The sequence below is a fragment of the Arvicanthis niloticus genome, chromosome 7 (genome assembly GCF_011762505.2).
Source record: "Arvicanthis niloticus isolate mArvNil1 chromosome 7, mArvNil1.pat.X, whole genome shotgun sequence".
In the NCBI taxonomy this organism is placed as follows: domain Eukaryota; kingdom Metazoa; phylum Chordata; class Mammalia; order Rodentia; family Muridae; genus Arvicanthis; species Arvicanthis niloticus.
Window position 1 is genome coordinate 67,077,217 of NC_047664.1, and position 120,061 is coordinate 67,197,277.

General features: G+C 39.3%; 1 protein-coding gene across 6 annotated transcripts; it reads right to left on the minus strand.

The window, feature by feature from the left end:
- Window positions 1-7,000: 7,000 nt before the first annotated feature.
- Window positions 7,001-102,915, minus strand: Pds5a (PDS5 cohesin associated factor A). 6 transcript variants are annotated; one of them, XM_034508605.2, is made up of 34 exons: window positions 102,773-102,915; window positions 101,777-101,951; window positions 69,947-70,150; window positions 68,234-68,320; window positions 67,675-67,772; window positions 63,181-63,307; window positions 61,864-61,944; window positions 58,849-58,989; window positions 57,409-57,524; window positions 56,800-56,894; window positions 54,684-54,829; window positions 51,596-51,747; window positions 50,045-50,158; window positions 47,470-47,551; window positions 46,552-46,600; window positions 45,770-45,909; window positions 43,630-43,745; window positions 38,763-38,868; window positions 37,384-37,544; window positions 34,186-34,309; window positions 32,966-33,124; window positions 30,395-30,463; window positions 28,478-28,614; window positions 26,564-26,687; window positions 26,133-26,337; window positions 25,654-25,768; window positions 22,548-22,680; window positions 21,765-21,884; window positions 19,366-19,428; window positions 18,441-18,586; window positions 17,963-18,071; window positions 15,393-15,736; window positions 10,060-10,110; window positions 9,313-9,451 (listed from the first exon to the last, which is right to left on the minus strand). In XM_034508605.2, the coding sequence occupies exons 2-33, from the start codon at window positions 101,909-101,911 to the stop codon at window positions 10,077-10,079; spliced, it is 4,032 nt and encodes a 1,343-aa protein (XP_034364496.1). In that variant the 5' UTR covers window positions 101,912-101,951; window positions 102,773-102,915; the 3' UTR covers window positions 9,313-9,451; window positions 10,060-10,076. The 6 variants fall into 6 exon arrangements, with proteins under 6 accessions (XP_034364497.1, XP_076794669.1, XP_076794670.1 ...); XM_076938552.1 differs by having other exon boundaries at window positions 17,963-18,074; XM_076938553.1 differs by lacking the exon at window positions 102,773-102,915 and adding an exon at window positions 102,122-102,211 and having other exon boundaries at window positions 17,963-18,074.
- Between the last annotated feature and the right edge of the window lie 17,146 nt (window positions 102,916-120,061).

Below are 120,061 nucleotides of genomic sequence, written 5' to 3' on the forward strand. Positions count from 1 at the left end.
AAAGACTTTTCCAATAGAAAATGAAATATTATTGAAAATAATATCTATTTTTTAGCTTTCAGCATTTGATGGTGCTTTGTCGTGGTGTCTGCTGGAAGTTACTGCCATTATAGGGATTTCATTAACCTCACTTTGAAAGAACCTTGCTTGTTAGCTTCTTTAGATCTCTAAACAGTTTGTTAGTGATGGTAAATTCTGTAGGAGGGTCTATTCTGAGCCATTAACTTCCTGTAAGGGGAAAATGGGTTGGTTACCAGAAATACCATTGAAGCAGGGTGGGCTGAGGGTGGAGGGTTGGGTGTCTGTCTTGAGAATTAAAAACTACGAAACACTTTTGTATACAACTGAATTTTTAAAAAATAAACACATTTTTAAAGATGTTGAATTTTCCCCCTTATTGGGAATTCTTAAAAATAAATGCATGCACATTTTCCCCCCTGGCACATGTTTTATATCTTATTTCAAGACAGGGAACTAATTCATTAAACAAGGAGGTAGATGGAACCGTCAACAGTTTGATAGTGATGGTATGTGTGCTAATGAGGTCTGTGAGTTGTGTCAGGTCTTCATTTGCACAGGGTTTCTAGTCAAACCTGCTTATTTGTACTGGAACATCATTGAGCTGAGTCCTAAGCCAGTGTTTCAAGTTCTCCATTTTACCTGGTGTTTGAGGCAACACTATTCAGTTTTAATACTTGATCACAAGTTATGGAATGGTTTTGTTGTATCATGAAAACTCTGAACCCTCTTGATGTGTCACGGATTAATCTTAGTTTTAAGTTAAGTTAATTGAGCTGGTACCAGGTATGGTGGTGATTTCAGGCACAGAGAGACAGGAGGATCTGTGTGTCCAGTTCTAAGTTTACCAAGCTATATAGTTAGGCTCTATCATAAGCAATAAGCCAGGTTTTTGGGGCTCCTGTTCTTCATCTAGGTAAGTATTTAGTGTTTTACTGTATTTGTAAAGATCAGATGAAATGGTAGAGCTATATCCAGTTAGCACATTGCTCCACAATCTTGGCACTTGGGAAACTGAGGCAGCAGGATCTGGAATTCCAGACCTGATCCTATATGTGCTTTATACAGACCTTAATTTGAACACCAGTTCTTGGCCAAACAGATTCCTTTGTGTTCAAGACCAAACAGTTTCAAAGTGGCTTATTTAAAGGTTTTTTTTTTTTTTTTTTTTGGGGGGGGGGGGGCTTGGTAAAGTAGATTGGCCTAATTATCAAACATGGCAAAACTATTGTGTGTGGGGGTGTGGGTTTGGGGAGTTTTAAGTCAGTAGCAGAACACTTGTCTAAGCTGTCAATCACATAGGACTCAAAAAACACGTCTAACCAACAACAAAACCATGCCAAATAGGATTTCATAAGCAGTGCATTGCAGGGCTGTTTCTGTTGCTTGGAGAAGGACTGGAGTGAGGAGTGCTGCATCTTTTAAGTTTGACAAAGCAAGCTTGAATTTAGAGTAAGGTGGTCTAATTAAGAGGAGGGACCTTTCGTGTTCATTTTGGTCAAAGGCAGGGCTATACTTAGGCAGGAGCACTCTGCCCAGTGGTGAAGCACTGAGTACACTTGAGACCCTACTACTGACTTTGAAAGGGAAGCTAACCTTACATCCTCACACCGGGGAAGGTGAGGCGGGATGATTGCTATGATTGAGGTTAGTGAGTTGCATAGATCCCGTGTTTTAAAAAGAAGTGGGGAGGCAGGGTTTGTAGTCTAAGATGAAACAGACTTAAAAGCGAAGCACAATTCAGAACAGCCTATTTATACAACACTAGCACAGTTGTGTTCATGAAATGAACTGGTAATACAAAACGTGTCTGCATGTGAGTGCACCTATGAAAATAAGGATATTTTCTCTTTTAATCTTTGCTTTATTCCCTTGAGAAAGGGTCTTAATGGACTTTATGTTGGTTTCATCCCTACTGCTGAGATTACAGCTGTGTGTCCATGCCTGTTTTGAGATTGTGGGTCTCGTGCTCAGATTCTCACGAGAGAGCATGCACTCTGTCCGAACTGTCCCCAGTGTCTCCATAGCTTTGTTCTCACACTTAAAGGAGGGCTATTATGATGCTGCTTTAGGTCGAGGGTGAAGACAAAGGACGGAAGTCATCTGGAGCAAATTAGACAGTGAGGCTGGGCCAAGGGAAGACCATGCAGGTGACAGCAGGAGGGCCCGGGGAGCACAAAGAAACGTCTGGGCTCTTCAGTTTATGATTCTTGAAAGCAAGCTGGCATGTAAGCTCAGGTAGCATGTACGGGGCTCTGGGTGCCACTGCCAGTGGTGTGCACCCTCAACCCCCACCAGACCAAAGCCTGTTCGAAGTGCATCCCTTCACTAAGCGCCTCTTCTGACCCGTGGCACTTCTGGTTTCTACTGGTAGTGTTTCTACTTTACTTTCTGATTCTTATGCTGGTGCCTGTCCTCAGTGTGGCAATAATGGTTCTGTTAGGGCCTTTGAAGAAAGATCTTTGTCATGGAGGACAGCAGTGGAGCTCTAGCATGGGTCCCACACCCTGCACCTGGCCCATTTATGATGTAGCCAGTGGCATCCTTGCCAGTTACAGCACCTCGTTTCTCAGATGGAATGTGCTCAATTACAGAGACAAACCTCCTAGAATTGACCAGCTGGGTTTTATCCTGAGATTATACTCTATAGTTGCTTATGTTTGTGTTTCTAGTTTACTTTGTTTTTGTTTACACAGGGTTTCACTGGCCTGGAATTAACGATGATGACCAGGCTGACCTCAAACGTGCCAGGATCCTCCCAGTGCCAGCATTTCAAGTTTGTGACCATGCCTCATTACTGCTATTCATTTTCCTGAGCAGAAAGTCCATTAGATTGTCTTCAAGAAACAATAGAGCTGTTGTATTTCATACCTGGTTAGAGATGCAAACATGGACTTGATATTTTAGCTTCAGGTGCACACCCTTATCCCAGCAATAGGGAGGCAGAAATAGGTTCAAGGCCAGCATGGTCTACACAGAGAATTCTAGGACAGCCAGAGCAGCTGTTGTTATTATATGTATTATATATATTATGTTATATGTATTAGCAAAACTAAAACATCTTCTGAGATGTCATCAGTAGGGGTAGAACGGATGGGTAGATGGTGTCATATTTGCAGAGGGCGAGTGAACTTACATACAAGTCAGCTGCTGCAAGATGCAGGGATGGGATGAGGGGCTGCAGAGATGTGGGACAGTCCCTCACTAGCAAGCAGGTTGGGCTAGATAGGTACTTATTTATTTCTTCCTCCCTAGGACTGCAATTACAATCGAACTACTCCACCAAGCCTTTTATATGGTGCTGGTTATCAGACTTGTCCTCAAAACTGTAAGGCAAGCCCTTTACCATCTGAGTTGCATCCTCAGGCCCTAGTTAGTTTCTGTGCTGCTAGCAGTTAAGCCTCAGGAAGACTGCCTCCTAGAGAAGCATTGCTCAAAGGGATTTGGTGAGAAAGCTAAGTTCATACATGTGAACCTGGCACCATCAGACTCTAGAATTGCAAGATAACTAGGCATCCTTAGTACTATAGCACTTGCCCAGGGTTTGCAAGGCCCTGGGTGTGCCACCACCATTAGCAACAAAGACACCAGTAGGATGTGGTAGTAAATTGGCAAGCATTTGTGAATCCTTGGACTCAGTCCTGAGCTCCATGCAAACAGAAATGTTCACCAGAGTTTAAAATACGGCACCAAGTATCAATGAGCATGACCAGTACAGTGAGAAGAAAACCTGAATTTGTAACCTGCCTGAAATATACCTGCATGCAAAGGCAGGCATAGTGGTAGATGCTTGTATCCCCAGCATTCGGGAGGAGAAAATGGGCTTCCTGGATTACCACAAAATGACCAGAGTATACATGTAAACTTACAGTACTGAACAAATGCCAGCCTGGGCCACATAACTGCCACAATGAGATTCTGTTTCAAGCAAACCAAGGGTCATTTTACCAGCACAATGTTCATATTTTGTTTCACAATATTGTTAACAGCCAGAAAAACTTATAGTTTAGAAATCTGAAAATAACATTTCTTGATAGTGGAAACTTCCAGGATTTGAATGCAGAGCACCTCTTTGTTGTTTTGAAACAGGTTTTTTGCCTTTTGTCCAGAGTGCTGGGATTCAAGATCTGCGTCAGAATGACTGGCTTGGTTACTAAGCATTTCTAACTATGATTTCCATTTCTAGCTGCAGTGCCAATGTACAATATTTACAGATGTTCAGGATCCCAAATTCGGCCTTCATTTGGATTTTCAGAACATGAATGACATAGAGGAACCTAAGTGGAGAGACTAGATTTAGGGAGAAGTGAGGCTAGGTCTATGACGGCTGCTGTTCAGCAGCCAAGTGCTGCCCTCCAGTGTGGGGCTGGACCAGAGAGTACTTCCTATGAAAGGGCAGATCTACTGTGTACAGCACTACAATAGCATGAACTGGAGTGGAAAAGGTAGAAAACACAAAAGGTAGCAGTTATAGGAAAACATAAATAAAAGGTTGTTTTGAAGTGTTAAGGAACCAGTAATATATAGTTACACGAGCTACATTCTCTCATGAATTGACAAAAGGGAAATGGGGAATTGGTCACACAAGTGAAGTAAACGTAAGAAGTGGTGGTTTTAGTGTATGCAACGAGACCACAGCATAAGCACATGTCCCCATGAAATGTAGGTGTGCATGCTAACATCTGCTGTGAGAAAGCTAAGGCGTAGCTCAGGCAGAGCATGCCTGACATGTATGACAGCCAGGATTCAACACCCAGAGCTGCCAAAAACGTTATCTGTGTATATGTGCTTCTAAGATTTACTGAAATGTAGTGCACGTACTATACAGTCCACTTACTTATAGCAATTCAGTACAAAAATCAAATACACTAATTGTACCTCAATAAAATTAGAGAAAATTTAAGTGTATAATTTTGTCATTTAGTGTGCAGATTTGCACATCTACTGTAATCAATTTTAGAAAGGTTTCATTATTCATTACAGAAAACATGGCCCTCAGGAGTCATGGCAAGCTCTCATGAAGCCTAGAAATAGTTATGACTGCACTCCAGTGCTGTATAGTACAGGACGTGGTGGCAGACCTGTAATCCCAGCATGAGGGATGTGGGCCTGGAGGATCCGACTGAAGGTCATTCTTGGATTATAGCTAGTTCATTATCAGCTCAGACTTGAGATCTTGTATGAAATGAGCGATTCCTGCTACTCCTCACCCACACTGCTGCCCCACACTCAGAAGTATGCCCATCTGTATTCTTTAGGTTCTGGTGCTTACCTTCCATACAGCAGTCACATTATTTAAGACAGTATCTGCACAAAATAGCTTTTAAAGAAATTGAGAATAAGCTCTATGTTGTTATACTGTGAGGGACTTTACATTCCGATCAGCCACCTTTCTCCTGTTTGTGATAAGGACTCAACTGTGTAGCTCTGGCTGGCCTTGAACTTCCTTTGTAGACCAGGATGATCTTGAACTCAGAAATCATCCAGCCTAGGCTTCCTGGGATTTATGGTATGAGCCACTATGTGTACTAATTGCACAGATCCTGACTTTGTACTAGGCTGCCCTTCCAAATAGAGATCACCTCTAGTTAGTTCTTTCAAGCTCCCCAGAAACAAGGAATAAATACAATGCTGTTTACACAGGATGATTTTGTTTGGTAAAATAGAGCCTTTACTAGGTGATGTCAGAAGCAATGTCAAGGGGATGAAAGGCAGCTGTTTAGCAAAGGTGTTGTTAAGGGAACATGACCTGGAAATACACCCACCGGAAATCCTGATCATCACCTTGGACCATCAATCTGAAAAATGAGACAGAGGCAACCAGGTTATTATTCCTATGGAGTGTGTGTCTACATACACATGTGAAATCTTGAAGCTCTGTTTTTTTCCAGGTACAAGGCAAAGGCTTGTGTGGGGCTAGCAATTCCAGCTTTTTAGGGGGTAGAGGCTGGAGGATTGGGTGCTCAAGTTCATCCTCAACTACACAGTACCTTCAAGGACAATTTGGGCATGAAGTCCTGCATTAAAAATCTCTTAACTACATGGGGTGGGGTGCACTTATTTTTGCAGAGGAACTGGGGTCAATTCCTGGCCCCCACATGGGGGGCTCACAATCAACTATAATTCCGGGATATTCAATACTCTTTTCTAATATTCAAGGGCACCAGGCACACATATGGTACACAGACACACATGCAATCAAAACACCCACAAATGGAAACAGCTCTTAACAACAGCTACAGAACAGGAAAGGAACTACGGGATAAGTGACAGAAGGCTTCGCACCGGACAACTACATTACCTAAACAGCAAGTTCAGCTGTCAGAGCTGGTAGGGACTTGTTGTAATGAAGACAGAGACGACTCTGGTCAATACACTGGTCCCTCACTATAGATATTTGCTGAGGCCTCTCTGAGGTAAATGTTCTAGGCCCATGGGAAAGTGTGTAGTGCCTACAGAAGACTGAAGTCTGTTCTACCTTATACTTCATTCTGAGAGTGTTGATCATATAGTTTTTATTAAAACAAAGTGCTATTTAATATATAGTGTATTGTCTGGAGACTAATGATTAAAAAAAACAAAACAAAACAAAACAAAAAAAAAACAACCTCAGTCTGTTTTTTAGCCAAGTTATAGAAATCATGACTATCAGGAGACCAACTATGAGGAGCATCAGACAGAATGACAAACCTATTAAAGGTAAAATATCAAGCTAGGCTGATGGGCCCCCTTAACCTCTTATTCTATACGTCTCTCATCCATTCTTTAGTGCTCACTCCGTTATTTAGTGTATAATGTGATAAATGGAACACTAGGAAACACAGACTACCTTTAAGTTCCATCAGAACCGATCGATCTGCCAGTATTGTCTGCTTCAGTCACTGTGAGCTACACTGGAGGCGTGGAAATGGAGAGTGCACAATGGTGCTTCATGAGCCTTGGACATGGGGCACATAAATATTCAGGTTTCCACACTTCTACATAATGCTGCATTTCTTGGTTTTATTTGAAACAGTGCATATTTTTAAGCATTTTATGGAAGGATTTTACACTTGTCATTTACACAAATTACAAGGTTCGGCTTAAAGTCTTTAAAAAAATTCTAAAAATCCAGCCCATGTGCAGCACAAGAATATGCAAAACTACTTTACATTATACACACTTTTTATCAAAGGAGATACAAAATTCTGGCTTGTAGTTTTAGACAAATACAAGAAGCTTCAAACTAGACACAAAGGGTTAACATTAATTCTCAAATATAAGTCTGCACTTTTGTGTTGTATTTCTCTGAGATGTAAATACCAAATTCCTAAGAGATTTTTACATTTTCTTTTTCAAAGAAAACCTGACATATTTCCAGTAAACAAGTCCCTCTCTAATTTGCTCAATCCCCAACCAGTTTACTCTTTCCTCTCTTTAGTGCCAGAGACCATGCACCCATGAGGAACAGACCCTGATAGTAACTGTTTCAATGCAAAACTCCAAAGAGTTGTACTGGTTGTGAATGGTTCTACTGAATTTCGATGAATATCCAATACCTAGGAACCTTCTTCCTTACACTTTGTGACTAACTGCTCAACATAGAGTTCACTGGATTCCAGCAGTAAAGTTTTGGTGGTAACACACTGGTGGCCCTAAGTCAAACTTGTAAATAGAATATAGCACTGATTGAATGAGGGACCTGACTTCTGCATAGATGCTCTGTCAGCAGATTGGAGGCAACAGGAAGAGCAGGGCTTTAATGCCCTTTCAAGAGATAGTTTCTATCATTGGTATTCACTGTTCACTAGCCATCTTCTGACACCTAAATACGGACATGTCAATTACTTAAAGAAGCCCACCTTTCACCCAATTTATAGCCAACTCTCAATTACCTATAAGAACTTAATTGACATATACTACCAGTGAATTTCATTCTGGAGAATTTTGATACTTCAGTGATTTTACACACCCCATCAAGACCACAATGCAAACAGAGCAGCACATCCCACTAAAATTTTGGGGACAAGCCAAGTGGAGACAGGCAAAAAACCTGAGGAAGATAAGAGAAAAGTTAATTTCAATCGTCTCCTCATTCTTGCACATGCCTCATTAATCCTATGTCTATAGTCACTACAAATGGAGCACCTGAGGCACGGTCACTGTTTTACATAGGTAAGGGAGAGTCGGCTGTGGTCATGCCCTTCTGTGACATTAGCCCTTTCACATAAAAATTTCTAAGAAATTGAAGTATGATAAAGAGATAAGACTTCCATAAGACATCTAAAAGCATTTATTTTATGCAAAAATTAAATAGGATTATGTGCACAGAAATAGTGTACACATTATCTATGCTGAACAATGAATGCCAAGGAATACAATGTTGATGTAACAGTTGTCTGTAAAATAAAAATAAAAACTGAGCCCCAATTATCAGACAAAAATAAAATGCCTATTTCCAACAGCATGGTGCCAGAAGTTGAGAGCAACTCTGCACATCTCTGTCCTCACAAAGCTGCCAGTGTCCATCTACTTAAATTTCTAAAAAAAAAAAAAAAAAAAAAAAACCAAAACAAACCTTAAAAACAAAACCAACCTTTTTTTACATTAATAATAAAAATCTGGTGACAAAAATTATAAAACCAAATCCTGGACAGTCTTTACTCCCTGAAAACCCCAATTATTCCACCATAATCCTAGGAGTAAAAACCATTTTAAAGTGATATGCCTTATGAAACAATATGTACATTTATTGCAAATTATATTAAACTAAAATGGGAGAAATAATATGAAGTGTTTACTACTTGCAGATCAATAATTTTAATTATTTTCTCATTCTGATAAAAATCAGAAAGCAACATTTATAAAATTGCCACATTACTTTTCATAGCAGGGAACAGAAATCTGTACATCTCATCTTTTGCAGAAAAGTAGACAGGCAGAAAGAATAATACATAAGTTTCCAAAAGGAAAACAAAGAAATACGTCATCTGCTCCCTCTCGTAAAGCCTCGGTTCAGTAGACACCTGCTCGCTCTCCTGTGTGGCGTGGGGTTCTTGGCTCTAGGCTGGATTAGTTCTCAGCATCAGTGTCAGGACACCCTGTTCCTCTCTTAAATGAAATCTGCAGCATGGAAAAAATGGTTATTATGCCTTTAAGTTCCAGATATGCAGGACCTGGAACCAAGTGTTAAGCAATTTGCTTAATTATTGACTTTTCACAGGAAAAGTCTAGGGGAGGGGATAACAGAGATGCTCTGAGCCTCTCTAGAGTCTCTGCTGTACATTTCACCAGAGGACTGTGGCTGTGTAAAAAGGAAGGCTAGCTTCTTTCAGTTTTCAAGGCAGAAAGTGTGTATTTGAAGTGAGCTTCGTTTTCTGTTTGGGGACACTGGAATCCGAGTGCTTACAGAGCCTGGGATCTGCTTCTGTTGGCCTTCATTTTCTCCTTTTACCTTGGGAACAGAAGAACACAAAGTTAGAGCCATCTAAATTTGTGAAAGAAAACTTTCCTTTTCTCACCTGGACCTTCACTAAGTTTAGAGGATCGCACTTTAACTACATGAAACCAAAAGACCCACATGGAAGTTTCTGTTCTGTTGAAAATGCTAAAGCCATGCATCTCAAATAACTATAGGTTTTCAATCAATTCTGTCAAAAATGAAATTATAGGACAAAAACTACTGGACATTAGATAGTAAATTTATAAATAACAAGAATAAATCTTGATTTTTGGACTGTGTAAGCAAACATAGTTTAGGACACTAAATACAATCTACCTCACAAGAAAGAAAGGAAGGGAGGGACGGAAAGGGAGACAGAGGGAGAGGAGGAGGAAAGGAAACAAAGGAAAGAAAAAGGGAGGGAGAGAGAAGAGAAAGAAAAGAAAGACTTTGGGAGTAAGAGTTCTAACCTGTTAGCTTTACAAAAATGGAAGCTAAAAGGTAAGTTACCACCAGAATTCCCAGAGGCTTAAAGATTAATGCCATGCTATTCAAGAGCCCGGTGTAAGCTGCTTTTACTGCCCTCGGATCTCCAGGGCTCCCGGTGCTCTCATACTGACCTATGAGATGAGTCATGTCAAGAACTGGCTAGACTCCATCCAGTCTGTGTCCTACAAGGAAAATGTTCATGCTATTTTGATAAAATTACTTGTTATTGAATGTATATTTATATCAAACTAATAAGCCTGGAATGGTACCACAAGCCTATAATCTCACATAAGTTCGAAGACAACCTGGGGTTGTATTTGGCAACTCTATCTCCAATAAACAGTTGCTTAACAGGAGGTTATGCCATCTTCTCATTGCAAAGCAAATCAGTAAATCCTTCTGCTTAAGAAAGACAGAAATTCCAGACCCTTGAACGCCTAAGACCTACACTAAGTATGCCAGGCAGACATGGATCTAAACAATACCCGTATTCATTATCAAAGAGATATTATCTTCAAGTTCAGGTTTCCTTTAAATACTAAATATGGCTTTCACCCACTGCCTGAAGACTGTTCACCCACTGTCTTGCCCATTTGCTGAACTTCTGCTAATCTGCCCCCATCTAGGAGAACTACAGGCATGGTTCCCTTATGCCTGCTCAATTTGATGCTGAGGATTAATGTCAGGCAAGCATCCATCCATCAAGCTGTATCCCAGCCACCTCCACTGATATTAATAATTTCTTCCTTAATGGAAGTATCTGGACTTGAGTGTAAGCAAAACATATAAAGAATCAGTGATATTTACTAGTATTTTATGTTTGTGCTTGTGTTTTATTTTTACATTTTAAAATTTATTCTAAGGGCTGGAGAGATAGCTACGTGAATAAGCGTACTGACTGTTCCTTCAGAGGACCCAGATTTGACTCCCAGCAACTAAATCCCAGCCTCAAACATTACAGTTAGTTCTCTTTGTACTTTGTGGGATCTGGGGCCAGCACTCAGTTGTCAGGGTTGGCAGGAAGTGCCTTTGTTGGCTGAGCCATCTTCACCAGTACTCTGTTCTGAATTAAAGAGTTTGAGTACTAGCCAGCCTTGAACTCAGAGATCTGCCGACCTTGGCATCCTAGGTATGAGCCACTGCCACTGGCTTCTGGTTTTGTTTTGTTTTTGAGACAGGGTATTATGATGTAGCTCAGGCTGACCTGGAACTCATAACACTACTTTCAATGCAGAACTTAGTGAACAGTTTGCCTTTAGTTCTAGTACACAACAGAAAAGTTAATTCAACTAAAGAAACATCATTCTTCAAGCAGTTAAACTTAGAGACAAGACAAGCATCCAGCCGTCAAGATACTGTTGCCTTACCTGACAGCAGTGTTATAATGGCTGTGTCTTGTTCCAGGGGATTGGAAAAAAGCCTCCTCCCTCAAAGTACAAACTATTCTAAATGCAGATTAAAACAAGCACAGGCCACTCACTGGTCCTCACTTACAGAGTGCTGATGGAAAACCCTCTTCTGACCTATGTGTTCGTGTACACACACACACACACACACACACACACACACACACACACACACACACACAGAGAGAGAGAGAGAGAGAGAGAGAGAGAGAGAGAGAGAGAGAGAAACAAGCACACATGCGCTCAAATACGTAGACTGGCTGAAGGGGTGGCTCATAGATTACGGGTGCTTCCTGCTCTTCCAGAGGGCCCAACTACACACCCATAGCAGAAAGCTAACAAAATACCTGTAACTCCAGCTCCAAGGGATTAGGTATTTTTTTCTGATATCTGTAGGCACACCTACATGCATGGCATATAGATACATGCACACAAAATTAAAAATAAAATAGAAAATACAAAAACAAACAAAGCAAAAGCACAAGGTTGGGGCTGGAGCAATGGCTCAATGGATAAGAGCCTGCTTTTCCAGAAAACCTGGGTTCAATTCCCAGCACCTACATGGCAGCTCAACTGTAACTTCAGTTCCAGGATGCGACACTCTCAGAGACATGCATGCAGTCAAAATACCAATGCACTAATACAAATAAACTAAAAATAAGGTGCGTGGTCAGCCTTGAGTTCCAGGCCAGGCCAGTCAATAAGGCTTTACAAAGGGGGAGGGGGAGACACGCTCGGATGGAGATGGCTCAGCAGTTAAGACTGCTCTTCCTGAGTCCTGAGTTCAATTCCCAGCAAACACATGGAGGCTCACAACCATCTATAAAGGAATCTGACACCCTCTTCTGGTGTGTCTGAAGACAGCTACAGTGTACTCACATATATGAAATAAATAAAAGAAAAGAGAGCTCTTTCAGGTGAGTAAGGTGACACCTGCTTATGTACTCAGTACTTAGGGTCAAAGGTTTGAAAGATGAGAATTCAGAGTCATTCTAGGTCACACAATGAGTTTGATGGCCTATTTTTTCCCCCTAAATAACAAAGTTGAACATGGTTAGTCATGTCTGGAAGTCTAGCATTTGAGATGCAGAGAAAGGCAAAGTGCTGTGAATTAGAAGCTAGCTTATCTACACAGGGATTTCCAGCCAAGCCAGTACTACAAGGAGAGACCTGTTTCAATAAAATCACAGGGGTGGGAAACAACACAGGGAGACATGTCAGAGCACTGAATACTGACAGGGTAAACGATATTTCAAAATAACAAACTCAGAAAAGAAATATCTGTAGCTATCGCTGTTAGCAGGCTATTGAGGTGGGTATAATTTATTTAAAACAATGGCCATACTTCCTTACTCCTAAGGTAGGGCTGAACTAATATACTTACATCAACTTCTCCTATTCTAGTATTATTGCTAATATATAATATATATGTTATATATTGCTAATATATATATATATATTAGCAATATAATAAAGGGCACAGTCATTATGCCATGTACCCTTTATATCAGTAGTTTTTAACATTCCCAACACTGTAACCCTTTAATACAGTTCTTCTTTTCTTGTGACCCACATAAAATTATTTTTGTTACTACTTCACAACTGTAAGTTTGCTACTGTTGTGAATTGTAGTGTTACTATTTTAGAGAAGGGGCCACGACCTGCAGGCTGAGAGTCCCTACTTTATAGGTAACTAATCAGTTTTACCACTGCTTGTTTCTTAAGTTTGCCCCCTTCCATCTTTCCTTTGGTTCTTTTCACTAAACCTTAAAACAGGGGTTTTTCTCTCTGTGTGCTTTGAAGGAAGCTGGCATTATGCTCAGAGTTTAGTTTAAAATGTGCCTAAGTTAAATTCTTGGTATTTACTTAACAGTTATTAAATCTTCAAAGCACAGTATTTTGGGATTACAACACCGGAGCCATACTGTGTTCAACCCTGCTTCGTCACTCATAGAAAACGGGTTGGAAGGCTATTGGCCCTTGTAGCTTGGGAAGAGGACATCACTTACCCACGCAGAACTGCTTTGAGTTTTAATGCACTAATGCATACATGGAGCTCAGCAACAAGTTGCACTCACAGAAGAATTATATTAGTATTTAATAGGTTACATGATCCTAATCTGAAAACCAAAACTATGAAATGCTGACCTGAGGCTGTTAGGTGGCAAATTATACACCAGTTCTATTGAGAAAATGTGGTCAAGAATATAGACCCGTTAAAAATATCACAGGAAGGGGCTGGTGAGATGGCTCAGTGGTTAAGAGCACTGACTGCTAAAAGGTGTGACTAAAAGGTGACCTCCAGGACAGCATGGTCTGCTTGAGACTTGTGTCATGAGTTCAAATCCCAGCAACCACATGGTGGCTCACAACTATCTGTAATGGGATCTGATGCCCTCTTATGGGGTGTCTGTAGACAGCTACAGTGTACTGACATATAATAAATAAGAAAAAACCTTTGGGCCAGAGTGAGGAGAAGGGAAGAGGGAAAAAAAAAAATCATAGGAAATGACCTTCGTTCTATCGCCTCCTCCCTCTCCCCTCCCCCTTCTTGTTTTTCAAGTCTTATTTATATAGCCTCCACAGGCCTCAAACCAAGCAAGGGTGACCTTGAATTTCACTGTATCACAGTTTAGAAGGTGCTGGGAACAAAGCCCAGGACATCGTGCATAACAGGCTAACACTATCAACTGAGCTACATTCTCAGCCCCCTATTTTCAGGATTATATATAAACATAAAAGCAGAAGCATGGTGGCTCATGCCTATAATCCCAGCACTTGAGTGACCAAAGCAGAAAGACTGCCAACTGAAAGGTTAGTTGTGACTAAAAGGTGGTCTCCAGGACAGTGTGGTCTAGCTTGAGACTTGTGTCTCAAAAACCCCAAACCGGGCTGGAGAGATGGCTCAGTGGTTAAGAGCACTGACTGCTCTTCCAGAGGTCCTGAGTTCAATTCCCAGCAACCACATAGTGGCTAACAACCATCTGCAGTAGGATCAGATGCCCTCTTCTGGTGTGTCCGAAAACAGCTACAATGAACACATATACATAAAATAAATAAAATCTTAAACAAACAAACAAAAAACAAACAAAACCCAAACCAACAGCTACAACAACTAACCAACAGCCTAACAACTAACCAACAACAAACCAACAAACAAAAACCAACCAACCAACAACATAAAAAACAAACAAATAAACAAGTGCCAGGCATGGCAGCACATGCCTTTAATCCAAGCACTTAGGAAGCAGAGATAGTCTGAGGTCAGCGTGGTCTACACAGTGAGTTCTAGGACAAACACAGCTGTAAAGAGAAACTCTGTCTCAAAAAACCAAAAACTCACAAAGTAGACCAAACAAACAACAAAACAAGAAAAACTATAAATTTATAAAACACACATCTGAAATGATTCTGCTTCCCAGGATCAGAAAATAGTCAACTTATATTTTTATGCAGTAAACTATTTTCAGCACACAGTTCAGTGGAGTTTTTAATATTCATCCATACCAGGGTATAAAAACCATCACCACCTATTTCTAGAACCTTTCCAGCATCCTCAACCGAAACTTTATAAACACTCCCTAAGGTCTGTCCCCTTAGTCTCCAAGAGCCACTCCTGTAAAAACTTTGGAGGCTGCTAGTCATAGGCACAGCTGCAACCCCAACACTCAGGAGGCTGAAGCAAGAGAACTGCCCTAGGTTCAAGGCCTGTCTTCATCATCAACAGAAACCCTGATTTATTTTTTAATTAATTTATTTAATTTTTGCATAATGCTCTCAAGGTTCACAGTATATTCAGAATGTTATTCTCTTTCAGAAGTAATTAAAAACAGGTTTAATTATTCTTATCCTCTAGCCCTACCCCCAGCCCCTGGCCCCCTCTTTTTTAAAGACAAGGTCTTGGCTACAAAACCCAGGGTGGTTTTAAACTCATAAGCCCCCTTCTGCCTCCAAGGGGAAGCATGCACTTTCAGAGCAAGATTCCATCCTACTTTGAGTATTTTGCTATTGCCAACCTTTCCATCCTTGACAAGATGAGAATGAGTGGGACACATTACCTTTGTAAATCAATTTGTCTCTCGGCTGGAACTGCCTTTTTGGCTCCATCTTGTAGCTTGGGCGCTTTGGCATTACCTGCCTCCAGACTCTCTTGGCTGCCTGCAGCTCTCTTCCTTCCCTTACTAACGGGTTTATTTAGATCATCGTTTTTGGTTGCATTGCCCTGAGATTCAGATTTGGGGCGACGTCCTCTCCGGGGTTTGGAAGGGGCAGGAGGTCCTGACTCATCTACTTTCTCGTCTGGTTTTTGCTGGATATTCTCAGCACCAGCTGCTGTCACAATTCTTTTCTTTCCTCGGTCACTGCTGATGTTGCCTTGGGTAGACTGATCAGAATTCATTTCCTAAAAGAACACATAAACAAATTTGCAAACATAAATCCCTTAAATGTTATGGTAAAAAAGATTATGAATTAAAAAAAGCAAACTGATGTTCTAATTTTGCATGTTTGCATGTTATTTAATGCATACCAGTGGTATCCTCCCCAGTTCTCAGCCATATTCCAAGTCTCTTCTGAACCTGAACATTGGTAGCTAGCACATCTTGCCCCTCTTTGGGCGTTTTAAGGCACACGTGAAACCTGTGGGTACCGGCTAAGTTTTAGCTGTGCAGCAAATGCTCTTTACCTTTCAAGCTCTCAGAAAGTACTTTTACCGTGTCAATACATTTTATTTATCTACTGTGTGTGTGCACACTTGCATTCCATGGCATTGTGGAGAGGTCAGAGACCGACTCGCAGGACTTGGTTTCCTCCCTGACCCTGTGGGACCTAGAGAGTGAATTCAGATCATGCTAAGTGCCAATCAACTTTGTGAGTGGAGCCATGACAACGACCCCTTGGACAGTATTTAAAAGAAGTTGGAGTACTAAGTTTCTGATTAATTGCTTATATCCCACTAAAAAGTAAGCTCTCAGAGGCTAAGGACTGTACCTGCAGCCTACCTTAGTTGTGTATGGGGTATACACCACAGAAGAGGGGGGAAATATCCAATTAAAAAAAAGAAAGAAAGAAAAGCAAGCAAGTAAGTAAATGATGAATGTGGAGGGAGGCTGTTCTGACAATGTCCCTCACCTGAATCCACGTGATCTGGGTTCTCTGAAAACAGCAAATAACAAGAGCAAAGACCATGACTGTGAATGTGCAGAGCTCAATTGGATGTACGGGTACATACATAGAATCTTGGCATTTGAGAGACCAAGGCATGAAGACGACCATGAACTCAAACTGTTTAAACACTGAGTACTTGGGCAGCTGGGACTATAGATTAAGACTCTGTCTTCAAAAAAAAACACCCAAAACCACACACACAAGGGAAGGGAGGGAGACCAATGTGTAAACAAATTCACTTAATTTTATGTAGAGGCCCTGGGAATGTACTATATCTGACTACTGTAAACACATGTGGCTCAATGTCTGTAGCAGTGTATGATGTACCTTAAGTTTCTTTATGCCCGGCCTACTTAATTCTGTACAGTGATCTTATAGTAAGCAGATCTACTGGGTTCTGTATTGCAAGAATTATGGCAGTGAGATAGTCCTGACTTTTGTCTAGTGATACGTTGTTTCAAGCCACTCCTACTTCTAGTAGTAGGAGTAGGAGATGAGCGACTTCTCATTAAACTAGTAAATAGAAAGTGTAATGAAGGGAGGCAATCTAAATCAACCTCAAGCCAGCAAGCGGCAGAGGGAATATTAAAACAAGATCGGATTCATCTGCTACTGTTAAGCTTCACTGCTTTCTCTCCCGTTAAAACACTGGTAAGGAAATGGGAGAGGGGCTCAAAGAGATACTTAGGGCTTAAGAGTACTTGTTACTGTTGCAAATCGTGTGAAAGTCTAGCTCCAGAGGATCTGATACCCTTTTCTGATCACCGTGGCCACTTGTCACACATGTGGTACACGGACACATGAGCAAAACAAGTATACACATAAAACAAGATTAAATCTTTTAAAAAAGGAAGAAAACGAGGTAGGGATTAATGCTTCTGCAGAGGACTCAAGTTCAGTCCTAGTACCCACCCACATGGCAGCTCACATTCATAAATTCAAGCCCCCAGGGACCCTAACTTTCCCCTGGCTTCCACAGAAATTGAAAGTCTTTCACACATACTTACTAAGTAACACACAATAGCTGGATGGGTGGATGGAAAGGGACTGAGTGAGTGAAATGGGTGCTCCAGTTTGAGTGTCATGGTAGAACATCTCTGTAATCCCAGTTATCTGGGAGGTGTGGCAGGAGGACCACAAGTTAGAAGCCCCGTGTGCCCACAGAAGACTAAGGAGCTGACTTAGCACCGCTGAGAGTGAGTCCCATTCCCAGAACATAAGCAGGAAAAGCCTGTCTGTCACCTTGAATTCAGAAGTGGAGACAAGTGAACAGGCTAGAGCTCAGACAGACTTTGCCTCAACAAGGTGGAAGATGAGAAATAACTCCTGAACATTATCCGTGTGCCATGTAGGAAAGTCGCCTGGGTCCTCTGAAATACCAACTAGTACGGAATTGCTGAGCCATTTCTCCAGCACTGCCTTGTGCAAACCTCAGCACTATAAACAATTGAATGACATTTACCTTATTCTTTACCGTATCAATATTCTTTACAGGTGCGACTGAAATTATTCTCACAGGATTCTCCTCATTTTCACTAACTCCAGTTTCTGATGCTTCTGAACTCTGTTCCCTACTAGAAAAACAGACAAATAAACAAACAAAACCAAAACCAAGGCTTTTTCATTTCAGAAATCAAATAATCAATTTTATTTATTGATTGGTCATATTACTATATGTCTACTTGCCTGAGAGACCTCATTGGTGTTCTAGAATTTATTTTTGGGGGTGTGCTATGTAAAGTGGTATTTAGGTTTGTAATTCCAGTATTCCAGAGGCTGAAGCAAGAGACCTGCCACAAGTTTGTAGCATATAGCCTGACTATTTAGCAAGGCACTGGCTCAAAAAGCACTCTTTAAGCAAGGTGCGGAGATATTGGGTTAAAATGTTAAGCCAAGCAGTGAGCAAGAAAACAAAATGTATTCAGAGAAAAATAAATTGCCTTGAACGACTTCCGGCTGATGGACTCAGCTCTGAATTGGTGTTAATATTGCTTCCAGTCTCTGTGCCGGTGCTTCTAACATAAGGCTTCCTTCCCGTTGCTGATAAAGGCTTGTTTACTGTACCTAGTACTCCAGTCGGCTTTGGCTGAAAAAAAGAAAAGAAAAAAGAAAAACCACACTTGTTATTTCACACCCAAGGGAAAGGGGTATGTAAACCTCAGAGAGCTAAGACGTGTGCTTTCTGTTAAGGCAAGAGTAGTTGTTGAGTTGGAGAAGTACCAGAAATGATAATTCTGGAAAAAAAAAAAAAAACAAAAAAACTATGTTTGGCTCTTTTAATAAAAGCAAAAGCAAATCCATCACCTTTACTTAATAATGAGGCATTATTTGCTATCTTTCTTTTTTCTTATTTCTTAATTGAAACAAAACATATGCCTTCAAAACACATGGAAATGAATGATGCACTTAATTTAGAAGTAGACTACTGAATATATACTTTTATGAAATATCATCTTCCTATCATTTTAGCCTTTCATATTAGTCTCGTTTTACTTTCTTTCCTTCCCTCCCTCTCTGCAGCCCCGCTGTAGCCCCAGGTTGCACTGACCTGAGATAGACCCTCCCCCTCCCCAACCCCCACTAAGTGCTGGAATTAAACTCATGAGCCACCAACACCTGGTTTGTCTTTCTTATCTACTGATTGTTCTATTACTTATGAAAATCTGCCCTATGAATTTTAAATAAATTTGAGCTTCTCACCACTTTGAAGAAAAAGTGGCAATGATTCTGAACAGTGATTAATTACAAAAAGGACCTGAGAATATGAATACTATACCAACACACAATGCATCCCCACAAATCTGGGGGGTTTTAGCAGAAAAAATACACACTAAACAAAAACCCCAAGCAAATAGTATACAGTACCTTTCCTGTTAACAGAAGAACTCTTGTCTCTTCTGAAATATAGCTTTTGTCATTACAGAAGTCCTAGTAAAAAAAGAAAGAAGAAAAGCAAGCAAAGGGAGCACTGTTATCATCTCAGTGTTTCTGCAGCAACAATGTACTCTGCTCACACACAGTAAGGCCTGGACAAACACAGGAGGCGTACTTTCCAGTCCATGGTGACAACTACTGCACCAGAGAAGTGCACATACTTGGTGAGAACTTTCCCATGACATAATGCTGGCAACCTTTTGACATGTTAACTCTTTAGTTTGTTCATTTTGAGACATGGCTTCTTTATGCAGCCCCGGCTGTCCTAGGACTATGTAGATTAGGCAGGCTTCAGACTCACTACTGTGCCTTCATCCACTGGGAATAAAGGAATGGGCCTCCACAGGAGCACCACCTATCTTATTCCTATGTGTGTGAGTATTTTGCCTGCATCGGTGTTAAGTGCACCATGTGTTTACTGTGCCTGTGAAAATCACTTGAAGCATTTTAAACAAACTTCATTCCTAGTTTTTCATATTGTTCAAAGTATGATTATCACCCTCTAATAAATTATAAAATCTACTTTCAGCTGATAAAATAGACAATACTTATTGACAACTTAAATTTTTATTTTTGAGGCAGTTTCCTGTAGACCAGCTGGGTTTCATCCTTCTGCCGTACCATGCAAGGCTTATCCTACGTACTTATAGTCATGAAACAACTACATAATCTATTTTAATTATCAATTCTGGGAAACTGAGTACCTGCCATTTTAACTAAAAATATTCTGAGATGGGTAGAGTGATGTATGCTTATATTCCCAGTACCGGGAGACAGAGGCAAGAGGATCTCAAGTTTGAGGCTACGCTGAGCTTACTGACTCTGTGTCAAAAGCAGATACTTATTTTTTAGACCTTTAATATCTATATAAAAGACAAACTCACCAAAATACAACTAAGTAAACAAAATATTCCTTGACAGTAGTGATACCAATTAGTTAATAAGCAAGTTAAATCAACTGTGAATTATGTCAAAAATCTAAGCTTTTAGGGGACAGGGGTAAGGAGGAACCCTGGTGGACCTAGACTAGGCTGGTGAACTTAGATTCACAAGACTTCCACCTGACACCTGACCCCAATGCAGGGATGGAAGCTGAACACCGCCATTCTCCAGCCACCTTACTAAATATTCTGGGCATTACAAATAAAGTACAACCGTGTCACAAACATCTGTACTAACACCAATAAAGCCATCATCTGGGAGGCTGAAGCAGTATGGAACACTTGCCATCAGGAGTTCAAGGTCACCTTTGGCAATACAGCCAGACCAAAACATGTTATCTGCCAATAGTTGTGACAGTTCTGAACGAGGGGCTTAAATGTACCCATTAAGACTTTAAGCTGTATTTTGCTTTTCTTTTTGTGCTTTGTTCCCTGAACACCGAGGGTCTTGTTGTATGTATTTATCCTGAGCTCCTTGGTGCAAACTAGGACTAGAAGTGTTTGCCATCAGGTCAAACTCAGCTATGTCATTTCTTTAAAAAAAAAAAAAAAAAAAAAAAAAAGCCTAAAATAAATGTTAAAAAATCTGAATATTGAATTTTACTTCCTTTGCTTATCAAGAACTATTACAAGCTCAAAAAAACAGATACAAGCCTGGTGCTCTAGTGCTTGACATTAACTAGATTAAAAGCAATATGCTAAAAAAAGTAAGAAAGCTGATATAGTAACAGAAAAACTTGGGCAGACAAGATGGTTCAGTGGGTGGGGTTGTTTCTTAGATGCTTACAATCTAGATTCCTGAAACCCACATGGTGAAAGGAGAGTACTGACTCAAATTGTTCATTAACTAACATTTAATAAATTCATGTAAAAACTACAAATATCATAATATCTCTTCTTCCCCTCTATCTACCCACCCATGCATCCTCTGGCCCGGTCCATGATGCTCCAGCCTCAGCCTTCTGCGTGCCATCATCCCACCTGTGCAGCACGCCTTGCCTGAAAGCACTGCCCAGTCTCTACAAATGCTCTCTTCAGCTGGGGTCAGAGCTCATTCTAGAGCTCCTTGCCTAGCATATAAAAAGGTCCTAGGTGTAATTTCTAGAATATACACAAACAATAAAAAACAAACAAGTAGTATATATTTTAATTAAAAAAAAAAAAGATAAATTTAAAAATCTGAAAGCTTCTTCCTGTAGGCAGAATGGACATCAGAACAATAACAAAGTTTACCTGTCTTCCATTCCTCAATAAATTTTGAGGTTTTAAAAACAACCCCCACCCCAAAAAAAACCCTCTGACCTTAAAAGTATCCAATATTTGTCACTAGTATTGATTGAAATTTAAATCACCTTTACTATGTCAGAAAGGTTATATGAGGAAAATTACCTTTTCAGGCTGTGTAAAGAATTTCGTTGGGAGGACTGGGTCCTTTGGTGAGTCTGCATTGCACGAAGCACTTTTACTATTTATAACACACAGAGCGACATCACAGACTGTATAAAGTTTCTAAAGAGTAAGAAAAAAATTATATAATGATCAAAGTACCAATTCCATCACATGTATAAGTTCAAGTTGTGACATACAAGTGATTACTGTTTCTTAACAGTCTGTCTCTGCTCAGTATTCTTTAGATTCCCAGTAAAGGTAAACCAAAAGTATCCATTTTCTCTCCCTAGAAAAAAGTTTCAACCAGAAATTTCTATATGTTTTATCAGTGTATATCTTCCTGTCTTTTAGAATGTTAAAGGTTTCCAGAAAAACAAATTTTGTGAGTATAGGCATGAGAAAGAAACTCAAAATCAAGGATGGAGAGAAGGTTTAATAGCACTTGTTGTTCCAGTAGATATTGACTTGGTTATCACACTTACATAACTCACAACTATCCATAACTCCATTTCCAGGGTACCTGGTTACCAACACCTACATGACAACTCACAACTATCCATAACTCCATTTCCAGGGTACCTGGCCCTCTTCTCACTTCCATGGCCACCAGGCACACACTTGGTACACATTCACACACGCAAACCATTCACATGCACCAAAAAGAAAGAAAAAAAATCTGAAAAAAAGAAGTTACATAAATATATTTTAATAAATACTGTAATTTAAACAATTCTATAATTGTCAAGGAAAAAAGAAGTGGTTGGTATATTTCCATTGCCTTACTTCATTTGTCTTGGACTCATCTGGAGACTGGGCGTCTCTGGTTAGCTTGATATTCTCTGCCATCTTTTTCATGAAGGCATGGCTGTTGTTTTCATTCTTTGTCATTAAGACTTCAAGCATAAACCACAGGCACCTAAGCAGACAACACATGAGAGGATAAATAAAGATGATCTTTTTGTTCAATGGATTAAGTCTTTAATGAAAAGTTTGGCTGTCAGCATAAAAGAATACCAAAATAGTAACATATCATTTCATTAATGATATCAATTCAAGCAATTTTTTTTTTTTTAAAAGATAGGGGCTCCTGTAACCCAAGCTGGCCTCCAATTCATTGTGTAGCTTTGAACTCATCTTTCCTGCCTGTACAGTCTGAGTGTTGGGATTACAGTATAATCCAATATATCTGGCTCAAGAGGAGAAAGTCGCAAAATACTTAAAGTAAAACTGCTCACTGTGAGAATTCCTTACACTTTCATGACATGCATGAAAGCAACAGAGGCTGGCAATACACACACGAGTCCCCACGGTCTACATCTGAAAGGTGCAGATTCAAGGTCAGCCTAACTACGCAGCTGATTTGAGTCCAGGCTAGGATAAAATAAGCTAGTTTAAGAGTGCACAAGGAAAGTAAATGTGCCTACATTTGTTAAGTCTGGCAGAGCTCCATTTAGATGAGAATGGACTATAAACCATCAAAACAGTGAAGCAGAAACACAACAAATGCACATCCCCTCCGGCAGACCTCACACATGAGGAGTTTCTAGAATCTCAATCTCTCTATCTCTCTCTCTCTCTCTCTCTCTCTCTCTCTCTCTCTCTCTCTCTCTCTCTCTCCCACTCTCTCTCCCCCTCTCTCTCCCTCTCCTCTCTGTCTCTCTCCCTCCTCTCTCTCCTCTCTCCCTCCTCTCTCTCTCTCTCTCTCTCTCTCTCTCCCTCCTCTCTCTCTCTCTCTCCCTCTCTCTCTCTCTCTCTCTCTCTCTCTCTCTCTCTCTCTCTCTCCCTCTCTCTCTCCCTCTCTCTCTCTCTCTCTCTCTCTCTCTCTCTCTCTCTCTCTCTCTCTCTCTCTCTCTCTCTCTCCCTCTCTCCTCCCCTCCCCTCCCTAAAGAGATCAAGTACTTCAAGGTTACAATAAAAAGATGAGATCAGGATAAAAACTTGGTCTGATTTTATACTTCTATAAAACAATGTGACATGAATGTAGCAGGCTTCGTGTGAGCAACTGTGTATGAATGCAGCATTATTTGAACAAGCACAGTTGTACTGGACTATGATGACAACACTGGAGGCATGCACTGCATAAGGCCAAGGAGATACTTTATTAATTCCATCAATTCTCTGAGTTCAAAATCCTCTATCCTATTAACTTGTAAGATTCTTGATCCTTTTACAAAAACCAACAGCATAAGAATTACTGTTAGGAGACAATGTGGAAATATTCTCACTGCTGTCAGAGTATGAGACTTATTTCTTTTAAAAATCAAAACAAAAACAAACAAACAAAAAAAAAGGTTTAAGATTTTAAACATAGACACGTATTGGTGGTGCATATAAAATATATAAAAATATGAACAGGTTATTTTTTTGTGTGAAGCTAGAATATGTTGAAAACTTAAAGGCTATTTATACATGCATGTTTTGCTTGTTTTTAGTTTTCTGAGATAGCATCTTGCTTTGAACTCTCCTGCCTCAACCTCCTGAGAACTAGTATTACAGGTGTGAGCCACCATGCTAAGCAAACACACATCTTGAACAAAATGGAACTGCTAAACTATTTATTGTATTCCTCAAAGCACATGTTTCTTCCCAAATCTTTTCACTGAAAAGAGTTCGTTCCCTGAAATAAACTATTTTGAGAAACCTAATGGTCCAGACACGCCTTGAACTTGTGATCGTCTGGTTTCAAGCTCACAGACCACTGGGATTACTGGCCTATTATAATACCAGCTACAAGGAGCCAAAACTTTTTTTTTTTAATGTAAGCTTAATTTCCTACATTTTACAAATAGAAGTACTATCACTGTGGTGATAACACTGCAACAGTAGAGTGACAAATAGGCCGATGCTTAAATGTGATATAGAACATCTTTTCTGTTAAAATGTTGGCAGCATTAAGTGACCAAAGTGATAAAAGAGACAGATGAACGCTGAGTTCAATTTAGGAGTAAGATTTGCTGATTGATATAGAAAATTATAATACTTTAATACAATAAAATGATACTAATTTACAAATACAAAATAAAATATAGCAATGGTGGTTCAGAGAGATGGCTCAATGTTTAGGGGAAATGGTTGTTCTTCCTGAGGACCCATGTTCTATTCCACATGGCAGCTGACAACTGTCACTAACTCCAGTTTTAGGGCCTTCAACACCCTCTTCTGACTTTCATAGGCACTAAGAATTTACACACATTCCCCCATGCAAGCATGCAAGATGGGGAAAGTACGCATTGCTACAAGGTTTCTTAAAGCTCTTCAGACACAATTCTCAGCTTCCTTTAGATACATATTTTTTTTTTACTGTGCATGTAAAGATTACTTTTTTTTTAACCCCTCGTATTTATGAAACATACTCTTAAGTAATCCAGGCTGTCCCTTCTGCTACTATGTTCAAGTGGTAGGATCAGAGGTACATGCTAGCTAGCATCTTTGGTTTGGGTGGGACTGGGGCTCTAATCCAGAGCCCCATGCATACTAGGCAGAGTACCATCTGAGCCATATCCACATTATTAAAGGTTACTGTTAAGGAAAGGTGTGGTGCTAAAAAACATTATACAAATAAATAAAAAAAATTCCTAATCCATGAGAAATTTTCATCACATAGTTTTATAAATTACCAAACAAAAGTCCATTGTAATATAAAAAGCAAAAAATATAAAACACAAAATAGCTTATTAATCTATTTTAATACTTAGTTAAGTATAAATGTAAACAGAGGGCTAAGTAAGAAAGAGATGGTTAACTGGGAATAGTTCTGAAAAAATATTTTAAAAAACTTAACAGTAAATTAAGAAAATTCAGAATCATAAGAAAAATTACAATGAGAATAATAATTTTAAAAAATTAAGAGTGAACACAATTTGTAGAATTTCTGAAACACGTGACTTACTCTTTTATATCACGAAGTTGATCAACATCTTGTGATCTTGTAAAATCAGGATCATGGGCGAGCAGGTGAATCATGTATGGAACTACATATTCAGGCAGCAATGATAATAATTTCTCTAAATGAAAACATCATAGTTAATGAGAACAGCTTTTACAAATGCTGTCCTTGTTTGAGGTCGAACTGTTTGCTTCTGTTTCCCTTAGCTATTAATAGTTGTGCTATTATCTAGCAGATGACTGGAAAACTTAGGAAAAAGTGTAGATGCTCTAACATCTGAGTAAAGCACACTGATGACTACATAAAGAAACACAGTTACCCACAACATTTAAGCTAAATAAATATGACTTCAATATAAGATTTCAGTTTCTACACATATTATAATTCTGATAACATTTTATAAAGTTAACATTTTAATATAAACTACACTAGAAATGCAAGTGCCTGTCTCTGACATACACTGTGAACTATCAAGCACATACCAGTAGCCATGGGGTTCTGTTTAATGTACTCCCTGCGTATGCTGATGTTTTTTAACAGACACTGTCGAGCGTGTGCTCTTCTTTCCTTCACAGGATCTTTGGCACACAAAGCAAAGATCGCCATATACTCCAATGGAAGAAGTAATTTCACAAGAGCCTTATGAAGCTTCTGGGCAAATATTTGTCTTACTTGGTAGCACTCATCCTGTATCAGCACCAACACAAAGATACACAGGATGGGTAAGCATTTGCTTATACACACACACACACACGTACTTTCATTGGTAAAAAAATTAAAATGATGATTATACTGGAGGAAAAGAAACAACAATCTTTTCTGTGTATATATTCATATATCAAATGCATCTGTACTCAAAGAAAGGAAATACAATCAATCTGAAGACTAGGATTGAAATAAGTTTTCCACTTACATTAATCACCAGTGCACAGAGCTGAAACTGTTCTGGGGTAATAATTTCATGGTAGCAAGGTTCCTGAGCAAGCTTCATTATGGCACTACCAGCAGCTAATCGCAAGCGAGACATATCAGATTTACTATAAACAAACAAAAAGAAAGAAACATTTCCTATAACCATTATTACACATAAAACTCTGATTATTTTTGAGTGTGAGATTGGTAACTTAATGTGCAAATAAAGGCAATTACTTTGTGTTTATTAACTCAACTTAGACAGAAGGTTCAAGTCACTGTGGCTCATGACTGTGATTGACCTCCAACTTCTCACCCAACCAAGCGAGTAGCCTTACTCTACCATCAAATTGCTGATGGTGCTAAGAGCCAGTTTCCTCACAATCTGTACCCCTATGTCAAGAATACATATTCATTGTTAAAAACTGATTTTAAAAACCAAACCAAGACAAGCCAATCATGTTAAATCTAGTTTGTACACCATATACATGTATGTACACACATATGGGATAACTGAGACTCTACATTAATCCTACAGATTTTATGAATGGCAATGAAATGGCTGCAAAGGAAGAACCAAATATAGCAAAGGTCATAGAGGTAAGAATATGGTTATATGTGTATTGTAATCACTTTTATCATGTTTCATGAATGTGGGTAAATCAGTATTCACAGGGCAGATATAACCTACTCCGCAGACTTACAACGGGGGGCCAACTCCTAAGGAGAATAAGGACAGAACTCATTTTATTTCCCTGTGAGGAAGTAAAAATTCCCTAAATTTTTTTCAACTTGATGAGAAAATGGTACTACTTAAGTTTAGATCACATTACTTAGTTTAGAACAACAAATAGTTAATATTTTTTTCCAGGTCAAATGATGATAATATTTAGCCTTCAACTGCACTGTGGATTGTGCATTAAGTATCAGAGTTATAACACTTCAATACAAAGCACTTCAGTACAGTTAAGATATGCCAAATAGTTTCCATCATTGTCAACACAACTCTAATAATTTTGTTGATATAAAACTTCTGTTGACTTACTCACCATAAAAAATTTGGATTTTGCCGGGCAGTGGTGGCGCACGCCTTTAATCCCAGCACTTGGGAGGCAGAGGCAGGCGGATTTCTGAGTTCGAGGCCAGCCTGGTCTACAGAATTAGTTCCAGGACAGCCAGGGCTACACAGAGAAACCCTGTCTCGAAAAAAACAAAAAAACCAAACAAACAAAAAAAAAAAGGATTTTATTTACTTTTTGAATGTCACTTCAATTTATCTAAGCATTAAGCATAATGAACTATAATTGCCTACGTATCTCTTCAAGTAGATTTTTTATTTTTTACTTTTGAGGAAATAATTCATGTTATCTCTAAATATAAGTAGAAATCATGATTTATCACTGCTGGTGCTCGGGATGTCAAGTACTTGAAAGAAACAAGGGACTTGACAATTTCTTCATGTAAGGAATGAAAAGGAGACAGTAATTTCACTACACTGAAAAGTGAAAATTAATGTCAATTTTTTTCTTTTTGCCTGTAAAACTTTCCTTGAAACTGACAAAAGGCTTCTACTGCCCCCCTTTTTGAGCAACACTGTGAGTCATTCCATTTGTTCACTCATATTAAGGGGAGCTGGGTGGTCTGACTGCTACACTTGTTATAGTGTTACAGAGTAGAAATTCAATAAATTAATTGCTTATCCAGCAAATGTGGGTTTTAGTAATTAATACTGAGCTGATTTTAAATAAAAATTTATTAGAAGTTCATAGTTTTTGGAAAGAACAAGAATATGCCAACATTCTTCAATGTATTCAAGAAAGATAAATCCACAGCTTACAGTACAATTAAAACACTCAATATTAATCAACTCTTACCCAACCTTGGATACAAGGAAACTAGAAGGAAGGAAGCTCACCTGATCCTCTTCTGCTCTGTCAGGTCCCCCTCACTAACCAACATCGCTGATAATAACCGAAGAGTTGAGTTGGCAGATTTAGATTGGTTGTTTTTCATACCCAACAGCCACCTTACCAGAAGTTTAATTGCCTGTACCTATAAAACATTAACATGCTAAAAAAAGAAAGCAACTTAAAATTCTAATTAAAGGAAAGACTAATTTAAATTAGTAAAACTTGTTATCCTAATCAGTGGAAATGTATTCCCCAAGGCAATGGGCTAAGAGTAGTAACAATAAGAGCATGACTACTCTCTGTTCACCTGCGCATGCTCTTGTCCCTCAGCTGGGCATGTTCTTATTTCCAACAGAGAAAGCAAAAGATACACATTCCATGACTGATAACTCATTCAACTCTTGATTTCAGATTTTTGATATAATAAGACTTAAAAATAGATGATTTAAAAATAAATATTTAAACCACTAATTTCTAACTATCAGGTAAGTGGAAGAAGAGAGAAATGGATGCTAACTGATATGGCAACATACATATATAGATGGTGTAACTTTTATTTATTCATTTGTTTACTTATTGTTTGGGTTTGTTTGTTTAAAGACAGTGACTCTCTACAAAGCCCTGGCTTTCCTGGAACACACTATGTAGACCAGGCTGGCTTACAACTCAGAGAGATCCCCCTGCCTGACCCTCCTGAGAGCTGACATTAAAGACATGCACCACCAGCTGGGCAAACTATCAACTTTAAATATAATCACAATTAAATAATTACATTTTAACAGTGACTACATTTCAAAGTGGCAACTAGAGATAACTATGGACATTTTCAACGGGAAGAATCATATGTGCTAACTATCCTGATCTAATCATTATATATTTTAATGTTAACTCCGGAAAAAGTGCAGTATCTTAAAAACTCTTCAAAAACTTAAAAATAGCCACTATGCTGATTAAAAACAATTATTTAGATGATATGTTATTATAGTGTCAGAAAACTATCATGATTTATCAGAATAAATCATGTCTGGTACATCTTAAATATATTGACTAAAATGTCGGAGCTTACATAATTTTTTTGTGGCCTTAATTATCTGAAAGATTGTTTTCAATATATATGAAGAGCTAAATATCTAAGTATTATTTCATATATTTACTGACAATCTGACAAAAATACATGACTAAGAAAGTAATATATAGGGCTGGAGAGATGGCTCAGTGCTTAAGAGCACTGACTGCTCTTCCAGAGGTCCTGAGTTCAATTCCCATCAACCACATGGTGGCTCACAACCATTTATAATGGGATCTGATATCCTCTTCTGCTGTGTCTGAAGAAAGTTACAATGCACTCATATACATAAAATAAATAAAACTTTAAAGAAAAATAAAAGAACACGTTAAAAAAAAGAAAGTAATATATAGGTTCATGTACTGAAGTGTGCTGAGCGTCCAACAGTGACTCAGCATAGGATGGGGTGCACTTGGTTGAGGAACACTCATGAGCATGTGGTTAATCCCTAGTACCACCAAGCCATACCCCCAAACAAAACATGCAAAGATCCACAAACAATAGCGAATTGCAATTCCTTAGAGAAGTATTAATTTACAATGACTTTTAAAATAAAGCACATTGAGGTTGAAGACAGGGCTTAGCAGTTTTGAGAAATACTTACTCTTCCAGAGGACCCACGTGTGTCCCAACCCACATGTGACTCAAAGGTAACTCTAGCTTTAGATCTGACTACCTCTAGCCTCTGAGGGAACCTGCACTCATATGTGCACACACACATACATACATTTATTTTAAGTAATAAATAAAGCAGCCCAATAGAAAATGCTTATTAACTCTAACATTTACAAGCCCAGGGTTCTGCAAGCATTCACTTTTTTCAACATAAAGGTCACTAATACCTAAGCAAATATACCTTTGCTAGTACTTCAGGAGAAACTTCCTCATCGGGAGACCACAATTTTCCATTCTTCTCACCTGTAGACTATAGATAATAGAAGAAATTTAGTTTTCCATCCTGATTACTACCCAGTGTAAAAATATACAGGTAAAAAAAAAAAAAAAAAAAAAAAAAAAACCTTAGAAATGGAGGACGAAATTAGAGGAGTCAGATTTTCCAACCTCAAAATATACGATAAACCTATATTAACCAAGACTATGAAGCAAGAATAACCTTTTTTTTTTTTTAAATATGGGACAAATAATTTTGTGAAGAACACAAAATACGATGTTCTGGGGAAATTAAGAAATTAACAAATTAAGAATATTGGTAGACAGTATTACTATCTACAAACATCACCACCTAAAGAAAACCCAATAAACTCTCAGCAGAGAACACAGGAAGAAACCTTCATTACCTTGCACTTAACAAATACTAAATAAGCATCTACTACCCAGAACATACAAATAAACTTTGCTGGTACAGTAATGAATGCCTATAATCCCAGAAGTTAGGAGAGAGGCAGAGCTATAGGACCCAAAGGCCAGCTTTTGTTATCCACAGAGTTCAAATCCAACGTGGGCTACATATAACTGTATCTCAAAACCGTAAAAACGTACAACTCAACAGCAACAAACAAAAGTACTAAAGGATCTGAACAGACTGTTCTCCAAAAGATACCAGATGGCAAATAAGCACTTACAAAATGATTCTAATTAAAAAGAGAGAAAAAAGAATACCACACTCATAATAAAATATCACTTTATATTTATTCTCTCAAAAAAATGTGAAGAAACTGGAACCTACAGACTTGTTTGGTAAAAGGTTAAAAAGGAACAAACACTATGGTAACCAGTTTGGTGATATCTAAAAAATGTTCAGTAATCATATGACTCAGAAATTTTACTTTTGGTACATATTAACATTAACTACAATTGCCAAAACCAAAACTATTAATTAACAAAAAAAATGTGAAATATAGAAAGGAATATTTCTCAGCATGGAAGAAAATACATGAAATTTTGATCAATAATACAATAAAATGAATCTGGGGAAAATGTCAAATAACAGAAGCTATATTGTAAAAGAACAAGTGTTTGAAAATAAGATATCTAGAATAAATCCATAGTCACCATGCAGAGTTCTGAGGGCATATATTAAGGGAATTTGAATACACTGCTTAGTGGATAAAAGAGTGTTTCTATTTGGGACTATATCTTGAGTGCCAGTGAAGATAGCTCAGGAAAAAAAAAGCATTTACTATAAGTCTGAGAACCTGACTTCACCAGGAACTGTATGGTGGAAGGAGAGAGCTGACTCATAAGATGTCCTCTGACAGTCACAAGCCAACTGTTATGCACCCCCTAGACTAAATAAAGAAATAAATACAATTAAAACTTTTTAATAGATTGGGCATAGTGGTGCATATCTTTCATCTAGCACTCAGGAGGAAGAGGCAGGCAGGTCTCCATGAGATTTAAGCCAGACTGATCTGCAGATTGAGTTCTAGAACAGCCAAGCATATATAGTAAAGCCCTGCTTTACATGGAGAAGGAAGGAAGGAAGGAAGGAAGGAAGGAAGGAAGGAAGGAAGGAAGGAAGGGAGGGAGGGAGGGAGGGAGGGAGGGAGGGAAAAAGAGGTGGGAGGGAGAGAGAGAGGGAAAAGAAAAGAATAGAAAATCAGGTTGGATATGGTGGCACACTTATTTTATTATCAGCAGTTGAGAGGCAGAGGTAGGAATGTCACTACTGCATTCAATGGCAGCCTGAGCTACATACCCTGTTTCAGGCCAACCAGGACTACACAAGAGACCCTGTCTGAAAAAACAAAATAGAAAAGTAGCCAGATGTAGGCTGGTGTGGTAGTTTGGATCCTACCCTGAACAAGAAACACAAACCATGCTTAACATGATGGATTGCTGTGAAAGATTTGGTGTTAATCCCCATCTTCTCTAACTTCATAAAACAGGAGTCTGGAGTGCTCAACGTTACACTAAAAATAAAGACATGCATGGATGTGCTTTGTGTCTGCACTCTCCCTAATTCTAGGTTGGGAGGTCCTTTAAAAAGTACACTGAAGGGCTACAAAGATGGCTTAGTATTTAAGTTATTATCTATCTATCTATCTATTATTATCATATCTATCTATTATTATCTAGTTGATATTCTCAGTATTCACATGGGACTGTCTGTAATTCTAACAGGTGACCCACTGACTTTTTTCCAGCATCCACAGGCATACCACACACGGTGCACAGAAAAACATTTAGGAAATACACTCATGCACATAAAGTAAAAATCATCTTTTTAAAAAGAAACTATAATTTTAAAGTGACAGTTATATTAATAGGATGTAGTGTGATATTTTAAAACTTTTACAAAAGAATGAAGAGTTAGACCCTACTGAGCACATCAGTCACCTCAGACCTAATATGTAAAACTAAAGACACACACACACAAACACTCTAGATACTGAAAAAGATATGTTTCTATGATAAAGATATAAACAGTCTTAAGACTCCAGATTTAATTAAGTTAGAAACTTACCCTGTCATTCATTAGAAGATCTTTAACAATAAAGTTTGCCACTACAGATTTCATTGGGGAGGCAAACTGATCTGGTGCTAACATGGAAATGTGGCCCAGTGAAACTAATGGAGTTATAAGTTGCTCTGGTACATCTGCATTCAGACTCCTACTGAGTGGCTATGAAAATAAAACAAAAATTTATCAATTGGCTTTTTAAGTATTTAGATATTCTACAGTCCTAATGATTTTGCCATGAACATGTCAATCTGTTTTACTGATATGATCATACTTAATTTTAACCATCTTAGATACTTACTTTTACACACTTAATTTTAACCATCCTAGATATTTTGTTATTTCACTTATATATGATTGTGATGATTCAAAGGCCCCATTAGGTTCACGTGTTTTAATGTCTGGTCCCCAGTTACTGGAACAGTTTGGGAAGATTAGAAGATGTGGCCTCAGTGGAAAAGGTACGTCATTAGAAATGGCCTTTGAGGTTTCCAAAGCCCACATCAGAACCCGTGTCTATGTCTCTACTCAAAACTTGTGGGACATCTGTGAGCTCTCAGCTACTTCTGTCTGCTGGCTGCTACACTCCTCCACCATGACCTTTGACACCATAAGCAAGCCTCCAATTAAATGCTTTCTTTTGTAAGTTACTTTGGTCATAATATCTAATCACAGTGATAAGAGTAACTAAGACAATAGTAAAATTTTAAAAATATAGAAATTAGATAGAGCCCAAGTAAAAGTAGTAGAAATAAGGACATCTGCATTACTCTCCATCTCCTTCTAATTTGTTATTTTGGTGGGTATGTTTTTTTAATGCTGAGAAGACAGCTTAAACAACCCTGAATTGTAAAAACAAAGTTTGTGGAATTATATCTCAAATTTGTAACACTAGGAACGCCTTTCTACAAGCAGAGTCTGTCCACAGATCACACACAGAGCACTGACAAGCAGACTAGTATTCAGGTATAGTTGTAGGTACTTAAGTGAGGACAGTTCAGTTGTCTAGGAACAGTCTGTGAGAATAAGCTAGAGCAGGCAAGACTAAAGCTAAGGAGAACTCTCATATAAAACACAGAACTAACAGTGAATATACAGGGCTGAGCAGACAAGTACTCAAAAACTACACATCAGTGTAACAAGATATACAAACAGCCTTAAAGGACGCCTCTAGCTTTACCAAAGCACAGAGCCAATGGAAACATTCAATGTGCTATGTATACCTCAAAGATCTGTGCTAGCTGGACTTCCTTGTTTGAGAAGATGGCGTGGATGCAGTGCACAGCCTGCTTTGCTTGGTGTGGAGTCCCCCGCTTGGCTTTCTGATGTAAAATGGGGATCAAGGTTCTAAAAAAATAATAATATAGTTGTGTTTTTCTGAAGTATACAAATACCTAAGTTTCTTCTTATCCTCACTTACCCTTCTTAGGTGTGTGCTGGTAGTGAAGGCTTTCTTAGAAATTATTTGACTGATAGAAAAATTTAAAGTTCCTTTTTTGCCTCATAAGCCAAGATATCAATAAAGAACACATTTCATTTTAAAACTAAATAATGAATATAAAAAATAACAAACTAGCCACACTTAATTAATAATCTATGACTTGCTCTAGGGCATATATTCACATTTACATTCTAAGAAGACGTTCCGAATTTTTCAGTTCCCTTTTAGAATTCACTTACGTTATTTCAAAGTAGAAGAGGAAAAAAGTCACAAGAGGCCAACTGTTGTTAAACATCGGAAATGATCCTGTGACCCGAGTACACAGGAAGAGGTACACACAGTTTGGTAAAATCAAACTAAACGTCTCTAATAAGCATCCAGGATATGTGTAGCTACCAGTCTAGGTATTTTTAAACTTGGATTAATTCAACTAATAAATATTAACACTTGAAAAGAAATATTATATATACCATAGTAAAGATAAGCAAAACCATAAGAATGTTCTAAAACTGCCAAAGATTACAGGCTAAAAGAAGGTGAAGCTGGATTCTGAAAGTTAAAAAAATAAGGAAAAATATGTATTTAATCACTATACTAATATGAAAGGTAAAATAAAAGTACTTCTATAAAACAATTATGAAAACAAATACAACAAAGCAATAAATGCTGGCCATATAGCAAAAGATGTATTTGAAGGACATATATTCATATAAACCCACAAAATATGCACACATATCTAGAAGGAAAGCATTCATAAAAGAGTTAACAACCATCTCCTTTTATTTTCCTAGGCTCACACACATACCTCATCTCCAAATGCTGGGGACAAAACTAAGGGCCGTGTGCATACAATGTCACCATGGAGCCATATACCCACCCCCTGGGCTCAACTTCTTATGATAAACATAAACCTTTATAAATCTGTACAGCAACAAAACTCTGCAGCAAGTATTTGTTTACCTTCAATACAATTAGAAAATGTTCTATTTTATTTTATAAGCCAAAAGTTGATGTCATCAAAAGCCTACAGTAAAAAAACAAACAAACAAACAAACAAAAAACCAAGAGTCTAATAATAGACCTTAATTAATAATAATATTCAAGACCACCTACACCTCAACGAAAACCCACAAAGGCCTGAAATGTGCTAATCAGTTTAACTGTGCCATGTTCATTCATGTCTACAGCCCATCTCCTGGGAGATCTGAACTACAGGGTCGGGTTTCCAAGTCTAGTCTAGGTAGCCCTGAGTACCATTTGGTCTTTTGTTCATAAGCTCATCACTATTAATACTAGTGAATAACTAAAGAAAATGCACTTAATGTAATGGTCACAGTCACTAAGCAACTAGGAAATATTTTATGATGAACACTATTTAATTGCTCTATTTGTCTTTGTTGCAACAAGAAAGTGGTAGCTACTGACTTTATAACCAACTTAAAAGAAAAGTCATAGACTAGATGAATACATTAAACACAAGTAAAATAAAACATTTAATTTTGTTTATATGCCTACATGTGGGCATGTACACCCGAGTACAGGTGCCTGTGATGGTCAGGTGTCAGATCCCTGGAGTTGGAATTAAAGTTATTATGAGTGCTGGTTGCCAAACTAGGGCCTTCTGTAAGAATAGAGCAGTGTGCACGTTCAGCTGCTGAGTCACCTCTCCAGCCCCAGCAGACATAATTTAGATCAAGCTGTAGGAATATGAAATATTTTTTAAGCAAGTCTGAAATAATACAAAAACAAGTGAACTTTCCTCTGCTTTGTTTTGTCTTTTTCCAGAATGCTGTAACTCAGAGGCAATACCAGGGTTGTCATTGAGGTCTTTAGTGTTTTTGCATTTCTGTGATTATTTCTTTTATCCTCAACTATTCTTTAAAAATGGTTTCCATCTTTGATTCTAAAGTTAACTATTCCACGTATAACTATTTTTTCCAATGCTCATTTTGATACAGCATTCTTTTAAAAATAGAATTCTTGCTTTAAAATGTAAAAATATTCCATGGTTGGAAGAAAATGTCAAACTTTATTCTACTATGTTAATGATCTTTTTTCCTTTTATGTGCACAGGGGTTTGAACAAAGGCCTCATGTGTGCCAAGCAAGTACTACCCAACTGAGCTAAAACCTTAACCCCCAACCAAGTCCCTGTAAAAAAGAGAGAGAGAGAGAGAGAGAGAGAGAGAGAGAGAGAGACACACACACAGAAGACACAAAGTCATTCTTGCCTGGCTGTGACTTGTTCCACCAAGCCTGGCCCTAATGATATGTGTATTTGATCTTTGACTTGTATGTACAAATATATAAACAATTAAATTTTTACACCACAAAACTCTTTGAAGACAAAGACTGACAGGATAATCCTTTTGCTCCACATAAATTCTGTTTAATAAAACCTACAGGAGTCCATTTGTTCTATTTTTATTACATTATGAGGCTAACACTGTTTCTATTAGACTTTCCATGAATTTTTCATGATTATGCGATCAATGAACATGTGATGCAATGGGCATATCAATGTGTTCTTCCATGTTTCCCACCCTTACCACAAGTATAATCCCAAAATGTTAAATGAAAATATATTTTATATATTTTATGATCAGTTACCATTACCAATTACAAAGCAAATAATGAATATTTTATGGTAAAGACTACTATTTAATTCCCCTATTTTTTTTTGGGGGGGGAGGTTGGGACAGAGAGGTGGTCACTACTTAATTTATAGTCAGTTTGAAAGGAAAAAAAACTACACAAATTAGAAAGATATATTAATCATAAATATAATATTTAATTTTGTAATAACTTTTGATTACTAAAACTTTCAAGTCTTTTCCTTCTATATAGACAGTGCAGTTTGTTCCACTGCATCTATCCTAACTGTGGTAAGATGGGACAGGAGACAGGGAAATTATGACTTTATCACTCCCACACAGAAACCTTTATGTTTACCATGTTAAAAAAAAAAAAAAAATACTCACGACCGTATCTGGGGAAGGTCAGTTTCTATTTTGTGGCCTGTATTTCTAAAAATTTGTATTGCAGCTTCTGCTACCTTGTCATCCTCCATTCTTAGGCACTGTAACAAGGACTCATATGTCTCTGCAGAGTGGAACGAGGTAGGATGTGTGAAAGACAGAACCTGGAGGAATAGATACACCTTTAGGATTACAGACAACAGCTCTAATCTATTTTAAAAGGAGATTTCTTTCAATAAATAAAATGTAAAGTTCTGGTGTACAAATGCTAGCTACAACACTTGGAATATAAATTACATTTTAGCCACCACTGTAGTTACTTTTACTCAAGAGACTTAACAAGAATCCTGTGTGGAGCGCTCCAATCTCTTTCCTAAGATAGTTGATATGCTATTTTTTCCCCTAATCTCATCATCTCTTGGCTTCTACTGAACGTAGAATGAAGAATATTTTTTAATTACATATTTATTTTTAATCTTATGTGTATTGGTGTTGCCTGCATGTATGTGTGTAAGGATGCTGGATCCTCTGGAACTGGCGATACAGTGGTGAGCTGACATGCGGATGCTGGAAATTTAACCTGGGTCCTCTGGAGGAAGAACAATCAGTAAGTACTCTTAATTGCTGAGCCCTCTCTTTTGTAAATACTCTCTCTAGCAATACTTAATCTCTTCTTCAGCTTGCCTTCAGGTGATTTCAATGCACTTTTGTCTCAATTTCTCTTTTTATTTGATTCAAGGAGAGTTCCATCCAGTGTTGTACTTGGACAAGGGCTTCCACACCACTCTGCAACTATGGACCACTCTTTGCTTCCCCTACTCCTGAAAGCAACCCTTCCCTGCAGTAACATGACAAAGTCTTGAGTCACACCTTGCTCTTACTTATAGGTAATTTGAATTCATTTGCATTTATGAAGATCATGAATAGCTTTAAAATGTCCCATTTATAAAGATGATATATAGCATGTTAGTCAACTGTCTCAGATACAATTTCTTTGAAAAATAAGATTGGATTACTTAGCATACATGGTCACAAGTATAACAGAAGTACAAAAGATAATCACAAAAAATGTTTAAATGCTACTGTATGATGTAAAGTAATTACATTATGATACAAAAGTTATTTTTATAAGATCTGATTTCTAGCCAAGCATGTTACCAGACATCTGTAAACATAGTAGGTGGCAGGCTACAAGGCAGAAGGATAGATGAGAGTTTCATGCCAGTCTGGGCTATAGAATGAGACTCTAGTTTAAATAAATAAATAAATGTAATTCCTACTGGAAAAAATTAATCTTTTGAATAATCTAACTTAAAATAAGCCTCCTCTTTATCTTTGGAAGTTAATGGAGATAAAATTATCAAAAAAAAAAAAAAAAATACCTTAAGAAGCTCAAGTCCTGATCGGATGGCTGAGTCTGGACTGACACCCTCCTCCTCATCATCGGCCGTCCCTTCTATTGACTTATTCATCAGTTTCACTAGTGCACTAGTAAATGAAGAAATGGAAGTTGAGTTAGTAAGACTACTTAAATTAGTAATGTATCCCAACTAAAATATGATAAACAGAGAATCAAAAAAACCATGGTCAAAGAACTTTTATGTTACCCTTCCCCAAAACTTAATGTGTTATAATAATAACAATTTGACTGAAAAAAAAAAAACCAGTTAAATAATGTACTATAATATTAATATTAGCTCCTCCAATAATTTTTTATTATTAGCTCCTCCAATATATTTTTATATTTTATATGTGTAAATTTAATATATAAAATATATTTTTACACATTATATTAGCTCCTCCAATATATTTTTACACATATAAAGAATTTTCACATATAAAGAGACTATAATGTATTTTAATAAAAACAATATAAAAATAGTTAAAAATTGGGCAAATGAGCATTTAGAACAAAATTCAGATAGTAAGGGGGCAGGCAAGATGGTTCAGTGCGTAAAGGTGCTTGCTGCACTGCGTTTGACTCCCGGAACTGACATAATGGAAGGCAAGGATTCCTAATAACCTCCAAGTATGTGCTGTGCTGTGCTGTGTGTGCCTGTGTGTGTATACACACATAATGAATAAGTGTTATCCAAAGACTTTGCAGTGAACATATAATTGTACTAACAAATTAATCTACAGAATCAGTAATTCCATCCTAAGAAATTATTAACAGAACCAATTAATCAAAAGCATGCTTATTTACAAACATGCAATTAGAAACTGTATACTATAAGAAATCAGTTATCTTTTCAATATATTTACTACCACAGAACATTACATAATCATTGAGATCAAACTACCTAACAGAACAGATTTTTTTGTTTCTGAGACAAGGTATGTCTCAGATGTATCACAGGTTGACTTCTCTTGGTCTGCTTGATTCAGTCATTGAGTGGAAGGACTTCACAGGACTACAATTAAAGGGATCCAGTTACTTTCCCTGGCTAAACAGACAGCATTTAAAACAAAAACAGAAGAAACTGTTAACGTAGTTTGTAGGGAGAAGGCCTGCCTAGCTTGTCAAGCTCTGGGTTTGATCCTCTGGGTGTGGTGGTACACGCCTGTAATTCTGATACAGCTGAAGCTAAAGTGGAAGGATTGTCATGAGTTCAAGGCCAGTGTGAGACACATTGAGAATACAAATTCAGCTAGGGTTATACTGCAAGATGTGGTCTCACATCTTGAGACAAGTGGGGGGGGGGGGGGAGGAAGGGGGTAAGAAACATTTTCTCCTTTCTTGACATTATTGCTTCAAATTATCATGATTTGTTTAGAGGACAGGGTCTTTGTATATTGCACACGCTCCTTTAATTCACTCTTACTGATCACCAATCTGAGTTTAACATATACTACTTGTGAAAAATCAAAAAACTGTTGTTGCTGAGACACAGCCCTTAAACTGGCTTTAAACTCAGTGTGTAGCAGAGGATAATCTTGACTCTACATGCTAAGACCTGGATTGCATACATATGCTATCATAGAGGATTGCCTCTACATGCTAAGACCTGGATTGCATACATATGTTATCATAGAGGATTTAAAAAAAATTGTGATAGACAATTGCAATATTAGCACTTGGGAAGATGAAGGATGAAAAATACAAGTTCAAAAAGCCAACATGAACTACCAAAAAATAAATAAATAAAATCATGAGGGTGTGGAGAGATGGCTCAGGGAGTGGTGTCATGTACTACCACACCTGTAGAAAATTAAGGTTTGGTTCCAAGCACTGATGTCAGTTGGCTCAAGACCACCTCACTTTCCTTTACCTGAAGGTGTCCGTGTTTGTTGTCTCACATAAAACCTATCTCCTAAAGCAATTAGAATTATGAAAAAATATTTATACCACTGATTCCTCAAACTTCAGTGTAGCTGAGGGGGAACAGGGCTCTGCAGTCTTCTGTGCTCAAATTCAACCTTCTGTGTGGCATGCTGCAGCTTGTACTGGGGAGCAAGTCCTGAGTCTTCGTAATCAGCAGAACCCTAGAGTCACCTTCGGTGTCCCAGAGAAACTGCACTAGCCATGGTGCTTTCCTCTTCTTTCCTAAGCTATCTATTAAGATGTATTTAACTTAACTTGTAGGTATCCTGTGAGCCCTCCATCTTTTATTTTCTTTTCTCTTTCTTTAAAGATTGGGTTTATTTGTTGTGTGTATACGTGGTGCCTGCAGAGTGCAGAAGACAGTATTAAATGTCCTACAGGAAGAGTTTCAGGTGATTATCAGCTGCCTGATAAGAGTACTACAAACTAAACATGGGCCCCCTGCAAAGACAGTACATGCTCAAAACCTCCTTCCCTTCCTCCACCTCTCCTCCTCTCTCTCAAACACACACACACACACACAAATTCTACTACTCAGTTATAAGTTATAGCTCTGGCCTATCTAAATATTTCTTAATTTCTTTGTCCCTTTTTCTTTGTTTGCTCTTTTCTCCTAAAACAACTATAAATATTATTCAGCATATTATATATATGACACATGTTAAACTATGCTTTATGTATTATTTAATATGGATGATATTTAGAGTGATGAACTGAAGTCTAAGAACCCTAGACTGAAGCCTAGTGACCTGGACTTTATCCCCAGTAGTCCTCACTTAGCTAATCCCAGGAATTTCTACTTCCTTTTAACACTCAGATACATAGCTTATTTTTGAAGTCTTCTATAACACGCCCCCACACAGTTCTACTTATGCAACTTATTCTTCACTAAGTATACAATGTACTTTACACAAAGCTACTAAGTTAAAAAAAAACTTTATAATATAGTATTTTGTGAAGATTTGAATAAATATAAGGAATATGGTTTTAACTTTTTTGTGAAACAGGATTTCCCCATGTATCCCAGATTGGCCTGGATATCACTATGTAGATCAGGCGGGCCATAAACTAAAATATCCATTTGCCTCTACTTTAAAAGTGTTGAGATTAAAGGCTACTACTCCAAGATATACAAACATGGTTTTCTCATGAAAATTAATAAACACTGACATTCTTACAAAACTATAGTCTGGTAGAAATATTAACCAAGATGTTTTTCTTTGAGATCAAATGACTCATGATGAGATTTCAGCAGAGTCTGAACACCAGGAATCAAACAACAGTAAGTTGCTGACATGATGAACCCCTATGAGAGTTCTTGAAGTCTCAGCGTATCCCTTTTCAAGTTAATATGCACACTCAAGAGTTCCTACTTCTTTTTTTTTTAAGATTTACTTATTTATTTCATATATGTGAGTACACTGTTGCTGTCTTCAGACACACCAGAAGAGGGCACCAGATCCCATTACAGATGGTTGTGAGCCACCATGTGGCTGCTGGGAATTGAACTCAGAACCTCTGGAAGAGCAATCAGTGCACTTAACCACTAAGCCACCTCTCCAGTCCAAGAGTTCCAATTTCTACTATATTGTATTTAATCTAACCCACTAATGTGATGCTACAGATGCAGGGGTGACCTGATTGATAAGAACATGCACTTAGCATTCAAAAGGTCCTGAATTAAATCTCCAGCACACATATGTGTGCTTATGACTACACATACACTCAGCTGCAAAAAAGGGAGGGGAGGCAGAAAGTAAATGGTGCAAACCAAAGGATACTGACAAGAAAAAATATGCCTATGTTTTTTAAACTAACTATAAACAAACATGTTGTGACCCAAAATTTATTGGTTTTCTTTTTGTTTAAATTTGTAAAGTAGAAAATTGGATCAGGAAACCTTAACTTAAAAGTAGTTAAGACTCATGTTATAAGCTGACCTGTTGCTCAGTAATTCATAGATTCTAGCCACCAGTGCCTCAGAATGTGACTATATCAGGAGACAGGGCAATAAGGAATAATTATACAAGGTTAGATCATATGGATGGATAAGCCTAATCTGGGAGGAGCACTATTTTCTTAAGAAGAGTAGGACACAGATTTATCCTGGGCATGCAGAGGACAGATCATTTGCAAACACAGTGAGAAGATGGTAGCTGCCTGTCTAGAAGACAAGGAGAATGACTTCAGGGGGAAAAAAATGTTATGAATATCTTGGTCTTGAAAGTTCTACAACTAAAAAAGAAACTGCATCTTCTAACTTGCCAAACAATGGTATTCAGTTAGGGTAACCCTGAACACTAGTACAATGTGCCTTCTCATACAACCATTGTAGTGATTCACACAGGTGACATGACCTGTGACTTCTAGGTGGGGTAAGTACTGGACTAGCTCTCCAAATCTAAGTCTAGTTGGATTAAGAATCAGTGAGTGCTACAAAGTATTCCAACAGGAAAAACAATTATCACTACAAGACAAAAATCATCCCCAGAAATTTACAATATTAAAACATTACAAATAAAATGTCAGGGTTGTTTTAAAAAGACAAGTCCACTTTTTCAATATGCCATTCTGTTCTCACCCAACAACTGAAAATCGATAAAAGAGATATAACAGAATATCATGTGACTACTAAGTACTTAAGAAAACTCAGTTCTTAGTAAATAGTCATACAAAACTAAAACTTTCTCTTTTTTGGTGTCAAGTGTATTGCAGATTTTTCAAGTTAGCATATACAGAATAAATCTAAATGCAAGTACTCTTTACAATCCTGCAATGCCCAGCCTTCTATTAGAATGGTACCCTCTGCCATTAAAGAGAGCTTTAAACGGAGGGTTTCCAGATCTCTGTGGTCCAGCACTTACGCTCACAACCATGCACTTTGAGTGGGCATCTCTTTATCCTGCATACACTTCCTACCTTACCTTATGGCTTCAGAATCAATGTGCACAGGAGCAATTCTTTCCAAAAGAAATTTGACCATCTCTAGAAAAGGGTTGGTGGGCTGCTTAGGATTTGCAAGTTTCCGAGCTATTTCCCTCTATAAAAGAAAAAGGTTTTACTGTTGAGTTTTATACCTTCAGTATTTTTCACAATTTGAATAACTATAGAAAGCAATCACTGAAAAATTCAAAACCCAGAAAAAGTGAAAACAATAACTGTTTTAGGCACTAATTAAAACATACATAGTAAGCATTTATTATAAAATCCAGACAGTAGAGAATAGAAAGGGGATAAGTGTTTTTTAACGACTTCTGTTATTTGCTTTACACTTCTCCTATAGAATTTTTATTTAGTTTAATAACATAATGCTTTATTGAAAAAAGTTTTATTTACGAGTATGGACAAATGGCTTTATTATTTTATAATTTAATAGGATATTGGGTTTTCTTTCAGTTAAACTGAAAATAAACTGCCACTGAAAATAGTACTGAACTTTCTTCTAGTTTACACAGAACTGTTCATTCCCAGAAACTAGAAATGCAATAGCCATTCCTGATACAATGATGGTGTTCCATTTAGATGCTGGTCTATGATGATACTTTTTTCAGACCTACATAAGCACAATGTACCACCCCCCCCCCCAATTTACAAGGTCTTGTATATTATAGTTTATATCAAATAACATAGGTAATTTAAATTACCTATGTTATACTCTGCTTATTAATAGAAAGGTGAGAAAAGCCGGGCAGTGGTGGCGCATGCCTTTAATCCGAGCACTTGGGAGGCAGAGGCAGGCAGATTTCTGAGTTCGAGGCCAGCCTGGTCTACAGAGTGAGTTCCAGGACAGCCAGGGCTACACAGAGAAACCCTGTCTCGGAAAAAAAAAATTACATCTATTTATTTTGTGTGTGCATGTGTGTGTGTGTGTATACATACATATGGGCACATGCCATGGAGGGTTTGTGAACATCAGAGGATAATTTAAGAAATTCTGTTTTCTCCTTTTTACCACATGGGTACAGAATCAAACTCTTGTAGAATCACAGGAAATACCTTTATGTACCAAGCTTTCTGATTGGGTGATTTACTAATTTACTAACAGCAGACAAGCAAAGGAACAAACAGGATCTCCCCATTGATTGCAGACTGGTCATGAACTCATAGACATTTTCTTGCCCTCGTCTCCTGAAGGCTGAGATTGCAGACAAGAAATACCATGCCTGATTGTCACGCTCTTTTGTAGTACAAAGACAGTATTTAGGTCCAACTTTATGATTCATAAAGCCAGCAGCATTGATTGCATATATTTCTTGCTCACTGAATCCATGCCAGGATATTTTAATTACAAGCACCTGGGTTTATCGTTAACATTTACAATTATTTACTTATTCTCCATAGTGAGTAAGACTGTTTTATGTTCCCAGACCATTCTGTAAGAACATCTATTATAATCGTTAATCCCTCATTCATATTTAAATTATCAACTATAATCCTTTTCAGAACAAGGGTAAAAAGTAAATAACCAAAATGCATACTTTTTATTCATGTTTAGTCTTAGTATAATATGTCACAACTCCATTAACAACATAAATCAACATAAATGCTGAAGACAGGAACAAAATGAGCTCCTCCCACCCCCAACTGAGATTCTGAAATGATCCTAGCTTCCTTAAAGAGGGGAGGGGGGTGCGCGGGGGGGGGGGGGGTGTCAAGAAGACAGAAATCTACCTAGGAATTTACTTCTTTCAAATGGGATGACAGAACTACAAGTAAATTATTATCTGGTTTTGTTTCTATGCTCAGAGACGAAAGGAGAAAATGCATGCACACAAAACATTTTGAATTCTTTCCATTTCTTAAGTAAAGAAACACACATTAAATAAAAAGTATTTTATCTTGGTCATTTCCTAGGGACATTCTCTCTGGCTCACATCTGATTTTTTTTTCTTCCCCTTGGAATATGGCTGGAGAGTGTTAGGTAACGAGAAATTAGTTCCATTTGGATATAGCTCTAAATAATTTAGCATCTACCCCACAGTTAATAGTCACACAAAAAATTATGCAATAAGATACAGATTTATGAAAGTTATTCAAGAAAATATGAAATCATGATTCACTAACCACACAAATGTCAGCTTGCTTGCACGAACAGGTTGGGCTGATTAATAATTCCAACTGAGACCTTAGTTTCTCATCATCACCAAGAACCTGGTTAAATTTCTTTACAAAATCTTGTGCTTTCCCAGGGTCAGGCAAATTCTCTATTAAATGGAGAAAATATAAGACAAAAAAGATAACTACATTATAACTGTCTTTAAGACACTGGCAAAGGGCTAGAGAGATGGCTCAGCAGTAAAGAATGCTTCCTACTCCTGCAAAGGACCTATAGTACCCCTGTCAGGCAATTCACAACTGCTTACAACAACTCCAGGGGGACCTGACATCTCTGGGCCCTGCAGGTACATGTACCTACACATACATACACATGCTTACACATAATTGAAAATAAAAACAAAGTAAAACTTAAAAAAATACATTAAAAAAGTAAATAAATATTGATGGGCCATTATGAGAAAATCTGACAAATGGTACTCATCAACAAAATTAAGGATTATTGTTGCCATTCTATGATACCACAGTATCATTGGCTAAATTAATAACCTGCTTTGAGTGGTCTGGAGAGATGGTTCAGCAGGTAAGAGCACTTGTTGCTCTTGGAAAAGACCCAGGTTTGATTTCCTAGCACCTCATGTTGGCCTATAAGCATCTGTAAGTAACTTTAGTTCCAGGAAACTGGACAAACACATCATACATATGTACATGCAGGCAAAACATTCATACACATAAAATAAATATGAAAAGGCCTGTTTTGATATTTATTACATGCTCATAAACATACTTACTTGCTATGGTCATCAGTTTCCCAAACATGGCAGAACAGTTAGCCTCCGACTAAAATTTAAAACATAAACAAAGAACTAGTCATTTGTATTAATAAGTTTCTCTAAGAGAAATTAATACTCACACTGCACAATGTGTTCCTTAACTTTAAATAAATTCACCATAATCTCACTAAAAAATGGCTAACCACCCCCTCCAGCCTCTGTGTGTGTGTGTGTGTGTGTGTGTGTGTGTGAGAGAGAGAGAGAGAGAGAGAGAGAGAGAGAGAGAGACAGAGACAGAGACAGAGACAAAGACAAAAACAAATCAACAGAAGACTAGCAAAGAACAATGGAAAGCAACAAATGTTAAGATAAAAAAAGACAAGTGACGGCAGCAGGAGAGCACTGAAAAGTTCAATAGCAAGGTGTGGCAGCATGTGCCTGACATGTCATTTAAGGTAGGCGTGTTGCTTGAAGCCAGAAATTCAGTCAGCCAGCTGCATTACTAGCAAAGTGGTTTAAGCTCTGGCTACCACGCCTACCTGCTGTGGTGGACTGTGCCCTAAAACTGTGAGCCAAAACGCAACCTCCTTCCTTAAGTTCTTTGGATCTTATCAGGTATTCTACCACCATAGCAAGGAAAGTAACTAATACATACGACTAAAATCCCACCTAGCAAATGCTGAGAAAGGAAGGCTGTCGGGGAGTTTGCAGCTAACTTGGGTAACAGTGATTTCTAGACCAGCTTGAGCTAAAAACCCAAAAAACCAATCAAACAAACAAGAAATGCTTAAGAAACTAACAAAAAAGACAATTCAGCTCTGAAAACAGCTTTATTGACATTTGAAAATTAAAACACCTTGAGATACTTTAATTATATTGTTCTACAGAAAAGTTAGACATTGATTTGCGATCTATGAAATAAAATCATAAACCTACTGTAGGCTGTTTGTGTAAATCCAATAGTTCCCGCACGTGACTCCGAAGCATGTTCTGACACTTCCACATTTCATTGAGAGCTCTATATATAGGTATAAACATGAAAAAATACATTATTTAACAATACTACAAACTGTTCAACTTTTTGAAATTTTTTGTTTGTTTGAGACAGGGTTTCTCTATGTAGCCCTGGCTGTCCTGGAACTCACTTTGTAGACCAGGCTAGGCACTAACTCAGATATCCGCCTGCCTCTTTAGAGGCGTGAGCCACCACCTGGCTTTATGCATTTCCTTATGTGTGCTATTTCTATATTCATACATGAAAATTTAAACAACAGTTTATTAGAACTTAAGGAAGTTTAATATAAGGATTATCATAATAGAAATTAATTTTTTGTAATGCTGGTAATAAAATATGGAATTTTAAGCATATTAGGAGGGTATTTTATCACTGAGAAAGAATGTTTAAGTTCCAACGGAGCAATGTAATCTTTCCAGGGAGGTAAATATTTGACTAAGAGAATATTTAATCCTAAATAATAAGAGTTAGAGAGTTCTGCTCTAATGAAAGATAAAATGTCCAAGTATACAAAAATACACAGGAAAATGAAAAGTATTAAAGCCTGGTAGAGAGTTTAAGCATATTACAGATAAATAAATGACTAAGGATTATTGAATGCCAGAAAATCAGAGCTATGAAGGATTCAGAATTCTTTAAGTCAGCAGGAAGCTTCCTCCCTAAGGACTAGCTTTCACAGTACCAGAAAGGGCTATATACACTTCCAAGTAAAGGAAGCCACTAACAGCACTGTCCAGCTCTGGTGCCTAGGAACCACAACCAGCAGAGCACAGTAACCCCTAGGAAGTAACAGTTTCTTTACCTCAAACCTTGGTTGCTACCATTCTAATTATCATTGCCCTGCAACAGGAGGGACAATCATGCCTGGTATTAGAAACCTAGCCAATACCCAGGGCTAGGGCAATTATGAATCTTAGAGATGAACCTAATACCATTTATTAAACCAGTACAATTACTAATTATTTTTCATCAAAGAAGCTTCTCTTATCAACAGATGAAAATAACAACAATCAAAATGCAAAGGACAAGTGACTCTGTGATAATCACCCCTTATTCACACAACTATAACACAGTGAAGTCAACTAAGACTTAGGGACCCTCACAAACGAGGGAGCAGATGACCAGAAAATCTTGTGAGACTCAATCTCTTAGAAAGGGGAGGAAAACTATACCTTAATTACTATGGATAGCTAATAAAACCTGAACAAGGACAATATCAATAGACATGCTAACATGGAGGGGGAAAAAAATCTCATGAGGCCCCAAACCTAGACAAACTATATGCAACGAGGGAACTGCTGAGAGGAGAGAAATAGTCTTCCCTAGGGATGAGCCCCTAAATTCATTAACCAACACCAAGTGGTTAGCCCTAAAACCATATACATATAAATAACACTAATGAAACTCAGATGTATTTGTCTATTTAAGCACATGTGTGCCATGTGCACATACCAACCCCAGTAAGAGGTAAATAAAAAGAGGCCATGAAGTCAAGAGGGAACAAGGAAGGTATGATACATGAGAGGTTGGAGGGAGGAAAAGAAAGGAAATCATGTGATCATGACTTAAAAAAATTGTTTTTGTTTAGTTTTTTGAGACATGGTCTCTCTACAGAACTATGGCTGTTCTGGAACTTGATATACAGATCAGGCTAGCCTTGAGCTCAGAGATTCACCTACCTCCTGAGTGCTAGGACTACAGGCATGTGCCATCAAGCCAGACGTCCTAGTCCATTTGTGTGTGTCTTTTCAGTCAAGATCTTGCATATCTAGGTTAGGATTAGACTCACTAAGTAGCCAAGTCTATACACATCAATTTTGACATAGTGATTGGTTGAATATCTGAAGCTTTTTACTAACACCATTACCAAAAGTGTGTGTGAACAGGTGACTGGAACACATTCAGACATCACCTCACTTGTGAAGCAGGGTACAGCTGGCCTTGGTAGCTGGGGTTGCTGGTGAGTCAGCCCAAGGGCACAAGAGTAGGAGAGCCATCTGACTGGCCAACTCAGATTATCTTTCAGACACAGATCCGGGGCTTTGAGTTGACCCACCCCAACATCTAACTAGATCAGTGAATTGCTGGAATGCATGAAAGAGCCAGTCCTACAGATCCAAAACTACAGGATCTTCATGACACAGGGCAACAACAATATATCTGAGAGGAGTGTCAGTGAGGATCCAGTATTTATAGAATAGCAGAAGCTAGAGGCCTCATATCAAACCAATAAATTATTGCAATGAACATCTATCTGCAAATGTCCAAGTATAAACAAAGGGTACACTGTGGGCCACACTGTTACACATTATAGCTTCCACAAGATTTTTTTTCTTTGTTGAAGGGGGGGTTGCAAGGGTAGAAGGCAGGTACTAGGAGTGGAGAAGATTAAGTGGGATTGGGGTGCATGACGTGAAATTCACAAAGATCCAATAAAAAGTTAATAAACAAACAAACCCAGCTAGGAAATATATAAAGCATTGAAAAGTAACTTACTTTACAGCATTTGGATCCAAGCTAGCATATAAATAATATAAGCATTTCATTCTCTCTTCTGTTTCCAGGTTATGGGGAACAAGATACTGAGCAAAGATTTTCTCTACCAATAGTCTATGAACAAACACACAAAAACAATTACACTATTTAAGAGGTGAAATGAATTTAACCATTTTGTATAAAGTGGTTATACACCAATAATTATGTCACCAATGGTGTGGTTTATTTCATTATATGTGAAAAAACATTTGTTCTAGAATGCCTGAATGTTATCTCACACTGTAGCAAGATTGGCTTTGAATGCATGGAGCTCCTACTGCCTCAGACCTTCTTAGTGCTGGGATTATAGGTGTGAGCACTGGTCCTGCTTATTCTTTCTGTCAGTTTTGGGGGAGGGAGAGATTGATGGGGTTTTTGTTTTGTTTTGTTTTGTTTTAGGAGACTAAGTCTCGAGTACCCAAAGCTGGTCTCAAACTTGCTAATATATACAACAAGCTTGCCTTGAACCTCTGCTTGAGCCTCTAAAGTGCTGGGATTACAGGTGAGTACCAACACAACCTGCTTTCTTAAATGTCATTCTTAAATGTGGGTGATTGGCTGTCCCAGCTAATCTTCTGCAGGCTGAAACTATAGATTTTAAGTTAGCACTACACAGAAAGCTGTAACATGAAGGATAGCTAATTCCCAAGAAATCTAACAACTTCCTCTGACTGATTCAGCTCCTTTCCCACGCTGCATGTAGTAAAAATAGGATTTCCCACCTGAAAAAGTGCACATCTCACTTTTCTCCCCAGCCAAAATTCCTATTATTCAGTATCACTGAATAAAAATAATTCCTATTATTCAGTATCACTAGAATAAAAAGCACACAAGAGCTCTTCATTAACTAATATCTCTATGCAGTAATACAGAAGTCATCACTCTAATTCAACAGAACATTAAAGTATTTTACAAAAGCCAGAAAAAAACAAAACAAAACAACAACAAAAAAAACAAGAACCTTCCATTAACCAAGTCAATACATATTTAGTGATGCATCAGTCAATTTCTCTAATTCCACAAAACATTGCAAAATATTTTACAAAAAAACAGGTATTGGCATACTGAAAAACAGAATAATAAGTAGCATTAAGAAAATGAGGAAATTTTCTCTACTGGTTATAACAGTATTGTTAAAACAAACAAACAAACAAACAAACCCCAATGATGAGAGGGATTACCACACAATGGTTTATTCAGACACTGGGCATGAGTGCTAGACACTTAATACCTACGTACACATGACAATCACAGGAGTAAGGCATTATTACTCCTCATTTTATGAAGCTGAAATACACATAAATAAAAATGACTAGAGACAAATCATTCTGCCTTACTTTCAAGTCCATGTTTATTTCACTACTGTTATACTACTTTACAATCTTGCAGAGAATCATATGTAAGTACCCTATGTATGCAAAAATTATTTCTATATTTAGAAATAAATTATGTAAAGAACAAAATAGAAGTATTTAAAAATGAAAAGCAGTTTTAACAAAATATTAGACTCACTTGTCATCAATGCTATTCTGATAATAGATGTGCAGAAGTTTGTCCTTTATCCAACTGACTTTCTCTGCAGCTTCCTTTCCTGCTTCACCATGAAGACAGTATTTCTTATAGAGTTGAGCCAGACCCATCATGGCTTCTTTTCTTACTCGCCACTAGAAAATATAGCACTTATGAGAGGGGCAAGACATCAAAACTATTCAAATCTACAACCTGTAAAGGCTGCACTAGGCTGTGCAGCAGTTACCGTGTGCATGCACAGCAGCACATTCATCTTCTCATAAGCAGCTTTGCCAAACTGCTTTACTGACCATTTTGCACCTATTTCTGGTGAGACAGCAGACTACTTTATACACTTTTCAGTGCTGTACTGCTAATGACCTACTTTTTAGTTCCGCTTAAACAAAACATACTACAGATTTCATTCAATTCAATTCTTTAAATAGATATTGATATAAATACAAAGCACAAATGAAAATTATAAAGTGTATAATCTGCTCTGTACAAAGGCTACAGTGCTTTAGTTAATTATATACCATTCACTATAGTGTGAATAATAACAAAGTTCAGTACCAAGAATTCTGGAAAAACAAAGTTGGTGAGAACCTTTTTGTATATCTTAGGTGAACTTACTTACTTTGCAGACTTAAAAATAATGGGACTGGTGAGTTGGTTCAGCAAGTAAAGGTACTTGCTGCTAAACCTGGTGACCCAATCCTAGGACCTACATGGAATCTTCAGACTTTACGTGCACACATATACATACACACACCCACACACACCAATAATGATGAATAAAATTCTACAATAAAAATGTTATTCAGGGCCTGGGAAAAATAGCTTGATTAGAAGAGTGCCTGCCTGCCTGCCTAGCACACACAGAACCCTAAATCGGATCCCCAGCATTGCACACTCAGAATTCCTGTACCTAGAGAATACAGACAGGAGAATCAGAAGTTCTAGGACATATTTATCTATGATAGTAAGTTGGAAGCTAGCCTGGGGCTATAGAGGACCCTGTCTTTATTTATGTACCCATATGGGTGTTTTGTCTGCATATACATCTGAACACCAGAAAAAAAGGCATCAGATTCCAGAGGACTACAGTTATAGACAGTTTAGGAGCTGACATGTGGGTGCTGGAACCGGAACGCAGAACTTCTGGAAGAGCAACCAATGTTCTTAAACACTGAGCCATCTCTCCAGCCTCAAGACACTATCCAAAAAAAAAAAAAAAAAGGCAAAAGCACAGGGGGTTTGGGGGTGAGAGGGACGTAGTAGTGAATACCTTTAATTCCAATATTCAGGGGACAGAGGCAGACTGGTGTCTGTAGGTTTGAAGCCAGCCTAGTCAACAGAATGCTCCAGGCCAGCCAGGGATATGTGTAAGACCATGTCTCAAAAACAAACAAACAAAAAAGAGGAGAAATGTTTGTCTTGAAAAGGGAGCGAGAATAAAAACATTCTAGTTGATTTAAGTCAGTACTTTCTTTAAAGTTTTTGAATCATTTTTTTAGCCTACTCAGTGTGTAGAATGAATTCAGAAATGTGAATAATGAAATCTAAGATTAAACCCTGTATCCCTATCTTCCAGAATAGAAAATGGTTAAAATACTACAAAAACTAAACAAATAGACCAAAATGCTGAACTAAAAATATATAATAAATTATATGACCAGACCATGCAGGCAAAAAAATAATATATTCACTTTTTTTTGAAATTGTGAGATAGGTATCAATAAGTGCAGAGTTTTTCTCAAACCATCCACTGCCGTAACAGTTAAGGGGAAGAGCAGATGTAGTAATAACTCCAACTCACCTCTACATGGGAGTTTAAACTGAGACAAAACCAAAAAAACACCTCAGAAATTTTTTTTAAAGATTTATTTATTTTTATTTATGTGAGTACACTGCAGCTGTCTTCAGGCACACACCAGAAGAAGGCACTGGATCTCATTACAGATGGTTGTGAGCCACCATGTGGTTGCTGGGAATTGAACTCAGGACCTCTGGAAGAGCAGTCAGTGCTGTTAACCACTGAGCCATCTCTCTAGCCCCACCTCAGAAATTTTAATTACTGACACTGTTAAACAAGTTAGTAGTATCCTTTTCGTTTTTCATCACCTGCCACATAACTATTTTAAAACTAAGAAAATAAAGAGCGCCTCTGGCAGTGTGTCTAAACATACTGGTAAACCCTAAAGTTACATCAATAGCATGCATTTCTAGAAAACAGTAGTTGTTCAACAATGTCAAACGAACAAGTAAAGCAATTGCTGTTAAAAACAAGTCGGGCTCAGGGCTGGAGAGATGACTTAGGGGTTAAGAGCGCTGGCTGATCTTCCAGAACCCATAAAGCAGCTCACACTGTAACTCCACTGCTGAGAGGGACCAGTACCCTCACATATACATACATGCAGGCACAACACCAATGCACATTTAAAAAAAAAAAAAGGTCTGGCTCTTTTGCTTAAGGCTGATTCACCTCTCCTTTAGTAATTACTGTAATGGTTCGAAACATTACCTTTCCTTATCAACTCATGTTTCTAACTGTATCCAGTGACAGAAACAGCAAAATAAGGTAACTAGCCACAAAGCTATTTCAGCCCTTAGCTGAAGCAAACATTATAGAAGTAGTACTTTCTTAAAAAGTATGATATTCAAAAGAATATCTTAATGTATGGCAGATCCAGCTAAGTTATAAAAAATACAAGTAAATATATATAACCAATGATTGCCTTTTGCAAATTAAAATGTGCAGAAAAAAAAAATCAAACTATTTCATCTATTTTTCTTTATATAGAAATGCTATAAGAAAAAAGATTGATAATCCAACATTTTTATTCATAAAGTAAAGAGGATGTCTATGGAGGCAGGCAGAGCTCTGTGAGTCGGCAGCCAGCCTGTTCTACATAGGAAGTTAAAGGACAGCCAGAGCTAAGTATGTGTGCCTGAAACATACAAACGAAGAGTTCTATATTTGGTGGTATTCTGGTATCCACCAGCTGCAACTGCTATTATATAATAATACCAGACTTGCACAACAATTTGAACATAGAAAGTTATGAAGAGCAAAGCCCCCAGATCTTACCCGTTTATCCAGTGTCCTTTCCCTGACAAAGCCAAGCAACTGATCATTGACTAAGGCAAGGTCTCTTTTGGCAGCTGTTATTATAGTAACAATGACATCATGACGAATGGCTTCTTCTGGATCATGTGACCTAACTTTCAAATATTCTGTAATTGAAAAAGAAGAATTAAGCTAAATGTTAATTATATAAAATGTCATGATTCTGAATGATAAAAAAAAAAAAAACAAAAGCTTTAAGTTTTGTCTATATCAATGTTTATAAATTATAGGACAAATTAAAATCATCTATAAGACAGCAGTAAGTACATCTTACTACTCATAAAATTATGCTTATTACTTCAAAGCATATCTAAATAATGTATTTTGGTGGAAGGTCAAATGACAACATAGTTTTACAATCTTAAAAACTTAAAGAGGCTCTCCCTAAAGCTGTAGCCTGAATATGGTATCCATTCCCTAAGAGGGCTGCCCTGTCTAGCCTCAGTGAGAGAGGACCTGCCTCCCCTGGCAGAATAGATGCGGAGGAATGCCCCCACCATCTCAGGAGGAGAGGACGTTAGCGGAGGGTCTCTCTAAGTGAAGGACTAGGAGGAGGGGTAGTGTTTGATGGAAATAAGTAAATAAATAGAGATCTTGAAAAAAATATACAAATGCTCATGAGAAAAAAATGATATATATTTACATAATATAAAATATAGAATATGACCCTTTAATAAATTATAATACAAATAAAATCAAAACAAGTTTTTCTTCTGTTTCTAATAAACAATAGCATGTTGACTGCCCCATCCAGCAGGGCATTAAACAGGGGTCCAGGCAGGTCACCTGAAAGGGAGAAGGGGAGGAAACAGGCAGACATAAAGAATGATGATGTCTATAGTCTGATCAAATTGTTGATTTTACTTTTTTCACACAGGGGCTATATACACAAAAAGGCAGGATGTGGAGAAGGGAATGATGCAGGAACGTAGGTGTTCAGGGAGAGTACAGATATCTTCCAGAACAGGGTATTGGCTGGGTGAAGGTTCAGGGGACATGTCACTATGACTCCACCTATGATTCACTTGTCCTTATCTAAGTTGGTACTATCCACCAAGGTTACACAAGGTCTATGACTATCCACAAGACCTATGACTACTTGTTCTCATCCAGGCTGGTAAATATACACCAAAGCTGTCTGTTTACAATATCTTATAGCTATCTGTTTCAGTCCACAGAGACCAAGTATTAGCAGGCATATATGTCAGGCCTGTTGCTGCTTTTTGGCCTATGGCTGATTTTAGGCCTTCGGTGCATAAGCAGGGCTGCCCCTGAGAGTTGACAAAAGGTTCTATTTGCTACTGCCAAATAGATAGGTTTAAATACTTTAAATTGAATAATAAAAGCCAGGTGGTGGTAGCAGAAGAGATATAGGCAGTGGTGGCAGAGGTGGAGGTGGCTTGCGGTTCTAGGCCAGCCTGATCTACAGAGTGAGCTGCAGAACAGCTAGGGCTATGAGGAGAAACAATACTTTGAACATCTGCCCTGCTCACGTAAAAAATATAGTATCAAAAGGTCACAATCTAATCTAGAAGATAGCTCCTTTTTTTTCTACACACATTAGGTATGTTGCTATATTTAGTAATGTAGAAGTGATTTGTTTATATTTATGAATGTATATATGTATGTATGTATGTATGTACATACATATGGTTGGTTGGTTGATTGATTGATTGATTGGTTTTGAGACAGGGTTTCACTGTGTAACACTAGCTGTCCTGGAACTCACTGTATAGAATAGGCTGAGGATGAACTCACAGAGATCCACCTGCCTCTGCCTCCCAAGTATTGAGATTAACAGAGTCAAACTAAGCCCAGGTGTGATTCCTTTCTAAATCAAATGTCATAAGAATTACATTATCTCAATTTATGATTTCTTTAAAAAAAAAAAAAAAAAAAATCCCAAGATCAACACATGAATGTTTCAAGGCCAGTTTTATTTTAAAAATAGGAAATAATTTCCTAGCCCAACATGAAGCCATCCTGCAATCAAATCTTTTTCAGGAACTAGAGTTGGGTACAGGCCACATCTGAAATGTTTTTGTGGTTAATATGTGTAACAAACTAGGGAGCTTACCTGTGAGGTCCTTTGCTAAATCTGGGTGATTCATCAAACAGTGACTGGCAAACTTCACACTTTCTAACCTCACAGGAACATGAATGTCATTAAATCTAAACAGAAAGTGATTGACAAATATTAATAACACAAAATAATTATTTTTAAATAAATATCACAAAAGTATTTATAAACAAAAATGGTTAGAGAGAGACAGACAGACAGACAGACAGACAGAGACAGAGACAGAGACAGGAGGGGAAGATATATAATTCTATAAAAACATTTTTGCAAAGAGTTATGTGTTTACCATGCTGAAATCAAAACTATCATAAATATATTGTCCAATTCAAACACACATTTTGTATACCGCAAATTACTAAAGCTTAAAGTTTTACTACAAAATAAAGAATACTCAGAACACAGCCATACATTCATATACAAAGTATTTCAACAAATTAGTGAACTTTCTTCATAAATACTTTGGTCCACAATTTATTCTAAAAGGAAAAAAATAACACAGATGTTGGCAAAGCCAGTAAGTATCAATGTTTTTGTATGTGTAGTTTTAATCCCATGGACTCTATAATCATGTAGAGCGTACAAAATTCTAAAATCATGCTTTCTTACCGTCCAAGAAAGCACTGCCAAAGAGGCCGATTCTGCGTTGCTAAATCTGAATCTTTAGAGCCGAACAACTTTGCCAGTAGTCGAACCACAGCTAGTCGCTCTTCCCCATCGTTGCTCTATAAGGAGAGAAGGTACAATGAGTGGGCCTGCCTTTACTTCTGACTTGTACGATGAACAATGTAGGATATTACATGCTCCTGTTTACTATGGATATGTTTTTCTGATTTCATGTTAGGTCACCTGGCTTTCTGACCTTATCTCACATCTTCCCTATTACCAATTCATATCTACTTTACAACTTATTTGCAAATTGCACACTGATTATATATAGATACTTTATACAAGTAGAAGCATTTTACAAGAGTTTTTAAAAAGTACACAAACTTAACGTTTTCTTCATAAAAATTGTTTGCTGCAACTGAAAAATTCACATGAATAGCGATGACTTAAGGTTCTGGTATACAATTTTAGCAATGATCCTCCATTGACAAGAGAACACAGCAGGGAAGAACACTATTACGGTAAATGGGAATTCAAACTTCAAGTTAATCACTCCCAAAAAGCTTTTGGGTGGTGGGAGTACAATATGCACATTTGTATAAAACAATGCAAAATGACAATTGTGTAAGGCTTTACCACAGTAGTAACAAAATGGAAACTTTCAAACTTTTTTCTCAAACAAAATAAAACACTTCTTAGCCCTATAAACATTTAGTATGTCTAAAATTCTTCTAGTTAATCCAATTTACTCTTTAAAGAAAAATTAATGTCTTAAGTGTTAAACAGTAGACTTTATGAAAATTTTGTATTGCTTGTGAGTGACTGTATTTGCAGACTCATGATTATTTAAAGTAATGTGAGGTTTCACAGCTATAAACTACTAAAACTAAGTTGATCTAAAGCTCTATTTCCATCACTGTAAGGTGCCATGCTACTCAAGCAGAGCAGAAATGACCTTTGACTGTACAATGGTTTGTTATTGCTAACAGACAAGAATGTCTGTCACAATGAAGTATTATCTCATGGTAATATAAATATGTTGAACTAACAATATCCATCTTAATGAGTGAGTAGACCAAATATTAAAAATTTTTACATTCATAATTTATTTTTTCTAATATTCCATTTAGTGTATGACTGAATGTGCATCCTCATATACTTAATCAGCATAAAAATGATTAAACCCATTACTTATACAATAAGTAAGTTTAGTATTTACTTAAATATATGAATATTCTTTAATATTAATACTGAAATTGTAAATTTCAAAGATGATACTAATTTAATCTCCTGTCACTGTTTATCAGCAGATAACTAGGCAAACAATGTTTCATATGTTACATGAGCTAAATGAGATAAACTTAACTCATATTTCATTCCTATATAATTGGAGAAAAAAACATCTTCAAAGTAGATTTTCCTATAAAGCTTAAAGAGTACCTTCAGTTTGAATTCAAGCTGTGGCATGACAGATAACAGTAAATGAGGATCTATAGCGAACAGTTCCTGAATCAGATCAAATACGTGCTCAGACAGATCACTGACTGAGGATCTTCCCAGCACCAGCACTTGATTGAAAAACTGTAGGAGACATTACAATAAAAAAAAATGTGTTATATTATTTAAAAACCTATACAATTTTCTATAAACATACATGTAAGGACTGATTGAGCATTACACAGCAATTGAAAGATACAGATTAGTTACTCAATTGCTAATATATAAGAGGACAGTCATCTAACAAAAGAAACAAACTTTCAAATATTATCTAATCATGAATGTTAAAGAAAGAAATTAAAACACAGATTATTGGTATTGTAGTGAGAATTTCAGTTTCTTTAAAAGCCCAGTTATGCTATGTGAATATGTTTTATTTTAATCTCAGATGTAGGATAAGAAGCTGTTTCACAGCAGGTGATTATGATTTTCCACATTCACAAGAAGGAATATGAGTTCTGCCAGCAGCGGATGGTTTAACTCTGGGGACTGTGGAGAGGATATAAACGGGAGAGCCTGTGGAGGAGGCTGCTGCTGCTGCTGCTTCACATTGGTGCAGTTTGTCAAGTGGCTGTGAGCAAAGAGACTAGAAATCCTGATAACAAAGCTGGACTTGCCCCAAAGAACTGACGGCCCCTAATCAAGCAGACAGTAGTCTAAAGAGGTCTCTGCTCCTTTTCCCCTTTAACCTTCTTCATCTCCTACCTAGTGTTGGGACTTTACAAGAACCCAATCAAGTAGGGCAAAAAAAAGCATGCCTACAGGCTGTGTTTCAAATAAGAATGACATTTCTGAAAACCTTATTTTTCATTAAAGTAAAACAATTTAGACAGCATGTATAATTCATCATAGAGACATTTATAAAGCAATCACTAAGTGGAAAAAATTTTAAAGTCCCAATCTGATTTCTATTTAAAAATTATGTTTTTTTTTTCCTGAGTTTAGTGATAACTATTACTTAAAGTATTCATATACATATTAATCATGGGGTCTTTAAAAAGAATAAAGACAGTTATCAAATATACACAAATGGGGCTAGAGAGATGGCTGAACAGTCAAGAGCACTGGCTGATCCTCCAGCAGACTCAAGACCTACATGGCAGCTCTGTAACTCCAGTCTCAGGAGATATGATACCCTCTCTGACCCCTATGGATACCAGATACACACGGTACACAGAAATGCATTTAGCTGAAAATACTTATACATATAAAATAAATGGAAATAATACATGTATTCACATAAATAAGCATGATATGATACCTATGAAAGCATATCTGAACCAACTGATAGTTATTTTTGAGAACTGAGAACAAGACATTCAAGGTAACCTACTAAAATCTTAATTTAGTAACAGACATAGCAATTTTACACAATTTAAACTAATAAATACTTCTTTTTTAATAAGATAATTTCAAAACAGTAGTGAAATTCCAATATATTATATGAAAACACCAATAAAACCTTTAATACAGGCAATAAGAAAAAAGAGTGTATGTGTCAATTTATAGTCATTTATATTATTAGCAAAATGTTAAAACATGGAAGTAGACCTAAAAGAGACGTGCACATGAGAATATTTGTAAAACAACTGCTATTTGAAGGTTGTAAAATTATAAATTTTTACCATTCTACTTCTTGCAAAGATAACAGATTTATGTTCAATTAATTATTTTCTATTGTAAGAATTAATTTATCCACATGCTTGTAAATGTTAGGGGGTTTTCAAGACAAGGTTTCTTTCTGTATTTTTAGCTGTCTCAGAAAAAGCTCTGTAGACCAGGCTGGCCTTGAACTCAGAGATCTCGCCTGCTTCTGCCTCCTGAATACTGGGAATAAAGGCATGTGCAACTAAGGCTGGAGAGATAGCTCAGCCTGTAAAGTCACCTGTTCCCTCCCAAACCTGATGAGCTTGGTTTGATCCCTAAGACAGGGCAGAAAAACAGAACTGTCCCATACATGTAGTATCAATTCTGCAACTTTTAAAAAGGGGAAAAAAAAAAAAGCCAGAAATATTTTTAAGAATATATTTTAATCGCAGATATGGGGACACCACGCTGCTTAAGACTGCCACAACAGCTGATTATGATTTGCTTCCTGCTCCAGCAGAGGTGTGGCTTTACCAGCTACAGATAGTTTCTGTGATTGTGACTGTGGAATTCTGGGAACTTTGCAGAGAGCGTATAAATGCTACAGCCCCACAGTCAGGATCAGTAGTGGTTGTTAGTCCTTTAGGAAGTTTTCAGTTTGTTAGCCATGGTCCAAAAAAAAAAGGAAAAAAAATAGATTCAAGAGTTTTTTTAGTTTCTCTCTTCCCTCTATCCTTCTTTCTCTCCTATCTAGTGAGAGGGAGTAAAAGGTGGTGGTGGTGGGTGGTGTTCTTTCTTCACCCCAAAAAGTAGAAAAAGAACAATCCACAAAGCAAAGACCAGCTACACCTACCAGTTTATCCACTTACCCTTAGCTCTCCCCACACATACTCTCTTAAAATATATATATTTACAAACATCTACTAAAGAAGAAACAGGTTTTCAGAAGAATAACCTAGAAGACACAAAGAGGAAAATGTATACAGATAAAGGAGACAGGCAAATCTCCGAGGCCAGCCTGACAAGTCCCAGGTCAGCCAGGGCTACATACTGAGACCCTTATTCAAAGGAGGGGCAAAATACATAGACAAAGTCAAAGAGTTTTGAGTATTTGGAAAGTAATATGGCAAGCACAGATGCAGAAGAAGGAGTGAGAAATGTTAGATTTTTAAGTCAAATTCATCACGTGCCAGTTTGAATACATTTTAAAAAGCTACACTACATTTCTCTCCAATTTTTGTCATATTCACGTTTCATATTTTTCTGAATTAAACTTATGTAAGAAACAATATGTGTATGTGAATTATTCTTAAAAATTCATATAATACCTCAAGAATCAAAGAGCTATGAAATGTATACAGAAATACATACATTGGCAATACATGCTTCAATAGTCTGGACTGTCCTTTTCAACAGGACTTTCGCAAGGTCGAAGGACTGTTTATTTAAGTTCTGAAAAATAAAAACATGCAAAGCTTCAAACGAATTGGTGAATTGATGAGACAACATCATCTGAACAGTAAGTATTCAAATCTACCAAAGTATGAAAAAAGTTAAGTGAATTCCATTCACAGTTTTACATAGAAGGTGCCAAATGAAGTCAACAAATCCAATACTACATTAGACAGGCAGCCAAAAGTCCAACCTATATAAAACAGATGTCAAAGTTTTTGAGTCTGTATGTTAACCACCATGAACTTACAACACACATTATTCTAAATACATACTCTCTCCTAAACCCAATCCATCATTCTAAATAGTTCATTGTTTTATCAATGTGTGCTTGAAGAAAAACTCCTGGAGATGTGACTCAGTGGTATAGAAGATCAATTACATAACACTTATGAGGCCTTAGATTCATATTACTAAACCACAAATAGGAAGGGGTCAGGAAGGTCTTTGACCAACTGTACTTTTATGACTGCCCCACAGTTTTTTGTTTTGTTTTGTTTTGTTTTGTTTCTGTTTTGTTTTGTTTTTTGAGACAGGGTCCTTACTATGTAGTTCTGGCTGGCTGGGCAGTCACTAAATAGGTAAAGCTGGCCTCAGATCTGCCTGCCTCTGTTTCCCAAGTGACTGTAGTAAAGGTGGGAGCCATCACACTCCCATCACTTGTTTCTGAAATGAAGAATACTATGCTATCTTAAGTCCGGATGCACTATAACAAATTAAGACTATAAGAAAGATAAACTGCAAATATTTAAATTTTAAAAACGTATTGAGAAAATTATTATTTTCAAGAACATCTGTTAACACCTATGTTAACATAGTCTCTACGCAATCTATGAAATAGTTTCAGTCTTATTCATCTTATACCTCTCAAAAAGAAGCTAGAAACACTACACTTTTGAGGCCAGTAGTTGAGACTGGCTGCTTTGCAGAGGAGTTGTATTCCCAGCACCACACAGTACCTCATAACTGTAACTCCATACCCTCTTCAGGCCTCTGTGGGCACTGCATACTCATAGTTCACAGACATATATGTACGTAAAAAAACTCACACACACTAAACAAACAAAAACTTTTAAATATCGTAATCAATGTATCCTCTAAAACTAATACTTATAAGACTAATGTGACTAATTCTAGAGACAGAATAGGAACTAGTATATAAAATTGCAAATGGACAACAACAGTAACTGATTTCTTTAGGTAAGCTCATCTTTAATACACTGGTTCTATACAGACCTTGTGTGCAGGGATGAGGTTGATAAGAATGGAATCCAGTAATTCTTGAGTAACTCCATCACCTTCCATGATGATAGAACTCATCAAGTCTAACATGTGCATTTGTACCTTCTTATTGTGGCTATTGCTAAAAAAAGAAAAAATTAAGGCATATAAAAAAGACAAACTTCCCAGGGTGGTTTTTTTTTTTCCTTTCATGTACTTTTTTTGTTTGCTGGTGACAAAGTCTTGTTATATAACCAAGGTTGATCTCAAACTCATATCGCACCTCCTCACAATTCCTAAGTGCCAACATAACTGCTAAAATATCCAGTTTAAAGCAATAATCTTGGAACCTGGAGGCACAGGCCTGTAACCCAAGCTTCTTGGGAGACTGAGAACAGTAAATCATAGTTTACGGACAGCTGTACTAGGCAAGAGTCTCTCTAGGGAAGAGAGTAGGGTGGGAAACAGTTCAACAATAGAGCACTTACTTGCCTACCACCCATGAAGCCCAAAATTCAATCACAGTACAATATAAACAATCTCAAGTGTAAAGAGACTTTTACTTATGGGATCCATGCTGACAACGGCAAAAATTTCAGCTGTCATATTTACTTCCCCCCAAGGCCTATTGCGTGAGATAACCATATTATTATACTCTGCCAAAACAAACGCAACCATAATTTCTAACAAAGTATTCATTCTCTACAACTCACTTATCTTTATATACTCACACTCAATAAAAAATAAAATGTATAGCCTACAGAATAATATAACCTATATTTTAAGTACAGAGGCTTAAAACATAACTGAAAGACTGAATATCTAAAGGGTTTTAAATGTTCTTCCTGAAATTTAAAAAAAAAAAAACTAGACCCATCAAGCATTGAATGATTAATAAAAACAGAAACTACTAAAAGTTGTGGGGGGCAAAGCTGGAAGTGGGGATGAGATTGTCACACTGTTACAGTTTCCACAACTCTTAGATAGTTCTTTCACATGTACTCTCCAAATTATGTTATACACTTTACAAAATGTCATCTGTGAAGGACTGTTTGAGTGCACAGTTCTCAATGTGTGTGTGTCTTGTGTGTGTGTGTGGCAAAGGGAATGAGTTGGAAGAACATAGATATTTAGCTTGATACAAACAAATCTCTGAGTGCTTGGTTCTCAGATAGATGTATCTGAAAATAACAGAGTACATGGAAGACACATGAAAGAGACCTTAAAAAACTATTCCAGGCCAAGCTTGGTGATGCATGCCTTTAATCTCAGTGCTTGGGAGACAGAAGTACAGGCCAACCTGATCTACATAGTGAGTTCTAGACCAGCTTCACAGTGAGATCCTATCTCAAAAACAAACAAATTATTTCAAAGATTTCACCAGTTCAAACACTTTCCCTTCCAGCTACATGTCACGTAACAAGACTATGATTTGCCCTATATTTGAAACAATTAAAAACTGAGCAAAATACAGAAACAATCCTGTTCTGATATTGGGTATTAAGCACATGCTGATGACAGAAAAATCAGCAGCTTGCAACTTTAATAGTTTTGAGTAAGCTAACAGGCTATTAGCCCAAGGAAGATAGCACTAGTGGACCCATAGACCCTGATAGTTCTCCCTCAGAATCCACACAGAATAAAGTTTGTAGAGCTGAGTATGGGGGTTGGGGGGAGGGGGGGAGAGAACTACTGATAAATCAAAATCAAAGAATCAAAGGCTTAATGATCAACATATACATGTGGGAAAATCCCTTTCAACCTGAGAATGAATAATCTTTGGCCTTCCTATCAGAGGGAAAAGTCATCTAAAGAGGACAAGCCCTGAGTCTAGAAAGGAGCCCCAAGTACAAAATCAAAACCAACCAAAGCCAGAAGAAAAGTTCCACAATACATCATAATCAAGTTTCCTGAAATGAATTAACCAAGAAAAAAAGCTTCCAAGTATAGAGTAAATTTTGTGTGGATAAGGTTATAGAAAGAACAAAATCAGTATTTTCAAGAATTGTTGAGGCTAGTGATCATAAATTTCAAACCAGAAGCCTATGAAATGGTGGTACAATGCAAACAGTGGTTACAAATTGTTCATTTTAATTAATTTATTTATTTTTGATATTTGTGTGTCGGCCTAAGTGTACAGTCATGTATACGAATACTCATTTGAGCACGTGTGGAAGATGGGACAAACTCTACTGTCAATCCTCACAAGCCATCATTTTCATGGGAGGGTCTCTTGTTATTACTCACCAAGAAGGCAATATGGCTAGAGAACCCCAAATTCTGTCTGTCTTCATTTAACCAGCATTGAGATTACCTAGCTTTTCTGTGGTTCAAACTCAGATCTTCATGCTTGTGCAGCAAGCACTTTATCAACTAAGTAATTTCCCCATACCCTGTTCCTCTATGTCACATCACAATGATGTTCCATCCATGAAGACATGGAGTCGATCTGACCTTTATTCTAGGTTTGCCTACACATCTACAAAAGCACTCTTTAATAAGCAACCCCACAGAACCACATGCTGAAAGGTTTATTTTGAATATAATGAATTAAGTGAATTTCATTTGTTCCTTCAGACATGTCTTAATGTGGTAGAGAATTCAAAGTTAATATAAGACATCTGCATACAATATAATATTTTAAGACACATCTCATAGATGTTTGGTATAAACAATAAAACCACAAGATGGAAATCAGTTTGGATTCTCCTAACCACTAACTATAGTGATCTTCTTCTACTAGTTTCTCTATTCTATGAAAAGCTGACTTAAGTAAGCGATGTTAATGACTTTAAAGAGTCAAGGATATGGTAGAGCATTTGCCTAGTATCTAGCAAGTCTGAGTCCCAAGATTCCATCTCAACAGCTTCACAATACATATATTACTTACTTACACACAAATACACATTTGTACATGCATACATACTTAATTCTAAAGAAGCAGACATTATCAAAGTCAGCAAGTGAATGGACTAGTAATAATCTGCTCTGCTCCATAGTACTTCATCGTTTCATGCGTGTCTTATGACTTACACTATGACAACGCTATTGCTTATACCAGTTAAGTTTCTTCCAAACAAGGGGTGAGATACCTCCTTCTGAAGTTACTGGTTAGGGAAGCCCTAGAGCCACGTCCAACAACAAGAGTATTTCCACAGCTCATGATTGCCCACTATAGTTAGATGGTAAGATTCTACCACTGAATATACCTTGCTTGAAGGACAGAAAGAAATCCAAATTGGAACTGATGTGAAAATTTCCCTCCTCATAGCCAGCTTTCACAGTGCCAGAAGGCACTATGCAGACAGTTGGGAGAGAAAAGTCACCAGTGTTATTATAGTGGTGAATCCTGAATGCTGCAAAACTGACAATACCCAAGAGTACAGTAGTGTCATGAGAATTATGAGGGTAGCCAACTGCTTTCTGGTTAGATCTGAGGCCTATTCCAAGGAGAGAATACATGTCCAGTATAATAAATATGGTCTAAAGCCCATGGCTCAGAAATTCATAACCCTGAGGGATGATAGGTGATAAAGAGCCACTCTTACTGTTTTGCTAAATGGACATGTGGTCAAACTGGCTTCGGTCTTTATGTTCATACCTATAGATCAATGCTGCTCTAAACCTTGGCCAGAGAAGCTGCTGAAGTAGGCAAGAGAATACTTACTGAGAATAAGCAATGGTTGCATGCCCAGCTCTAAGTGAAATACTTACAGCATTCACTGCCCTCCCAAACCAAGACTTGAGAAACATCAAGGAAGAGGGATAGAAAGCATGTAAGGGGAGGTGGGGGTGGGGTCCCGTGGGTATTATCTTCTGAACATGGCATGCCCACTGTACTGATGAACTCACTGCTCTATGGTTACCTACACAAGATCAAGCCAACAGTAACATTCAATATTCCAGCAGGAAGGACGATGACAGGACTCAGTGGATTACTGGGGTGGGGCGTGAAAAGGAGGATATGAAGGTGAGTATGCTGAGGGCAAATATGACGTAGGTACGTGTGTGTACGTGTGTGTGTGTGTGTGTGTGTGTGTGTGTGTGTGTGTGTAATTGTGAAATTAAAATTAAAATACTCCAAGGACTCTAATTTATTTAATTACTCTAAGATTATTTAGCCTCAAACACACAAAAAGACTTGGAAAGGGCAACCAGTTAATCTATACCATAAATTTAAAGAAGCAATGTAAAGCCAGGGATGCTGGCTCAATCCAAATAATCCCATCACTCAGGAGGCTGACAGGAGACTGCTGCAAATTAAGGACAGCTTAGCTACTTAAAGTTTCAATTCTCAATTCTATAAAACAGGCCCTACCTCGGGGAAATAACTGAATAATTAATTAAAACAATGGCAAGGATATCTCTCAAACAACAGGGTTTTTTTTTTTTTATTTATTTACCCCTTTGTAATCAATTTTCTATAAATCTAGGGAGTTTTATATATTGAGTAAAGACACTTTAATACATACAGTAAGAAGAGAAGAGCTTTAAAAAAAAAAAACTTACTTGATTACTGAGAAGAGAGTCCTAAAAAGCTGAATAAAAATTTCATTGCAATCTTCCAACTCAAAGCAGATGTTATATGATTTAACCCAAGCTAAATTCTTAAATCAATAAATAAAAATAATTGGTTAATCACATATATGTAGAACTGTTAAACAAAACCACACTAGTACAATTTAATTTTTACTACTAGGATTCTTTATAGTAAAGTCTACAAAGATTCAATGTACACAATTACAAGTCATTTTAATCTTTAAAATACATAATGGTGGCATCAAGTTTTAAGTTGAAAAGTACTACACTGTTAGGAGTATATAAGAGGTACACACACACACAAACTTCAGGAGCATTGGAATTCATTTATAAATTAGAAATGAAAGTTAAATGTCAAATTATTTTTTGAGTAATTATACTTTTAACTTTTTAATATAAAACAGATTATTTTCCTTATAAAATGTAAGACAATTTATTAACTAAGTTATGTATAAAACAGTTTCAGTTTACATTTTAATTATAAAAATGTATAATATGAAATTATATTTATTAAATAAAGTATTTTTACCTCTAATAAATAAAAATATCTATTAAACTGTGGACTCTTTGTATCCTCCAAACCTTTTAATTGTCTGGTAATAAAGAGAAATATGTCCTGTTAAATAAAAAATGAAAAACATATTAACTTAGACATTATTACTTGTTATTTTTGCAATAGTTACATCTATATAGAGGTATTGATAAAAACTAATTATAAACTCCAATGAACAATGTTCTCCTTTATTTGAATAGGGACTGCCTATTCCGTTATTTTAAATGGCTCAAAAAGATGAGCACAAACAAAATATCCTTTGGAAGTAACACTAAAGACTATTACTTCTACTGCACACTTTAGGGCTTCTCATTAAAGAATACTATCTTACTAGACTCTTATCTATAATATAGAGCTTCTGGTCACTCACTGTACTTTCATCATGGCAAACTACTTTCTCCATTTTTAATGAATTTAATGAGTCTTTTCATTAGTACTCCTAACATGTAAGCAAGTGGCTTTCAGCCCATGGTTTTGAATTGATGTGTGACAACAAAGATGTATGGAACAAACTCAAGGCACTGACCTGAGAGCTGATGATAGTGCTTTATTCCTTACTTTTAAAAAATATTTTCATTGAAAATTGCATTAGTATAATACAAAATGACTTATTTTATTGTGATCCTCCTTACAGTGGAAACTGGTAATGTATTCTGTGGTTTTCCTTATATACATACACATGACAAAGTTTAGTCTATGAAACAGGCACAGTAAGAAATGAACAAAAATAACCACAAATAAAACAATGTTATTAAGGTTATAAAAGGGATCATTATTAAAGTAAGTATGACTTGAACATAATAAACACTAAGACACTTACTCTAGTTGCTGAGGTATCCAAAGCAGCCACTGTATGACTGACAAGTAGATAGCTTATGTCTCAAGAGTAATAAAGCGCGACAGTGAACTTCATTATCATCCTCAAAACACTGTTAAACTGAAACTTTATGGAATGTTATTTCTGGACTTTCCCACTAATTATTCTGGAGCATGGTTGATCACAAATGATTGAAGTTATGAAAAGAGAAACCAAACTGACAGAAGGGCAATTCTGACTGTACTTAAAAGGAGAGACAATTCATCATTTGCTGTTCTTCCTAGAGAACCTGAGTTTAATTCCCAACACCTACATCTGATGGCTCACAGCCACCATTTCAGAATACCCAACACCTTCTTCTTATCTCTGCAGGCATCTATGTATGAAATGCACATAAACTCATGCAGGTACAACATAAATAAATAAAACTTTTAAAAAGACATTCCAAGGTTTCCAATTTCCCTAAGAATTATTGAAAAATAATGTATAAAGTCAGTTCAAGAAATCAGTTTAAAAATTATTTTAACTGTTTTGAACAAAGACAAAACCACAAAAATGAGCAGTTTTAGATATTTAATATTCAGCATTTAATAACCTGTATTAAGGGACACATTATATGAATGGGTAATCCTAGTATATTACTGTTTTCCAAACTACCATTAAGCCATTACTTATCCTTCACATCTATCCAACTGGGCTTTCTGATAGTCTAACAGGAGGGCTAAATATGAACAGACCAGGACAAGCTACCTTTCAAAGCCTCATTCTGCACCAGTCATTTCTGCAGATGACAAATAAGTAAATGAAACCTATGATCAAAATCCATGTTCATATGACAAAAATAAAAGTAGTTTTGTTAACACTGTATTTACCTTAAGTTTATCATGGGAAGTATATGGAGCTTCTGGGGCATAGATTCGAAATATATCAGCCAAACAACATGCTACAAGAAGGCGCACATCTTTATTAGGGTTCCTGAGAAAGAATTCAGATGCGAGATGCAAGGCTAGTGGGAGATACTGTTGCTTTTCATCTTCTGAGTCCTGATCCATATCCATAAAGGTTTTCACTACCATCTGTAAAGACATAATAGCAGCCTGTAATACTCAGTCATCACCAGAGAGACGTGCCTCCTCCCCTTCCTTTTACAGTCTAGGAAAGGGGAACTGGAGTTAAATAGGTTAGAGGCAGAGTACAAAGCCTTGGGCTCATCCCAACCACCATGAGCATGCACCCACCCACATACACACCCTGAAAAACAGGTATAGTCATAAAAAGCACAAAGAAACCCATAAAAAAACAAGTATCAACTTGTAGATTATCCAAACACCTTATCTGTATTTATACCAGATTTTCTTTAAAAGAACTTAAAAATTTGCATTAGTGATTGTACTGAGCATTTACCTAGATGGGATCTTGCTAAATTGTCAACACATTCCTCCCAGCTTCTTTGGATACACACGCAGTTGAAGCTAGAGGTAATGGCCACATGCCTGGCTTTCATTATTCATATGTAACTTAACTACAAAGGTTTTGATCGCATATACTCAACTAATCTGACATTTAGCATCTTTTATATCATTTTTACTTTATAAACAAAGTTGCATTATACATACAGGCTCCTTAAACCTACTTCATTTGAAATTTTATTGGCCTCTGTATAATAAAAACCCATATTTAAATGTTTCATGTAATTGTATTTCTGATAAAAAAAAAATGTTGATTGTAAATACCTTATGCCGAGTTTAAGATCAACTTGAGCTACAGAACTAGTTCAAAGCATACATGAAAGGTATATATTTTTCATCTATTGCTATCTAACAAACCCACCCTCAATGAAGCACCTTGAAACAATAATTATGTATTTATCATGTAGTTAACATTGGGAACGTGGCTTAAGCCAAGCTTGCAATTTCTCAAGAGACTGCACTATGACAGAGATATTATCTGAAGCCTTGAGTGAGTCTGCAGGGTATTTCAGTAGTAGCTTATATTCATGGTGGCTCTAATTTGCACTACTGTGTGAAAAGAGTGAGGTTCTCTCCATGGCCTCTCTAAGTAGCTACAAATTAAGCAAGTGCCATGACTTCTACAATGTCCTCATAGTTATTGAGGTCAGACCTACTCTGTGTTAGAAACGACTTCATAAGAAATATAATAAAACAGATAACATCTAAGGCAACCTTGAAGACTACCATAATGTACTGGTTATATTTTATGTCAACTTGACACAAACTAGGTTCATCCAGGAAGAATCTTATAATTTTTTTAATTTTTAAAATTTATTTTTTTGTGTATTAGTGTTTGACTATATGTGTCTCTGCTGCCCTTGGAGGCCAGAAGAGGGCACTGGATCCCCAGAAACTGCAGTTACAGGTATTTGTAAGCTGCCAAATGGATAATGGGAACTAACCTAGGTCTTTTGCAAGAACAGCCAGTGTTCTTAACTGCTAAATCGTCTCTCGACCCTGGAAACAAAATCTTAATTAAAAAATGTCTCCGGAGAATTGGCCTGTAATAAGCAAATCTGTAGGGCATTTTTCTGATTGATATGGAAAGTACCCAGCTCACAGGGAAAGGTGCCACCCCTGGGCAGGTAGTCCTGGACACTATAAGAATGCAGGCTGTGGGACGTAAATCCATGCCAGGAAGAGTAGGTTGAGACCCAAGACTTAGTGGGCACACACCTGAGGCTTAGGCAATGCTCAACTCCCTGGCGGACTCTGAGCCTGGTACATGCACCACACTCCTCACAAAACGTGTCCTATGGTCATATAGGCCCAAAACAGAGTTCTCCATGCTAATAAGGTACATAGAAGCTGGGCAGTGGTGGCGCACGCCTTTAGTCCCAGCACTTGGGAGGCAGAGGCAGGCAGATTTCTGAGTTCGAGGCCAGCCTGGTCTACACAGAGTGAGTTCCAGGACAGCCAGGGCTATATACAGAGAAGCCCTGTCTTGAAAAACAAAACAAAACAAAACAAACAACAGAAATGAAGAAAGAAAGAAAGAAAGAAAGAAAGAAAGAAAGAAAGAAAGAAAGAAAGAAAGAAAGAAAATAATAGAGAGCCAGAGGGCTTAGCCAATAAGCTTCCTTTCCCAAGCATTCCTCCCTGCAAGAAGTATTTAATCTCAGGCCTATGCTGAGACGTTGGTATGGTACATTATGAATCCATTTTCCACTGGGAATTTTGAAACATGGACTGTCTTTTTTTTTTCCCAATCAAGATCCGCCATGAGGATCCATGAAGGCCTTTCCCTACAGAGCTGCAGCCTAATCTCCCTAATCTTCCATAGAAGGCCTCTCTGCACTCCCAGCCACAACTGCTACCAAGCCTGCCACCCATTTGCTGAAGACAATCACCGCAGGGGCAAGCCGGAGCTCCCCTCCCCCAACTGCCCCAGGCTAGATGCTGTCCCCAGCCCAGCCAGAGCCCTACCCTCACTCCCTTCTCAGCTCTTCTGCAACTCGCAGCAGCAGCAGCAGCAGCAGCGGCGGCGGCGCCTGGATGTCCCAGAGTCTGAGAACCCCATGGCCCCAGGCTCATCACAGACCCAAGGACTCGCAACCAGCTCCAGCTCTCCCCTATCTAAGACTGCGCATTCCCACCCCTGGATCAGTGTCTCAGAGACACTTCCCTATAACTCAGCACCCATCCCAGGCGGTGTGGGGTAGGTGCAGTCAAACTCCCCACATTTGCCTCCCCAAGAGGCAATGGGACAACTGAGTATGCCAGGAATCAACACCCCTCCATGATCTCTGCTTCATTTCCTGCCCTGACATCCCTTTGATGATGGACCATGATATGGAATTGAGTGTAAGGTTCTTTCCCAAGTTGTTTCTGGTTATGCTGTTTTATCACAGCAATAGAAACCCTAAGACATAAACAATCCCTCCTCATCTTTAAATCTAATGTAGTTCTTTCTTTCCTACAATGGCTCTGGGTATGACCATGTAACTAACGTATTTGACTGGAAGGACATTAGCTAGCTTGATGGAGCTGGTAAGTACTAGCATACTGAGACTGCAATGTTCTTTACAGGAGCCCAACTCCCATAACATTATGAAGTATCTCTGCTAAATGGACAAGCCATATGTAGAGCCCTGGGAAAAATGACCTCAAAAAATCATTTACAGAAAAAACGGTGACCTAGATGCCCATCTAAAGTTAACCTTAAGACAGCACTCTAGTCTGTCCCTGTGGTTTATATTATCTGTACCATAGTTTTTACTTCTATAGTTTTTTTCTTCCTTTCTATTTCCCTAAGTCACTGGGTGTACTACACACACAACAGAAAGCCTCAGCAAATTTTGAAGCAGCTGAAGAAATACCTCAAAGCCGTAGTGCTGTGGTTAAAGTTCTGCACCATCATATCAGACCTTGGTTCAACTTATTAACCTCCTTCCTTTATAGTTTTTTTTTTTTACTCTGTTCTAAGAAATCTTTGCCTAATCAAGTTGCAAGGATTTTCTTATAAGTTTCCTAATTAGTTCTATAATTTTAGGCTGGACATTGATATCTACATTTCTATTGAGGTTAATTTTTAAAATTTTGCTGAAAGTTTTGTGTCAAGTACCATGGCAACATTGCTAAACACACCACCACAATCTCCACCAATAAACATATTCTTTCTCTCTTGAGTTGTTTTGGCTTTTTTGGTTTTTGTTTTGTTTAAAAATATTGATGGAAACATGGTATGTAGGACTCTATTATATTCCTGTGGCTTATGTGTCTGTACCACAGTTCTGATTACTGGAGGGGTTTGTTTTGGTTTTTTTTTTAACCTTTTTTTTCATGTGTGTGTGGTTATACTATACATACATGTTTGTATACATATATATAGTTTTCAATGGGGGCACATATGTGTGTGAGTGCACATATATGGAGATGTGCATGCATGTGCTAGTCAAAGGTTGATATTGAAAATCATCCATGATTGATTTTCTACCTAATTCATTGAGGCAGGGTCTCAATCAAACCCAGAGTTACTGATACAGGTAGTCTTGCTAGCCAGCTAGCTTCGGTGATACTGAGGCTCTGCCATCTGAAGTTGGAATTACATGCCAGCTGCAATGCTCACCTGATATTTACATAAGGTCTGGGGATAAAAACTCCCAGACCTCACATTTGCCCAGCAAGTATTTAACCACTAAGCCTTTTCATAGCTCTGATTATTATAGTTTTACAGTGAATTTTGAAAGCAGGTAGCATGTGAGTGCTCAGGAGGTGGAGGTAGAGGCAGACAAATCTGTTCAAAGCCAGCCTGGTCTACAGTGAGGTACAGGACAGCTAGGGCTACCCAGAGAAATCCTATCTAGAAAGGAGAAGAGAAGGGGAGGGGAAAGGGACAGGTGGGGGGGGGAGGAACAAGGGGAGGGGAAGAGGAGGAGGGACAAAGGGAAAGGAGGAGGAAAAGAAAGAGAGGGAGGAGGGAGGGAGAAGGGAGAGGGAAGAAGAAAAGGAGAAAGAGAAGAGGAAGAGGAGGAAGAAGAAGAGGAGAAAGAAGAAGGGAGGGAAGAAGAGGGGGAGGAGGGGGAGGAAGAAGAGGAAGAAGGAGGAAGAGGAAGAAGGGGAGGAAGGGGAGGAGGGGGAAGAGGAGGAGGGGGAGAAAGAAAAATGGGTAAAAATCCAGATATAAAAGAAACACACAACTGGGTATGGTGGCCCACACCTTTAATCTCAGCACTTAGGAGGCAGTAGTAGGCAGAGTATGAGGCCTGACTGGTCTACATATGAGTGACAGCTAGGACTATGTGACTATGGAAAGAGATCCTGGCCAGTGGTGCACACCTTTAATCCCAGCACTTGGGAGGTGGAGGCAGGTGGATTTCTGAGCTCAAGGCCAGCCTGGTCTACAGAGTGAGTTCTAGGACATCCAGGCTTACACAGAGAAACCCTGTCTCAAAAAACAGAGAGAGAGAGAGAGAGAGAGAGAGAGAGAGAGAGAGAGAGAGAGAGAGAGAGAGAGAGAGAGATCCTGCCTCAACCTCCCACCCCCACCAAAAAACAAAAAACCATACATTGGTGGGAAAAATATTTTAAAAGATATTATTGTAGATAATTTCAGTAAGATGAAGACACAGGTACTTGGTGGTTAGGAGTGCTTACTGTTCTTGCAGAGGGTCTGAGTTAGGTTCCTAGCACCCATGCTGGTCAGCAGCACATAAGCATGTATAAACTCTAGTTCCAGGAAAACCAATGCCCTTTTTGGGCCTCTGCAGGCACCAGACACACGGTCTGTGTAAATACGTGTATGTAGTAAAACATACACATAAGAAAACTTAATGAAAATACAGTTAATTGAGGGGGGAAGAGAGAGAAAAGAAATGTAGAGAGAATATTTTGTGTGTTGCACTTGTCAATAAAAAAGCCTATGGCCTATAGAAAAGGGTAGAATAGAAGGTGGGACATCCAGTAGGGAGACAGGATTCTGGGAAAGAGCCAGGTGCAGGAGATTTGCAACTGAGCAAAGGTAACCAGGCCCGTAGCAAAACTTAGAATAAATGGGATATTAAGTTATGATCTAATCAGAGAACCAACCAAAGCATAATTGTGGCCAAGGTGTTTGAAAACATATTTTGAGTGTCAAGAGTCATTATTCTGGGAGCTTGAGACTGGGAGGAAAACTCATACATAACAAAGGAAAAAAAAGAAGAGAAGGAAAAGGAGGGAAGCATCAGGTTTGAGATATACATATCTCAGCAGCTGGTAAAGAGTTTGCCTAGAATGCACAAAAGCCCTAGGTTCAATCCCCAGTACCACATAAATCAGATAACCAGATAAAAAGTGGTGCACACCTGTAATCCCAACTCTTGGGAGGTAGAGGCAAGGGGATCATTAGTTGAAAGTCATCCTTGACTAACATAACCAGTTAGTGCTATGCCAGCCAGGGGTACATGACACTGTATCTCAAAACTAAAGTATGGGGTCTTGTCCAGTCTACCCTGTACACCTTGGTTAGCCATTGTTCTGTCTCAGACTCCTAAGTATCTAGAACTACAAGGCCATCATCTTACTGTACTCAGGGTACTTCTAAATACTTAACTGAAAATATCACACAAAAATTCATGAACAAGCCAGGAGTAGTGGAGTACCCTTTAATCCCAGCACTCAGGAGGTAGAGGCAGGTGGATCTCTGTGAGCGAAGCTAGCCGGATCTACAAATCATATTAAGACTACCTTAAAATTGGAGCTGGAAAGACTGTTCCCTGGTTAAGATACTGGCTGCTCTTTGAGAGAACCTGAGTTCAATCTCCAGCATCCACATAGTGGCTCGCAACTATCTGTAACTCATTTTAGGGGATCCAATGTCCTCTACAAGCCTCCATAGGCTTTGCACACAAAACATTCTACTCATAATCTTAAAAACAAAAATTTATTCTTTTGAAATCTCAAAATTAGAAATATCTATTCATCAAAAAGTAAATGATAACTAGACATGGTGGTACATGCCTTTAATTCCAGAACTCCAGAGGCAGAGGTATCGCCATGAGTTCAAGGCTACCCTAATCTACATCTCCAGACTAAGGCTACACAGTAAGACTGTACCACAAAACAAACACACAAACAAAAATCAGACAACTCATTCATATGGTATACTCATATGGATGATCGCCAGCAGACAATTAAAAGAATGATGGAGATAATGACATGTTTTAATCTTTAAAATATGATGCAATGACACCTGACACAGAGAACAGAAAAGAGTAGGGAAGATAAAACTGCGTGTGACAGGTATTCACCATCGTGACAGAAGTAGTAATGTAAGAATGACTACAAACACACACACACACCTGAATAAATATATACATCAAAGCTTATCAAGTTGATGTCACGACATTAATTCTCTAAGTGACTGTCCTGTAACACTCAACAATAACTTTCCAGAGTTAGTATAGATCTCACAAGTTAAAAGGTAAACTTCTGGGGTTAGAGATGCCTCATCTGTTAAGAGCACTGACTGCTCTTTCAGAGGTCCCAAACTCAATTTCCAGCAACCACATGGTAACTCACATATAATGGGATCTGATTCCCTCTTCTGATGTGCATAAAGTCAGAGCACACACACATATATAATATGTGACTAAAGAAATGCTTAAAAGGTAAACTTTACCAGACTCCCCCCTGCCACTTCAGATGCCAGCCAAAAGTCCTATGGGAACACAGTACTTCTGATAAACCAGCTACAAATCTAGGCTTTGCTACAACTCCTTCAGATTCAACTAATTTGCTAGAAGAATAAATGGTATGTATCATTTACAAGATATAACTCAGAAATAGTCAAACTGAAAAAAACAGTGCACTTAAACTGAAAATTACTTTTAAGAAAACATATAGGCCTGTATCTGTAATTTTAGCACCTGGGATTGGGAGATGTTCACTCTAAGTTGAAGGACAGCCTGATCTGTATAGTGAATTCCCAGCAAGACAGCAAGGTTATATCTTGAAAATAAGCAAAAGAAATACTCTGGTAATCTATGGCAGAATACAATGAGGATTTTGAATATCTCCTTCCAAGTTCTCATGTGTTTTAAGCAAAAAAAAAGTTTCCCAGAGTGGTGCTATTGGCTATTCATTTGCTTCTCTGTTGCTATGGTGACACACCAACTTGGGAGGTTTACTTGGCTTACACTTCCAAGTCCTAGTCCATGGGTGAGGAAGTCAGGACAGAAACTAAACCAAGAGTAAGAATGAATGCTGCTTACTGGCTTGCTCAGCTTCCTCCCAACCCCTAACCTCCTTTTCTTTTTTGTGACCAGATCTCACTACAAAGCCCTGGCTGGTCTGGAACTCACTATGTATAGCTCATGCTGACCTCAAACTCACAGATCGCTTTGCTCTTGCCTCTGTCTCCCAAGTGCTGGCAGTCTGCTAGCTTTCTGAGAGTCAACTGTCTTGTCCTTGACAATGGTCTATCATTTGTTCTATTGCAAAATGAGTAATCATTATTTAAAGTCTTTTTGCTTGTACATGAAATGAAAACACTGGTTGGTTTTTTTCTCTTAATTTCTTTTGTTAATGGATTAAGAATGAGAAGATGGAAAAAATTAAGATTCTAGTAGACAAGTATGCATAACTTTGAAAAAAAAAAAAGGATGGAATTCATCATGGTGTAAAACTGTGAGAGTCTGAGGAAAAGCAAAACAGGGAAATTCCCTAGAAACAAGATGAAAAGCAGAGGGGAGAGAATACAGTGGCCAAGAAACAGAAGCAAAGCTTTCTAACACCAGGGGTCAATTTCACTAGCAGCTAGTGAAAAGGAAACTAGCCAGTTCTTGAACTAAGTAGCTCAACAAAATTAACAACTCTAGCTAAATCAACCAAGATGACCAAATTCGGATTCAAATGAAATATATTTCTGACTGTACAAAAATAAAACAAATTATAAAATACCAACAAGTTGCATAACAGATAAAATGAATAAATTCCTAGGAAGTCAAAAACTACTGAAATTAACAAGAGAAACAGAGAATGTAAAAAGATAGTAATGAAAAAACTACACAAATAAAAACCCAGGTTTCATTATTGTTAAATATTACCTACTGAATGGTTAAAGAGTACTAATTCTGCCAAAAAAGTAAAAAAACAGTTTCAGATCAATATGAGAAATTAATCTGATTTAAACAAGACAAGAATATCACAAGAAATTGAGTATCTCTTATAAATACAAAAAATTTCAACAAAATACTGACAAACCAACTTCAGCAACTCTCTTAGTTGGGTTTTGGTTTTCTGTTTGTTTTCCTTCAAGACAGGGTTTCTCTGTGTAGCTGTCTTAGAACTTACTTCATAAATCAAGCAGGCCTCAAACTCAGAAACTGCCTTCTGAGTGTTGGGATTAAGGGCATAAGCCACCACCGCCAGGCCATTGGTTAGTTTGTCACCTTGATACAAGCTAGAGTCATCTAGGAAGAGGGAACCTCAATGGAGAAAATGCCTCTATTAGATCGGCCTGTAGGGCAAATCTGTGGAGACATTTTCTTGAATGACAATTGATTTGGGAAGGTCTCACCCACTGTAAGGAAGTCCTCAGGACAAAAAGTCCTAAGCAGAGAAAGCTGAGAGCCAGGCATACTGGTGCATGCCTTTGGTCCCTGTACTTAGGAGGTAGAGACAAACAGTTCTGAGTTCCAAGCCAGCCTGGCCTACATAGTAAGTTTCAAGACGATCAGAGCTACATCCTGAGATCCTGAGTGAACCATGAAGAGCAGGGCAGCAAGCAGCACTGTTCTATTGTCTCTGCTTCAGGCTCCTGCCCCACTTGATTTACTACTTACTGCCTTGGCTTCCCTCAATGATGGAAACGTAAGCCAAATAAACCGTTCTCCCCAAGCTGGTTTTGGTCATGGAGTTTACCATAGCAATAGAAAGCAAACCAGAACAGAAGTACATATAAAATTATTTACTATGACCAAGTAGGATTTATATCAGGAATGCAAGGTTGGTTTAATATCTGAACACCAAGCAACATAATACATATTATTACGATATAAAACAAAACCATGCAAAAATGCAGGAAAAGTATTCCATAAAATCTAAAACTTATTGATGAAAACAAAAATAATCATACTCAATAAATATGAGGATGAAGATGTTTCCTTTATGGGATTCTGTGAGAGAGAGCAATCAAGGGAAAAAATGAGAAACTATGTTCTGAAGAATAGATTGGAATCAACATGGAAGAGACAAGACAGCTAAAAGGCATGGAAACCAGAAAAGCAACCTAAGAAACACAGGAGGCATTCTGTAAACTATTCCTCCAATTCTGTCTACCAACCCAGAGTGAGGGGCTGAAGACAAAACAAAAAGCTAAGACTTGCAGCTCTGTGACAACAAACTTTTTTTTTTTTGGGGGGGGGGGGGTTGAGACAGGGTTTCTCTTGTGTAGCCCTGGCCTGGCTGTCCTGGAACTCACTCTGTAGACCAGGCTGGCCTTGAACTCAGAAACCCGCCTGCATCTGCCTCCCAAGTGCTGGGATTAAAGGCGTGCGCCACCACCGCCCGGCCCAAATTTATATATGGAAACCAGAAAAGCAACCTAAGAAACACAGGAGGCATTCTGTAAACTATTCCTCCAATTCTGTCTACCAACCCAGACTGAGGGGCTGTACATTGTGGCCTGACTTAACTACCCAGAGAGACCCACGCTTCTCAGAAGTGTTAAATCCAGTGCAGGGCTGTATATGTGACAGTGATTCCGCCTGCAATGACTAGCACTGGACAAGAAATCAAAAAGCTCAGAATGTGCCAGCTCAGCATCATCATGAAAGGAGACCTTCTGTTTTTGCTTTAGTTTGTTTTTGAGAACTGAGCTATTCTAGAAATCTAGAAACAAGTCAGGGAGCCTAAAGACATCAGGCCACAATGTACAGATGAAGAAAAACCAGAGACAGATATGGAGAGGGAAAGGGTTGGCTGTGTGTCTACTGAGAAGTTGGAACAGCAGAGAGTTCAGGGTATGGAGCTTAGATTATTGGTGATCCTGCCCTTGGAATGTAAGAGCAATCACGTGTGCTCTGAGCCATGTCCAAAATACTGTCCAGCATCTGGCACTACCTCACTACCAAGTACAGTTTGCTGCAAGGCAGGACTGAGACCCTAAGCCCAAACCTGGTGAATCTGGATCACTGCATTTCTGTAGCTTTCTCCTTTAATAGGATGGCTTACAGCTGCACAGTCTCAAAGCACTAGCCCAGCAGACTGAGTGGTTTCCTCGGATCTGCTCCTGTGTAAACTCAAAAATCTGTCTGCTTCCAAGGCTCATATGTACTCAGAGGACATCCTTCAGCCCGACTCCACCTATCCCCACCCCTACCCATGAACAAGCTAGTAGACCTCATTGAGAACCTGACCAGCCCATAAGCCTACAGCTTGTTGGAACAAGAAGTGGCAAAAGAAATTTCTAAAGTTAATATAGCCCCTAAAGACTATAACCAAAAAGTGCATTGGCATTGTGCCGATTCCTTTTCTTCCTTTTTTAGTCAAGTTGACACTAACTACAATCACTTGGGAAGAGAGAAATTCAACTGAAGAATTTTCTCCCTTAGTTTAGCTGATGGGATGGGATATTTCCTCAGGTGTAGTAGGGCCCAGCCCACTGTGCCCATTTCTAGGCAGCTGAGCCAACCAAGGGAAGCAGCATTCCTTTGTGATTTTTCAACCTCAACTTGTGCTTGAGTTTGTACCCTGACTTTCCTCAGTGATGAGTTGTGATCAGGATATGTGAAACAAATAACTTTTTTCTTCCCAAAGTTGCTTTTTGGTCAATGGTGTTTATCAAAGTACTGAAAGTAAACTAGAAAAAAAGGTGTTAACTACTTTTAGCAAAGTAGCAGATTTAAAAAAAAAAAAAAAAAAAAAAGCTGGGTGTGGTGGTGCACACCTTTAATCCCAGCACTTGGGAGGTAAAGATAGAAAGACTAGCAGGTCACTCCTAGCTAAACAGTTAAAAGATCAGTTTGCACTACAAGACCCTGTTGTGTGTGTGTGGGGGGGGGGGGGTACAGGGGCTGAAGAGACAGTGATTAGGGGCACTTGTTGCTCTTATAGATTTTGTTCCCAACACCCAAGTGGTAGCTCACAGGCATCTTTAAATCCAAGTCCATGGGGTGTAAAGCCCTTGTCTGACCTCAGGGGACATCAAGCACACATGTGGTGCCATATACATAGTAGACAAAACACTCAAGCATATAAAAAAAAACCCTACAAAGTAGGAGGCATTAAGATGGATTAGTAGGTGAAAGCATGTGCTGTCAAGCTGGGGACATGAGTGATCTCTGGGATCAATGTGGAAAAGGGGGGAGAAAAAGACTCACAAATGTTATCCTACCATCCATGAACACCCACCTTAAAAATTGTAAAAAAAAAAAAAAAAATTTTAAATTCTACAAAGCCTACAAAAAAACCTAATGAAAAAAGTGAAAGACTTCAACAATAAAAACTATAAAACTCTGAAGAAAAACATTTGAGAAAACACTGTAAGACTGAAAGGCTTTTCATGCTTAGGAATCAGTAGAATTAAAACTGTAAAACAGTCATGATACTCAAAGTAATCTACATATTCAAAGCAATGCCAAAACTCCACTGACTGATTTTAGAGAAACAGAAAAACCAATCCTAAAATTCATACAAAACCAAACAGCCAAAGCTAAGTCTAAGAAAAAAAAAAAGAAAGAAAGAAAGAAAGAGAGAAAGAAAGAAAGAAAAATTGTAGATGTATTACAACCCTTGATTTTAAATTATGCTTCAAAACCACAAACAAACAAAAAGCAGGTCACTGACACAAAATAGATATGATAACCAATGGAACAGAACAGAGGAACTAAACATATACCAGTCCACTGACAGTGACCTAATTCTTGACAATTGACAATGATGCTATAAGTATACATACACTGAATAAAAAAAATATCTTTTGCTAAGCTTAGTTGTACATACCTTTAACCCCAGTACACCAGGAACAGAGACAGGAAGATCTCTATTGAGAGACTCTCTTGTGCAATGAGTTAGAGGTCAGCCTAGTCTACTTATTGAGTTCTGGACCAGTGTATATTGGTCCACCTTACATTTCGTAGTTGAGCTGCATTTGTCAGGACTCCATATTGAGAAACACACCAAAAACCTTCTGGTGGCATGCTGCAGTTTCTTGCCACCTCTGAAGATTCAAGCTGATTTGGCAGGGTAATATGAGCTGGGACCCTGGAGTTTTTCTAAGGCAGACTCAGATATACAAGACATGTAGTGAGGCAAGACCCATAGAGGACATGTGACGATTGGAGGGAGTATAAATAGGACTCAATGGACTGTGAGAACAATTTGGGTTGCTTGCAGAGCTAGCTGTAGAGCTTTACTGGGAGAGACACAGTGGAGAACTTCTGTTGGCCCTGGTCCCTCCTGCTGACTCGTGCCAATTCAGCTGAGGCTGGGCTGTTCCTGCTAGGTCTTGCCACTGCTGCTGATTGGTGCTTGCTATCCCAACTCTACTGAACTGGACTACTGGTGTATTCATGAAGTGTTTGCAAATAGATCCAGCTGCCACTGCTGACCTATGAACTGAACTGCTGATTTCCTGACAGCATGGACAGGAGATGCTCCAAAGAACCTTTCTAAACGGGTCCACTTCCCCCATATCCTTTCTTTTCCACTATCTCTGGTGGGTGCTGGGCTAGAAGGGAGGTTAAAGCATTTAAGAACCATCATTAAAAATAGGTTTTGAAAAAATTAAAGTTACAGGCTGTGATGATAATCCTAGCACTTGGAAGTAAAGATGCAGAAGCCACTGAATCTCTGCTCTATGCAGGTCAGAGAAACTGAATAAAATTCTTCTCTATAGAAAGTAAACTCCAGCCGGGCGGTGGTGGCGCACGTCTTTAATCCCAGCACTTGGGAGGCAGAGGCAGGTGGATTTCTGAGTTCGAGGCCAGCCTGGTCTACAGAGTGAGTTCCAGCACAGCCAGGGCTACACAGAGAAACCCTGTCTCGAAAAAAAAAAAAAACCAAAACCAAAACCAAAAACAAAAAAAAAAAGTAAACTCCAGAAAAGAAACTTTTATCTACATCTTATATTGCTGATAAATATTAAATCCAGGAATATAGATACAAATCCTCAGTAAATTTCTAAATCCAGATGTCCCAACTAAGAATCCAGACTTGCAATTAATTAGAGATCAAAGACCCAACTAATCTTTGGCTTTCATAACTCTTCACAGAATGACTATGTGCCTCAATATGCTCCTGAAAGATCAAATTCATACTTTTAGTCTTAGCTTAATTATTGAAAGCAGTTCTAATTTGTCTCATCAGTGTTCTTCATCTTATAAAACCTTAGTAGCACCTAGAACTCTCATTTCAAACATGTTTTGCCTCCTGCATCCTTAACTGCACAATTTCCTTTTAAAACTACCTATGAACTCTTCTATTTTTTTTTTTTTTGGCCTTAGTGAATTTATCTTTAATATGAATTCAAAATCTCCAATCAAATTGTGTTGTCATTCTTACCTAACTGACTCCCTAACAACGTGAAACTGTTTCAATCATGCTTTAATGTTATCCTAGATCACCACCCTGAAAGTCCTGAGTCTTTAGCCTGGATAGTTTCTACTGTTATGTAAGTCATGCCAAGCAGGGCACTGTGCAATACACAGATACTCATGCTGCCCCAATCTCCAAAATGAACCTCTTACTTATAGCAATAGAAAGACATGTTATATTTTGGGTTTACTCAGATACCAGTATCAATTCAGTTCTGCCTTTCAATGAACAAATGACTTAAATTAAATATGATTATTATTTCTGTGACTGTAAAATAAAGACAGAAACATAAAATTTTTGTTTAGACATAATAGAAAAAGTGTTAGTCATAATAGAAAAAGTAACAGCAGACAAAAATCCCCATATTTCATCAATTCTAAGACTACTATTTTAATACCTATTGAGCTCGGATGTGTTTTACAATATTATAATAACTAGCAGCAGAGGTAAACTAGCAACTTATCTCTGTGTGTAGAAACTTAAGATTAAAAAGAAGCTCTGATTTCAGTTTTAAACTCAAACATTAACTCCCCCCAGGGACATATCCCAGGAGAAGCACATTTTAAAGACTCAAACAAACATTCCAGGAAGACTCAAGATAGGAGTTTATTAGAGAGATGGGCCCTTAACACAGTAAACCTGGGTAAACAGAAGCTACTTAAGCTGACCCTCTTTGTTGTAAAAGATAAGGTGCAAACCTGAGTTACTTAGAAACCAGGCCTGGGAACGGCTGTTTGAAATTTAGCCTTTGTGGTTATTATTTAAGAGTTAATTGTATAACTGTCCTCATAAATTCTGTAAAAATGGTATATAATCTGCCCTTAGCTTTAATTTGGGGTTCTTCTTGCCTGCATGCTGGAGAACCCCAGTATACTGGTTGTCATCTTATCATCAATAAACCTCATGTTATTGAAGTGAAAGTGTTTATGGGGGAGCGAGTCCCCTGGTTTTGGATCTTTAGGTCCAACATGTGCAAATTCTTCTCTGGAAACCCTGTGCTGCTAGGCACAACATTTATATGTAATCCAAACAGTTCAAGCAGGAGGATCAAGAGCTCAAGGTCATCCTCAACTATATTCAAAGTTTGAGATCTGATAGTGTTACGTGAAGCCTATCTCAAAAAAATAAAGAAATAAAGAAAAGAAAGATCTGTATTAGTTAACACTTCTGATAACATTATGTACAAAATGCATACCACAATAACTAGGTTTAAAAAGATGAAGAGCTGAGCGTAGAGGCATATGCCTAAGCCCAGAGGCAGTGAGTTTGATGTCCGCCTAGTCTGCAGACAGAGTTTCAGGACAGCCAGTGCCATATAGAGAGTCTCAAAAAACAAAAACAAAACCCAAGAGGCTCACCATGATGGCTCAGTGAGTAAAGGCGCTTGCTTCCAAACCCAGATAAGAACTCAATTCCTAAAACCCACATGGTAAAAGAAGAGACAATGTGTCTCCACAGACAAATAAATGATCAATCAATCAATCAATCGGCCAATCAATAAATAGAATTTTAAGTGAGAAAAACTAAGCGAAATGGTGCAAGCTTATAATCCCAACACTTGGGAGGTAGAGGCAGGAGGATCATGAGTTTAAGGTCATCCTTGACTATACAGAATGCACAAAATTAGCCTGGGCTATAAGAGACCCTGTCTCAAAAAATTCTCAAAATCCAAATGTGAACAGTTTTAAGAATAATAACCAGGGGCTAGAAAAATGGCTCAGTGGTTAAGAGCACTGACTGTTCTCCAAGAGGTCCCGAGTTCAATTCCCAGCAATCACATGTTAGCTCATAACCATCTATAATGGAATCCAATGCCATTTTCTGGTGTGTCTGAAGACAGCTATAACATATTCATGTACATAAAATAAATAATTATTTAAAAAATAGTGACCAACTACTTCTATTTTATCCTATATAGGAAAACTAACAAGAAATAAAATCAATCTATCTAAGTAAATTATTTACAAGTGTCTTTTTAACAAGTACTTAAAATTTGGCCAGCCAGAGGTGGTGCAAGTCTTTAATACCAGCACAAGAGAGGCAGAGGCAGGTGGATCTCTAAGTCCAAGGCCAGCCTGGTCTACAAAGTGAATTCCACGGTAGCCAGGACGACACACACACACACACACACACACACAAAAAAAAAAAAAACTCTTTGAAAAATTTTTTTAATTAATTAGTTAATTGCAGGGCATGACAGGCATACCCATTCATTTCAGTATTTGCAGGTTAAGTCAAGCCCTAAGCAAGACTCTTAAAAACCAACCAAACAAACAAATAGCCCTAGAAAACCAAACTAAAAAAGAATGTCTAAATATTAGAATTTAAGTGGTGAGGATCTCTGAGTCTCAGCACCCCATGAACTTTACAACTGTCCTCCCACAGTAAACATCAGTGAGACAGTCAGCTCGGAATGGCTCGCCGCTACAGTCAGGTATGTGAGCTCACCTGTCAAACAGTCAGGTTCTATCTTTAAACTGTAATATATGCTCTGGGTTAGTGACAAACTGCTACTTCTATCACTGAACACAGGCCTAAAAACTGAAGGCATAAATCAGAGGGCCCCCTTTCACTACTATACTTAAGATCATAGTGTGTGCGTGTGTGTGTGTGTGTGTATTGCTATAGTCAATTTTTTTTTGTTTCCACTATAACATTTAGTCAGCTAACTTATGGTTTGGGTTTGGGTTTTCACGAGAAGAATGTATCCAATCACCTTAGAATACAGCATTACTTTCTACACTCTGTAATTGAGATTGTCACCCAACCACTTTGAACTCTTCAGACAGATGAAGCAGCTGAGGAGGATTTCACAGTGAGGGCTCAGTTAAATGATCCCAACTACTGTAAGAAAAGCAGTTAGCTATGAAAAAGGAGCAAGAGGAAATTTGAACCTGGAAATTAGATGGTCTAGACGTCTTTCTCAAATCCTAAGTAGTATAGAGTCAAGTGAGATATTTTGTTTTTAATTTTAATACACTTATAAAAATAAAAAATGCACTTGATCCAATACTATTACACTGTGAAACAACCTGTTAACATTTGTTTATTCTCAGTTTCTAAGATTATCCTGTTGTGAACTGAAACTCAATACCTAATGTATAATACACAGTACTAAAAGCTCACAGGGGCTGGGGAGATGACTCAGTGATGAAGAGCACTTGTTGCTCTTCCATAGAATCTGGGATTGGGCCCCTGCAAACACACAGGGGCACACAACTATCCCTAAGACCAGTTCCAGGGCACCCAATACCCTCTGCAGGCAAACACACATGCAGACAAACACCTATACACATTAAATAAATATGTAAATATGTAAAATTGTAAAGAAACAGACAAAAAGGCTCGTAGGTGATGCCAGGTATCATGACTGTTACCTCAGCACTCAGGATGCAAAGGCTATGGGATCTGAGTAAGAGGCCAGCATGTTCCAGGAGGACAGGACCTATAATCCCAGGAATAGGTGGGCAAACTGGTAGAGACAAGCATCTCAAGGGTTTGGCATCCAGGCAGTAAAACCAAACAGGTAAGCCCCAAATCCAGTCAGAGACCCAAAAAATAAAGTGGAGATCAGAAAAGGCAGATACATAGCAGTGCACTCTGGCCTCCACTCCTGTGTGCATGCATACAGGAATTCAACATCCCTGGTGTCTTGTGCACATAAATACATACACACAAAAACCAAAATGATCAATGGATTAAAACAACAAACATTAACAAGGGTCACTTGGACAGAGAAATGGAATTGATAGCAAACTGTCAGACAACATTAAGAAATTAGAGAAGGGGGAAAAATAAGGGATAAACCTTTGAAGAGTTAACCATTGAGTATTTCCCTAAAACAACAAAAAGCACTTTGATCCCAGCACTTCAGAGGCAGAGGCAGGACTGAGTTCAAAGCTGCTTGGTCTACACAGCAAATCTCAGGACAGTCAGAACTACACTGGGAAACCATGTTCATGTATGCACACACACACACACACATAATAATAATCAAAGATAAACTATAGATACAATAACCAAGTATCCCAAACAAGCTAATTACAAAGAAGAAAATATTGGAAACAACTAGAGAACAAAGGTCTCTTTCCTCTCCTTATCTATGTTTTTGCTTATGTGTAGCCCAGGTTAACCTCAAAGCCAAGCTTCCTCAGTTTCTGCTTCCTGAGTGCTATAATTACAGACATACCCAACCACACTTGGATATAACTGCTCTCATTTGAGTAATTTGCAATCCTAAATATTCTGTTAAATAACAACATTAAGTATTTCCAGTTTGCAAATGAATCAAAAAGTAATAAACTCATATAAAGGTTTCATTTTTGATGACTCAGAAGTGTAACTGGGGGCCAGGCAGTGGTGGCGCAGGCCTTTAATCCCAGCACTTGGGAGGCAGGGGCAGGTGGATTTCTGGATTCGAGGCCAGCCTGGTCTACAGAGTGAGTTCCAGGACAGCCAGGGCTATACAGAGAAACCATGTCTTGGAAACAACAACAACAAAAGTGCAACTGGGATCACATCTAGTATGTAAATAAAAATTATTAGCTAGGTGTGGTGGTGCATCCCTTTAATCCAGCACTTGGGAGGCATAGCCAGATGAATCTCTGGAAATTTGAGGACAGACTGCTCTACAGAGCAAGTTCCAGGACAGCCAGGGCTATTACACAGAGAAACATATCATGAAAAACAAAAAAAACAAATGAAAAAAATTATCAGTTTTGGATTATCACGTGCCAATCAGTCTTTATTGACCCTCTTGCTTTAGAAAAGATGAAACAAACAATGGCCTAGGACTCCCACTTTTAATCTCAACACTAATCATATAATTAGTAGGCTAAGGCAGGAGGATTGCTTAGTTTAAAGCCAGTCTGCACTACAGCATCAGACCCTATGTCAAATAAACAAAACCAAAAAAAGCAAAGTTCTCTTTAATAAAATATCTAAGAAGTGCCACTTCTACTTAACTTTTAAATGCTAAAGTGTTGTACCTGTAGCCATCAGTTCAAATGAGAAGGAACAGGATGTCATGAAAAACATTTGGAAACCTAGAATGTCTGCCTTTACAAGTAAATACATTAAGACTACTTTTGTTAAATTACATTTTTTTAAAGCACCAGTAAAATAATAAAATTAATAATTGTGTGTTCCAGGGGATCCTGGGCTACATAGTCATAAAGAAAATTAATAATAATAAAATTAATGATAGTAATAATAATATATTTTAGACAGCATCATTTAGAAAAGTAAAATGACAATTAAATATATAGTTATATCTAAAAGTATATAGAGTTATAAAATATATTTCTAACATTCACAATTATTTTCTTTGTATCAAGATCACTTTACTTAAAGTGAAGGTGGAAGGACTGGAGAGATAGCCCAGTGGTTAAGAACACCTAAGGACCAGGTTCAATTTCCAGCAGCACCCACATGACAGCTCACACAGTCCCAGGGATACAATGTCCTCTTCTGACCATAGGCACTATATGTACAAGATCAAGATATATATATATATATATATATATATATATATATATATATATATATGCCTACAAAACACTGATACATATAAAGTAAAAGCCTAAAACAAAGTAAGAGGGTTGAAGAGATGGTTCATGGGTAAAAGCATGTACTGATCTGGTAAAGGCCCCAAGCTGCCAAAACCCATGTGGCTCACAATCACCTGTGACTCCAGTTCCAGGGGATCCAGTATTTTTGGCCTCTGAGGGCACTCACCTGTTCACATGTGAAAGCACATACACTCAAGCATGTCACATAAGATCAATGACACACATGCAAAAAGAAAACATCAAGTGCTACTTAAAAACTCAAGAACTTGCCAGGACGTGGTGGCGCATGCCTTTAATCCCAGCACTTGGGAGGCAGAGGCAGGCGGATTTCTGCGGATTTCTGAGTTCGAGGCCAGCCTGGTCTACCAAGTGAGTTCCAGAACAGCCGGGACTACACAGAAAAACCCTGTCTCGAAGAAGAAGAAAAAAAAGAAAAAGAAAAAAACAAAAAACAAAAAACAAAACAAAACAAAAAAAACCTCAAGAACTTGAGAACAATCCATCGACTTTAAAGCATGATGTTTATTAACAGTATTTAAGCTGGGCAGTGGTGGCGCACGCCTTTAATCCCAGCACTTGGGAGGCAGAGGCAGGCGGATTTCTGAGTTCGAGGCCAGCCTGGTCTACCGAGTGAGTTCCAGGACAGCCAAGGCTACACAGAGAAACCCTGTCTCGAAAAACAAACAAACAAACAAAACAAACAAACAAACAAAAAACAGTATTTAAAAGCCTTTTTGGAGGACTAGAGATGTACCTCGCCAGTTAGGTACACTTGCTGACCTGGTTTTGGTTCCCAGAGCACATATGGTGACTCAAACCATCAGTAACTGCAGTCCAGGAGATGTGATGCCCCTTCTGGCTTCTGTGGGTACCAGGCACACCTATGGTACACATATTTACATCCAGGCTAAAACTCATACACATAAATAAAAGTTTTAAAATCTTAGCCTGGCAGTGGTCATACATGCCTTTAATCCCAGCACTTGGGAGGCAGAGGTAGGCAGATCTGAGTTCAAGGCCAGCCTGGTCTATAGAGTGAGTTCCAAAACAGTCAGGGCTACACAGAGAAACCATGTCTTGAAAAAGCAAATATATATAAACTTTAAAAAAATAAATAAATAAAATAAATAAATAAAAGTCCTCTAAAATCCACTTAAAATGAGTACTTAAATGTTCACTTTGGCCACATATGCAAAAACTAAAAATATTAAGGGCCAATTTAGGGCTGGCAAGATGATTCAGTAGGTTAAAGTACTTGCTGTCAGGCCTGACCATCTGAGTTAAACCCTGGACTGCTATTAGGTAGAGAGAACTGACTCCTTCAAGTTGTCCTCTTGACATCCACACGTGTGCCATGACACATGTGCACTCACACACTTACAAGGACAATGAAAAAATATAATTTTTAAACTTAGGTGATAAACTCCACTTAGTTAGGTTTAAAGAAAAAGTATAAACAATATGTAAGTGTTCAGGATTTACCATGTTAAGAAATAGAACCAAAGCTGGGTGGTAGAGCATCTCCCAGTTCCAAGCCAGCCTGGTCCACAGAGTGAGTTCCAGGATGCAAGGGCTACACAGAGAAACCCTGACTCAAAAACAAAAAAGAAAGAAACCAAACAAACAACAAAACAACTCAAAGAAATAGAATGGAAACAGCCAAAAGATGGCTCAATGAGTAAAGTAACTGCTGTGTAAGTGTGAAAACTCCAACTCAGATCCTCAGTATCCATATTGAAAACAAACACAACAGGGTGGTGGGAGGTAGAGAGAGGACTTAAGAGAACTTGCTGCTTGCTGGTCTTCCAGAGGATACAAGGTTAGTTTCCAGCATCCATGTCAGACAGCTCCTAACAACCTAGAACTCCAGCTGCTGAGGATCCAGCTCTCTCTTCTGGCCTTTAGGGGGGTTCATATAAATGTGGCATACTCTCAGACAGACAGACACACATACACATAAACAAAAATAAATCTTGAACTAAAAAGAACAAAGACTGGTTGGAGCCAAGTGAGGTGAAACACCCCAAGGCAGGAGGATATTTGAGTTCAAGGCCAGCTTGGTCTACATAAAGACACACTTAAAAAAAACAAACAAACTGGGGGGCATGCAGTCTACACCTGTAACCACACAGAGGTAAGAAGAATGTGCCTGGGTAACCAGGCAATCATTCTGTTCGGTGAACTCCAGGTCCAAAGAGAAAGCATGTCAAGAGGAGGAGAGAGGAAGGGAAGAGAAAAAAGGACACAGAAAACAAGGGAGGGAAGGAAGGAAGGAAAAAGGGAGAGAGGGAAGAAGGGAGGGAGGGAAAAAGGAAATGTAGGAGTGACAGAAAACACCTAATACTGTCTTCTGGTCTCCATATACAGATATGTGTGTGTATATACACATGGTCATACACACACAAATACACACCATCACACACACACTCCACATAGCACTAGCAGCTGCAGGTTTCTATGGCTATGGTAAGCACATGATGAAAAGCATCTTGGCCGTGAAAGAGTTAATATGGTCTTACAGCTTACAGTCCACCATCAAGGAAATCAGGGCAGGAACTCAAGGTGGGAGCCTGGAAGCAGAAGCTGAAACAGAGACCACAGAGGAGCCTACTGGCTTGCTTGCCATGGCTTGCTCAGCCTGCTTTCGTGTATCAAGACTACCTGCCCAAAGGTGGAATCATCCCCAGTTGGCTAGGTCCTCCCACATCAATCATGAATCAAGAAAATACTTATTAACTTGCCTATATACAATCTGATGGAGACATTTTCTCAAATTAGGTTTCTCTTTCCAGAGAACTCTAGTTCTCTGTGTTAAAATGACAAAAACAAACAAAACAAAACCCAGCAGAGACAAACATACACAAAAATAGTAGTGAATAGCAGCAGTACATACCTGTGATCCTAGCACTTGGAGGGTGGAAAAAGAAACAGGAGGGTCAAGTTCAAGTTCACCCCTGGATACATAAATTAGTTGGAGGCCAGCCTGGGCAGCATGAGACTGTCTCAAATTTTTTAGAAAAGAGAAATACACAGGAAGGTAGGCATTATGAGTCTGAACTGTAATCCTAGCATTGAGATAATAACATAAGAAAGCCTAAAGTTAGAGCTAGCCTAGGGCTACATGACCAAACTGTCTCCAACAATTAAATTTAAAAATCAAATAAAATGCTAGTGAAAATTGTGGGTAAGTGCCTTTGCTGCCAAGCCTGGCCATCTGAGTTCAATTGCTAGAACCCACACAGTAGAAAAAGAGAGCAAACTCCCATAAGATTATCTTCTGGCCTCCACATGTATGCTGTGGCATGTGCATGCACACACATGCACACACACACACACACACACACACTCACTCACTCACTCACACAAAAGAAATAAATGTAACAACTATTTTAAAGGAGTAAATACATGAGTAAATATTTAGAAACCAAGGAAAAATGAAGCAAAAATAGGAATATGAACTTCAGTGATAACAGTGTGCTATTTGGACAAAGGTATCCCACTAGGATAGACTGTGGTAAGGGATTGGCTGGGAACTCTACCTTTCAGTTAATTTTGCTGTGAACCGAAAATTACTCTAAAAATGTAGTCTATTTAAAACGTAAACCATAAACCAGGCATGGTGGCCCATGACTTTAATCCCAGCACTTGGGAAGTGGGTAAATCTCTGAGTTCAAGGCTAGCTTAGTCTACAGAGTGAGTTCCAGAATAGCCAGGGCTAAAAAAAGAAAACCTGTCTTTAAAAACCAAAAAGTTTATAAATTCCAGTTAAAGAAGTGATAAAACCGAATAAACAAAATGGTATAATTATTCTACAAGGATAAAGAAAACCCCACAACCTGTGTTCAATTCCATGAAATCACATAAAGGTCAAAGTGAACCAACTCCACAAAGTTGTCTTCTGACACATGCCATGAAACATAAATCATACAGATATATACACAGTAATAATAAAATTTTAAAATGGAACGAGCTGCAGAGAAATCTTGTAGGCAGGTATTTGCGGTATACCATAAGTCTGAGACCCTAGCACCTCAATTTTTAACAAAAGAAAGAAACCTTATAAATGGTACTGATAAAGATGTGAATTTACTTTGTGCTTAAGTAAAATAGTATGAATAAGTTTATCAATGTTATTAAAAAGAGGCCTACCCCGTAAAAAAGAAAAAAACCCTAAATATACAATGGAGAAACCTTAGAAAAAACTTTATATAATTAGAGTTTCAAATGGAGGTATCAAAACAAGCATTTGACTTACTGATTAAATAAACTTAAGTTTATTTCCTAGCTTTGTATATTCAGAGAACTTGAAGGAATTATATCCTATGGGCAAACACTATATTTTGATTTATAAACCAACTTCTACTAAAACTGGAAATAAGGCCACCAGAATAAAAGAGCTACCAAAATCTGGGCCGGGACTATAAGATAAATAACACCTTATACAAGGAAAAGTAAAAGGCCTACTCCTAGAAAGATAACTGCAGGTGATGCATTCTTGTCTGAGCACCAAGCAAGATGGTGGAAGTAGAGTAAAAGAAGCAGAACTTCCTCAAGTTCACATACTATATGACATGGACCTGAACCAGCTGCTAGGCATGTCCTATGAGGATCTGATGCGGTTGTATAGCACCTGCCAGAGGTGGCACCTGAACTAAGACCTGCAGTGGGCACTGTGCTCACTGCTCAGTAGCTTGTGCAAAGCCAAGGAGGTGCTAGCCATGGAGAAGCCAGAAGTAAAGACCCACCTCCGAGACACACCATCCTGCTGGAGATGATGGGAGGCTCAGTGGGCTTGTACAACATGGCCTTTAGCCACGAGTCTCCTATCACCTGTGCAAGCTCGTAAAGCATGGCTAGACTACACTGATGCCACTCAGGCTCCCACTTTGCTCCCCCTCAAGGAGCTGTGACCAATAGGGGAGGGAGGAAGCTGGTACTGGGAAAAGCAGCCCAGTGCTTAGTAGAGCACTTGCCTTAGTTCAATCCTCAGTTTGGAGAGGGGAGATTCTTTGTCTGGACAGTGGTTCATGAAATCTAAGAGGCAGGAAATTAGTACGAATTCCAGGACCAATTAAGGCTGCACAGCAAGACACTAGTATTAAAAAGGATACCCAAGTCAACACACTCATTTTAAGCAGTCTGAACTTCAACTCAGAATACAGAGTTTGACATTTGTTTCTAAAGATGGTTCATTGTAAATTTTTGTCAACGGGACACAAATTAGTGTCACCCTAGAAGAAGAAACCTCGACTGAGAAATTGCCTTCATCAGATTGGTGTGTAGGCGCGTCTGTGGGGCATTTTCTCTGCTCTTGCTTTTTGTTTGTTTTTTGAGACAGGGTCTCACTGTGTAGCTCTGGTTGGCCAGAGTGGGCTGACCTTGAAGAGATTTGCCCACCTCTAGCTCAGGAAAGTTGGGGGTATGTTTTTGGTTAATGATTTAAAGGGGTCCAGCCCTCTATGGGCAGTGCCACTCCTAGACAGGTAGTCCTGGGTTACAGATGAAAACTGAGCAAGCCATAGAGAACAACTCCGTAAACCAAGTTAGCTCCTCCTTAGTCTCTGCTTAGTTCCTGCCTTAGCTTCCCCAGATGAACTGTAACCTACAGTTTAACACAACAACAGAAAAGCAAAGTAGGACTGCTAGAAAACAGCTATTCTAATAAAGTATCTCCTAAAGCACTGCTTTTTCTAACAACTTTCTTCACAATGGAGAACCGACCAAATGTGAATGAGTATTAAGCAGCATAATTAAAAGGGCAAATGACGTATGTTTCTCCATGGACACAGCTCTGACCAAATAGTGTACTTGCCATAACACTTAGTAACTAAGTCTAAGGAGGAAATAAGAGAACCAGACTGTAGAACTTAAAGATACACTGCATGACTGCATTAGAAAAGTTATGGTGGGCTGGAGAGATGGGCCAGCAGTTAAGAACACTGGATGCTCTCCAGAGGATTGAACACAGCAGTGTTCAATTCCCAGCACCAACACAACAGTTCACAAATATCTGTAACCCCAGTTCCAGGGGATACAAGTGCCTTCTTCTGACCTATGAGGACACAAAGCACACACATACATACAGACATACATGCAAGCAAAAGACTCATACACATAAAATAACTGTACCTAAAAATAAAAGTTTAGGTCAGAGCTGAGGCTGTAGCTCAGTGTTGGAACACTGGCCAAGCATGGTGAACCCCCTGAGCTCAAACCCAGTACATAGACAAAAATAAAGATTTAAAACAAATATGAAAGACTGGGCAATGGTGGTACATGCCTTTAAATTCCAGCACCCAGGAGGCAGAGACAGTGGATCTCTGTGAGTTTGAGGCCAGTCTGTTCTACAGAGTGAGTCCAGGGCTACACAGGAAAACCCTGTCTCAAAAAAAAACAAAACAAACTGTCCCCTCCAAAAGTCAAACAGATTAAAAAGAAGTTACAAATGTTTATAATCCTATATTAGAATTAGGGTAGAATGGGAAAAGATATCTTTTAACATTTTAAATTTCCTCCAAAACCAACATATTTTCAGTATTCTTAATGCAAAACAGGAGAAAATTTTTCTACAAGTTGCAGGCCAGCTAGTTTAGTTAGCATAAACAAGAGAGACCCTGCTTCAACAAGGTAGGAGATAACTGACTCCCAAGAGTATTCTCTAACGTTTACAAGTAAGCACACACACATTTTTTTAAAATGTAGGTTAAGAGTAAGAGGAATTTTAAATACTTAACCATGAAAATATTTAATCATTTAACAAATATTTGTTGTGTATCCATGTACCAGGTATTATGATGAAAAAGTATACTGTAAGAACCAAAAGTGAACTAATCTGATCTAGTGCCTGTATTTGTAAAGCTTGCACAGAGGACAAATCAAAGAAACAAATGAACCAGCATAAAATCAAAACTCTGGGTGTATGACCTGAAGGAGTTAAAAACTACCAAATATGAAATCTAAGACACTTTCCTTAGTAAGAAATGAGAACTATAGAAAAAGAATGTATGGAGGCTATATAATGGAAACCATCTATTAAAGCAGAAATGATCCTGGTATATTCAGGGGACCAAAGCAACTGTAACCAAACCTTGCAAAACAGATAAAGTAGTTTTCCAGAAACAGAAATTAAAATTTTACTAAGACCAGCCACTATGGTGTACAACTTCAATTCAGCACTTCGGAGGCAGGCAAATCTTTCTGAGTTTGAGGCCAGCCTGGTCCATGTAGAAAGACCTATGGCTATGGAGACCCATGTCTCAAAAGTTGTTTTGTTTTGTTTTTTACTATGCCAGCATTGGGATGTTCTAGGTACATTGTATAAACCCAGCAAAGAGGAGTGTAATGGCAGTGCTTGGAAGGTAGAGGCAGGAGAATGACAAGTTCAAGGTCATCCTCAGCTACACAGCAAGCTTGAGGCCAGCTTTGTATCTATCAATAGGCCCACTTGCCCGCCCTCTCTCTCCCCATCTCAAATCAAGACTCATGAGCTATTGATATGGCTCAGAGACTAAAGGCAACATCCAAACCTAACAACCTAACAAACCTGAGTTTGATCCCAAGAACACAGAAAGGTAGGAGAAAACCAACTGTACAAAACTGTCTTCCTGTCTCTCCAACACATGTGCTGTAGAAATGCACTACCACACAAAAACCTTTAAATGTAATATTTTCATCACCAATCTTTAGTTATATGTAGTAAAGCTGCCTCAGAAGCAAGCTACATCAGAACCAAAACAAATACAATACCAGTGCCCTGGATCTGCCACTAGTCAGCTTTTAACTGATTCTGATGAATGCTACTTGGTCATTTAAGTACTATGGACCTAATTTTTGTCATCTGTTAAGAGGTTTCAGAATTTCTTTATGGAGCCAGTAGTAAGTAAAGGTGTTTAAGCAACAAAATGCAACCAAATCTGGCAATCAATTCAATCCCTGGCATCCAAGTGATAGAAAAGAAAGAACTATTTCAAATTGTTCTTTGACCTCCACATATACAACATGGCACATGCCAACCTACACACAAACTGTTTTATAATTATGGAGTGAAGTTCATGTAGTGGTACATGCCTGTAATCCCTAGGTTATAAGAGGATCAGAATTTTGAGGTTAGCCTGTTCATACCTACATGGGATCCTCTCTCAAAAGTAGGTAATATGAAGGGGAACACTGGCTGAGGATACTGGTCAGAGGATACTAGTAAGGTACCAGTCTAGCATGCATCAATTCCTAGATTCAATCCTGAGGCATAATGGTATACACTTCTAATCAAAGCATTTTCAGACATGGAGTTAGAAAGATCAAGGCCAGCCTAAGCTATATGACCTTTGTCAGAGAGAGCGCACGCACGCACAGGAGCATGAGCTCAGTGTGGTGCTACACATCATACTTCTAATTCTAGTACTTAGCTTGTGAAGATGAGACAGAAAGACCAAATTTGAGGGCAGCCTGGGGTTCAAAGCAAGTTTGTGTCTTAAAAATAATAATAAAAAATAAAAAAGCAGAAAATTAAAATTGATAAAAACATGTCAACTTTAACTTACAAAAGAATACATTAAATAGATGGATAGCAAGCCCAGTGTTGACCTTGACTTTCACAGTTTAGAATAATTCTAATATTTAATATATCTGTATGTGGAAAATATATAAAGCCATAATTTCCTATCTGTTTTTACATTTTTTTTTCATTGCATTTTACTTAAAGAGCATGTGTGTGAGAGAGACTATGCATGGCTTGCATGTGGAGGTCTCAGAGACAACTGTGGGAAGCCATTCTCTCCTCCTTCCATAAAGACCCAACTCAAGTTTTCAGATTCAGTGCACTTATAATGAATCTAGCTGGCCCCGTATCTTCCTATTTAAAAACAAAACAAAACAAACAAAAAAAACCCCTATGTTCAACCTCAGAATTCAAGGTTTCAATATTCTATTTTTGGAGACAGGGTCTCACTGTGTACTCCTAGCTGTCCAAGAACAGCTATGAGCCTATTTAAACCAGGCTGGCCTCAAACTCAGAGATATCCTCCTGTCTCTTCTGAAGTGTTGGAATTAAATGTGACAACAACCATGTCTGGCTATCTCAATTTTTTATTTTTACTTTTTTTTTTTTTTTTTTGGTTTTATAAAACAAGGTTTCTCCATGTAGCTTTAGAACTCAGCCAATGCAGACTCTTAGAGATCCACCTGCCTCTGCCGCTGGTGCTGAGACTTAAGGTGTGAACCACCACCACTTGGTTTATTTCAATATTCTTTTTTTTCTTTCTTTTTTTCTTTTCTTTTTTTGTTTTGTTTTTGTTTTTCGAGACAGGGTTTCTCTGTATAGCCCTGGCTGTCCTGGAACTCACCCTGTAGACCAGGCTGGCCTTGAACTCAGAAATCCACCTGCCTCTGCCTCCCAAGTGCTGGGACTAAAGGCGTGCGCCACCACTGCCTGGCTATTTCAATACTCTTAATTTGAACATTTAATCAAAACTAAATGATTGCTAGGTTTGGTAGCACACACCTATAATCCCAGCTTCCCCAAATCTGGTAGCTGAAGAAAAAACGATGTGAGTTGAAGACTAGCCTGAGTTAAACAGTAAGACCCTGTCTCAACACTGGAGCAGGTCACCTTTAATCCTAGCACTCAGAAGGCAGAGGAAGCCAGTCTGGACTACATGAGTTCTAGGACAGCCAGAACTACATAGAAGACTGCCCTCTCTCCAAAACAACACCGGGGTGGGGGATACAAGACAAACACACACAGACATGCAATGCTAATTGTATTGAGCAGCTTTTTCTTAGTTTGGATTCTTACTCAAAATACACAGTATAGTCTGAGGAAGCATTAATATTCTTTAAGTAGTGAGATTCACTTCAGGTAGCTGGGGAAACAGCTAAGTGACAGCTAAGTGTTTGCCTCCTAAGTGTGAGGACCTGAGTCTGAGCTCCACTTCCCAGCACCATGTGGTTGGAGACAACTGTAACCTCAGCAGGATGACACTCACTGGAAAGCCAGCCCAACTTAATAGGTGAACTCTAGGCCAATCAGAAACCTTGTCTCAAAGGAGGTAGACAATAACCAAGACTGTCCTCTGGCCTCCACGAACATACACAAAAGTGCCTTGTATGAGAATTCTGGAAGTTTGCTTAAAAAAAAAATCAGAGAAATATTATAAGAATATGTTTTCCCTTTAATCCTAGCACTTGGGAGGCAGAGGCAGGCAGATTTCTGAATTTGAGGCCAGCCTGGTTTACAGAGTGAGTTCTAGAACAGCCAGGGCTACACAGAGAAACCCTGTCTCAAAAAAAAAAAAAAAAAAAAAAAAAAAAAAGAAAAAAGAAAAAAAAGAAAAAAATAATAATATATTTTCATTTTAATCCCAGTTGTGAGGATATGGGGCTGCTGACTAAATGAGAAGAGGCATGGTTTTGCCACTTGCAGATAGTTTTTGTATCTGTACATTTGGAATTCTGGGAAATCTCTGGGTATATAAATGCTAGGACCCTGAGAGGTGGGGTCAGTGACTGTGGGTCCTTTAGAAGGGTTGGTTGCACTTTATTAGTAGTCTGTGCTCAAAGAAACAGGAAGAAAGAAATTAGATTCAGGGACCTCTATCTCTTCTCTCCCCACAGGGTGAAACTGGGGGGATAAAGGGTGAGAAAAAGAACCCACAAAGTAGCAAAGACCAGCTACAGTGCCAACATACCTACACATAAACATGCATGTACACACACAAACACACACAATAGTCTCCCTTTTTAAAAAAAAAAAAAAAAAAAAAAAAAAAGGCTTTAGTTAAGCTTGGTGGCACATGTCTGTATTCCCAACCCTTCAAAGGCAGAGAGAACTAAGAGTTGAGACCAGCCTTGTCTACAGAGGAAGTTTTAGGCCAGACTCTGTCTTGCAAACAACAAAAAGATTTATGTGCTTTAGACTGAGTTATAGCTCAGTGATAGAACACTGCCTGCACATGTCCCCACCTCCACCCCTGGAAAAAGAAATGGAAAGAAAACAGAAAAGGTGCCTTTGAATTAAAGAAACTGGGTCTTTCAAGAAGGCAACAAAATGGAAACTAAAACACAGGAACACTTTAAACAACATTTACTAGGCACTATGCTCAATTCTAAGATCAGGCCCTAAAAATACATTTTATAAAGTCGAATTAGGCAGACAGGTTGTCAACAATGTTTCTTCCACCGTGTCTGACTTAACCTTTAAGTGCACCTTCAAGCAGCTGGGTTACAAATCCTCTCTTAAACAAGTCATCTCTCCCACTGTCAACGCCTACTTCAATAGTTGAAGCTCTTCCACCTAGACTGAGAGCTTCCTCACAGGACTCTGCCTTGTCTCCCTTTTCCACCCAAGCCCCAACCGTGACAACCAAAATGACTGAGATTGCTTACAACACCCCCTGGAGAATCAAAGTTGTCCAAAGTGACAATTTACTGCTAAAAACTGATTCCGTTACAAACACTGCCCTCATTCAGTGCAGAAAAGGAAAAGTCCATAACTGACAATGCAAAATTAAAAGAGACAGCACTGATGTTAAGGACCACACTTACACCAAGAGAAATAAACCTCACAAAAATACCAATCCAGTCCTCAAATTTCTTAGGTACACGTACTAAAATCTTTTCTCTTTAAGCTCAAATTCTGAAAAATCTGTATACTGTATGAAGCTTAGCCTACTGTAAAAACTTCCAGACGTTAGAAAATTATGAGAATCTAAGGGAGAAAATATGGTTGCTTGTGCTGATATCAGTCTTTTTTGGAGTTGATGAAAACAGGAACTTTCACGGGTACATCACTGTCTACACTTAAGGGTACGAGCTGCTTGAACAATATTTATTAAATAAAATAACCACAGGGAAGCAACTAAACATGTGTTCTTATACGTAATAAACAAATTAGAAAATGATCATACTTTAAATGTCCCATGCTACTTATGTCCTTTCAGAACTTATCCAAAGCTATCTCCAAGTTAGAACAATACTTTTCCGGGGCGGTTAAGATACCTTTAAAAACTTAGTACTAAAAATTCCAAAGGCCAGGTTGAGTAGTCCAGTGAAACCACAAGAGTCACAAAAGCCATCCAGAGCGTAGATATCGACCCCAGACCCTTACCTTCAGACGTTTGATCATTTCGTCGGTGGTGATCTTGTCGGTGATCTCTTTTACTCCCGGAGGGTAAGCGATCTTCCCGTCCGCACTCACGACGCCACAGAGGGCAGTGGCAGGCTTCGGCTGCGTGAAGTCCATCCTGGGGGATAACTTTTCTTTCACAGTCCTCTACCGGCCTCTATCGGTCAGAAAATCAAAGTTCAGCGGGAAAGAGGCGACTTTGTAACCTCTTTTTCATTTCAAAAATCTCTAATCTGCAAAGGGCCCTTTCTTCCCCGAGAGGCCGGGGACCCCGCCACTCGCTCCTTCCCTGGGGTTCGGATCCGGCTAGGCGTCCGCCACCTCTACCTGAGTCAGCCCCGGTGCCACGGGGTTCTTGGCTGCAGCAGCCCCGGCCGCGAGAGGCGCCGAGCAGCTCCCGGAGTTTCCTAGCCCTCTTTTCACAATGAAATGTACCCCTGAGCACCTAGGTCGGAAGTTTGGTGGCCTCGGGGGACCAGCGACGACCCAACGGCCCCAGCCCGACTCAGGAGAAGCGGCCGGGTCCCCGCCTGGCCGGTCACCTCCGGGAAAGGAGACTCGAGGCCTAGAGGGTTCAGCTTAGGCCGCAAAACTAGGTACCCAAGAGGACCCACGCGCGGCGCCGGCGACCGGGAGCAGAACGCCGTGGCCGTGCCGAGCCGCTGGCCCCCGGCGTCCCCGCCGCGCGGCCGCCCCTCCCCGGCCAGCCCGCCACCCCCACTAGCCGCCCGCGGCCCGAGCCCCTCGCCAGGAAGCGGAGGACCCGGCTCCGCACTTCACATTTTGTTCCGTAACTTCAGCAACCGAGCCCGGCGGCGTCTCAAGCCCCTCGGTCGCTCGGCGCTACTCGGCACCGCCGAGGCCTGAGCCGCCGCTCCGGGCAACCCCGCCGGGCCTCAGCGCGCGCCCTCCCCTGCGGTCTCCCCTTCCGTCCCTCCCTCGCCGCCGCCGAGGGCGCGAGCCCGGCCGCCGCTTTACCTCCTCCTCATGCGGGCGGACGGTGCAGCGAGCGCCGGGCCTCTGTCAGGTGGTTGCGCCGCCGCCGCCGCCCCTCGTCGGGCTGCACACAAAAGCGGCTCCGTCGGTCCCGCCGCCGCCGCCGCCCGCCCGCCCCGGAGCGGCGCTGGGGCTGGCGGTGCCGAGGAGCAGCCGCCGCGGGGGGAGAAGCGGGCCGAGCGTGCGCCGGCCGGGGCGACACTGCCGCTCTCCGTCGGGCTGAGGAAGCGCAGCCTCGGTCGCGGCTCCTCCGAGAGCCCGCGCGCGGGTGCACGCCCGCGCGTCCCCCGCGCCCGCCCGCACCTCGCGCCCACCCGCACCAGACGCCCTCTCGCCGCGGCGCGCTCCCGGCCGCCCGTGCCCCGCGGAGCCCGAGCGTCGTGCACACCCGGAGCCCGTCACGCGAGCGGCGCGAGAGCCCGCGAGAGCACCGCGCGCCTCGCTCCCGCCCCTTCTTCCGCCGGCCGAGCCCCCGCCTCCCTGGAGCCCGACGCGGCCGCGCGCGTGGTGGACAGCGCCGCCACCCGTTTGGCGCCAAGACCTGCCCGCGCGGGCGCCTCCGGGAGGCCGGCAGCCGAGCGGGCGCGCGGAGGAGGAGCCCCGGTGGCGGGAAGCGGACCCCGGGAGGCGCCGGCTTGCGACTCTCCTGGCCGCCGCCGAGTGCAGAGCCCTTGAAGGCTTGTCTGGTGGGGATGTGACCGGACTGGTTGAGAAATAGTTAATTCCTCGGAGAAACTGCTGGTTTCCCGTCCAAAACCGAGCTCTAGAAGCAAAGTTTTACAACTCGGCACGACGTGGGCTGCTCATTCTCCTGTGTTCTGAGAGTCGCCCGAGGTCGCAGCCTACGACCTTAGAGTGCTACCATTAAGATTTTCAAAGCTGCAAAATAGGAAGTTGGCATTCGCTCTCAAGCTATGGTTCCTGGGCTTCTGGCCTTCCAATCATTTTTGGGTACAAGCTGAAAACAGATCAGGGTTCCTGATAGTGAAACCCAGAAAAAAGAAAGAGGGAGGGTGTTTTTGAGAGATTTACAAATTACCTATGTGAATCTGAGACCTCGGGGGTGGGGGGGTGTTTTTTTAAAGTTGTGAATACACCAAAGCTTTATGTTTTCTGTCCTCCAAAGGAAAGGATTGCCAAGGAAAACTCAGTGCAGCAGTGTTTGAGCAATTTAAGGTAAATATTGAAGCGAATGAACCTGAACAATACATAATTTCAAGAAACGACTTTAAAGACAATACGCAGTGGGGCTGGAGAGATGGCTCAGTGGTTAAGAGCACTAACTGCTCTTGGGTTCAATCCCCAGCACCCACATAGCAACTCACAAATGTCTGTAGTTCCAGATCAGACACTCTTTTACACAGACTTACATGCAGGTGAAACACCCCAATGCACATAAAAATTTTAAGAAAAAAAAGTCTTAAAAAAAAGGCAAGGGAGGGGGGCACACGCTTTTAATCCTAGCACTTGGGAGGCAGAGGCAAGCAGATCTCTGAGTTCAAGGCACCCTGGTCAATCGAGCTATGGCTCCAGGACAGCAGACAGCCATGGCAACAAAGAAATAATAAGCTGGGCAGTTATGGTTCACGCCTTTCATCAGGAGGCAGAGGCAAGCAAATCTTTGAGTTCGAAGCTAGTCTGCTCTACAGATCGATTCCAGGATGGCCAGGAAAAACAAGGAAACTATCCACCACCCCACCCCCCACCCCCAAAAAAAACCCCAAACAACAACATAGAGAACAACAAGGAGAAGCTGGGCAGTGGTTTGAATTTATGCACTGTTCTTAAAATGCCTGCCTTTTAACTGGCCTATGGTTGCAACTATTCAAGAAATTTAGGCAAGAGGATTTTTTTGAGCTCAAGATTTCTAGAACAGATAGTAATATTTGGCACGGAGGAGACAGGTCTCCTCTCTATGCCAGTAGTCCCAGTACTTGGGAGGCTGAGGTGGGAGGTTTGGGAGACCTAAAAAATAAAAACAGGAGGGGGAAAAATATTGTTTTTTGAGGCAGGGTCCCACCATATCCTGAGGCCAGCCTGGAACTTACTATATAGCCCAGGCTGGCTCCTCAATCTTCCTGTCTCCACCTCTGGAGTACTGGGATTGCAGATAGGCACCATTATGTCCAGCAACTTCCCATTATTGAAAGGTTTCCTGTATAAGAAGGTAAAATATAACTATACAATGTATTACTTTGCTATTATTTGTCTACACCATTGTTTTACCTTTGTGGAGAGAAACCATCACCAAGGCAATTCTTATAAAAGAAAACATTTAATTAGGGCCTTGCTTTCAATTTCAGAGGCTTAGTCCACTATCATATCTGAAAGCATGGAGGGAGGGAGAAGAGAGACACTGGGCCTAGTGTGGACTTTTGAAGCCTTAATGCCCACCCCTAGAGCTACACTTCCTCTAACAAGACTAAGCCTCCTAATCCTTTCAAATAGTGCCATTCTCTGGTGACTAAGCATTCAAACATGTAAACCTATGGGGGCCATTCTTTTTTTTTTCTTTTCTTTTTTTTTTTTTTTTTTTCTTTTCTTTTCTTTTTTTTTTTTTTTTTTTTTTTTTTTTTTTTTTTTTGGTTTTTCGAGACAGGGTTTCTCTGTGTAGCCCTGGCTGCACTGGAGCTCACTCTGTAGACCAGGCTGGCCTCAAACTCAGAAATCCGCCTGCTTTTGCCTCCCAAGTGCTGGGATTAAAGGTGTACACCACCACCTCCCAGCTATAGGGGCCATTCTTATGCAAACCTCCTACTACTGTATAATTTTGTAAGCTTTCAAAAGATAGTAAACCCTGAGATTTGTAACATAATTGAAACAGATTGTAATACTCTCTAGGTCTGGCCCAAGCCAGCCTTCCAATTTGCAGCAATACTCCTCTCAATGACTATGCCATATTTACTTTTTTACTTTTTATTTTTATTAATATATTAAAATAAAAGTTTATTGGGTTACTTATAAGACTCTGGTTGAGAGGCTATCTATAGGAACAAGAGCGACCCCAGGAGGACTGCCCAATAACAGCTTACAGTAGGAAGTTCTGCTTTTGCATTATTCAATATAGCGGCCACCAGCCATGATCCTAGACAAATAATGACTTCTAATTTAATTTTTAAAAAAATTTAAGAGACAGGGTCTCACTATGTTACTCAAACACCACTGGAATCCTAGGCTCAAATAATCACTCTTGTCTCTGTCTCTTTAGCAGCCTGAACTACAAAATGCTTTACTGATTATTTAAAAATATCTTTATTATAAAGTACTAGAGATGACAGTTGATACAGTGTTTGTCTAATATGCCCAGCACCACATAAAATTGAGACTGGTGGCCCAGGCCTATAGTCCCATCACTCTAGCAGGAGGGTCAGAAGTTCAGTCATCCTCAGGTACGTATCTAATTCAAGGCCAACCTGAGCTACACAAGACTCTGAGTCAAAACAAGACAACAGACAAACAGAAAAGGGAATGGAAGAGAGGAAGGATAAAAAAATAGATTGTCTACCTTCTACTTACCAGTGTGTGTGTGTGTGTGTGTGTGTGTGTGTGTGTTTATGCACCTACACCTATATTCCTTCCTGTATTATTGGTCTCAATCTTCCTAATGCTGAGAACCTTTAATATACATTTCCTCATGTTATGGTGCCCCCCACCATAAAATTATTTCATTGCTACATTATAGTAATTTTGCTACTATTATAAATCATTATGTAAATATCTGATAATGCAACTTCAAAGGGATCGCAACCCACAGGCTGAGAACTACTGACCTGTCTATACCCAATGAGTTTATTTAGGGCTGCTTACAGGAGCATAGGTGAGGGATTGTTTGTGGGAGCAAGGGCAACTTAGTGGCTCCAGCCCTCTCTTCTCCCCTAGCGACTATTAACTATCTATATAGATCATAGGGAAGTGTGGGGCTTTGTGAAGGAACACCCCTCCCTGAAACAGGGTGATGTCTTCAGCAGTAGTGGCTGCTGCTGCTGCTCTCCCTGCTACTGCTGGTGATGGGTGGTTCCTGTCCCTGCAGTTTGTCAAGTGGTCATAAACAAAGAGATGAGAAGAAATTGGAGCTATCCTGATGACAGAAGATTGTTCTTGCCAAGGAACTCACCAACCCTAATCAACAGGAAGTAGGAAGGGGAAGAGAGGTAGACATTTAAAGACCCAATAAAATAGCCCCCAAAAGCAGACCTACATATGCACATGCTCATGTAAATGTGTGCAAACACACGGGAGCGTGTGCACATGTGCATACGTGTGTAGGCCAAAGGTCAACCTCTCGGTTTTCACTTGTATTACTGATATAAGGTCTTCCACTGAACCTGGAGTTTTTTGATTCGGGGAGGCTGGCTGTCCAACAAGTTCAGGGAGCCACCTATATCTGCCACCCAGTGTCACACAGCACAGTGTGTACTGCTGTGCCTGTTTCTGCATGGTCTGGGAATCTGAACTGAGGCCCCTGTGCTTGCACCATAGGGACCTTACTAACTGAACCAGGGCTCCACCACTCTCTTCCTTCATTTGTTCCCTTTCCCTCCCCCCCACCACCACCCCACCCCCCAGCGCCTGAGATTAATCTAGGGCTTTACACATGCACTCTGCCATCCATCGAGCCACAGCCCCTCCTGCCCCTTTTGAAAACTATGGTAGCTCTTCAGTAGGTGCCTGTGCCAGGCAGATCGCCTGTCTTCTGTGACGCTTTTATTCTTTCAGTTCACTAATCAATGTCTCATATTGGCAAGATGTCTGCTATTGTTGATGTTTTGTTTTTGAGACAGGATCTTACTATGTAGCATTTACTGACCTAGTATCCCTGTATAATCCAGGCTGGCTTTGAACTCTTGGCAATCCACAGTTCCCCCAAGTGTTGTATTTCTAAGTATGAGCCCCATACCTAAGTGTCTTTGCTTTTCTAAGGTCTCTTACTCTATGACTGGCCTGGAACTCCTGCATCTGCATTGGAGTTCTGGAATTGTAAGACTGCAGGTGCGCCCCATGACAACTGGCAGAAAATCTCTTTGAAATCTCATACACATACATGTAGCCTAGGCTACAAAGTGAATTCCAGGCTAGCCTTGATTGGAGCCTACCCCAATCTGTGAGACAGAATTTTCAAGAAATCACAAAGTCATAAGATCTTTAACAAATTTGTAACTTTGTTCTTTGACGATCCTAGTGTCAGTAAATGATCTGAATGCTAATGGCTTCTGGGTACTTTGAGCCTGCTGGAGACACGCTGCTGAAGTCTCCCGTCCTCACAGAGTGCACCTGATTCTGTGAGGTCAGACTGCTGGCTTTGCTTCAAAACCTCAATCTTTTTGGCTCTCAAAACCAGAATTGGGTTGTGCCCTAAGAAAACATCATGGTCATGGGATGGCTCCTTAGGGTTACTTTGTGCTGTGAGGACTTTAGGGCCACTGACAAATCAGGTAAAAAACTAAAAGGACAACAGAAATAGGAATGGGAATTATTGGCAGAATCAGATGTTTGAAACAGGATGGGTAGTAAAGAAACTGACAGTGCATTGCATTGCTGTTGCAAGTAGAGACTCTGGCTTTTTGTCTGTCGGCCAAAGCAATAATTTGACTGGTGGGCACTGTTTGGGCATCTAAGAGCTGTTAATCTGCCACCAAAAAAACAAGACTGCTTTTTCCCTCTAGTTCCTCCAGTAGACTGTGGTCATTTTAAAGCAGGGAATTTTGTCTTTTTTTTTTTTTTTTTCAATTCGCTAGTGCCCAGTACAATGCCCTGCCCATTGCCCTGCCCATTGCCCTGCCCATTGCCCTGCCCATTGCCTGTTAGGAGCCCCATAACTGTTAGGTTAACCTTTAACTATATATCTTGGATGTCCTACTGTGTTCTAAGCAGAGCCCTCCCAACCACAGTGATAACTTTATGGCTTTTTATTCCCTTCTCTTCCCTTTCCACCTCTGCCCTCTTCTCTCCTCTCTCCTTTCCTCTCCTTCTCTTCCCCTCCTCTCTCCATCTGTTTTGTTTTTGGAGTGTGTTTTGTTTTACATGTTATATGCGAGTTCCTGCATTATGGATGTGCACCACTTGCATGCCTGATGCCTTCAGAAGCCAGAAGCAAGAGTCACAGAAGCCAAAGCTGGCTGGCCAGCAGGAAGGGGCAGCTGCATGGCTGGCTGCTCAGGGCTGATGCAACAGCAGAGCTGCCTTACAGTAGGACATCAGGTAATCACAGTAACATGAGAAACGAGATCTTGCCAAAACCAGCTGACACCAACATAGCAGTCAACTATGGTTATTTGCTCCATTATAATAGTGTCTCCATTTAGTGTTAGCATAACAGTATTGAATGTTCCCATCGTGCGTCTGAGTCATGAAACATCTGAAACCCCATATAAAGACAAGAGAGGAATACTCTGTCCCATGGATGTACACTACCTTTTCTCCACCTTCACTGATGAATCCTCCCGACCATCACGATGACCTATGAAAAATGTTGCCCCGAGCCAGGTGAGGTGGCATATGACTGTAATTCCAGCACCACTCGGGAGGCAGAAGGAACAACATAACATAGCAATTTCCTGGTCTGCCAGAGCTACAGAGTGAGACACTGGGTTTTTTTTGTTTTTTGTTTGTTTGTTTGTTTGTTTGTTTTGTTTTGTTTTTTAAAGTCTAGTGGCACATTTCTCCCAGCACTTGGGAGACAGAGGCAGGCAGATCTCTGTGAGCTCAAAGCCAGCCTGGTCTATAAAGTGAGTTCCAGGACAGGCAGGCTACATAGATAAAACCCTGTCTTCAAAAAAAAAAAAAAGAAAGAAAGAAAGAAAAGAAAGGAAAAAGAAAAGAAAAAAGAAAAAGACAAGAGATAGCTCAGTTAAGAGCACTGTTTGCTGTTTGCTCTTGCTGGGGACCTGCCTATAACTCCCATTTCAAGACCTCTAATGCCCTCTTCTGGCCTCTGCAGGAGCACAGAAGTCTGGGAGCACAGACATAGATCCAAGCAAAACACCGAAACACATAAAGTAAGTAGATTTAAGGGTCAGGAATGCATGCAGCTCAGGCGGTAGAGTGAACACTCACCTAGCATGCAGGAAACCCTGAGTTTGATCCCAGCACCATACAAACCAAACATGGTGGCATAGGCTTGTAAACCTAGCACTCTGGAGGTAGGAGGAGGATCACAAGTTCAAGGTTAAGAGTACTTGCTTCTCTTCCAGGGGACTTAAGTTCAGTTCCTGGCACACTTTTCCTTCAGTTAACAACCACCTCTAACTCTAGCCTCTGGGTTCTGACCCTGGAGGGCTTTCACACACATACTACACACACACACACACACACACACACACACACACACACACACACACGGGCAGGGGGTCGGGCAGGCAGGCAGACAGAGATGACACACATGTACATTATGCCCTCTGGTCATGCAGATTTTTCAGAGATTTCCATGCTGAGTCCAGAATATCCTTTGTGTGGCCTATTCCTTAATGGACTTCAACCACTTCATCCACAGTGAACTCAGTAATAATTCAGTTAAGAAACAGAAGCCAAATTGGAAAGCTGCGTATCTAACTAAATCGGTCTCCAAAATATGCCTTCACAGCTGGTTTCTTTGAACAGGCTTTTGAATTTTCTCAGAAGCCCATCTGTGCACTTCCTTGTAAAAACTGTAGTGGAGTTGATTTCTGTTGTCTCTGTGTCCATTTTGAACTCTCTCTTGCGGCTGGCCTGACTAAACTAAATTCCCCCTCCTCCCCCTGGAAACTCTCCTAGAGTGTGGTTTTCACCATAGGAACAAATCAGACACAGATCGCCACACAAGGGCATCTGCCAGCAGAAACAAATGCCCTGTGAGAGGAGCAATAGTTACGGGTTCAGGCTTTTGGCTGAAAATGACCACCAGGATAAAGAAGTGTTCTGCAAAGGCAACTGTAAACACATACTACATTCTTGGATTCACTTCAAGGAAGGGCTCGAGTTTAGAGGGGGTGGGGGTGGGGGCAAGGGGACCTTAAGGAGAATTCACCTGACTCAGTTTGAGTGGAAATGGGTATTTTTGTCCACCAGGTGACCTTTGGATCATTTAGATCTACGACATAGTGCTGCAGCCTATGTAAGATTGGTCACTGGTAGCAGGCAAGGTGCCCTAAGCATTTATTAGAGAGGACTTGAATTCTTTCTCTGTGTCTTTGACTTGTAGGTGCTCTCTACCTAGGTGTCATCCCCTTGAAGGTACAAATTTAGATTTGCCTAGCTAACAATTTCTTAAGTGAATGAACAAGTGACTGAGAGACTGATACTCTGAAAGGCGAAGAGAAACTATTTGGAAAAGCAGTAAATGGGAAACCTTAATGAATGCTGGGAAGGAGCTGCCTGTCTGTTTTGATATGCCTATATATGTGTTATATAGATGATATTTTTCTACTTAATGATGGAAAACTGTATTTTAGGGGATGGAGAGATGGCTTAGTGGTTAAGAGCACTAGCTGCTCTTCCAAAGGACTCAGGTTTGATTCCCAACACCCGTATGGAGACTTACAGCATCTGTAGCTCCAGTCTGACACCATGTGTGTCCTCAGAGGACAGCACCTGGCACACAATTATACATGCAGGCAAAACACCTATACAACATAGAATAAAATAATAAAATAAATAAGAATTATTTTAAAAAAGAATTGGAAAGCTGGCTCAGCAGTTAAGAGCACTGACTGCTCTTCCAGAGGACCCAGGTCCAAATCCCAGAACCCACATGGCAGCTTACAACTGTGTGTAACTCTAAGATCTGACATTCTCACATAAACATACATGTAGGCAAAATACCAATGCACAAAAAATAAAGGTAAATAAATTAAAACTTTATATTTATTAAAGGGGGAGCTGGAAAATGGCTCAGTGGTTAAGAGTACTGTCCTATTTGCTCAGAGGACCTGAGTTCAGTTTCTAATGTTATGAGGCTCACACCAGCCTGAAACTCTAGCCCCAGGGGATCAAATGCCCTCTTCTAGCTCAAAGTCTGGTTGCTATTGCTTGTATCGTCAGAGGGTTAAGTTACAGTCCACCACAGCCTGTGCTGCAGGAATGTTGTTACAGAATGTGGTGACGACTCACCACCCTAGTCTAATGCAGCCCATAGATCATAAACCTTATGTACCTTCTTGAATGGGTACCCTAATGTACATACACATGCACACAAATAATAAAAAATAAATCTTAAAAAAAAAAAACAAAACTGTATTTAGACTAGAGAGATGTCCCATAGATTAAGAGCACTGTCTGCTCTTCCAGAGGTCCTGAGTTCAATTCCCAGCAACCATGTGGCTCATAACCATCTATAATGAATCTGGTGCCCTCTTCTGGCCTGCAGATATACATGCAGGCAGAACATTGTATACATAATAAATAAATGGACAGGGGGTTGGGGGGGAGATATATTTGATTGGATTTAACTGAAATTTAAGCAGATTCAATAAGCACCTCACTGGAAGAATACCTGCCTAGCATCCTGAGGCCCTGGGTTTGAGCTCAAATAATACCAAACAAAATAAAACATTGGTTTGAGAAGAAATAAGGGCCGGGCAGTGGTGGTGCACGCCTTTAATCCCAGCACTTGGGAGGCAGAGTCAGGTGGATTTCTGAGTTCGAGGCCAGCCTGGTCTACAGAGTGAGTTCCAGGACAGCCAGGGCTACACAGAGAAACCCTGTCTCGAAAAAACCAAAATAAATAAATAAATAAATCTTTAAAAAAAAAAAAAAAAAAAGAGGGCTGGTGAGATGGCTCAGCAGTTAAGAGCACTGACCCAGCAACCACATGGTGGCTCACAACCATCTGTAATGGAGTCCGATGCCCTCTTCTGGGGTGCATGAAGATAGCTATAGTGTACTCATAAAATAAATAAATCTTAAAAAAAAAAAAAAAGAAGAAGAAGAAGAAGAAAGAAATGGACTAAATTATATTGTAATTCCTGTGACTTTAGTAAATCTTTGGTAAATAAACTATAACCACATGTCACTTGTTAATAAGAATGACTCTCCTGAGAAATGAATTGTTAAGTGTTTATTTGGATATTTGCACAAACCCAGATGGCATAGGTCAGTCATTTGGCATGGATGTTTTTACTGTCTGACTGTGTATGTGCGGGCATGCACATGCATGGGGCACTCGGACATCAGAGGACAACTTTTAAGAGTAAGTCCTTCCCTTCCAGCATGTGGGCTCCTGGGATTAAACTCAGACCCTCAGCCTTGCCAGGAAACACCTTTACTATTAAGCCATCTCAAGGGTGCTGAGGTGACCTCTTGATTTAGTTATGATGTCGGGTGAATGTGAGATCTGTGGGATCCCAGCCAGTTGATGAGGGATGAGTATAAACACACCGGTGCACGCCTATAATCCTAGCACTTCTGCAGTGGAAGCAGGATTAGGAGTTCAAGAGCAACATAGGTTAAATGAGATCTTGTCTCAAAAGAAAAGGGGGGGGGTAAAATAAAATGAGTAAGTTAAAATATACTCTAAGATAATGATGGAAAAGTATGGTTTAATAAATTAATAAAAACCATACCATAGTAGATATGTAAACTAATAACAGTCATTGATTATCAGGTGTTAATAGGTAATGAGAATTTTAACTTCTTTAAAAACCCAGTTATGTGAATATGTTTGTTTTTAAAAGATTTATTTATTTTATGTATTATGAGTACCCTATCTGCAAGTATACCCGAAAGCAAGTCTACATAATAAGTTTCATGCCAGCCAGGTCTACACAGGAAGACCTTGTCTCAAAAAGAAGAAGAAGGCGGCGGAGGCGGAGGCGGAGGCGGAGGCGGAGGCGGAGGCGGAGGCGGAGGCGGAGGCGGAGGCGGAGGCGGAGAAGGAGAAGAAGAAGAAGAAGAAGAAGAAGAAGAAGAAGAAGAAGAAGAAGAAGAAGAAGAAGAAGAAAAGAAAAAACAAACAAACAAACAAAACAACAAACAAACCCAACTGGGGCAGCTGGTGAGAATTCCCAGCAACTACATGATGGCTCCCAACCATCTATAGGTGGATCTGATGCCTTCTTCTGATAGGTGGATGTATATGCAGCAGAGCACTCATACATTAAATAAACAAAATTTTAAAATAAAACAAAACAAAAAACAAACACAAAACAAAAGACAAAGCAAACAAAAACAAGTCACTTCATACACAACTATAACATGAAAGTATTGTGTATTTAAGGCAACTCTTAAGGACTCTGACAAACCCAGTTTCTGATACCTTTAAGGTGAAGCCAATATGGTGGCTGATGTCTATAATCCCAAGGACTACTGGGCCACAGTGGGTCTCAGACTTCTGAAACTGAGTTTGTGAGCAACATAGCTCCTATAGCAGGCCAGGTGAGGCTGCCCCCTGGGAAGGAGAGATGTAAAGGACTCAGCAGAGAACCTGAAAGTGACAGACCTAAGTCTAAGTCTTATACCTCTAACTCCTTGCATAGGTGGGAGTTTTAAAAGTGTTAACATACCTACAATCCCATTGTTCAGGAGGCTAAAGCAGGAACATTGCAAGTTCCAGATCACCCTGGGCTGTAGAGCAAGGCCCTATAAATTTTAATAAAAATTTAAACCACACAGAAATAAAAGAAAACAAAAGATACACGCATGGCTGGCATAACTGTAATCTCAGCACTTTGGAGGTAGAGGCAGTAGAATCAGTAGTTTATAGACAACTACATAGTGAGTTCCTAATCTAGTCTAGTCAGAGCCACATGAGACCCATCTCAGAAGTCAATCAGGACTGAGAATGATGACATCTCTATGCCTTAATGCTCAGGAGGCAGAGACAGAGACAGGAGGATCTCTGTGAGTTTGAGGGCTCTCTGGTTTTCATAGCAAGTTCCAGGACAGCCAGGCCTAGACAAAGACCCTGTCTCAAAAGAGATGGAAGGCTCCACATGGTGGCAGGAGAGAATGGACTTCTTCAAATTGTCCTCTGATCTTCACACATGTGCTGTATCACACACAAAATAAAGAAAGGAAAAAGGGCAGAAGTGTAGGCAAAGGTTTTAATTAGGTTTTTATTTACATGTGTGTTTGGTTTCTTTAAAGTATATTTTATTCTTTGAAAATTTATATATATATACATTATATTAATCAGTGTATTACTTTCATTAGATTTATTAATTTTATGTGTATTTTGCTGTTGAAGACTGCACTGCCCCATGCTCTGGGGCTACTATGTTGCTGTCCACACTGCCCCACACTTTGGGGCTAAGTGCTCTGGTCAAGAGAGAGAGTGGGGATGGAGGGGCAAGAGACTCGAAGAATGAAGACAAGACAGGGTGTGTGATCAAGTCTCCTTTACTGTCTCCCACAGTCTATATTCACAACTGTAACTGACCACCACCACTTGACCTCTCCTATTGACCTCTCCTATTGACCTCTCCTATTGACTTCTCCTATTGACCCTATTACAAGGAAATCCTGGGTATTTATAAGCACAAGCAGGAGAACACAGGTGAAGACATTTTACCACGTGCACCATGCAGCTGGATCACTAAACAGCAAAACAAGCTATGTGGGATAAACAAGATATTTATTAGAGTGTGCTTCAGCTGTTGTAGGCTATTGAAAAACAAGTCTCTCATCAGGAGATATGGCTCCAGATGGCTGCAAAGTTGATAGCTGCTTTCTAGCCTCTTTATGATTAAAGTCGGCTCCCAACATTTTGCCTGTATGCACCACGTGTGTGCCTAATGCTCTTGGAGACCAGAAGAAGGCATCGAGTTCCATGGAACTACACTTACAGAGGGTTGTGAACCACCATGCGGGTGCTGGGAACTAAACACAGGTCCTCTGCAAAAGCAAAAAGTGCTTCTTCATAGCTCTTTATCTCTGCAGTCCCTACATTTATACAACGTACTTTTACTATATCCATTCACCACTGCTTCCCTTTAACTTCTTCTAAAGCTCCCTACTGTCTACTTTTTGGTGTTGTATTAATAATACCCTGGGTCTAATTAATGTTGCCCATATGTGCATGAATGAATATGGGGTCATCCACTGGGCCATGTTTCCACAAATGAATGACTCCTTTAGCAACATCAATTGCCAACAGCTCTCCTGCCAAGAATAGGGCCTCCTGGGCCTGTCCCTCATTCATACTGGAATGTTGACTGCTTGATATTCTGCAGGTGATGCCAGCAGCTGTAAATTGAAGAGTGCAACAGCCATGCCATCTCCAGAAGTCAGCACTCTCCACTCTCCCCCTCTGCCAGCTGTTCCATTCTTTCTACTCCCTCTTCTTCAGTGGTACCTGAGCCATGAATGGTAACTGCTTTAAGTTGTAATAAACGTTGAAAATAGCCTGGCAAGATAGCATACACCTGTCATCCTAGCACTTGGGTGGTAGAGGCAGGAGAATCAATTCAGAGCTATCCTTGGCTACACAATGATTTATAAAGCACCCTGGATTGCACAAGTAGATAATAAATAAGTAAACAAGTAAATAAATAAGCAACTAAGGAAATAATTAAAAATATATATCAAAGAGTTTTTGAAATTTTTCATGAACTTTTATGAGTAAATGTTTGATTTGGGTACTTATTTTATATACTTAAACACTTGGGTCATTTAAAATTTTCCTGGATGAGCGGGTGTGGTGGTACACACTTTAATCTCCACACTCCGGAGGATCTCTGTGAGTTCAAGGCCTCCTGGCCTGGTCTACAGAGCTAGTTCCAGGACAGCCAGAGCTACACAATGAAACCCTGCCTCAAAAAACCAAAGAGAGAGAGAGGGAGAGGAGGAAGGGGAGGGGGAGGGGCAGGGAGAGGGAGAGGGAGAGACAGAGAGAGCATAAGAGGAAAAAGTTTAAGAAGTCCTACCCTGCACCCACAGATTCACCCCCAAGTCACTGTGCAACCCAGATTAGCCTCAAATTGTGGTCTTTCTGCTTTAGCCCCCTGAATGCTGAGGTTACACATATGTGCCTCTGTGCCTGGGTGCAAACCTGAGATGTATCCCAAGACCCTGTCTCAAAAAAGGGGACATTAGGGGCTAGTTTAGCGGTTAAGAGCACTGACTGCTCTTCCAGAGGTCCTGAGTTCAGCTCCCAGAAACCACATGGTGGCTCACAAACATTTGTAATGGGATCTGATGTCCTTTGCTGGTGTGTGCCTGAAGATAGCTGCAGTCTACTAATAAGCAAGCAAGCAAGCAAGCAAGCAAGCAAGAAAGAAGGAAGGAAGGAAGGAAGGAAGGAAGGAAAGAAAGAAGGAAGGAAGGAAGGAAAGAAAGAACAGACAGACAGACTTGGAAGCTGCATCTGGTGATTGCCTCTTTCTGGTGGAGCCTCTCTTCAAAGCCCAGAGGCAGTACAGGGAATCATGTGGTTAAACAGAGCCTCTTCTTATAAAGGCCTCATTTAACTTTAATTACCGCCTAGAGGTCTCCCAAGTAGAGTGAGATTAGTACTATGCCCTCCCCCCACAGCACGTTTCTATGTGTATGTGTGTCGAACATGTTTGTATGCCTGTTCTCATTTGGGAGTGCACTGTGGGAGTTCACATACACATTTGTTTGGTTACTACTAGCTTTCTTCCTTCACCAATCTCCCCTTATTTACAGAGGCAGGGGCCTTCAATGAACCAGGAAAGGTCTGATTCAACTAGTGTAGCTAGCAGTTTGCCTCAGTGCCTTCGAAGCACTGGAATCATAGGTGGATCTACATGTGCTCCCAAGTTGTATATGGGTGCTGGAAATCTGATGCTGGTCCTCATGCTCATTCAATAAGTGTCTCATCTCCCTAGCCCAGTATTCTTCCCCCTTAACACCTCACAGTGGAGACTACATTTCAAGATGGGTTTAGCATGAACATTCAAACCATAGAAAGCAAGAATTGTCTTCATGCTTGGTTTATTCAGTTTTAGTCTGTTTGGTCCATGGAGACCCTGGTTACAAAGACTTCACATTCTTGATATCTGATAGATCTAGTGGAACACACCTGCAGTCCTGGCTATTCTGGAGTCTGAGACAGGAGGATCACTTTAGCTTGAGGCCAACCTATCTCTTAAAAACAAAATACAGTACAAACCAGTAAGGTGACTCAGGCCTGTAGTCCAGGAATGAGGGAGGTAGAGGCAGGAAGATCCAGTTTGAGGATAGCTTGGGGCTACCTAGGGAGACCCTATCTCAAAAAACAGAAACCAGGGGCTGGAGAGATGGCTCAGCTGTTAAGAGCACTGACTGCTCTTCCAGAGGTCCTGAGTTCAACTCCCAGCACCCACATGGTGACTCACAACCATCTGTAATGGGATCTGATGCCTTCTTCTGGTGTGTCTGAAGACAGCTACAGTGTACTCATATAAAAAAAAAATCTTAAAAAATAAAATAAAACAGAAACCAGCTGGGTATGATGGTGCGAGCCTGGTATCCAACACTTGGATATCCCAATACTGCTCAAGGGTTAGCCTTGGCTACATGAACAGGTTTAGAGACCAGTTTGAGCTGTTTAAGACTCTCTCAAAATGTGCTAGAGAGATGGCTCAGTGGTTAAGAGCACTGACTGCTCTCCCAGAGGTCCCGAGTTCAATTCTCAGCAACCACATGGTGGCTCACAACCATCTAAATGGACGCCCTCTTCTGGTGTGTCTGAAGACAGTCACAGTGTACTCATAAAATAAATAAATCTTTAAAAAAAAAAAAAAGACTCTCTCAAAAAACAACAAAACAAGCAACTGTTGGTTGTTGTAGCACTTAGTGGGAGTGTTCCTTTTATTTTGTAGACTGAGAGCTGCTTCAATTCCTAAATCACCAAAAAAGCCATTCAGTCTAAAATAAACACTGTTGTGATTTTCTCTTTTGACAAAGATAAACCATTCTTACATGATGCCATGGAAGATGTCAAGAAAGTTTAAGTGGATAAATTAAGGAAATAGGAGACTGTCACAGTGAACGGACTGAGATCAGATACAGCGAAGTAAATAAAAACACAAACTGCTCAAGATGCTCACAGCAGCTCTGGATTATTTACTCTATTTGAAGTTACTTTTAAAATTTGAAATATACCTAATTAAATCTATTCTATGTACTTTCACAAATATAAATAGGAATCACCCTTATTTATCTCTAGTTATATAGAAATTTTAATAACATGCAACATATCATGTTTTTTTTAATTTAATTTAATTTAGTCTTTTCAGATATTTTTAAAATATTGGCTTAGATCTGAAGAACACGGGGGCTGGAGATACAGTTCAGTTGCTAGGATCATTGCCTGACATTTGTGGGTTCCATCCTTGGTAGCACTAAGCAAATCAAAACAAGTAGGCAATCTAGGAGATTGACCATTGCAGATATAACATCTTTGAATGTCAGACCTTTATATAAAATGGTATAATGTTTGCATACACCCAGTGCACATTCTCTTGTATACTTTTGTGTTGCCTTAACATTGTGTGTGTGTGTGTGTGTGTGTGTGTGTGTGTGTGTGTGAGTGCAGGTGTGCCCTGGCTACATGAGTATTGAAGTAAGGGAACAAGTGTCCTGGAGTTGGTTCTCTCCTTTCTTGTTTTGAGATGTCTTTCTTGTTTCTCCCCCTGCACTGTGTACTCCAGGCTCTCTAGTCCAAGAATTTCTTCATGCTTCTGTCTCCATCCCCACCTCATGTAGGAGTGATAGGATTATAGATGAATAGTACCACATCTAATTGTCTTTAGGTTCGTTCATTTTTTATTTTATGTGTATGGATGTACTGCTGCATGTATGTCTGTAAACCATGGGCATGTAGTACCTAAGGAGGCCAGGAGAGAACATCGGGTCCTCTGAGACATAGTTACAGACTGTTGTGAGCTGTCACATGGATAGTGGGAATTGAACCCAGGTCCTCTGGAAGAGCAGTCAGTGTTCTTAACTGCTGAGTCAGCTCTTCAGGCTCCCTGCTTTTTCATGTTTGTCCCAGGGATTGAATTCAGATCACAAGGCTTGTGTGGCTACGGCTTTTACCTTCTGAGCCAATCCCTGGACCTATTGTTTTGAAACAGGGTTTCACTGTGTAGCCTTGGCCGGCCTGGAACTCACTGTGCGAACCAGGCTGGCCTTGAACACAATAAACAATCTGTTTTGACCTGGAAACTAGGGGTCACTATGTCTGGCCAGAACTTTCATTGATTCTCTAGCCTCTGCCTGCCTCCCCAGTGCTGAGATTACAAATGTTTATAAACCATGTCTGGCTCTCATGTACTTTGTCATGTTGAGGTTGTCTAACATACCTAAGATAATGTCAGTTATATAAATACCTGTTGCATTGTCTAGGCAATAATA

Coding starts and splice junctions, on each gene's coding strand:
- Pds5a (XM_076938552.1), bottom strand. CDS start 101,911: ATGGACTTCACGCAGCCGAAGCCTGCCACTGCCCTCTGTGGCGTCGTG. Junction 43,746..45,769: donor AGCAAGCTGACATTTGTGTG/GTTAGTGAATCA, acceptor TTTCTTTTATAG/AGGGAAATAGCTCGGAAACT. Junction 38,869..43,629: donor ATTGATTCTGAAGCCATAAG/GTAAGGTAGGAA, acceptor TTCATTTACTAG/TGCACTAGTGAAACTGATGA.